The 144124-nt window shown below is 44.1% G+C and overlaps 3 protein-coding genes and 1 long non-coding RNA gene across 6 annotated transcripts in view; 3 read left to right on the top strand and 1 right to left on the bottom strand.

Moving 5' to 3' along the window:
* Positions 1-4573: 4573 nt before the first annotated feature.
* LOC147034230 (uncharacterized) lies at positions 4574-11079 on the bottom strand. Its single transcript, XR_015059615.1, has 3 exons — positions 10146-11079; positions 5337-5502; positions 4574-4702 (listed from the first exon to the last, which is right to left on the bottom strand). It is a non-coding gene; the product is annotated as an uncharacterized LOC147034230 (long non-coding RNA).
* Positions 11080-26665: 15586 nt separating this feature from the next.
* LOC147034229 (transmembrane protein 181-like) lies at positions 26666-68154 on the top strand. 2 transcript variants are annotated; one of them, XM_085878925.1, is made up of 17 exons: positions 26666-26767; positions 37516-37619; positions 41774-41841; positions 49329-49419; positions 50206-50327; positions 51743-51853; positions 52101-52181; positions 52332-52431; positions 52620-52750; positions 55344-55435; positions 57989-58046; positions 58608-58710; positions 59000-59051; positions 61599-61681; positions 64957-65046; positions 65377-65449; positions 66206-68154. In XM_085878925.1, exons 1-17 carry the CDS (start codon positions 26760-26762, stop codon positions 66285-66287), a joined length of 1449 nt encoding a protein of 482 aa, XP_085735051.1. In that variant the 5' UTR covers positions 26666-26759; the 3' UTR covers positions 66288-68154. The 2 variants fall into 2 exon arrangements, with proteins under 2 accessions (XP_085735051.1, XP_085735041.1); XM_085878915.1 differs by lacking the exon at positions 26666-26767 and having other exon boundaries at positions 66209-68154.
* A 2374-nt stretch (positions 68155-70528) lies between these two features.
* On the top strand, positions 70529-96569 carry LOC147034228 (inactive hydroxysteroid dehydrogenase-like protein 1). The gene is made up of 6 exons (XM_085878937.1): positions 70529-70770; positions 80978-81083; positions 81429-81632; positions 82246-82487; positions 91218-91454; positions 95907-96569. The coding sequence occupies exons 1-6, from the start codon at positions 70663-70665 to the stop codon at positions 95952-95954; spliced, it is 945 nt and encodes a 314-aa protein (XP_085735063.1). The 5' UTR covers positions 70529-70662; the 3' UTR covers positions 95955-96569.
* A 5018-nt stretch (positions 96570-101587) lies between these two features.
* LOC147034227 (1-acyl-sn-glycerol-3-phosphate acyltransferase gamma-like) overlaps positions 101588-144124 on the top strand; it is a 46810-nt gene continuing 4273 nt past the window's right edge. Inside the window, exons 1-7 of one of the 2 annotated variants that reach the window (XM_085878901.1) lie at positions 101588-101732; positions 125128-125319; positions 130025-130194; positions 130290-130451; positions 130553-130706; positions 131233-131335; positions 131480-131555. In XM_085878901.1, coding sequence (XP_085735027.1) covers positions 125142-125319; positions 130025-130194; positions 130290-130451; positions 130553-130706; positions 131233-131335; positions 131480-131555 — 843 coding nt within the window. In that variant the 5' untranslated portion in view covers positions 101588-101732; positions 125128-125141. Of the gene's footprint in view, positions 101733-120817; positions 120914-125127; positions 125320-130024; positions 130195-130289; positions 130452-130552; positions 130707-131232; positions 131336-131479; positions 131556-144124 lie in introns of those variants that run through there. The other variant, XM_085878894.1, reaches the window with a different exon arrangement.

Below are 144124 nucleotides of genomic sequence, written 5' to 3'. Positions count from 1 at the left end.
GGAAGGATGCCGCGAGGGATGCTGGCAGGGAGCGGGCCAGGAAGGATGCTGGCAGAGCGCGGGACAGGAGGGATGCTGGCAGGGTGCGGGAGGTGGAAGCCGAAAGGGGGAAAGGCGAAGGGGAACATGGGAGAGGGTGGAGAGACGGGGGAAGCTTGAGGGGTCGCGTGAGGGGATGCATAAAGAGGGGACATGAAGTGGAGGGATACTGAAGAGGGGAACACAGAGAAGGAGTGAGGCTAGGAGGACACAGGCATGTTGGAGATGTGGGGGAGTGTAATGACATGGAGGGTTTTGACAACGTCATTGGACGTGAAGTGGAACTGATGGTCATGTGCAGACAATCTCTGCAAACTGGATTTCTCAAGATTTCCAATGTGGATATGCGGATGCAGACATCATTGTTGAGGTGAAATTAATGGTTGCTCAAGGCGTGGATTAAGTGTTGCTGAAGATATGGGATGAGGATTGATGAAACGAGTGTTTCGGATTTCGGAAATAAGTCTTGTGACTTGTGAAGAAGAAAAAGAAGAATACATAGGGTGTTCCTGATGGAGAAATATGGAAAGTGAAAGATGTGGAAATGTTTAAAAAGTTTCGAAAGGAAGAAGTGTTTCATTTAATCAAGATTCAGTTTGGAGATATTGAGACAAGGAAACAATAAAAAAAAACTAGAATGGCATTCAGAAGAGCACATACCTCCACCAGGCTGAACAGTTAAAGTTTTATATCCCACTGAAAGACTGGATCTGCATCCAGACCCTAACCAAAATTGAATTGGTTTGTTCTTCAACTCATCCACCTAGTTCTGTCATAACTCATTCACAACTTTTCGAAATATCGCGCTGCATATCATTTTTGGCCCCATATCTCAATGGTGAAGAATCACTTAAAATTTTAGTATCTGGATTGTCACTAAAATATAATCAATTTATCCTTGTCACACACCAACCTGTTCACCAAATTTTGTCCAAATCCGTCCAAAACTTTTTGAGATATACTGCTTAGGCCTAAGTCACATTTGCTCAACTGCGAGGATACGGTGGCCGTACCCCCCCTGAATTGACAGAAACGTGCGCGGCCGCAGAGTTTCTGAGGTGGCCTCAGGGTGGCCCTACGCCGTATGGCTATCTTTTGCAGGCCGTCGGGGTCGCCGTGGAATTATAGCACGGAGTTATAACTTTTTTCATTTCTACGTTAGCCGTAGCAATTCGACAAGCCAAGCTGTGACGTAGATGTGTTCCACGTCGACCGTACGTGGGGCGTAAGGTGGGCTTGCGTTATTTGTGCGGCTGCCGTAGGCTCTTATCAATGAAAAATGAATTTTGCCAATCCTCAAAAAATTATGGCGGCCACACTATTTCCACGGTCGCCGTAGGGTAGTCCTAAGGCATCCCTGTGTTCAACGTATGGTGGCCTTGCAGTCTGTGTGACTACCTGCGGGCAACGCAGGGTCGGCGCACGGTTCCCCTATGCCCGCCATGCGTCCTACATACGGCCTCCATGGCAGTCTGCGTCGACCGTGCGCGACTGCTAGAGATTGGAGTATAGGTGTTTGCCTATACTCCGAACTGGTATATTCAGTTATATATATTATATTTCTAGTATATTCAGTTTTTCTGGTATATTCCGAACTGGTATATTTTTATTTCAGTAAAAAAAGAGCTGGTATATATACCCACTCGTTACCGTCCGTCTGGCCGCACGTCCGCCCTAGGGCCCCCCTGCGGTTGCCTTGCGGGCAACTTGAGGCGACCTTGCGTCTGCCTTGAACATTATATGGCTGCCGCAGGGACGCCCTAAGGTCACCGTGCGACATCAAATCAAAGACCGTACGGCACCCCCACGTTTTCGGTCTCCACAATTTCAAAATACCCCGTGCGGCTACCCAAAAAATAAAAACATATGTGACTGCTACATTGTGTCTTCTTCTTCTTCTTCTTCTTCTTCTTCTTTCGGCTAGTACCCGTTAGGAGTCGCCACAGCGGATCAACCGTCTCCATTTCGCTCTATCCTCCACATCTTCCATTGACACTCCAACCACCCACATGTCCGCCCTCACCGTATCCATGAACCTCTTCCTTGGCCTTCCTCTTCTCCTCCTGCCTGGCGGCTCCATCTTCAACATCCTTCTCCCGATATACTCCGCTTCCCTCCTATGCACATGTCCAAACCATCTCAATCTCGCCTCTCCCACTTTGTCTCCAAACCGTCCTACCTGCGCTGTCCCTCTAATATACCCATCCCTTATCCTGTCCATCCTCGTCACTCCCAACGAGAATCGCAGCATCTTTCACTCTGCCACCTCGAGCTCCGCTTCCTGTCTTTTTGGTAGTTCCACCGCCTCCAAACCATACAACATAGCAGGTCTCATTACCGTCTTATATACTTTCCCCTTCACTCTTGCAGCTACCCTTCTGTCACAAATCACTCCTGCAACTCTTCTCCAACCACTCCATCCTGCCTGCCTCCATCTTTTTCACTTCTCTCCCACACTCTCCGTTACTTTGGACAGTTGATCCCAAGTATTTAAACCCATCCACCTTCCACACCTCAACTCCTTGCAACTGCACCATACCACCACCCTCCCTCTCATTTACGCACATGTACTGCGTCTTACTCCGACTGACTATCATTCCCCTTCTCTCCAGTGCGTACCTCCCCCTCTCGAGGCTCTCCTCAGCCTGCTCCCAACTCTCCCTACAGATCATGATGTCATCCGCGAATATCATAGTCCATGGAGACTCCAGTCTGATGTCGTCCGTCAACCTGCCCATCACCATTGCAAACAGGAAAGGGCTCAGAGTCGATCCTTGGTGCAATCCCACTTTTACCTTAAACCGGTCCATCATTCCTACCGCACACCTCACCGCTGTCACACTGTCCTCATACATATCCTGCACAATCCTCACATACTTCTCCACCACTCCCGACTTCCTCATACAATGCCACAACTTCTCTCTTGGCACCCCATCATAAGCTTTCTCTAAATCCACAAACACACAATATAACTCCTTCTGGCCTTCCCCATACTTCTCCATCAACATTCTCAAAGCAAACATCGCATCAGTGGTGCTCTTTCCTGGCATAAACCCAAATTGCTGCTCACAAATCGTCACCTCTCCTCTCAACCTAGCTTCCACTACTCTTTCCCACAATTTCATGGTGTGGCTGAACAACTTTAAACCTCTGTAATTTCCACAGCCCTGCACATCACCCTCATTCTTGAAAATCGGAACCAGTACACTTAATCTCCACTCCTCCGGCATCCTCTCACTTTCCAAGATTTTATTGAACAATCTGGTTTACAACCCCACTGCCATTTCTCCTAAACACTTCCATGCCTCCACTGGTATACCATCTGGGCCAACCGCCTTGCCACTCTTCATAGCAGTCCTCACTTCATCCTTACTGATCCACCCCACTTCCAGATTCACTATCTCCACCTCTTCCAACCTTCTCTCTCTCATTTTCTTCATTCATCAGCTCCTCAAAGTACTCCATACACCTTCTCAACACACTCGCCTCGCTCGTCAGCACATTCCCATTTGCGTCCTTTATCACCCTAACCTGCAGCACATCCTTCCCAGCTCGGTCCCTCTGTCTTGCCAATCGGTATAAATGCTTTTCCCCTTCTTTTGTATCCAACTTCTCATGCAGCTCGTCATATGCCTTTTTCTTGGCCTTTGCCACCTCTCTTTTTGCGTTTCGCCGCCACTCCTTGTACTCCTGCCTATTTTCTTCATCTCTCTGACTATCCCACTTCCTTTTTGCCAACCCCTTCTTCCTTATACTTTCCTGTACTTCCTCGTTCCACCACCAAGTCTCCTTATCTTCCTTCCTCTGTCCAGATGTCACACCAAGTACCTTCCTAGCTATCTCCCTGTGAATGCTGTGACTGCTGTGACTGCTACATTGTGTGACCGTGGAAATACTGCGGCCGCCGTATAATTGCTCGTGGCCGTAGATTTTGTAGACCCTACGGCCGCCGAGCCAAATGTGACTTAGGCCTTACAGAACAACAAACAGAAAAACAGACGGATGAAAACATAACTTCTGTCCAACTTTGGTGGTGGAGGTAATGAACGAATTACAGGTCGAAGATTTTGTGATTGCTTTTTTACTTCTTTTTTTTTTTTGAAGCGAGGAGGGCAAATAGGATAAAGTTGAGGAAGCTGAAAGGACAATATTCGGGAGAAAGAAAGTGGAACGAGGCACGCAGCTTCAGAGCGGAGACCGACTTTGCATGCCGACTCGCTGAGGCCTGGGTGAGTAGCCCAGACAATCACAGGGACACAGATTCGACAATACACCACAACAAGGTATGGTTTAACACAAAAAATTGGACGAAAATACAAAGAGAAACACAAGGCCGAAAATATAACAGTAAGACACAGCAGATCTGGTTTGGAAAACTTCGCTTCAATGAACTAGATGGAGGAATGCAGTTAATGTCAGGTAATGTTGAATTAATGTCGGAATAATGTTTTGACATTCATTCAGCATTACTAAACCTGTTCATTTATGTCACACTTTTCAGGCAAAAAAGTGTCAGTGCAGCATCACTTACACATCACTGTCGTCATCAACAACTTCAGCACGGATCTCGTCAACAATCTCCTCAAGAAGATCATCAACAATCTCGTTGTACACCATTTCCTTCATTTTTGGTTTCTTCTTGAAGAAACATCGAAACATTTTCCTGAAAGGTGAAAAAGGTGGCAGTCATTGTGTACATTTTTGTTATTCTCTCAACAAACGTAAGGTTAAATTGACAGTGGAGTCGTGGGGCAACAATTAGGCACAACCTTCAGGGAAATAAACAAACAGGAAAGGAAAGAAAGAGAGAGAAAGAGAATAAGAGAGTGAGGAGGGGAGGAGGGGGGAGTGGGGGAGGGGGTTGTAAACACTGAAATCAGCAAGTTAGAGGAGAGGATTTGGTGGGAAAGGGTTAATGGGGGAAAATCGAGATCATGTGTGAGGTTGGGGCATGACATGAGGTGACTGTCTGCTGTCTGCTTGAAACCATGGAGAGAAGAGTGAGAAAGAACGGCCTCTGGAGGGCGATCCATGGATGGGAGAAATGATGTAGAAAGGAGTTAAGGTGTGCAGTCAGCCTGGAATTTGGAAGTTTAACCGGGATGGGGTCACTGGAGGAACATATGCATCCTGGAGATGCTGAGTCGGGTTGGGGAACTTAGAGAGAAGAGGGAAAAACATTGGAGAAGAGGTGGTAAAGGCATAGACCATCAACCCCCCCACAATGTGAACCTTGAGCTTCACCAGTATTGCACAAATTAAATCAACAATTACAAGTCTTAATAAACAAGACTGACCTTTTGCTCTTTGGCTTTTCTGGAGCCGTTTTTTTATCTTTTGCCGCTGGATTTTTCTTCGAAAACAATTTCTCAGAAACCCAAGGCAAGAACGCTTTTTTTTTGTGGACAAATTCTCTGGATTTAAATTTTTGGCCTCGTGTATTTTGGCACTCAAACAACTTCCCTGGAAAAAAGACATAATAAAGGTGTGAGTGCAGTACAAATGTGGGAATCAATACATGTTGACCTTCACTTCGTTCCACTTCAACAGTGTATTGAAAACATTCAAGAATAAAAACAAAGTTACTTTTCATGATCAATGTTTGTTCTGACAAAACACGTGTCAATCAAAATTCAAGCTCCATGATGGAGTGACCTTCAAATCACGAAACAATCAACGGTATGAGCTGCAGTCAATGTTGCAGTGGGAATTACTTCTGTTGAAACTCAGGTTCTCTCTCCAGAATCATCTCACTGTCAATGGCAGAATGAAAGTCTGGTAACTACAAGTTAACTTGAGATATGTGCACAAGTCCCGGATCTCATGCTTTTCTGCACTGCATAAGTGACGATAGCATTGTCTCACCCATCAGGAGCTGCCTTAAGCTTGTCTGCTGAGTATTTGTCCTCTCTTTCCTGGGCACATGACAGGATCCCTGTGTCATGTTTTAGACATGAAAATGTGCATGGTCCCTCATTGGGCAATTTTTACAGAAATAAACTGATTGATTCAAAAAAAAAAAACATTCACAGCTCTTTTCTTTCCTTGTGTTTCACACACAGGTTAACTGGACTTACTGAAGGTATTAGTCAACTTCAAGGTCAAGGTGAATGACTTGTTATAACTCTCAACACATACACGTGGGTCTCTCTGCCGCATTTCTCACATTTCCCTGACTTACAGGAAGGGCCATATACATATTCAATGGTGAATCTTTTCACTCCTCTGCTCAGGTAACGTGGAGACAGCCTCATATGGAACATGCTTGTCTGATAAAGGCATGAGGTACATGACCGCATCGATGATCTTTATTGATTTATTTTCCAAAAAGTGCTGAAAAGTGTGGGGGCCAGTACACACCCCTGACAAATTTCAGTAACAATCGGAAATAAGTCAGAGACGGTATCACCACACTTCACAGCACTCTCAGTACCAGAATATAGATGAGAAATCAGATTGATCAGTTTTGGTGGCACCCCACGAAGACCAAGAATTCTCCAGAGGGCATCCCGATTCACTGAATCAAACTATTTGTGGAGATTAACACAGGCTGCAAGCAGCCCCTGCCAAAACTCTCGTCTGTGTTCGGTGAGGACCTGAAGAACAAGGATACGGTCAATCGTTGAAATCCTTGGGGTAAAGCTCGACTGCTCTGGGTGCTGGTGCTCAAGCAGATGGTGGGGAATCCTATCAAGAATTATCCGAGCAATGCCCTTGCCCAGCACTGAGAGTAGCGTCTCCCCTCGGTAGCTGTTGCAGTCCTGGTGATCACCCTTCCCCTTCCAGAGAGGGACACAAGGCCCTTCTTCCAGTCTGTTGGGATAATGCCTGTGTTCCAGACAGAGCACAGAACTGCATGCAACGATACGAGTGCAGCATTTCCACCAGCCTTAAGAAATTCAGCATGGACATCACAGGTCCCAGGAGCTTTACCCCATTTCAACCGGTTCACCGCAGCCTGTGTTTCCACAAATGAAGGTGGATCACAGTTCATTGGAGGGTTGGCAATAGAGATAGTAATATCGTTGATGTCCAACTTAACAGCTGGTCGATCCAACTGGTACAGCTGCTCAAAATAGCCGGCCCAGCGGGCCTTCACTTCGGACTCCTTTGTCAAGAGCCTACCACCCTCTGCTCTGAATGCAGTACACCGAGGGATGGGCTTGGATGAACGCAATGCGCAAATTCCTCTGTAAGCAGGACAAGAATCACTTGACCACAGGTGATGCTCTACCCCTTCACAGATTCCTCACACTTAGGCCTCCTTTTCCACCCTCAGCGCAGTTTTACACTTCAACTATCTTCAGTTCTTGATATTCGCATGGCCTGACTTGATAGAAACATTCTGCAATCTAAAATTTCCTCATATAGCTGCTGTCCATCAACATCAGAGCTGCACAAATCGCCCAAATTTTCACACCCTTTTCAGATCGTTACTGTCGGCGCCGTAACACAGTCCCTCGACATCGAGAAGGAACCCAAACTTGGTGTCGGACAAACGAGCGAACCTTTCGTCCATTTCTCTGTAAAGACGGTTGAGTGTTCCCTTCATGACTCTTTCCATTTCCTCCTTGGCTGTTAACCCAGCGTTTCTCAAGTTCTCATCAGCCATTCGTTTCTTTCGTCTCTGACGTGTTTCAACTTCATTATTCCATTCTTGACAGAGACCGACTCCTGCTCAGTGGCGTCCCCCCCCCCCCTTTCAAGTGGCACCCAGGGCATGTGCCATACCTGCTATACCTTAGGTACGCCACTGCCCAGATTATATTACCCATAGTTCAACGAGAACAACATCAGTGGAAAAGTTTGTATTTCCGTATCCTTCCTTTACCCATGGTCTTTTGTGATATTCAAGAAAGCTACTGAACACGGTCTTTTGTGATTGCATAGAGAACAATGGTGGGCCTATTAATTATTATTCTTTATTGTTGTGTTATGCTTATTGTGTTATACTAGTACGGGCCCGTAGGTGCGTGCTAGGAGGTGAGTGCCAGTATGTGCAGTCTCGCAGTCTCTCGCAGTCTCTCGCAGTCTCTCGCAGTCTCTCGCAGTCTCTCGCAGTCTCTCGCAGTCTCTCGCAGTCTCTCTCTCTCTCTCTCTCTCTCTCTCTCTCTCTCTCTCTCTCTCTCTCTCTCTCTCTCTCTCTCTCTCTCTAACCTCGAAAAGGCACATCCGCGGGTCCCCAGCAATATTCCTGGCAAGTTTCAATTGTGCAAAAGAAATAATAAAAAAATGAGTAAATAAATAAACATTAATTGTGATGTCATTCGTGATGTCATAGCACAGTGTCCTGTCATTGGTCGACAGATAATTGGCCGTAACTTGGGAAACACTTGTCCGATTAATATCAAACCTTGAAAACGACATCCGCGGGGCCCCGGCAATATTCCTGGCAAGTTTCAATTGTGCAAAAGAAATAATAAAAAAATGAGTAAATAAATAAACATTAATTGTGATGTCATTCGTGATGTCATAGCACAGTGTCCTGTCATTGGTCGACAGATAATCGGCCGTAACTTGGGAAACACTTGTCCGATTAATATCAAACCTTGAAAAGCACATCCGCGGGGCCCCGGCAATATTCCTGGCAAGTTTCAATCAGATCGGACCGTCGGTCGTGCAAAAAAAAAAAAAAAAAATTAATTGTGACGTCATTCGTGACGTCACAGCACCGTGTCTTGTCATTGGTCGACAGATAAATGGCCGTAACTTGGGAACCGCTCGTCCGATCGATATCAAACCTCGAAAAGCAACATCCGTGGGTCCGGGCAATATTCCTGGCAAGTTTCAATGAGATTGGACCGGCGGTCGTCGAGAAACAGCGTCGCAGACAGATCGACAGACAGACAAACAGACAGACACACACACAGATTGCTGGAATTATAGATAGATGTTGGGCTTAGCGATACATCTGCGTTGTTACAGGTTGTCCTGTTCTTGCTGAATAAAGCCTACATCGAACGAACTCATGATTCAGCCTTGTCAATCCACCCTCTGGCTATCACAATTTATTGAGCAAGAATTTCATAATGGACAAGATCTTACATCCTGAACGGTTTGAAACAAACCCAAACTCGAGCAATGCCACCAAGCAATGGAACCAGTGGTCCAAGACATTTGACAACTTCTTGAGAGCAATTGAGCATCACGGACCCGAGAAGTTAACTATGCTCATAAACCATGTTGCTCCAAGTGTGTATGAGTATGTTGCTGACGACGAAGACTACGACACTGCCATACAGACTCCACAAAACATGCACGTAAGAGCAAAGAATGAAATCCATGCATGGCATCCATTGGCGAGTCAATGACAGCTACCTGGCGAAACTCTTCATGAATACCTGCATAAATTGAAGCATTTGAGTGGAGATTGTAATTACAAGGCAATCACTGATGAGACGTACAAGGAGTCTATCCGGGATGCCTTCACAAGTGCCTTGCAGTCTCACGTCATGCGCCAACGGCTCCTCGAGAATAAAACGTCGGATCTAACGACAGCTGTCGACCAGGCTCGGGCTCTCGATCGGGTGCAGAAGTGCTCCGAGTCAACGAGGGCACTTGAAACACTCCTCAAGGCGGTCACAACTTCCTCGGTCGATGGACCGACTGCAGAAGCAGGTGGACCTGACTGAAATCCAGGTGAGCTGAATAATTTGGGACCCAGCTGCGTATGTCATATGTATATGGCCCCTGATGTAAGCTCGCTTTGTTGAGAAGGACAGGGAAACTACCAATGACATCACCATTTGTGTTTGATCGTTTCTATTTTAACAAAACGTGAAAGTGGTGAAAATGTAAAACTGTGAATATCTCGGTGACACGATGTCCATGGACGGGGATGACAAATTAATATGATCTCCATGAGGTGTTATTTTACATCGATACCAAGTGTGGAGTCAGTTGGGGGCTGCAGGTGTTGTATCATTACGGTGGGAGGGAAGGAGGCACGACCATTCTTCTGATGTCCAGTGTCCCCAAAAGGCACCAATCCGAAAGTTTACCTTCGAGTCGGGAATTGAACCCAGATCTCTGTGGCATCTTATTACACGATTCTTCGTGATATAAATTCGATCAAATTGTAAGAAAAAGGAAAGACATGAACTCACCATGATGAGCACTCTGGTCCGCTGTCCGCGCTTCACAACGAGAATCCACAGAACAACTTCACGAATGACGAACAATCACTTTCGTTATGTCCTTATTTGGATTCATAAGCTCCGCCCCCTTATCGTTTGTCTTCGAGTGAAAACCTTCTTACCGTTGCCTAGCAACCCGTAACTCCAGAACTCTTTCGTATCGTCTGGCATTTACAACAGTGGTGGATTTATGGTGGTGGAGGCCCTGAGGCACAACACATGGGTGGTGGTGACCCTTTCTGCCATGAACGATGAAGTGAAACAGTGGTTTTCAACCTTTTTCACTGACAGCTCGTGAAACTCTCATATCTTATTCTGTGGTTCTCCCATTCAATTTTCCACGAGTTACATTATTGGATCAAATACATGAGGGGGTTTTTGTGGGATTTTATGACCACCAATGGACACGATCCGATGTGCAAAAATAAATATTACCTCACATTACCTTCACAACAACAACACCTCCAAAAAAAATAAATATTACCTCACATTACCTTCACAACAACAACACCTCCAAGAATAGGATCACATCCGAAAAAATAAATATTACCTCACATTACCGTCACAACAACACCTCCAAAAAAATAAATATTACCTCACATTACCGTCACAACAACACCTCCAAAAAAATTAATATTACCTCACATTACCTTCACAACAACAACACCTCCAAAAAAATAAATCTTACCTCCCATTACCTTCACAACAACAACACCTCCAAAAAAATTAATATTACCTCACATTACCTTCACAACAACAACACCTCCAAAAAAATAAATATTACCTCACATTACCTTCACAACAACAACACCTCCAAGAATAGGATCACATCCGAAAAAATAAATATTACCTCACATTACCGTCACAACAACACCTCCAAAAAAATAAATATTACCTCACATTACCTTCACAACAACAACACCTCCAAAAAAATTAATATTACCTCACATTACCGTCACAACAACAACACCTCCAAAAAAATTAATTTTACCTCGCATTACCTTCACAACAACAACACCTCCAGGAATAGGATCGCATCCGAAAAATTCAATATTACCTCAATATTACTTTCACAACAACAACAACAACATCAACCAACACCACCACCAACACTATCACTTCAGGAGAGAAAATGTTCCAGGCCTGAGGCCTTTACATGCTCTGACCTTCTCAAGGTCCGTGACCACTATCAGCTGCAACCGTTCCATATATCTATCTATAATTCCACCAATCTCTGTGTGTGTGTGTGTGTGTGTGTGTGTGTGTGTGTGTGTGTGTGTGTGTGTGTGTGTGTGTGTGTGTTTCGCTTGTGGTAATATTCGCAGGGATGGCTTTTAAGGTGTGTGTGTGTGTGTCTCTGTGTGTGTGTGTACGTGGTTGTGTCTGTGTGTGTGTGTGTGTGTATGTGTGTGTGTGTGCATGTGTGTGTGTCTGTGTGTGTGTTTGTGTGTGTGTGTGTGTGTCTGTGTGTGTGTGTGTGTGCATGTATCTGTGTGTGTCTGTGTGTGTGCATGTGAGTGTGTGTGCGTGTGTGTGTGTGTGTGTGTGTGTGTTTCGCTTGTGGTAATATTCGCAGGGATGGCTTTTTAAGGTGTGTGTGTGTCTCTGTGTGTGTGTGTACGTGGTTGTGTCTGTGTGTGTGTGTGTGTATGTGTGTGTGTGTGCATGTGTGTGTGTCTGTGTGTGTGTTTGTGTGTGTGTGTGTGTGTGTGTGTCTGTGTGTGTGTGCATGTGTCTGTGTGTGTCTGTGTGTGTGCGTGTGTGTGTGTGTGTGTGTGTGCGTGTGTGTGTGTGTGTGTGTGTGTCTGTGTCTATGTATGTCTGTGACCGCTGTTTCTCGACAACCACTGGTCTGATCTAATAGAAACTTGCCAGATATATTGTTGGGGACCTGTGGATGTGCCTTTTCAAAGTTTGATATTAATCGGACAAGTGGTTCCCAAGTTATGGCCATTTATTTACCAACCAATGATAGGACACATTCCTGCGTAGGTGTGGCCGATGGGGAAGAGAACTTCAGCCACGTTCCCCATTGCGGGTTACAACGTACGGACTTCCGGATTGTGATCACTTACTGTATTCAAATAATTTCTCGATTTCTTATGCGCATTTATAGATAAACACAATGCCCCAATCCAGTCGTCATTTACGAGAGCGAAGGAAAGGTCTGTGTGGTTATTTGAAAGTTTTTTCTTTTTGCACGCACAGCCACGCACGTACGGGCACGTGAGAGCAAAGGAACGGTCTGTGTGGTTGTTGTTTCTGGCACGCGGTTTGAAAGTTTTTTTTTTGTACGTACGGCCATGCACATATGGGCACTCACGTACGGGCACGCACTAGTATTTGATAATCCATGTTTTTACACTAAAGGGGAAACTGAAATGGAAGGCATACTGATTGTGAGTACTGGATAACGCTTCCACAGATGGCTTGGATCGACATAGTTTGGTTTAATCCTGGAATCAAGGCACCTCCACCAGCACATGCAGACGTGCGCAAAATGGTGCCAAGTTGCTTCTCTCATAGCAGGACAAATGTACACCAGGTAATTCGCGAGCGGCACTCAACACCAAGGCTGAGAGACCCAACACAGCTGCCCCGTGCATCGATAGTCCTCATCGACCTGCCATTTGACATACATGAGCCTTGGGGTCCGTTCCTCATGACCCAACCAAGAGGTAAAGGCCAGAGTCTTGCTTCACCATGCGAGCCAAATCGCCTCGACATGAATGCAAGAATCATGTCATCCTCTTCGTGCATCGAAGGGAAGCCAGCCAAAAAAGCCCTGTTCTTTCAGGCCATCTCCTAACTACGTTCTTTCTCGACCACATGAGTCTTTCACTTCGCACTCAACCTCTCTTCCATAATCAACTCCACCTCGTGCGTACGCTCTCCCTGAACTCCACTCTCCTCTCTGACATCACGTCTCACCACCGTTTCCTCCCCCGGGGCGTGGCTTTCTCACACGAAAACCCAGGAAGGCGGGGCCTCTGCCCGCTCGGCTAGCTTCTGATGTCACGTCCATCTATCATCAGCCTCGGAGGCATGACTTCGCCCGCCGTCACCCTTGGAGGCGGGGCTTCTGCCTGCTCGGCACCTTTGCTTGTAGTTCTTTTAGTAATGTGTGTCCCCTCCTTTATTGTCGATCTTGGAATATAAAAACATCGGGAAAAGTCACAGAGGGCGATTACACACTGGGGGACCTTATTCTTACTCCCTAGCTAATTAACAGCGCTCCACCCCCCTCCCCCTTCATGTGATGACACTAACACTTAAGCTCACAGTTTCCCTACTTAATTACATTGAGATGTCTCCTGTACGTCCATGGACCAAACAACTATATTTAATCCTAAATTCCCTCTTAAATTCCTCCATCTACCTCCACAATCGTAACAATATCTTCCTGCATCCATCTGGCAACAAATCCCTTGCACATCTTCACACACTGGGAAGTTAGGGAGACCGGTCTCAACTTTTTGAGAACAGCTGGCTTTTCCTTCGGTGCAGAAACCACATCAGCGTCCTTCCAGATTTTGGAAGTTTGCCCTCTCTAAGCGATGAATTGAATACATCAGTAAATAGGAATGGTGAGTTCGCATGGAAAATCCTTGAGAAGTGTGTTTGGAATGTCATCAGGGTCAATGGCTTTCCTTGCATTGATCTTGCTCAATTCATGGTACATCTCTCACACTACAACTTGAGGTGGTTTTTCAGCAGGTAGATATGATGGAAGTTCGTGAACAAGTAGCGGAGCTTGGCTTATGATGAAGAAAATTTGTGGTCAATTCCATTTGTTATTTGTTCATTAGTACCTAAAGGAATTGTTGGCACCATGATAGGAAAAGCTATCCAGAGCCTGTAGGCAAGCAACTGGATGCCACGATGCCACCTCAAAGGATCAGATGTCTTTCGATCACCCAGTGAGTTCTCATGGAATTTTGCCAGAGCCAGAGCAATCTTCTTGCCTGTTGGCAAGCACCTGGATGCCACGATGCCACCTCAAAGGATCAGATGTCTTCAGATCACCCAATAAGTTCTCATGGAATTTTGCTAGAGCCTGAGCAATCTTCTTTGCAGCCAAGTTCTTATAGTCTCACCATGGGTCATTGAGCCACTTGCAAATGCTTCCCGGCAATGTTTGATGGTAGCTTTCACTCCTGCCATCATCCAGGGTTTATCAGCTTGTATTGATGTAATTTGAACGATTTTCATGGAAAGTATTTATCAACAGCCTCTTGGAGTGACTTGGAGAAGGAATCGCTCTTCAGTTGGGTATCTGGTACTGCTGGAACCTCATCCCCAAGTCTTTGGTGTAATCTATTGACCAAACTCATGTTGTTTTGGTATGTCATTGTACGTGAGGTGTTCCTGATAACTCTGTTAACTCTCTTCATTACATTTTTGGGAATCAACAAAACTGTGTTATGGTCGCTCGATCCCATTGGAGACGTGATTTCCGGTCTCATATAACGTGTATCAACATTGGTAACAATCAAAACCAGTACAGCATCATCTCTAGTGGGTTTATCTTCCACCTGTTTAAGACCATGTACCCACAATAACGGGTCAACATCTACTATGTTAAAATCACCCAAGATAACATATCCACAATCAACATACATGGTGGCGAGCATATCGATCATGGTAGTTCAGTGATCAATCAAGATTGCATGATGTGGGGACCCTGGGGTGGGCGGGGGGGGGGGATATACAGGACGCAGACAATGATACTTGATATCAACCTTGCCAACCTATGCGGTCTTAGTCTTAACCATACACATTCAAATTCAGTTGGAACAGAAATCACAGGTTGACTTGTATTTCACAAATGCCTTCGACTTAATCATCCTTAAGTACATTCCGTACATCCCTGCTCAAGCACCCTGCTTTCTTTCTGCCTCCACCATTACTTACTTAATTGCTTCTAAATATGCTTACTCTGCACCGTACACATTTACTCCTTGAACGTTGTCCATTTCTCCGATGTAGACCACCCTCTCATTAACTTTACACAATCTAAATTTCTCAAATCACTTTTCATACCTTCAAAGTTTGCTCTTCCAAAATGCAACAATGTTACACCACGATCCCAAACTTCACATCTCAACAGAGTAGTGCTTACTATATTGTGGTCACTTGTCCCCAGATGTTGTCAGACCTAATCTCCTCCACCATATTAGGATTGTTTCTCAAAAAGAGGTCCAACACAGCACACCCCCCTGTGGGCTTTTCTACAAACTGGGTTAAAAAGCAATCCTGGACAACCTCTAAAAAAAATCCTCATCTGCTCTCCCCTTTCCTTGTTCCTGGACCCATTTTATCCCAGGCAAGTTAAAATGGCCTCTAATCTCATGCCCCTCTGAATTATTCACACGTCCATCTTCACTTGCACCAGGAGCTTGAAAAAGTATCCTACAAGTATCTTGCTAATCATACAATCTCCAATCTCTATCCACATAGAATCCTTTCCATCAATTCCCTCCTTAGCATCATGCCTCTCTCTATACAATCATCATTTCCCACATGTAGACACACTTCGTCCCCTTTTCTCTTTCAAATCATGCCTATAAACCCTGTAGCCTTGACTTCTTGTCCTCCAGTTTGATTGTTCATGAAACCACATCTCAGTTACAGTGACAAGGTCATATCCCACACCATCATTCAGCTTCCAGCTCTTCTATCTTTCCATTGAAGATCCTGCTGTTCATATACAACACCTTCAACTTTTCCCTTCCACGAACTACCCCTGCTGTCCCAACCCACCAACCTCATCCTCTGTTTCTCTTCTAAAAAGTTCTAATTTATTTCTCAATAACTGCTGCAAATCTCACCACCCCCTTCGATGAAGCACCCTGCCACCTGACTGCATACACTCACTTTGACCATGCATGGATCCCTACATATTCACAAACCCACATTCATCCATCCTCTTCAATTGGGTATCTGGTTCTGCATGAACCCCATCCCTCGTCTTTGATGTAATCTATTGCACAAACTCATTGTTGTGCACATTCAAATATAGTACACACCACCCCTCCAACCACTGGTTCACATCCATCAGTCAATAACAGAAATCCACACGGAATCCCAACCTTGGTAGAATCCCTGAAAACAAAACACCCTTACACCCCAAATCCTGCAAATGCTCACGCAAAAATCATACCTCCTCTTCAAAGGTTCAGAAGAGATCCTCATCACCTGTTTACCCTCTGCAAGTACCACTACCAATATCCCCCACCCAAAACCCTCAACAACACAAAACTCTGTTTCGTATCGTTGTGACAAAACGGGGACTCCACATATTCAATACCCTCATCCCCGACAAAAAATATCTCCCTGGTCACTTGGCCTTTGCTTACCATCTGACACACACACACACACACACACACACACACACACACACACACACACACACACACACACACACACACACACACACACACACACACACACACACAACACCTCCCCAATAATCCACACATCCACCCTTGTGTACACATTGCCTAGCAACCCATTACAACGTGAATAAATTATACGAAAAACTTTTGCGGTTTTAACATTAAATACAAAATAATATTATTGGACGACGAGTCTTGAAACTCACCTGGATGAGGAGCAACAGTCACTCAAACCCCCCCCCCCCCACAGACAGACCCCCTTCGACCCTGATGGTTTTAATGCCATGAACAAACTTTGGTACATCATGGGTGATGAAGGTTGTGGTCAAGTTTCATCGAAATCATGTTTGGTTCAAGCGACAATGACTGAAATGTTTGCAGACGGACTGACTGACTTACCTGCGGACACTGCTCCATCGCATCAGCTCACCTGACTGAATTCCAGGTGAGCTGAATAATTTGGGACCCAGCTGCGTATGTCATATGTATTTGGCCCCTGATGTAAGCTTGCTTTGTTGATAAGGACAGGGTAACTGCCAATGACGTCACCATTTGTGTTTAATCGTTTCTATTTTAACAAAACGTGAAAGTGGTGAAAATGTAAAACTGTGAACATCTCGGTGACACGAGGTCCATGGACGGGGATGATAAATTAATATGATCTCCATGAGGTGTTATTTTACATCGATACCAAGAGTGGAGTCAGTTGGGGGCTGCAGGTGTTGTATCATTACGGTGGGAGGGAAGGAGGCACGACCATTCTTCTGATGTTCAGTGTCCCCAAAAGGCACCAATCCGAAAGTTTACCTTCGAGTCGGGAATTGAACCCAGATCTCTGTGGCATCTTATTACACGATTCTTCGTGATATAAATTCGATCAAATTGTAAGAAAAAGGAAAGACATGAACTCACCATGATGAGCACTCTGGTCCGCTGTCCGCGCTTCACAACGAGAATCCACAGAACGACTTCACGAATGACGAACAATCACTTTCGTTACGTCCTTATTTGGATTCATAAGCTCCGCCCCCTTATTGTTTGTCTTCGAGTGAAAACCACCAACGATGCTTCTTAATGTTGCCTAGCAACCCGTAACTCCAGAACTCCTTCGTATCGTCTGGCATTTACAACAGTGGTGGATTTATGGTGGTGGAGGCCCTGAGGCACAACACATTGTAGGTGGTGACCCTTTCTGCCATGAACGATGAAGTAAAACAGTGGTTTTCAACCTTTTTCACTGATAGCTCGTTAAACTGTCATATCTTATTCTGTGGTACTCCCATTCAATTTTCCACGAGTTACATTATTGGATAAAATACATGAGGGGGGTTTTGTGGGATTTTATTATCACCAATGGACACGATCCGATGTGGAAAAATAAATATTACCTCAACAACACCTTCACAACAACAACACCTCCAAAAAAATAAATATTACCTGACATTACCTTCACAACAACAACACCTCCAAAAAAATTAATAATACCTCACATTACCTTCACAACAACAACACCTCCAAGAATAGGATCACATCCGAAAAAATTAATATTATCTCAATATTACCTTCACAACAACAACACCTCCAAGAATAGGATCACATCCAAAAAAAAATATTACTTCAATATTGTTGTGGACCGGGTATCGGCTGCGAGCACGACCGCTAGGTGGAGCAGTAGGGTCGACTTTACTGAAAATCCGGAATCTGGATCGTACCTTTCGGAAAACTCCGAGGGTACGGGTCCCTTACCGGACTGTGAATCGTCAATAATTCCACCACGTGGTACAGGGTTATTTGCCAATCTTCAAAATACCTTGAGATCCACGTGGCGAGTTTACCGACTATTCACACCCTCGTACAAGCCGAGCCATTAGCGTGACCCGTGCGCAACCCGAGCGGATGGTTGCCGAAGTCCCGTCGGTCCAAATGTACATTTACAGCGGCAACAGCCTTTGTAATTCACCAACACGCGCCATGCTAAACCAATGGAAGAAACACAGCAATGAACTGATACATTTAACAAATGTATTTATTTATAATGGGGGAAAGGGGGGAGCACGCAAGACGCAGAGTTATCCGACCACATAGAGATGCAAGTATGTACAGCAAAGAGCACTTAAACAATTCCTACTTACAGTCGGGCCCACAGACAGACGCACACCCAAAAGAAACGGACCCAAAATGGTCTTTATTATCTCTTCGGCTCAGAGGGAAGTCGAGCTGAGGGACGAGAAAATAGCAGGCTCCCTGGTCGCGCCGCGTGGCTCGACGTCCGCACCTTCCCAGAGCACCAGTCGGCCAAGAAGGAATCATGGCAGCCAGACGAGGACCACGCCAGCCACAAGACAAGCCGAGAACCAGAGCACGCCAGCGACAAGATGCCTTTCGTTCAGCCTCGAGAGATGCTTTTTGAACAGGCCCGAATTCTTCCTCTCCGAGCTCCAGCAGATCCTCATGCTCCAGCAGATTCTCCGGTATATTTCCTCTCCGTTCCTTTTATCGCTCTCGGGCGCGGTTCGATCCTCATGACCCGCTCTCCTCAGTGGGTGGGACACGACGCACTCCCCTACTTGGCGCGCTGCTAAGCGCATCGGTTCATGACCATATTTGGGAATGGAATTCAGTCTGCTCATTGTGGCCCGTCTTCATTGGGTGGGACACAACGCATTCCCTTACTTGGCGCGCTGCTAAGCGAACCGACCATATTCATGGTCGGTTCATGACCATATTTGGGAATGGAATTCCATCCCCGAACGAATTCCGAACACGCCCGCATACCAGCGAGCGCGGAGAATGCCGGGAGCAGAGGGTTGTCGTTGTAGTTGTAGATGTAGGAGCCATAGTTGTTGTTGTGAGTAATGTAAAAACGCTATCAAAATAACTCACAGCGCATGTACATTTATTCACCCATTAAACAAGGGGACGGGGACCCTAACTAAAAACACCGACTTACCGATATAACTGTTCTATAGGACCTGTATGTTATGTGCTCATGGCTTCCAGATTCGCAACAATATTACCTTCACAACAACATCAACATCAACCAACACCACCACCACCAACACTATCACTTCAGGAAAGAAATTGTTCCAGGCCTGAGGCCAATACATGCTATTGTTACGAATCTGGAAACCATTCACATTCACACATACAGTTGACCCAAAGTTTAGTTATTTCGTTAAGTATATGTGGATAGTTAGAATCTCTCCCCTATGTCTAATGGGTTAATTTAATGTGTGCGCTGTGGGTTTCTTTTATCGTCAGGTTTTTTACATCTTTAAATCTACTGACGCCAGTGGAACCCTCGCTTCACTCCTCCTCCCACTCTGCAGGCGAACAAGCGCTTCACCCGCCCAGCTTTCACTTCACACCACGGCACCATAACGCACGTGTTTCTGACTACAGACGTGGGCGGAGCCCCCCTCGCCTCAGAGCCGACTCCGCCCCAGCAAGATGGAATGTCCCTCCCGTCCAATCAGGGATGAGATCGCCTCAGCTCTGACTCCGTCCCATCATAGAAGAATGTCTCCCCTCTCGACACTGGGGAAGACAACAAAAGAGCCTCTCTCGGGGGAGGAGCACTGAGACGCCCCCGCCTCCAATTGCGGCTGGCCACCAAGACACCCGAAAACACCCCATCCAATCCGGAGGCAAGTAACAGGAAAGCGGATCCCTCCACCCCGCACGGGGAGGGATAAGAAGGATCGCGAGCTGTATCCGTGTGTTGTTGTTCCTTGGAGGTCGTTCCTTGCTTCTGGTCTGTTGGGCTCTCCGGGTCCTCGGTCATCGTTCATGGCTGGCCGGGTCGTTTGTAGGATCCTGGCTGCGCTCGTTGGATTCTGGTTTGTGGGTTCGAGTCCCACCGTGGTGGGTTGTGTTGGAGCGCTCGAGCTGGGATCCCCATTCTCTTCCATGGACTCCGAGCTCCACAAGTGCGAGTCGGTAAAACCGCACAAGGCGACCAGGTACCCGACCAAACTGTGACCCCCTGCTTGCCTATCCTCTGCGGCTGGAGGGTCCAATAAAGGCCAGCTGGCTCCATTTCTTTTTGCGTGTGTGTGTCTGTGTGTGGCGCCAGTCTTGTAAGTAGAACTGTTAAGTGATTGCCATTGTACATTTGCCTGCATTTATATTCATGGTTAAGTCTGCTCTGTGTTTCCCTCCCCATTGCCTATTGTAAATAAATAACTGTTAAATGATCCAGTTCGTTGTCTGTGTTTTCTTTCATTGACCAGTATGGTTCGGGCTTGAGAATTAGGGAGGCCGATTGTGCCATAAATTGTTATTTGGGCCGGCGAGGCTTTGGTAATTCCCGCTAGGTTACGCCGGATCCGAGTCGGTAACAGCTGTGGTGTCCGGAGGGCAGTGAGACACGTAGAGTCGTGAGGGTTGCCGTAACTCTGTTTATTGCGTGTCCGGATGTACACCACTGTAGACTACCACACGCCTCTAGCGGCGCGAACAACTATATGCATTGCGGACACGTGACTACCAACACCACTCCTCCACAACGCTCTCCGCATTGCGCCCTGCACGCGTATGCCAATACGCCACAACAGCGACTTGGTTTGGACAAAGCCAGCCGAGGGTGTGGCTTCCCCAGTAGCTAGACGGCGTGGGTACTTAGGTAAATTGGAATAGACAAATAAACCCTACCCCACACCATCAAAATATTGAGTTCCACGGTCCATGAAGCGACCTGTCAACTTTGGAGTTATCCAGAGTGACGACCTTCAATTCCGGGTGTTCGGAGGGGAGACGGCCCAACTGCTCCATGAGTGTCAGTGTGATGTCAATTATATGAAAAAAAAGAGATGAAGAGAACGAAGTACGATGAGTGAATGTGGGACAGCGGGCCCGAGTGTGAATGGAGTGAATGTGGAATACATGGTGCGAACGAATGATTGGGGGGAGGATTAATCCCACCCAAGGGAACCCTGGGTCAGTGTAAAGTTAGTTAGTGGGTTCGTTAAATTAACCAAAACGGATGTCGTTTTATTGTTGGTGTTGGAAGAAGGCACAATACCTCTTTGAAGGGTGCAGGAGTCCATTGCCCGGCTGGGAGGATGGCTGTGGAAAGGTGAGTACTGAGTAGAGGGTACTGCGGGCACGGAGAAGTCGGCCAGAGTAGGCCATGGGTCCAAGGGTCCAAGTTATTGTAATGGGCACGGGTAGCCCACGGAAACGGGACCCGAGCGCCAAAATGCCACGTGCGCATCGACGGGGAAAATGCCAGGAAGGGCATTCCCCACGTTCATACGGAGTAGGTAGGCTCGGAGACAGCCTCAGTGACCCGGGGGTGCCAAAGTTTGAGTTCAGCAGGTGTGAAGACCTGCCAGTGGAGCCACGCTGCCTAGCCACAAAATTGTGCAAGAGCACGAGAGAAAATTTGCGGGCCAGGCCCAAATTAAAAACGAACACCAACACAGGCGACGATAATCATGGTTGCGAGAACCGATAGTTTAAAGAGACAGGCGTGTTGAAAATCCCCGGGGATAGATTAACGTTTAATAAATGCTAGGATTGATAGGAAACATGTGCCCCATCGCACCATCCATCCCTTCTCTGTTCGTAGGCCGCTGGACTCGCCTTGGCAATTTCTGAGGCCTGTGGGAGTTATTCTGAGGCTGTATTGGTCCTCGAGACAGATTCACTTGTCTCTTCCTTAATCCTCTCAAAAAGGGATCTTAGGGATTGGGAACAGACAGTCAGGACAGGTTAGCCGAACAAAGACAATAAGGGGGTTAGGGACACACGTAATTATAAAATAAATAAATAATAATAAAAAACCCTCTAAATTTCTTTTTTTTTTTTTGTTAAAAGCTAATGGGGGTGGGTATGGACAAGGACAGGCATAGGCAATAGGTTGGGGGAGACTGTAGGGTAGGACCGAGCCCGTCTTCGGACCGGGCAATGCCACCACACTCCCTCCACAACCTCACGAGACCACACCGAGGCCGGCCAGCTTCATCTGCCGACCTGTTGTTGCACTGCACCTTACCTGGTCTGCATTTGCCATACCTCCCCATGCCTTTATTTGCATTTCCATATCATCCAACATTACCATGTGTGCCAGGACCATCTTTGTGAAAGTGTTGCAAGGACTGCCCCGCAGGCAGCCGCATTACCGGGGACTGCATTGGGCAGCCCGGATATCTCCTTCTTGTATAAAGGCCCGTTCAAATGGACTGTGAAACAGCATGTGGCCTGCCGTGTTAGGGTGAGTTGCCTCCAGCAGTCAGGAAAAATAATTAAAAACAACAAACAAAGGACCATTGAGGGCCCTGAAGACACCTGGTCATCGATTGCCTGCTGCTGCACTCATCCCCGAATGTTGCCTTTATTGTTCTCTGCTTAAGTCACAGGTCCTGGGACATGGGTAGTGTAAATATTAGAAATGTATGTTTTCCCGACCCACCTGTATGTTTGTTTAGTTCCGGCAATGTAGTTAAGTTGTCCGAATGAGTCTGTTAGTTTAGTTATGCAACGAACTAGGTTATTTATTTTTGGGACATGTATTAAAAATGTCGCACTCAGGGATCCGTAGGTAAAATGTACTAGGGGAACCTACACCTGCATGCCACACAAACGTTGACAACTCAGGTCAAGTCTAGCAAAAGGGAGGGGGTAGTGTTACGGTTCTCGGAACAGTATGAATACAACATACAGTTGTCCCGAGTCAGTTATTCCATTAATATACCTGTTGTTAGATCCCTTCCTTGTGTAGTGGGAAGACATGGGGGTGCATTGCGATGGGCTTTCGTTAGGTTATTAAATCATTTTTCCCTTATATTTTATCCCCACTCCATTTAATTTCTGAGGCAAAATCCACGACAACCCACGGTACCCTCTGCCTGCTTGCCCCTTGTCTCGCTTGCTACAGCGTGACAACACTCGGTACCCTCCCCAACGATCGCTTCTGAGGCAAAATCGCAACATGCACCGTGGAGTAGACCGGCGCTTTGAGTATTCCACCGTCGACTCTAAACCAGACGTGGGCGGTGAATCACGTTCGTTTTGCACCCAGGTGGGCGGACCAAACTAGCGTCTGGCCGAAACCCCGTCCAGAGAGGCGGACCACATGAAGGCCCGGTCCAATCAGAATGCTCGGATCGGACGATGACGTGGGTTTCGCCATGGCTCCTCCCTGAGCTCCGTGATCTATAAAGTACGGAGCAATCCTCAGAGTGGTGTCGAGTTGGTTTTGCGGGTCGTTGGAGAGGTCGAGTTAGAATTGCGAGTTGTTTGGTCGTTGAAGATAATTTCAAGTTGGAGAGGTTGAAGAGAATTGTTGTGAAAGTGTTCCTGCTGCCTGGCTCTGCCTACATCTCGCCTCGACGGCCCACCTACTGTACTGGTCTTCGCCCACACGACCTCAACTGAACCTCTTGTCTGGTCCTGCTACTGCTCAACTCTCGCCATTTTGGACTCCGCTCTCCTCCACTCGAGCTCCCGCCACCAGACACGATTACCACACGTGCGGCGGTGGACCGAACCACTCAACTTTTGTCGGGTACCACACCATGGAGCATCCCTCCCCCTCGAAAAGCTCAGGTACCAAAAACTGTGACCTCAACTCCCTCCATCCCTGGCTGCAAAAGGTCCCTTTCCTTATCATTGGGTTTATTTTGTCTGAGTGTGTGTCTGAGTGTGGTGGCGCCTGTCCGTTAGATAAGCCTGTATAAGATCTTCATTGTTGTAATTGTTGCTTTTATTAATCCCGTGTCAAGTCTGCACTGTATCCACTTTTGTAAGTTGCTTGTAAAATTGCCGCACCACACCTCTCTCATCTTTCCCCTGCATTACATACCGAATAAACCTTTTTGTTGTGCCACATGCTTTTCCTGTTTATTGTAAATAAATAATTGTCGAAATGTTCCCAGCTCGTCTTTGTCTTTTCCTCCATTGGTCCAGCATGGTTCGAATCTGAGTTCAGCCAGGTCTTTATTCCCGATATAATCCGTTCCTTCTTGCCGGTACATCCTTGGCAGTGCTGCTCGACTGCATCCGATCCGGAAAGATAGTCGGTAGTTGGTGGAGTGGTCCGGTTCGGGCAAGGCGTACCGAGGGTGTGGTTCCCTGGTAGTCAAAACCGCGTGGTTAATTAGGTAACTTGATTCTAGACAGGAGGACCCTACGCCACGCAGTTGAGGTATTGGCGTCCATGGTCGGTTAAGTGACCCGCCTCCTCCCAGAATTATCCGTGAGCGACGGCCTCCAATTCCGGGGAGTCTGGTGGGAATCGACGTCATTTCCCCCACCTTGTGGTCTTCTCTGCCAGACCCCTGGCCCGCAACAATACAGATACTTGGGTGTATACACACCATGCACGCACGCACGCACGCACGCACGCACGCACGCACACACGCATATATAGTGCAGTCGATCTGAAAATGAACTACCGATATTGAAGTAGATCTGAGGAACAACCTGTATCAAAGTAGATCTGAGAATGAACAACCGATATTAAAGTAGATCTGAGAATGAACAACCGATATTAAAGTAGATCTGAGAATGAACAAATTTTATTAAAGTAGATCTGAGAATGAATAACCTATGTCAAAGTAGATCTGAGAATGAACAACCTATATTAAAGTAGATCTGAGAACGAACAACCAATATCAAAGTAAATCTGAGAATGAACAACCAATATCAAAGTAAATCTGAGAATGAACAACCTATATTAAAGTAGATCTGAGAATGAACAACCTATATTAAAGTAGATCTGAGAATGAATAACCTCTATCAGAGTAGATCTGAGAATGAACAACCTATATTAAAGTAGATTTGTACTTCGTATCATGTATTTAAACTTTAAAGGTTATATAAATTACTCCCAAAAGCACATATTTTGAAGCTTACGCGTGGAGTCTTGATTGTTTTGTAATTAACATGTTTCAGCCTCATCTTGTCCAAAAATGTATCTTGCCAATTTATCACCTCCTCCACCGAAGGTGAAGGAGGTGATGTTTTCACCCTTTCTGTCTGTTTGTTTGTGTCCAGGAAATCTCAAAAGGTTGCGGACGGATCCGGATGAAATTTTGTGGACAGGTTGGCTGTGTGACGAGGAAGAATTGATTCGATTTTGGTGAAGATCCGAATCCGGATCTGGATAGGAGAATTATTTAATTGTTAAGGTGATTCTTCACCATTGAGACATGGGGCCAAAAACGATGTACAGCACAATATGTCAAAAATGTATTGGGCCTAATTATGTCCTCGTGGATCAGGCATTACCTGGCGGAGGTGTGCACTCGACCGAATGCCCTTTTCTAGTTTTTGATGTGTTCAAGCACATGCTACATGTATTGGAATTAAGGTTGGTGTTGCGGAGTGGGTGAAAAATTCATCTTTAGGGGTTTCTAAGTTATAATAATATTTAATAATATATTCAATTACAAAAGGACTTCGATGCAGGATGCAATTTGGCCAATTAAAACGTGCGCGGTTATTACCAACCTATGGTTGTTTGTCGGTGCTCTCTTGTTCAGTGCTGGATCATCTCTGATGATGTCGGACCATCTGGAGTTTAGGGACGAGAGAGTCATTTTGTGATTTGTTGAGGTTGCAATCGACGATTCGCGCCTCTTTGCAAAAGACCACAGGATCTTTAAGGTCCACCAACTACTCATGCTGACTGATTGACGAGAAACTCAATTGAATGTTCATCAGTCAACCTGCCTGCAAAACTCCAGGATGGTAGTTTATAGTTAGGTGAAGATTTGAACACAGGCGAGACAACTCAGAGCTGCAATTGTGGTAAATTTACATTAAAATCGACAAATATGCTTTTAATCCCCACCCCCCGGACAAATGAGCCGGTATACTTAAGAGTAAACGTATACAATCTATAGGGTGCCAATGTGTGATGAAATGTACAATGGGACGAAAACGAAAGTGCGAGAATGCAAACAACCACAATCGGCGAATGATTGTTCTGGGGTTACGTCGCCGGTTCCGTTGACGTAACTGTGCGTGTCACGTCTAGCGGTGACGTCACTACGTGGCCGGTTCCGTCGACGTAACTGTGCGTGTCACGTCGAGCGGTGACGTCACTACGTCGCCGGTTCCGTCGACGTAACTGTGCGTGTCACGTCGAGCGGTGACGTCACTACGTCGCCGGCTCCGTCGACGTAACTGTGCGTGCCACGTCCAGCGGGACGTCACTGACCCGGAAGCGGCATCAACCATGGAGCCGTGAGTATCGATAGATAGTTTCTCTCGACACGAATCGATCTGGTTTCTCTTTGTCGGTATTTAATTGACGGAGTGTGGCCATTAATTGTACCTTTTGGTGTTTACGCTGATACTCTGTCTCGGTGAACGTTCATTTTTCATTCCCTGCTCACCTCACCTCACCTCACCTCGTCTTGTTGGGCGCACAGTGCTGATCGCTCAGAGTTGCCCAAAGTCCGAGTGACGTCTCCTTGCGATGTTTGTCGCTCTGTTCAAATCTGCACTCAGCATCCTTCTGTTGGTGCATCGATGAAGGACTGTTTTACCTTTTTCATGTTCCAATTACCTGTACCTGCAGAGACTTCTAATCACCTGTACCTGCAGGGACACGGCAGACATTCACCGCTCGGGAGGCCAATTAATTGTTTTTCCTTCCTCGTATCACATTGACGATTGAACATACAAATCGCAGTTTACCTTATTCAATGTCACTCAGAGCAAATCATGTCTTAACAGTGTCTGTAGTTGTGGATCTGAAATGGTGAGCCGTGTGAGCTTCGTTAATGTGTTATAATTAATATATGTTATTATTAATATACGTTATTAATATGTTATTAATGTGTTATATATGTGTTCTAATTATTGTGTTTTAATTAATATGTGTTATTAATACATGTTATAATTAATATATGTTATTCATGTGTTATAATATATGTTATAATTATTGTGTTTTAATTAATGTGTTATTAATATATGTTATTAATGTGTTATATGTGTTATTAATATATGTTTTATAATTAATATGTTATTAATATGTTATAATTAATACATGTTATAATTAATACATGTTATAATTAATGTGTTATTAATGTGTTATAATATGTGTTATAATTATTGTGTTTTAATTAATATATGTTATAATTAATATATATTATTCATGTGTTATAATATGTGTTATAATTAATATGTGTTATTAATACATGTTATTAATGTGCTATATATGTGTTCTAATTATTGTGTTATAATTAATATGTGTTATAATTAATACATGTTATAATTAATATATGTTATTCATGTGTTATAATATATGTGTTATAATTATTGTGTTTTAATTAATATGTGTTATTAATACATGTTATAATTAATATATATGTTATTAATGTGTTATATGTGTTATTAATATATGTTTTATAATTAATATATGTGTTATTAATATGTTATAATTAATACATGTTATAATTAATATGTGTTATTAATGTGTCATAATATGTGTTATAATTATTGTGTTTTAATTAATATATGTTATAATTAATATATATTATTCATGTGTTATAATATATGTGTTATAATTATTGTGTTTTAATTAATATGTGTTATTAATACATGTTATAATTAATATATATGTTATTAATGTGTTATATGTGTTAATATGTTTTATAATTAATATGTTATAATTAATATATGTGTTATTAATGTGTTATAATTAATATTTGTTATATTTAATGTGTTATTAATATATGTGTAATTAATGTTATAATGAATATATGTGTTGTAATCAAAATATATGTGTTATAATTAATGTGTATAATTAATTTATATTGATATTGGCACAAGAACGGAGCTTCCGAAGTCCAGAAATCCTTCCTTGTATGACTCAATGATTGATAGTGACTCACTCTCCTCCTCCGTGTGCAGCACAAGGTTGCAGGTAGCATCGTTGGCTGAGGGCACGACTGTGCCACTGATGCATTGCCCCCATTATCAGTACACTGGTACTCATTTCACCGACCTCGGAAGGATGACTGGTGACGTCAACCCCACCTAGTGTTATTCAACGTTCAACAGGGGCTCAAACTCAGGACCCGAAGATCCCAAGCCAGCCACCCTAACTGTGAGGCCAACACCAGGCTTGAAGTGACTCGCTACAAGGCAGTAATGTTATTTCCTCTTTACCACCCCTCCATAACTCACGGAATGTCAAGGGCATCCTTCGTTGCATTGGTGGCGGTGGACTCGTGTTTCGCAGACCTCACAATGGAGCGTGATTCATTTGTGGGAATGTCCTGCGATCCACATCAATGTTGCTTGAACATCGTCCAAGAACCTCCTCGGGTTCGCTTCAAGATACGGGTCGATGTCGCCTGAGACTCACCTGCGAATGTCTGATTTTGCCTGGATATCAGCACTAAGTGGAACGTGGTCCACTCTTCCAGCAATTTGGATGAAACTGAAATGTATATGGAAGCAGAGGATGGTTAAACCTGTAGATTCTCCTGTTCGTTGCAAATTTGATTATTTTGATCTGGTTTGTGCTTGTCATCGCCACATGATCTATCCTCATTTCTAGTGAAGATCTAACAGAGTCCGAAAGGCTTTCACTGTTGGGACCCAACTATATGTTGTTGAAGACAGTTCCAATCTGTGATGATATTGTGACTAAAAAAAAATCTTTTTCTGATCTTTTTTCTGTTTCTCTGCTTAAAAAACCTGCATTCGTGACCTCTTACAGGTTGGTATCTTGCCTTTATAAAGAAATGATCTTGAGAAATCCTGTCGTTGCAGTTTATAATTTTGAAGAACTGGATCATGTCTCCTCTCTTGCGTTGCAAATTCAGGGAATGCATGCCCAATCTCTCTATCCTGTCTTGATATGGCCGATGGCTAAGAGACGGCACAAGCTTAGTAGTTCTTCTCTGAACCCTTTCCAATTTATCTGCATTAGAAACAAATGCAGGACCCTATTTCGAGTAATCGTATTCAAGCACAGGTCCTACAACGGTCTTGACTAATGAGGGATGTACATCGACACGGAGATGGTTGAAAACTTGTTTTATCCTTCCCAATATTTCGTTGACCTTGTTATCCCGACACTTAAACAAACAACCCCCCAAAAAACAAACAAAAAAAAAAAAACGAGAGTGAAGTCGCAGGTTCCCCACGCTTTCCACCTAAAGTAAGGTTGAAAGATGGCAAAAAGTTCAGCCAGGAATGACCCAATATCTTCTTCTTGTATATGGCAGCTTGGCTGCCGGGTTGCCATCATTTTGTTGGGGCTTGATTATACTACTGATGCAATGCTCCTATTGGTTCATTCCATGTCAAATCATCAAAGAATCTGCCGTCATATAGGTTCGAAAATCAGCATTTGTAATGTATTATACAATCAATAAGTGAGTTCAAGTACACAGTGTTCACTAACCTGACTTCGGCTTTCAATTTCCTCTTCAATGCAGCAACAGCAGCATTTGTTTCTTCCCCTCAGGCCCAGTTGAAAATGAAAGTATATGATACTTCAAAGCAATTAATGGTCGTTCCCTGTGTTCCCTGTCATGGCTAGGTTAGAATGATTGTATAATACATTACAAATGCTGATTTTCGAACCTATATGCCATACATACATGTACATTATTGCTCATATCAGAAACTATTGGAGTGCCCATCACAAAACTTATGTGGAAGCTTCTTGACATCATAAGGTACCTCTGGGATGAATTTGAGGAAATTTGAAGGATACATTTTTTGGGGATTCACGATTGAAGTTTATATTTTGTGATAAATTTTTTGTGGTTGGAGGTAGGAAAATGTTGCCCAGACAAATTCATAGGGCATGAAAATACCTTTAAAATGACACCAAAACCAGCTCTCTGGGTGTTATACTTTTAGAGATATGGCCATTTGAATTTGCAACGTCGTGCTAATTAGTCCAAAGTTCGTTAGTCTGTATCTCACTAATTAAGAGGCTGTTAGCAAAAATATTTGAGTTCTTGCCGTTTTTCATGGGTCCCAATTGGTTCCCAAAGTTTTACAAAAATCTGAGAGATGACGGCAGATTCTTTTATGATTTGACATGGAATAACCCTATTACCAGTACACTGGTACTCATTTCACCAACCTCGGAAGAATGACAGGCTAAGTCAACCCCACCTGTTGTTAATTCAATCGAGCCAGGGGCTCAAATTCAGGACTGTGAGATCCCAAGCCAGCCACCCTAACTGCTTAGCCAACACCAGGCTTGACCCAATATATAATGGGGAGTTGAATTTTTTTTAACATTTTGACCCCCAAAGTCCCCACCCTCTCTGGGGCATGAATCAGGGGTGAAATCCAAAAAGTTGTTCCATATTTCATGCATCCCCCAATGTTGATTGCACATGCAAAGTTTCATTTTAAAATGAGCCCGTAATTGCATTTTTTTGGTATTTGAACTTTTGACCCTTCTTGCCACGTGGTGATCATAACTCCCAAGTTTGGTGAATTTCTGCATCACCGTTTTGGAGGAGATAGCGTGACGGACGGACGGACAGACAGACAGTCAGACGGAGCTGATTACAACATGTAACTCTTCTTTAATTGATTTACATTCATTATCTAACATCCCTTATTTATGAAACTTTGGCTTATTTTTAGGCTTTGTTTAACCGATCAAATTGCTTCCAGACTTCCAACTTCACATTTTCTTCCTCCATTAATATCGCTTTTGACTCCACTGTCCATATCATTTGCGATGCTCACGGAGGTTGATTTATTTGAAATCCCCATCTCGCAGGAACATCATTCTTCTTTACTTGTTTGTTTCGTTACGTTGGTCGAGGTATTTACTGCAGCTCATGAAACCGTTAAAGTATGATACTCTTCGGATTATTCTATTTATTCTTTCCATATAAACAACATTTTTAGTATATGTTCTTCTCTGAAGACAAATGTCTGACTGAGCTGCCACAGTCATTACAAATTTGCTCTCAGTGGTTCCTATGATCAGAGGGGTTTTAGCATCATGTGTGTAAGGTGGATATTCAATTGGAGACCCGACTTTAAAACCAATTTATTGTTCCTCACTTCTTTATTGCTATCTCGCTAACTCTCCTCCTTTTTACAATCTCCTCACATCCTTATCAAGATTCTCATCATCCCTTCCCTGCTCCAGACCACCCCACCTTTTTATTTATTGTTTATTTTCATTGCAGAGACCAAGTCTCCAGGATACCTGCATAATTGGTTGCTTCACATCGGAGATTGTGTACACACACATACAGGCAAACATGTAGCCACATGCTTGGATGCAGAAGAATGCTTTAATTAAGACAAATGCACATCCGGCATTTTCAGGCATAAAGGGAATTTGAATGTTTTGGCCCATTACGACAAAGCACTCATGTTTATATAATCTGATTACTCGGCATTGCTTTGCTGTTTAACCACACAACGCATTTTGCTCCAGGAGCAAACCTGTTGAGCTGTTCTTTTGTTTCTTCTTCTTTTTTTAAAGTGACTGAAGATAGTTATTTATTCGTAAGCATTTTGTGGTTTTGAATTGCTTTATCTTGAGCATCACCGCAAACTGGCTTCACTTGCACTAGATCCTGAACCACTCCAGATGAGCACTTGATGCCTAAGATGAGCTTGATGGAAAGGAAAATTTGATAGGAAAGAGGATTAGAAGTCAGAAGGTGCAGTTATTTGACTTTTATGAACAAAAATATTCTTCTCTCTGTCTGAACATCACTCAGAGTGGTGAAAAGGGGATATCATAAAATGCTTAACCCATTTTCATACACCTTTGTCATTGTCTCAAGGGGCTTCCTGGCTAGAAATCAGACATTCTTTGATGATTATTTTTTTTAATCAAGAAGAAGGCATTTGTTTTCTGTTTCTACCTTGAGCTCAATAGTTGATGGACATGAAAAATATCCAAAAGGACTGTCCATTCATTGTAACAGGTCAGGTGGTATCAATTTTATTCCCATCTTGTTGAAGTCGCTTGGACCAGAGCCTTCCAATCGAATGTACACTTGAGCTCAAAAATTTGCTTTTTCTTCATTGTCATCATCATCATCATTTGTTCTGGTTGGAACAAAATTTGAAATTTTTGAAACGTGTTTTTTGACAATGGTATGTATGCATTCTGTTGGGGCGTTCCATGTCAAGTGTACACATCTTTCAGCAAAATTTTGGCACATCGTCTCAGATTTCACTCTTTTTTTTTTGTGCAAGTGTTTGTATCCACGGTAAAACATTGTGTCAATTTTCAGACCTGGGGGTCCATTTTAGCCCCCCCCCCAAATTTGGGCACCCCCGGTTGACCCACAATCTTCCAGTGGCCATATCACAGGTTGTAGTGGGCCGATTTGGATGATCTTGGTATCAAAATGCTTGTAAAAGCGAGATCTTTCAAATCGCGTAAAGTAAAATCACTCCGAAACAGTAATTCAAAAAGTTATAGTTTGGGGCGCACTTGGACCTTGGGCCCCCGCCCCCCAGCCAAACCGATGATCCCTATTTTTTTTTTTTTTTCGTGTGAGAGTACCCCTTCATATACTCCAACACCTCAGCATAAATTAAAATGGGATCTCAATGGGTTCAAGTGTGATGATGGTTTTATTGTTCGGGGTCCACATATCACTCATTCTTGATTTGACATTGGGCGACGTTTACCATCATCGTTCCAATGACGTCACCTGCTAACAGGCGACTTTATGTCTGAAATTGATAATCATCATCTCTGGACAATCTAAGTTATAAATGGGCTAATCTCAGTTTTTGCATATTTTGCAGTAAGCATGGCGACTGAAGATCGAAAGGAGTCCCGAAAATACTGTTGCGATCCGTTCAGCTGCCATAAAACGAAACAACGAAAAGATCTTCGCAATGTGTCAAATGATATGTTGATGAAATTTTCTTCAAAGGTGAAAAAAGATGACAGACTTTGTACAGAAAAAAACTCTCAGTTGTCACCAGAGCGTATTGAAGAATCATCTTCGACCAGTTCGAAATTATCATCAGAAGGTACTATCGAAGGCATTGCAGAATCTATTTCGACAGACGAGGATGAGGAGGTTTTTGAGCGAGAAGCAGAAGTTGACCTATTAAACCGGTCGTTATCGATGATAGGCGAAAGCCCATTCGACAAACAAAAGGCGGAAAGGAACCCAGGGTATGTTCCTGAAAAGTGAAGTAGAGTGGAAGATTCTGTGCAAAACAAATTAGAACACGTTGCTGGACCAAGCACTGCGGAGAAAACACAAAATACAGCGTCAAAATGTGATGAAAACTGCATGTCAGAGGTGATCAAAAGCCTGAAAGAAAAATACGTTGTTTCGAGCCATTCAGAGCAAATATGTATACTGACAATATTTGCTAGGAATATGAGCATCAGAGGGATGATGAGTGAATTCAGTTGCTCCCAAAGAATGGCTGTGCAAGCCAAAAATTTAGAGAAAGAAAATGGTATGCTATCGTCTCTAAATCCCAAACAGGGTAAAATATTGTCTGACGAAGTGAAATCCGCCGTAACCGAATTTTACCGAAGTGATGAAGTCAGCCGAATAATGCCGGGAAAAAAGGACTTTGTGGTGGTCAGGAATGAACATGGAAAAGACAAAATTCAAAAGCGCCTGGTACTAAACAATCTCAAGGAACTGTTTCGGAAATTCAAAGAGAACAACCCTGGCTTGAAAGTTGGATTCGCGAAGTTCGCCATGCTCCGTCCCTCGGAGTGTGTCCTGGCCGGTTCAGGTGGTACACACAGTGTATGTGTATGTACGATACATCAAAATGTGAAACTCATGAAGTTTGGTTCCAAAATGCCACAGATAGCCGAACTTCCGAGCTATCATCATGTGATAGCACGCATAGTTTGTAACCCAGCACAACCGGCATGTTATTTCAGAACTTGTGAAAGTTGCCCATCAATTGAAGACTTCAAAACCGAGCCACTGAGTGCTTATGAACTAGAGGATATTGATGAAATTCAGTTTAAACGGTGGACATCCACCGACAGATCTGAACTGAGCTCCATGGTCCTGCCTTTGGAAGAATTCATTAATCAATTCTCTGAACGCGCAGTGAAATTAGTGAGACACGACTTCATTGCCAAGGCGCAATATCAGTTTCTGAAAAATAAGGACGAACGAAATCGGTGAAGGAGAATTTGTCATTGTTGGAGACTTCTCAGAGAACTATTCGTTTGTCGTACAGGATGCGGCCCAAGGATTCCATTGGAACTACTCTCAAGCGACAATTCACCTCTGGGTTTACTATTTCAAATCGGACGATGGCAAATTAAACCACAATTCATTCACGATTATATCAGAATGCAATACTCACGACGTTGTCTCAGTCCACCTCTTCCAAAGAATGATCATTGAACAATTGAAATCTAGATTTGGAAATGTAAACAAACTTTACTATTTCTCAGACGGTTGCGCTGGCCAATATAAGAATTGCAAAGCCTTCATAAACCTATGTCGTCACAAATCAGAGTATGGTTTTGACGCAGAATGGCATTTTTTGCCACAAGTCATGGCAAGGGCCCTTCAGATGGCGTGGAAGGTACAATCAAACGAGAAGCAACATGTGAGAGCCTGCATAGACCTTACGACAGTCAAATTATTTCTCCAAAAGATCTTTTCGCCTTTGCTGAAAATGGTTTGAATGAAGTGAAGTTCGGTTATGGGATCCAAGAGGCGTATGACGAGGAAGAACGAAATCTGGAAGAAAGGTTAAAAACGGCCAAAACCAGAGCTGGAACTCAAAAACTTCATGCTTTCATCCCTATTTCTGAAACTGCTCTTCAAGTACGCGAATTCAGCCTTAGCGAGGAACACCGTATCGAGTCAGCTATTTCAAAATCTACACCAACTTTTAACGGGAAACTCTCAGGTTATGTCACAGTGCACGATGATGGAAAATGGTGGCTTGCCTGCATCATGGAAGCCTTTCAGGACACTCATGAAGTGAAAGTGAATTTTCTTCATCCAAACTGGCCCGTAAATAGTTTCTTTTTTCATGACATTGAAGATCACTGCATTTTAGACATTTCTGATATACTTCTTTCTGTAGAACCAAAAACTGCTACAGGTAGAACCTACACAATCAGTAAAAAAGAAACACACCTGTCAAATAAAACATTGGTTGGCAAAATATCTTGACTATAATATGCTCAGAAAAACTCTTACTCATACTAGTATCACTTCCAGTTCCTGCACGTGCATGTGGAAAATTTATGTACAATATACTGATATAGTGAATTGGAAATCTTGTGTTCAAATATTGTGCTATGTATTGTGGCGTATTGTGTGTCCAGCACCCGAGTCCCCCAACATAAATATTTGCTATGCGTGAACCCATTGGGATCCCATTTTCATTTATGCTGAGGTGTTGGAGTATATGAAGGGGTATTCTCACACGAAAAAATCGGGACCATCGGTTTGGCTGGGGAGCGGGGGCCCAAGGTCAAAGGGCGCCCCAAACTATAACTTTTTGAATTACTGTTTCGGAGTGATTTTACTTTACGCGATTCGAAAGATCTTGCTTTTACGAGCATTTTGATACCAAGATCAGCCAAATCGGACCATTACAACCTGTGATATGGCCTCTGGAAGATTGTGGCGCAGCTGGGGGTGCCCAAATTTGGGGGGCCCCTAAAATGGGCCACGATGGGCCCACAGGTCGAAAAGTTGGTATTTTTGAGTTTTTTTCACTCAAGTGAATAAATGACCAACATATGGGGAGAAAATGAGGTATTATTGTCGGGAGGGTGTGTACACTTGACATGGAATGCCCCTGTTTCAAAAGGAAAATTTTAGTTATTCTTCAGTTTCATATATATATATATATATATATATATATATATATATATATATATATATATATATATATATATATATATATATATATGTGTCCAATCAAAGGAAAATAAGTCCTTTCTGAAATTGAAAATTCCAAGGTTTCAATCACACCTCCCATTCCACATCTGTTGTATCACTGAAAACACTCGATTTTTGGCAAATACTTCATTGGTGATGTCATGGTGAAACCAAATCAAACTGGAGTGGTACGCCATCGTGAATCTCCAGGTTTCCCACCAAAAGCAAAGTTGAAAGATGTTGTAGAGTTCTACCAGGAATGACCCAATATCAAATTTTGTGTTTTATTTTTTTCTTCTGTTTTCGCTCCTGTGACCCCAAGTCCCCACCCTCTGGGGGCATGAACCGGGGGTCAAATCCAAAAAATCGTTACATATTTCATGCGTCCCCCAATGTTGATTGCATATCAAAAGTTTCATTAAAAAAAAACTTTCAAATGTGCCTGTAATTGAATTTTTTGGTATTTGACCTTTTGATCCCGCCCCAGGGGGGGGGGGCAAAAATGACCCTGCTCTTACACATACTTGCCATGTGCTGATCATAACTACCAAGTTTGGTGAATTTCTGCATAACCGTTTAGGAGGAGATAGTGTGACGGACGGACGGACGGACAGACGGACGGTGCAGATTACAATATCCCCCTGTTTTTTTTACAAAAAGCGAGGGGATAAATATTTTCCATAAGATTGATTCTTCTTCTTCTTCTTGCATATTGCAGTTTGGCTGCCGGGTTGCTATCATTTTGTTGGGACACAACTATGCCACCACAACTATGCTGTGCCCCTATATCAGTACACTGGTACTCATTTCACTGACCTAAGAAGGATGACAGGCCGAGTCAACCCCACCTGGTGTTAAATCAGCAGCCAACAAGGCTCAAACTCAAGACCCTAACTACTAAGCCAACACCAGGCTTATAAGATTGGCTACTGTGTATTATTAAAGCATTTTGGTTTTGGTTATCATGAGCTGTTTATATCATCTATACTCATATAAATCATGAGCAACTTGTCTGATGACTGCCAACTTGCATTGCTGGTGAACTTGTAAGATCGCTTCTGTTGAACAATATTGTCCTGAACCAACTGATTCGAGTCTCGATGGATATGCGTGCGTGTTTTGCAGGTCTGTGCACATGCGACTGTACACACTGTCAAAACGACACTTTGTCATCGTATTCCTTATGTTCTTCCTTTGCTTTGGTGTCACTGTGTTGATTGGAATAGCAGGTGTGTTGCATTTCAATATCTTGTTCTGTGCAAGTAAGCAAGTGCAGCTTCAACTATGGGCACAAATGAATATCATGTTGCATTTTAACCAGGATACCTTTTGTTGTTATCTGCAAACTGCCGAGCATCTCTTATTCATGCTGATACGTTGTTGAAAACTGAATGTAGAAAAGACGGTCTAATATAAATCCATAATAGACGGTGCCCTTGAGGATAATTTTACGGTGTAAAGAGCTGTCAAACGACATTAATTCTCGTTCCACCGACAACAGTGGAAAGTCATTGCTTTTTGATTGCGTGACCTACAAAGTTGAGCTGTTGCTTCGTGCAAACCACAGAACTCACATTTACTTACATTTGTCAAATTTTTGAGTCATTTGCAAGGAAGAAGTCAAAGACCATACATGCAAAATTCTTTATTTGCAAAAGTAAGTTGTGGATGGATTCGGACAAAATTTGATGGACAGGTTGTGTGTGTGTGGCAAGGACGAAGTGGTTCGATTTTGGTGAAGATCTGAATCCGGATCTGCATCCGAGAATTATTTAATTTATAAGTGATTCTTCACCATTGAGAGACGGGGCCAAAAAACAATGTATAGCATGATATTTCAAAAAAATGTATTGGGCCAGATACGTTCTCGTGGATCAGGCATTGTGTGGCGGAGGTATACGCTCTATCGAGTGCCCTTTTAGTTTTAATATGCGATTGGCACACACAATTGCCACTTGCTGTTTTGCATTCATGAAAGAGTTTGACTGCAGATCATGGTTGGATGAATCGTTGGGTTAAACAGACTATTTTTTTCTTTGTTTTTATTGTACACACTTGAGGCTCATGGAGGAGCTAAAACACAGAACAGACCAGGACATAACATAAGGAAAAGAACAGTAGAAAATTGGGAAAGGGGGGAAGGGGGGAGGGAACACATTAACAACAGGGGAGAGAAATAAAATAGGAGACCTGGAGGAAGAAAGGACATGGGAAAGAATGAGGGCAAGGGTGGGGGTGGGTGGGGGGGATGACACGGGGAGAACGATATGTGGGGGTGGGTGGGGGGGGGAGATGACACGGGGATATGCGCTATGCATAATGACACGGGGAGAACGAGGTGGATGCAGGCACACACTCTCAATTGCCGAAGTGGAAGGGAAACATCGTAAAGATACAGAAATGGAACAAAAAAATGTTATAATGGGGCGGTGAGGGGGGGGGGACCCAATAATCTCGAAACATGGAAAGATGTGGGCTAAGACAGGGTTGATGATGATAGAATAGATCATGCATGGGGGATGAATTGAGATGGTGGTGAACAGCTGTCTTGAAGCACTGGATGGAAGAAAGAATGACATTCAACAGACTGAGGAAGTTGGTTCCACAGGCAAGAGAAAAGAGGAACGAATGGAGGTAGGTGAGCATTGAGCTTGGGTTTCACCAGAAGTGGGTTATTGTCAGACCACATTCTCCCTGCAGAAAGTTGTGGGGTTGGGACAGAGCATTGAAAGGGCAGAGGGTTTACAAGATGAGAAAAGAGATGGTAGAAGACCACGGACCTGTCTGTGAAGTGAAATAATAGTCCAAGAGAGGCAGCTTCATCATGGGAGATTCCAATGATTTTGGAGGCCTTGGTTTCCACGGTGTTCAGCTCAGCAAAGTGTGAGGCAGGGGTGCCAACCCAGAGTGGAGAGCAGTATTCCATCAAGCTGCAGATTCAGGCCTTCTGAATCTATAGATAAGTGTTTGGATGTGCTAAGGAAAGACTTTGCACAATTGGAAGATGCCCAGTTGGTGGCTGGCTTTTGAGGCCAACTTAGATATGTGGTTTGCTCAAGAAAGATGATGGCTGATGGTGAGGCCCAATAGTTTGAGGGACTGAACTTCAAGTGGTTTGTTGAGGATGTAGATGGGAATGGGAAGGTTTGTTGGACTGTCCTTTCAGAGAGACAGAGTGAGAGTTTATGACTTATCAGGATTGAAACACAAATTCCAAGTGTTGGTCCAGCTTATGATTTTTATGAAGGTCTGCACAGAGTGAAGGGGCTTGCCTGCCTCTCGGAGGGAGGAGGGATGCTATGGTAGGGGGTAGAATCATCAGCAAGGAGTTGAAGGATTTTTCCAGAGAGTCAGAAAGATCGTTGATAAAGGTTAAGAATACGACTGGACCCAAGACTGCATTGGGGCACTCCAGAGTTGACAGGGAGAAGAGAGGAAAGGATGCTGTTGAGAGCCACACGTTGCCTATGAGAGTAGAGGACATCAGTAAGCCATGTGTGGCGTTGGCCGTGGATTCCAGAGGCAGAGAATTTGTCGAGTAAAGGCCCTGTCACACCTTGACGATTTAGCCAGCATATGCCGACGTATGAAAAATTTGTCAAAAACGCTGGCACACATTGAATACGTTATGGGTAAATTTTGTATACGTTAAGAGCACGCTGGCATACGTCATAGTACGCCGAGCTCGTCGACAAATTTTCCATGCTTGAAATTTTTCGACGTGTGCCTCGCACGTTCCACATACGCTGGCCATAAGTTGTAGGCACGTTACGCGATCGTTGACACACGTCAACACACGTTACTTGTAAGTTACTCATAAGTCGAAACACGTCAAGATAATGTTTAGCGTCAGTGTTCCAGACTCCCTGTTTTTTTATTTTTTTTTTCTTCGGCATGACTGTGATGTTGTCACTTCGATTTCTAGTGCGGTTATAATATAATATAATTAATAGGCTGCCGCTCAACGATTTAAATCATAACCGCACTAGAAATCAAAGTGTCAACATCACCGTCATGCCGAAAAAAAAAAACAGGGAGTCTGGAACACTGACGCCAAACATTACCTCGACGTGTTTCGACTTATGAGTAACTTACAAGTAACGTGTGTCAACGATCGCGTAACGTGCCTACAACTTATGGCCAGCGTATGCGGAACGTGTGCGTCATACGCTGGCATATGTCGAAAAATTTTCAACATGCTGAAAATTTGTCGACATACTTTGCGTACTACGACGTATGCCAGCGTGCTCTTAACGTATACAAAACTTACCCATAACGTATTCGACGTGTGCCAGCGTATTCGGCAAATTTTTCAGACGTCGCCATACGCTGGCTAAAACGTCAAGGTGTGACAGCAGCTTGACACTTCGATGTCTAGTGCGGTTATGATTTGAATCGTCGAGCCGCAGCCTTTTAATAGGCTACGCCACGTGATCGTTGGCGATACGCTGCCGCGCGCTATGCATAAGTTAGACTATCGTTGGGCATAGGTTGTGAACGCCGACAACACGCTCAGCATTCGTTGATATAAGTTATCTATATGTTATCGAAACGTTCTGTGTACGTTACTAATACGTTATGCATACGTCCAACTCGTTATGAATACGTCCAAAACTGGAAAAAAACATCAATAGTTCAGCATACGCCAGCGTTTTACATACATTTTGATACCTTGCCATACGCTGGCTAAAACGTCAAGGTGTGACGGTCTTAAGGCAGGATGCCAGACTGTATCAAAAGCACGAGATATGTCCAGAGAGATGGCCCAGATCTCATGTCTGACATTGAAGGCTTCCATCCATTGTTGGGAGGGCAGAAGCGTCATGTCCATGGTAGAGTGACCCGGTCTGAATCCAAACCGATGGTCTGAGATCAGATTGATAGAGAAAAGGAAGGATTGGATGTCAACTGTGATGATTTGATTCCATGACGTCACTGATTATTGGAAGTACGTTGATAGGTCTGTTGTTAAGATTTATGCGTTTCGATGTTGGCTGATTTTAAAGCAGATAGAAGATGAACTGAGGTTTAATACTCGGTTGAATGAAGGTTATTGACACACAACACTGACCATTTATTGTATCCCTGTTCCAGATAACTTTTCTTTGTCATGAACTTGTGTGATAGAAATAAGGACATGTTGGATTATTAGGACTTCTAATTGATCCAGAGTGGATACTTGAGGTAGAGAGGGGGAAAATTCTGATGTAGCATGTGTGTTCAGTTTGGCAAAGTAGTAAATCCTTTGAAAAAAAATGAATGCACTAAAAGATGGAAACATTGTAGTACCACACCAATGTATAGATTGTTGAGTTATTTCAATAATATTTAACTTTGACTCATTTATGGCATTGCAATTGACTTTACTCACCATGCTTGGCAGGACCGCAGGTGTTAGTATCTTCCACTGTAAAAGGATCGACCATTGTGAAGCCTTCAGGGGATCTGCAGGTGGGTTTGCATTCGATGAGCAAATTTACTTATTTATTCAACGAGGTCGATTTTGGGCTCGCTGCTACTCTTGTGTGTTACATTTCGGTGCCCTTCTCAAGATGTCTTGAGAGTGCTGTATTTAGATTCATCCATGATGTGTATACTGACATCAGATTTGTGTAGACCAGACGAGGCAGGGCAAATAGAAAACTCCATGTTCTGAACATCATTCGTGAGCCAACTGGGTTTTAGCCAGAATCCGTTGGTGACACGTCGTTCATTCTGCGCCTCGTTTGGTTTCAAGAACTGAAGAATTCAAATCCTTAATATTGCTGTTTTTTTTGTCCAGGTTTCAATCCAAACCTTTAGTATACCAGTACATTGTTCTTATCACACGGGACAAAAGCAACAGGACATTGAGTTATGCTAACTGCCGTGGGAAGCGGAGAGAAGCTGATGTTTCTGACGTTAACCCTTTGTCAAAGCAAAAGAGCGAGAAAAGATAGGGATGAGAATTAATAAAGGCTGGGGATGAGTCAGAGGTGGGTGTGTCGGAGCAGGATCAGGGGATATGTGGGAGTGGCGGTGTAAATGACTGATTTTGATGGGGCGGGGGGGGGGGGAAGGGAGTCAGGATTCAGGCGTTAAAATTCAAGGGGACTGGGACTGGGATTGGGAGAAAAGTGAACATAGTCATGAAAAAAACAGGAAGTGACATAAGATTTCATAAATTAAAGCAAAGTGACACAAACAGTAATAATAATAGTAATAATAATAATAAATAATAAAGAAATAACGGAGGTTTTCCTGGCCATTTTCATCTTTTGGCATTCAATTTGACTGTGTGATCATTCATTATATCATTTAAAATTGAATGCTCCTTGATGTGTTCATTCAAATATCTAAAACAGATGTTCAATTTCATATTCTCAGCATTTGACTTCCTTAAACTTGCAGTCAATTAAAAAGTCTCATGAACTGCATTCAATTTCACTGAAGTCAGCAGTTGTTGGTATCTGGGCATTCAAATTCACAATAATATGTGCTTTCAAATTCTGACCTAGGTTTCACTTAAGGTGGCTGGCTTAAGATCTTAGGGTCTTGAGTTTGAGCCCCTGTCGTGCCTGGATTATATCGTTGAAATATCACCAGGTGGGGTTGACACAGCGTGTCGTCCTTCCGATGTCGGCAAAATGAGTACCAGCTTACTGGGGTAATAAGCCATTCGAGTATCCTGCATCGGAGTGGCAACCTGTCCAGGATTGTACGCCTCAGCCAAATGAAACTGCCTTAGTAGCCCTGTGCATCTCACTGTGTGACAGGAATGGTTATTATTGTTATTAAATTCCGACCTAAGATGAGTACATGTCATTTGCATGTGTAGACCTGTTATGACACTAACAATGATATTTTTTTGTGGAATATGTATCTGCTGAGACCTGTGAAATGTTGAGAAAGACATTACACATCTTTGTTACCCTCGCCGAAGGATTTGGAGAGGGAATTGCATTTGGGTCCGTTTGTTTATCTGTCTGTCTTTCTGTCTTTGTTTGTTTTGTTTTTCCGCACAGAACTTTTGTTTTTTTTCCGCAACCATTTGTCGAATTGAGATGAAATTTTCGCCATTGGTGCGATTACTCATGTAGAATGTTTCAATGATAGTTTTGACGTCATAGGTCACGTGGTGTGGCAGTCATTGGGAAAAGGGAAAATTTTGGACCTCTATCTCTGAAACCGCACGAAGGAAAAATTTGAAATTTGGCACATAGCAAGTACTCCACATGGGGAAAGAGTATGGTTTTTATCCCCCGCCATGTGGCGGAAGGGGGATATTGTTGTCACCCAGGGCGTCCGGCTGTCCGTCCGTCCGTCCATCCGTCCGGGCATCAACATTTATAGCTGTGAGTGCGATAACTCATAAACTGTTCACCATATCGATTTGAAATTTGGGTCACACATGTACCACCTGAAAAGGAAGAACCATATTGATTTTGGGCATGGCCAGATCCAAGATGGCTGACTGGGGCGGCCATCTTGAAAAAAATGTTTTTTCGCCATATTGATTTGAAATTTGGGTCACACATGTACCGCCTGAAAAGGAAGAACCATATTGATTTTGGGCATGGCCAGATCCAAGATGGCTGACTGGGGCGGCCATCTTGAAAAAAACGTTTTTTGTCATAAATGGAAAACCGCTTATCTGATTTCAATTATTTTTGGTTACTACATTCCTCACCCCTGGGGAAATTTTTCGAGATGATGACCAAATGGTGTCTTGTTTCCAATTCACCTCCCTCATTATCTAGAATATGTATGACTTTTTCATTCAATGGCAGGGGATTCCCCATCTCTGATGGTATATTTTATGATGTCATAGGTGCCCTCATTATGATGTCATAATTGCATATGTACAACGCCATATCTGATCAGTATGAAATTTTTTGAGGGTCATCTAGGGATAAAATGGTCCCCAGAAAAAAATTCATGACATCATCGGTCACGTGATTCAGCAGCCATATTGTTTTGAAAAAAAAAAACCTTAAAAAAAACCTTCTGTGAAATGGGTGAACAAATCGAGGCGAAACTTGTCACATATGACCACCTATCCATGAGGAACAAAAGTCACACATATTATGTCATAGGTCACATGGTTTGGTAGCCATATTGGGTTTACCTGAAAACCTATAAAAATACACCATTCAAAAGAAGTCCTGGTGAGTGTTTGCAATCTCTGATTGCTCTTTTTCTTGTTTGTATTTGTACGAGTAAGCTCATTCTTCATTTTAAGATTCACAAATGGAAATGCCTGTGGTCGCTATAGAAGGGTTTCTGATGTAGAGAGGGATAGGCTCAGTGATGCCTTCAAATGTGCTGGATTATCTAGCATTGGCAGACAATCTAGGCATCAACAGAGCAGCAGCAAGATAAATAATCTCGATTTATCTGAACTGGTCGACGAGAAAGGTTGCCAAAGGGAGGGGCACACAACAGAAAGATGGATGACGACATGTGGCATTGTCTGCAGTATCTCTTAGATGTCAATCTCCTTCTGTCTTTGATTCAGATGAAGGAAAACCTGCAAGCTGCTCTGCCAAACAAGCTTGACCAGCACATCCAGTATGTGCAAAGGTTTCTACAGCATGGTGTTGCTGCCCACTGAATCTTCATTGAGGAAACTGGTTACAACGTCTGGTTTGGAAGAGCCCCTCGTGGACTTCCGGCAAGACGCGTTGTCCACGGACAAGGAGGGCATAGGTGCAATGTTACGTTTGCTGTATGTGTGGAGGTCGTCCTCGTCCATCACCAGATCACCTCCGAGATGGTAACTGACAAGGTTTTGAGGGCTTTCTTTCAAACACGGCCTGTGAACGTGCCAACGTGTTTCCCGCTGGTGAGACTGTCGTTCTTGTTTACGACCAGCAAATGCCACCTGTCACTTCGCTGACGGGATTACTAAGGGAGAGGGGAGAAAAAAAGGGTGGGGGGGGGAGAGAAAGGTGGGAGAGAGTAAGGGGGTGAGGAAGAGTGAGGAGGGGTGGGGGAAGGGAAGGCAGCATGAGGTGAGAGGAAGGGAAGGCAGATGTGCGGTGAAGCGTTAATTACGATTCATACTGTCTCATCAAAATGATTCTGCACAGTGACAGTGAGAGGTTAAGACCATAATTTGGTACTGGTGGTTCCTATCTTTACAAATTTGCATCATATGATCATTTGTGACTGAATCAAGGAACTTGGAACATGTGCATGCAATTGTGCACAAACAGAAAACAAAACATCTAAAAACTCGAGGGATGGTGAATTTGGGGTTGGGGGAAAGGAGGGGGTGGGATGGTGAATTGGTCAGGTCAGGTCAGGTCAGGTATGGGAGCAAGTGCCAGAGCAACGCGTCGTTGCATCCACTTCCCGCTGCTACTCCAGGGGCCTCCGTCTGGCCATCCACCAGGAAGATGCCTGGCCCATCCCCATCTCCTTAAGATGCAGATCAACCTGCTCCAACCACGAGGCACGTGGTCGGCCCATTGGCCTCCTCCACTCACGAGACTCCCTCGCTGAGAGAATCTGGTGAGCAGGATCAGCGTCAGGAAAACGAGCCATGTGTCCATGCAGCCGCAGCTGACGCTCACAGACTATGCAGGTAACAAATCTCATTTGAGTCTCTCTCAGCAACCGCTCATTGGACACAAAGTCTGACCAGCGATAGCCAAGGATTCTCCAAAGAGACCTGGTACCAAAGGAATTAAGTCTCTGTCTCAGATCCTTGGTCAGAGTCCAAGTCTTACATCTATAGAGAAAGACTGGAAGCACCAAGGACCTGGAGACTCGGACTTTCATCCTCCCGCACAGGTACTGGCAGCGCCACACCCCATGATCCAGTGAATCCATGACTCCCCAGGCCCGACCCAGACGTCTATTGACCTCTGACTCACAGCCAGCAGAGACATGAATATCACTGCCAAGTTAAGTGAATCTCTCCATGACCTCAACATCCTCACCACAAACAGGCACAGACAGGACAGCAGCATCCAAGATGTCATTGAAAGCCTAGATCTTAGTTTTGACCCAGGAAATCTTAGTTAATCCAGTTTTGACCCAGGAAATCTTAAGTTAAAAAAGACCCAGGACCTTAGTTAATCCCAGCGGCTCAGACTCCTCATTCAACACCTCGAGGGCCCCAAAAAGGATATCGAAAGTCTCTGCAAAGATGACTGCATCATCTGCGAAATCAAGGTCAGAGATCTTGACATTCCCAAACGATGCAATGCAGCTTGATCTCTCTGACATCCTCCCTAGAATCCAGTCCACACAAGTGCTGAAAAGTGTGGGGGTCAGTACACACCCCTGACAAACTACAGTAACAACTGGAAATCAGACGGAGATGGTATCACCACATCTCACAGCACTCTCAGTACCAGAGTCGAGTTCAGATATCAGATCGATCAGTTTTGGTGGCACCCCACGAAGACCAAGAATCCTCCAGAAGGCATCCTGATTCACTGAATCAAACGCTTTACAGAGATCAACATAAGCTGCAATCAGCCCCTGCCAAAACTCTTGTCTGCGTTCGGTGAGGACCCGAAGAGCAAGGATACAGTCAATCGTTGACCTCTTTGGTGGAAAGCCTGACTGCTCTGGACGCTGGTGCTCAAGCAGATGGTGGCGAACCCTATCAAGAATTATCCGAGCAAAGACCTTGCCCGGCACTGAGAGCAACATCACCCCTCGGTAGTTGTTGCAGTCTTGGCGATCACCCTTCCCTTTCCAGAGAGGGACAACAAGGCCCCTCTTCCAGTCAGTTGGGATGATGCCTGTGTTCCAGGCAGACCATAGAACTGCATGCAACGACATGAGTGCAGCATTTCCACCAGCCTTGAGAAGTTCACCATGGATGCCACAGATCCCTGGAGCTTTACCCCATTTCAACCGGTTCACCGCAGCCTATGTTTCCACAAGCGAAGGTGGATCACAGTTGATTGGAGGGTCAGCAACAGTTATTGTAACACCCCTGATGTCCAACTCGATAGCTGGTGGATCAGCCTGGTACAACCGCTCAAAGTAACCGGCCCAGTGGGCCTTCACTTCAGACTCCTCTGTCAAGAGCCTACCACCCTCCGCTCTAACTGCAGTACACCGAGGGATGGGCTTGGATGAACGCAATGCGTGAATTTCCCTGTAAGCAGGATGAGAATCACTTTACCACAGGTGATACTCTATCCCCTCACAGATTTGTCGCACATAGGCCTCCTTGTCCACCCTTAGCGCACGTACAGTTTTACGCCTCAGTTCCCTGAACAGCTCAGCTCTGCCATTCAGCCTGGCCCTGCGACTCTGGTCAATGGTATCCAGTGTCCCTTGAGAGACAAAATTCTTCTTTGCCCTACGGTGAGTTCCAAGACATGCACCGGCAACATCAAGGACTGTGGTCTTGAAGGCACTCCACAACTCTTCAGGACCTCGCAAAGCACCCAGACCCCCCAAATCTCCACTCGGCTTATTTGCAAACTCCTCAGCTATCCTCTCATCCTTGAGCTTGCCAACATCCAGCCTTGGCTGGGTTGGTGCCATTCTCCTGGATTTAAGGTGCAACTTAAGAGTTGGTACAACAAGCCTGTGGTCAGTATTGAGTAACTGAGCACTCTGGTAGACCCTGCAGTTCTGGGTCATCCTCCAGCGACCATCAATGAGGACATGGTCTATCTCCTTTGCCACACCGCCAGCGTTAGAATACAAAGTCCAGCGATGAGCTTGTGTGTGCAGAAACCATGAACCGGCTACCCTAAGTCCATGACTTCTTGCAAAGTCAAGGAACTTAGGGCTATTCAGGTTCACAGTTCCTGACCCATGGGGACCAACACACACCTCATAACCATCCCAATCAGTTCCTGTCGATGCATTGAAATCCCCCAAGACTAGAAGTGTATCTCTTCTGGGGCACTGATCAACCACAGACTCAAGCGTGGTGTAGAATGCATCTTTCACGGTGAGATCACTCGCCTCAGTCGGAGCATAAACAGAGACCAGGGAAATGACACCTAAGGAGTGACGAATCCTTCGTCTCATAATACGCTCGTTGACCGGTGTTACCTCAACTATCATTGGAGTCAGCTTATTGGACACAGCTACAGCAACTCCTTGAGTATGGTAACCATCAGAGCGACCAGACCAATAGTAGGTGTAACCACTCGCCATGATCTCGCCGCAATCCGGTCTCCGAACCTCAGACAGTTCTGCAATACCGATGTCCAAACGCTTGAGATCAGTTGATAACAGAGACAGGTGATCATCCTCTCTTAGGGATAGGACATTCCAGGCACCCACCCGAAGGGACCGCCTCAGGTTAACCCAAGGAGATCGCCGTCTGGTGGACGACACCTCAGCACCACCCCCGACATACACTACCGCAATCTGACCCGCTAATGTTACCCCGTGGTTTCCCTCCTACCATCAAAGATTGGGGGTCCCAAAGGCTTTGCCCCAATCCCGTCATCCGGTAAGCTGCCCTGCGAAGGGAAGCTGCACAGGAGGTACTCCCACGGAGTGGGTTTTCAGATTTCTTTGCGTTTTTGTGTTTTGCGGAATGAAGGGTTTTTACGGTGGCTGGAGTGCAAATCCTGCCACCAACCTCCTAATAAGAAGTAACCCAACTGCAGGAGGATGTCCATGGACACAGTTGGGCACTAGATATGGACGGCCGTTGGCTCACATGGAGCTCCTCCGCCCTTTGAATTGGGGTTTGTTGGTAAATGTGGAGTATTGGGAATTTTAGAGTTGGTAGAAGAAAGGCAAATTAATGGAGATTTGTGGATTTGGAAATGGGGTATGAGGGGTATTGATATCTGGGAGTATTGGAAGTTGGAGAGATGTGAAAATTTTGCAGGTGGGGAGTGGGGAGGGACATTCACATCTGTAGGCTAGAGGGGATATGGAAATTTTAGGCAAATGATGGGGGTCTCAGATTTTGCGATTGTGATCATGATGGACATCTTTTTTGTGCTGTGTTTTTGCAGACTGGCCTATATGAGTTGCAATCTCCACCCCTGACCATGTTCAGCCAACGCCTGTGGTTAACTTGTCATATTGTGCTGCGTAAACCAAGCGGTAAGGCATGTCGTGTATATTTCTTGTTTATTTTTCTTATGTGAGAAAACGTGTTGTCATCATGACAAAGGTCTGTGGAGTCGACCTTCCTTGATTCGAGAGCACAATGCACGCAACCCTGGACGTAATTGATGATGTGCAGCATCCAAATCCAGGAAGGAAGAAGAAAACTGTTATGGATGGGTTGTTTTTACGTTTGGTTCTATCTCCTACAAACTAACAGAGGATAGAGAACTACTTCTCTTTTTCCTGCACAAATCTTTTGCTTATCTCAACGTAACTTTGTAATGTCTGCGGTAATCTTAAGCATATATTTTGCAGATGTTATTGTTCCATTGATCTTATTGTATCAGTAAGAGATGAACCAATGTGGGTGAAACTTTTGGGGAATATTAATCGCCCAAGATAGAAATGAGGAATTAAAGCATCTTGAAGTACGTGCAGTAGGTTTGAGTCGAGCTTTCTTTGCCCTTGACTTTATAATTGTCAATCTGATTTTACACACCATTTGGATTATTTGAAGTAGAGAAACTGCATAAATCGAATGTTGGAGGCCCGTTTTGTAATGTGAAGGAGCGGGGTTGGAGTAAACCTTCCTCTCAAGACTCATGACGTGCTTGTATTCACATCGATGCCGGCGGTTCAAATGTGCTTAGGTTCTGGTATCCCATAAAGCAGAGCTGATAAAATGGAAGTTACTTTCCGTCACCACAAGGCTTTGCTTTGTTGATTGTTCTTCACTTGCTGCAGAGTAACCTTAAAATTGTTGTGTTTGTGTATGCATAGACGACGCGTTTGCGAAAATGTTTAATGTACGGGTACAGCTCAGTGGTCGAAAGGAAGACTCAAGTTTGGCTCCCCTGGGCACTGGCCCTTTGAACCGCTCTCGTCGCCTCCATTGTGAAAAGGTGAGAGAATACAGGGTCTGCTCTTTATATCTGTTCTTCATTTATTATCCCATGCATGTGAAGCGAAAAGTAGGGTAAAGCAGTTGGTTCACTTTGTTTGTCTGTCTCCAAACGTCAGTTTTTGATCGAGGAACAACGTAATTTAAATTGAATGTTATATTTTGAACTAGAATCAGAGCATGAATCGGAAAACGAACCTGTTGTTTAGCGGCACTTTGGTTCTGGATTTGTCTCGATTGCCCATGTGCAGAGAGGATTGTGATAATGTTTTTACTCTGTCTGCCTGTCTGTCTGGCAGTCAAACAAACAAAATCGAAAATCGTTCATGTTTTTAAGGACGTCATAGAGGACACAAATAACGAATGTAAACGTGTTAAATAAGGTGGTGTAAAAGACGGCTGTAAACGGTTGTAAACTTCCAAATTATTATTTTTTCTACAACCTTTAAATCTTTATCTTATTTCAATTGAGCTATATACTTGAGCACTATAGAACACAAATCACCTTTTTGGCACTTTCAAAACCCTTCAGTTTAGCAGTACTTGGAGGTAATATTCCAGGATTTTATTTCATCACAACCAATCAAATTTGCCGCTCATAGACCCCGCCCATGTCCTTGTTTCTCAAGACTGCGTGGGGTAAGGTGTTCTATGAACTCTAGTTATGTACTGTCGGACCCTGCTATTCAGATTCGCTATTCGTGGGCCCTGCGTATTCACGGTTTATAAAATACGAATTGCTTCGACATTCACTGCTTCACGTATGTACGTTTTTTTTTATTTAATTTAATTTTTTTTTCTTGGGCATATTTGCGGTTTTTCATTGGATTTTTGATTTTTTTTCCTTCATGAATCACGAATGGCCCGGGAACTTATCTCCCCTTTTTCCATTGAAACAATGACCCAACATTCGCGGATTCGACATTCACGGCATTTTTCAGGAGTGTGAATAGCGGGGTCGAACAGTATTTTATTTGGCGAAAACGATTTCAATTATCTTCTTTATTATCCTTTTTTGTTGTTCATTCTCGTTGCAAACCCTGCTCTTGAAATCTTAAAAACTCTTCGGTGTATGTCCAGTTTTTCTTTACTTTTCCAATATGCAAGTTATTTACACCTTTCTTATCCCTCTCACCATTACCTTCTGTATCCATTCACCTGAGCCCTTAATGTTATGATCCACTTTTGCCATTCATCTGATTCAATTTGTTGTCATTTAGCTTGGTGTCAATAATATTATCTTGCTAATCTTGCACATGATGTATAATGTTTGTTCAAGACTTGAGTTGATGTAAAGTTATCCAAATTTACATGATCATTTTACACTGCCCCTTGATCTATGGACTCGTATTGTTCTGCTGAAATTATTTATCTCTGTCTTTAGTTTATATTTCAAATGTCTTCAATTTCTCCCAGACATGTGATGAGATCATGATCTTTCACCTGGGATTTCTCTACTACTCTAACTACGTGGCTTCAGTCTCTTTCGAAGGCCTCAACGTGCCCATCTCTGATGTGGAGTTCACGGTATATATTCTGCATTTGCAAGTGATTAAAGGGATGAGAAGTTTGTGTGTTTAACCTACAGGCCTGGAACTGTGCATGTCATGAGCCACATGTTCTTTGTAAAACCTTTGTAAATGTTCTACAGCACAATGTGTTGGTCAAAGCTCCCTCAACAATTTTATGTTTTCTCTCCCAACCACCACTTTTGCTTTTCAAAATCTTTTTTTTTTTTAACCTGGAAATCAACTTTTACCAATGGTCATTGCAGTTTACGACGTACAATGAAGCATTCACACAGCTCGAGATCTGGTTTCGCTTCGTCTTCCTTGTTCTTACTTTTATGGTCACGGTAAGCTCCGTGTATATGTATATATGTATATATATATATATATATTCTCGAACTCCATGTCTTATTCTCATTGTTTTTATTTATTTATTTATTTTGTCCTGCTTACCATACTCTCCTCTAACCTCCTATTTTATTTATTTATTTTTGTAGTGTATCCTGGCTCATAGCCTGCGTCGCTTTTCCATGCGCGATTGGGCTGTGGAGCAAAGATGGCTCGCTCTTCTTCTCCCACTTCTGCTTCTCTATGATGGTACATCACAGTTAAATCCCTTTTAGTTTTGCAGAATGGATTTTGTTTGAGATAATTCTGCTCCATAAATCTATTTGATTTTAAGAGTGCCAGGCTATACTGGTATACTCGCATGATTTGATGATTGTATCATTATAATACATTAAACACATCTTTGTTTCCTCCTCATTCTTTCCATTTCCTACCAGATCCTCTCTTCCCACTGTCTTTTCTTGTTAATTCATGGATTCCTGGCTTGTTGGATGACCTGTTCCAAGCGACTTTCCTTTCTGCATTGCTTCTTTTTTGGCTCTGCACCTATCATGCCATGCGCCTTCAGGTAAAAATAATTAATTTTGCTCAAAACAGACTATAATAGAACTAGAAGGGCACTCGGTAGAGCACATACCTCCACCATGTAATGCCTGATCCACGAGAACATATCGGGCCCAATACATTTGTGAAATATCATGCAATACAGTACTATATCGTTTTTGGCCCTATCGATGGTGAAGAATCACTTTAAAAATAAAATAATTCTCATATCCAGATCTGGATTCGGATCTTCACCAAAAATGAACCAATTCGTCCTTCCCACACACCCAGCCTGTCCACCAAGTTTCGTTCGAATCTGTCCAAAACTTTTTGACATATCGTGCTATATATCGTTTTTGGCCCTATCTCTCAATGGTGAAGAATGACTTAAAAAATTCGAGTAGTCGAATCCGGATCCGGATCTTCACCAAAATCGAATCAGCTCGTCCTTGTCACACACCCAACCTGCCCACAATTTTTTTTTCCTGATCTGTCCACAACTTTGGGATATTCTGTACACAAACAAACAAACAAACAAATGAAATTGCTTGTTGAGCAAGGAATTGCCGGAATAACTTTGTCATATCTCCATGATCTCTGAGAAAACAAAAACCTGGAAATCAATTTGGTTCTTATAAGTCAATAGTGCTACTGTTTAATGAGTTATAGCACTTAGTTTGTTCATGATCATAACTTGGAAGTCAATCGGACTTGAAATGGCGTTTTTATCGCAATTTGAAATTTTTGACCCAACCCCTCTGACATTCGACCCCCGACCGCTAAGATGGGTGTTGGTGTGACACCTCAACGAGACATATGGTTAGATGTAGTATTGGAAGATGCACATTTTGGATTTGGTTTGAAGTCGATATGACCATTTTAGCAGACGTTATTGCGAAAATAAAAATTTCGGTTTTTCGATGACCTTGACCTTGACTTTTGACCTAGATTCACCAAAAACGACAAGTGTCTAAGTTGGACCATGGCCGACGTCTGTACCCAGTTTGGTCATGATCGCTGAAACGGTGTGGCTTCTACAGGGCAAACAAACAAACAAACAAACACAGACACAGAATGACACACACAACCGACCAACATAATTGCCGAAATCCGAAGGAGTCCGGCAATTAACAAACAGACAGACAGAAAGGGGTGAAAACATAACCCCCTTCACCTTTTGTGGCGGAGGTAAAAATACAATTGCTCCTTGTTAAAATCAGCGGAGGCTGTTTCAAACAACTTTTGTCACATAAGATGAACTTATTCACTTAAAAATAATAATGGATGACATGACATTGGGTTTGGTGATATTCTGGTGTTGTGAACACTGGAATGGCATCCCACACTTTGTGGGTTCAAATATATCTCAAGGCAGCAGTGTTAAAAAGAAAATTGGATTCTTCACTTGTGGGCACCAAGTTAGTTTCAAGGGAATGATTTGGTCAATTTTGAATTGTCGGCTAAAAATCCAGTTGATTCGACGATGATCTTCACGAATGGAATAATTTTTCTGCACCTCTTTTTCTGGTCCTCTTCTGACTCCAGTCTCACTTGTCTCCACCATTAAGTTCCGAACAAATTTGGGCCAAAACTTCCATCGAGAATCATACTCAACATTTCTTGTTCACAAAGACCCAAACCAGAATGGTCTGCCAGGTTTGGAGGACTTTTTTGCTTGTGTGTTTGTTGATTGGTATTAGTTTGTGCAAGATTCTGGACATCTCAAATTGAGACTAGTTGAGCCAAAAATCCAGCCTGAACTAGTTCACAAGTTGTTGGGGGTAGCACTTGATGCATAGCCACTCAATGCCATTTGTGAAAACGGAAATGCCACCCAAAATCTTCCAATCCAAATGGAAAAATTACAGTTTGGAATGCAATGGAGAATGCTTGCTCATTGTTACCAATGTGATGTTAAAAGTTGTTAAAACAGAGGGGAAAAAACCTTTATTTAGTTGACAAACAGATCTACAGACAAATCATCCCTTTACCTTTTAGGGGCATCAGCCACACTGTTAGGACTTTGTTTTGTCATGGTTTTATCCGGTCCATTCGACATTTGGCAACCACAGCAAAAGCAATGTTATCCGTATGTAATGATAAGCTGTATGTAATTGTTGCTAAAGAAACTTTTGTGAGTAAAATGGATATGCCTGAAACGATACTCATTGAGCAGATGGAAAAGTTTCCTTTTGAAATGGTCCATTTGTTCAGGTGAAATTTGATGCAGATCCTTTCCATCAAGAGTTTCTATTGTAGAATTTCGATACCATGTTTATTCTTCATCCACATGTCCTTACTTTTGAAGAAGGATAAATAGAAATCTTACTTTCGTTGAAGATTCTTTACGTGTTTGAGAGCAAATGCAACATCTGCTCATCTGGAAAATTAATAATTGTGGATGAGTGTAGTGGTAATTTTTTTTAAAAAACAAATAAATATTTTTTCATCTCGATTTACAGGTTTTAAGTTTGTTTCTCAACTCTGAAGAATATGTATTACATTTTTATCTCTTGTTCGGTTATTAAAATTTTCTTTACTTTCAGTGATTTGCCATTGTGAGTGTGATTGCTTTTGTCCATCCACTCAAAACCTTTTTGTCCTTCCCAATGTGCCAGAGCCAGGGCCGGTTTGTGACGTTTTACTTGCCCAAGCTCCTCATCGTCGGCACGCTGTGGCTCGCGGCCATCACGCTCGGTGCCTGGCAGACGTACGTAACCCAGCGTTAAAGCCCTACACTCGACTGTATTTGCAATCTGTGATATCTATGAAATCTCGTGATGCCATGTAAATATTGAGGAAGAGCAGCAGGATAAAATAACCTTGTTTGATCACATACATTAATGAACCAAAGGAAGGCTCCTTTATTGAAGCATGATGGTTTGCCATCTTAAGTAATTGTGTTACACTTAATGTCGGTAATTTATTTTGCACTGGCTTGTAAAGTAGAAATTAAAGTTTGCTTTTGGGTATTTGTCATGTTTTCATGTTCCTGTTGTCATTCTTGCCATTTATTCATGATGAACAAATTAAATTTCATACTTGGGGGGGGGGGGGTTGCTGTATTAGATGTTGAACTTCCAAAAGGATGATATTTTAGAAATGTTTGTTTTTTTAGAGAAAAGAAAACCAAAAAACTTATGATTGTCTTTTTTTTATATTCATGGTTTTCTTTTTTTCTTCCTTTTTTAACAGTACAAAGTCAAAAATACCATGAGCTTCTCCAGAGTTGGTATAACCTCCATGTTTTGAATATTTTATTTTGTAAACCTCTGTAGCATGCATGACTTTTATATCCATGGATTGAAGCTGCGTCCTTAAAGGTTCCATATTATTTCTGTTTTGCCAAGGTTTCAGATAAGCTCAGGTTTTTCTTCTTTTTATCTCTGCCACCGAAGGTGAAGGGAGTTGTGTTTTCACCCTCTCTGTCTGTTTGTCTGTCTGTCTGTCTCTGTGTGCAGGATATCTCAAAATGTTGTGCATGGATTTGGACGAAACTTGGTGGACTGGTTGGGTGTGTGACCACGACATGATTCGATTTTGGTGAAGATCCGAATCCGGATCCGATTGCTAGAATTTTTAAAGTGATTCTTCACTATCGAGAGATAGGGTTAAAAAACGATATGTAGCACGATATCTCAAAAATGTATTGGGCCACATATGTTCTTGTGAATCAGGCATTACAGGGCGGAGGTATGCGCTCTACCGAGTGCCCTTCTAGTTTGTTATCTGCAACGAATGGGGTGGCATGTGAGTCTAGGGTAGTGACATATATTGTCATGTGTTTGAGGAGGCACACTAGTTGGCCGCATGCTATCCAAAAAAACATGTGAGGCATTGCCCTGGAGAAGGCCAGATGGCGATTAACCAAGTTTTTTTAGGTAGTAGGTTGTCAGCAGCAACCGCCCAGGGTAGTACCACTGTCATGACTTTGGTGCATTAGTGGTGCCCAGAACCATCTTGTTCTCTCCATGTCAGAATTGCTGGTCTTGCTTTCTGCCTCACACAAACTAAGCTAGCAGGCAAGCTTTAATTTTCTCTTTCTCACTCTCACCATACACTTATCTTCTTCATTTTTACTCCATATCTTTACATTCTTTCTCTTTCCTTTTGTTTCATTTAAGGCCTGGCCTCTGAGGACTACACAGTCCGTGACTGGAGCCTTCAACTTTTGAAATACAAAAATAATTCAAACCATTGGCAGGAAGATGGTGTATGTGCCTAAAATCGAACTGCTGGGCTAAGCTGACACCCTAATGATAAACCGAGAAAATGTCCCCACGATGGTCTTTATCAATTTGATAAGAATGGTGACAGATAAAAGAATAACGTTAATAAACGATATAGTTCTCCAATAGATTACTAACACAATGGCATGAGGCACAAATCCTGATGAGCCTGCACGATAAGACGAACATAGAATGCTTACTTAACAAAATAACTACTCAATAAAAACCTCTTTATGTCATTGGCGTGTTAGATTAGCCAAGCCTGTACACACAAACGAAGAGTCTGGGAAGACGGGAAAGCAAACGAATACAAAACAAGGCCGGAATAAATAAATAAATAAATGAGATAACGGGGGAAGAAAGGAAGATTCGGTGGTGCCAAATGGTCTACTCTACTACTACCTCTTTAAGGGCCCCAATTGTTCCCATCTTCTTGTGAGTTTGGCCTAAGTCTTTCACGAACCAGCTAGCCCAGGCCTGACGTTCGACTGAACATTGCAGAAATTTGTTCTTGGTGATGGCAATAACTCGTGCGATCTTTGCAAAAGATACTGTAGCGTCTTTAACGTCCACCAACTAATGCCAGCAGATGGGACACTTCACTTAACATTGATCTGAGATAACATTTTTTTTTTATGCAACATCCACCAGCGAAGCACCAATCAGACAGATTATAGCTGGGTCGGGAATCGAACCCAAGCGAGACAGTTAAAAGGCAAGTGTGCGACCTCCGCACTATCCTGTTGGACGTAACTCCCCTACCAATTGCGAAACACACTTTGGGATCTTTCGCATCCACCAATGATGAGTCAGATGTTTTCCAGCAACACTTTTGTATTGTGGAATTCTTCATGTTTCTCACTTCTACAATTACCATAAGGACCTTCCTTTTTACAGTACTTCCTCTTCCTTCATGTTTTTTTTTCCAAACCGAAGCAATTTTATACCTGAAGTCGTCTTAACGATTGCATTTTATTGCACCGATACATTGTCACAATGTTTTAGTGTCTTTACAGTGCTTGTTGTTATTTCAGAAAAACCCAACTTCACGACCCTACTTTTCATTACACGGTGGACTCGGCGAGTTTCAAAGTAAGTCTGAATCGAGACTTCTCATTTCGACGAGAATTGCATCAGTATCGCTGAATTAAATTGATGAGGATTCAATAGAAATGTTGTTTGGAGGATTCTGATCAACAGACTACTTTCTGGATACACTGATGTGATAGAGCAAGTCAGCTCCATACTTTGATAGAAGTTATTCAAAAGGTTTAATTTATGTAATCTTCCAAGTGATTGGATTCGCATAATAGTTTTACCTTGACAACCTCTACCCCTCCTTGCCTTGTTGAAAACTACCGTATAGATGCACGCCCTGACCCCATACTGAAGTTGTTTCCACTTTTCTCGGACAAGAGAGATGATATCACAAAGGGACGATTGAGCCAATGTTTTTAATCCCAGATAGAAACACTGTATTAATATCGTCAATTAGAATTTTGTGTTTGTTCAGGGATCCTTCCTCTCCATTCTGTTTTTAAAGGGAATATGCCAGTCGTGATGTTTATAGTTTCTGTGCTGGCAGAACGTTGGCATGAGGATAAAAGCAATCCAAAATCTTACGCGTTTACACAATTCCTTTTCATGTCGCAGGGAATGAAAATATTCTTTTTCATTGTCGGCTCTTTGTACGTCCTCTACCTCGTCTTCCTCATCCTCAGGGCGTGCACAGAGCTTCGGAACACACCCTACTTTGGTATGCTTGCTCGTGGTTCTTTGCAATCGATTTGATGCCACATTGGGAGTTATTTTGATTTATTTAAACAGAACACAACAGAACTGGGAATTTGTTTATTTATTTATTCACAGTACACGATGCGCATTCACTCACTGTTGATTAATAAAAGTGAAGTTGTATTTATCAGCAACCAGGATGGGGTTGCAGTGCAGGACTGTGTTGTCTTGCATTTGAATTTTCAATTGTACTGAAATATCAAAATGTGAAAGATTTGAATGTTTGGATATAATTTTCTTTGCCTTCACAGATTTGCGCCTTAAGTTCCTCACTGGCCTGACCTTTATCATCTTTTGCTTTAGGTGAGCTGCTATATTGTCATTTTTCACTCTTTAAATGCACCAATTAATAGTCTAACTACAAAACAATACCATTTCGCTAATATTCAAGCAAATGAAAAACACTATTGTTGAATTTGAAAGGACGAACAGGCAGTGGTGTTATGTTTATACATACTTGTATGCCTGGTCTTGGCTTGATGGTTAAGGTGGCTGGTTTAAGATCATAGGGTCTTGAGTATGAGCTCTTGTCGTGCCGTTACATCACACCAGGTGGGTTGACTCAGCCTGTCATCCTTCTGAGGATGGCAAAATGAGTACTAGCTTACTGGAAATAGGGGGCACTGCATCAGCGGCACAGCCGCACTCCCAGCATTGATGTAACCAGCAGCCACAATCTACATACAAAATAATAACAAATAGAGGTACATTCAAAGTACACCACCCCCATGCCAAATAAATAAAGAATAAATCCTCCAGTGCACGACATTGCCAGGACGCCTTCGGTGCTTGGCGATGCCGCCTTGCAGCACATGGGGACTGAATTGGGAGGGAGCGGTGTACAATAAGTGATTAATTGCATAACTAAAATAATAAATAATCATAAAATAAATAATAATCATAAAATAATTAATTTCTTAATCAATTTGCCAATGGCATACCAAAACCACCACTGGTTCATCCGAATCTGTAACTTTTTTGAAAATTAAGTAAATGATCGTAAAATGAAAAATTAATTGATTAGTCAATAAATCAAAAATACCCTTTATAGCCAAATCACTTGTTCGCTGTCATGTCCAAATATCGCTTTCCAAGCTCAAAAGGTGCTTGAGATATTGCCCAGGTGAGAAAGAAAATAAATAAGTAATTAAGAAATCAATAATAAGTCGTAAGTAATCAATTAAGTGATTAATAAAAAAATACCGTTTTTACCAAAGGACATCTTCACTTTTGCTCCTAAATTTCAGCTTCCTTGCTCAAAGGATGGCTGAGATATCACCTGGCCAAACAAGAAAGCAAACAAACAAACAAATAAAAACCAATGGTCTTGCCAAAAGGTGACCACGTGTGACTTCTTTAAGGTCACACTGAGGTGAACAGAGCTGCTATCCACCAGGAGCGACTCCTTGAGGAATATCTGCCTACGAGAGATTCCGATGACAATCGTTCTACGGAGTAACCATGAAAAATATGCGTTTGCCTCGTAACGTCACCAAATGACGTCATAATGTCTCAAGCTTGACATATCTAGAAAGCACCCATTGAGGTGTTCAATTTGAGGTACTACACGATATGGTTCCTAAAACTTGAAAATTTGACCTTGGGGTCAAATATGTTTGACCTCAGGCGCTAACCATGAAGGTCAAGGCCAATTGTCACCAAAAACTAATCAGCTGAGCGCCAGACCATATACTACATTCCCATAAGGTTTGGAGATGATTGGATTAAAATTACTCAAAAAATAAGGGTTTCGTCGACCTCCATGATTTACCGCAAAGTGACCTTGACCTTTGACCTTGACTTTTATGTGTGCTGAAGGGTATTGTAATAATACTACGATATGTGTACCCACAAGAGTTTCCGATGAGAATTGTGCTCTACAGAGTGATATAAAGGTGAAAAATCCAATGATTACAGACAAACAAACAAAAAAACTTACCAAGTAACAGATCTTGCAAAAACTTCGTTTTGGCAAGAAAAAAACATTCAAGCTGACTAACATATCTTGCAAAAACTTCGTTTTGGCAAGATAAAAAACAGAGTAAAAACTGAGTACTCTCTTCCTTTGTTGCCCGGTGATGACGTCATGTATTGCCTGGATATGGAACTGGGAAGGAGTGGTGTACAATATACATAGTTGTGACATTTCACAGCCAGTTATGCACTTGCAAGCCGACCGCCGGATAAAATAGTAGGTGCACTTATTGTTTAATGTTGCAATTCTTCCTTTTTGTTATTATTTTTCTTCTCGGAGGAACGTGAAGTGAAATTTTCTGATTATCAATTATGTTGGTTCTCGCTGCTTGAAACTTGCATTATTTCGTTATTGGATAGTTTCTTGCACTTTTGGTGCTTAAGACATCATTACCTGTAAAAGCATGCATTTTGAAGGCATCGTCTTCATCAGCCTCGGGTCGTATTATTTTATTTCGTTTTCAGTTGACTTTTTAAACGCCGTACTTGTCAGGGATAGTTAATGTTTTTAAAGAAATTAGGCGAGCACCAATTATACGCTGAGTGTTTTCATAAATTGATGGAGAGAAAACCATCTGAATCTACGAACAAGCCATGGAGAGGTATCTGCTACTCCAACTCTGTCTTACAGACATTGTGCTTTAACATAAGCTTCATTTATTTTAGTGAATAAATATACTTGATGTTTTCTAAATTTTTGTTCAATCAATCCTGCTCTACATGACATTAAAGGAATATGTGTTCACTATAATGTATTTTTAAAATAAGATAACAAAATTGAAACTCTGCTTTCTGATCAGGAAAGTTATGTTTTATTTTTGATCAGTGGTTGAATTGATGACTAACCGATCTTTGTATTCTCCCTAATCATGTGAGCTTGACGATTCTGATCCTGCGGTTTGGCTCGAGGGTTCTTGAAGAAAACTTCATTCCAGAACTCTCTACACGTTATCGAAGCGATATCCTTTTTATTCCTTCTGCCACCGAAGGAGGGCAGAGGTTATGTTCTCACCTCTGTCTGTTGGATTCGCAAGATATCCCTTATTGTTGGGTTTTTCGTGTGTGTGTGTGTGTGTGTGTGTGTGTGTGTGTGTGTGTGTGTGTGTGTGTGTGTGTGTGTGTGTGTGTGTGTGTGTGTGTGTGTGTGTGTGTGTGTGTGTGTGTGTGTGTGTGTGTGTGTGCGTGCGTGCGTGCGTGCGTGCGTGCGTGCGTGCGTGCGTGCGTGCGTGCGTGCGTGCGTGCGTGCGTGCGTGCGTGCGTGCGTCTGCAACGCGAGGCTCCACAGCACAAACCAGCAAACCGATTTTGAAGAAACTTGGTGAACAGGTGCCATATGGGCTGGGAATGTGCGCGTTTGAGTTTCCTTGCTAAGCAACCACCTGTTGCTATGCAGTGGCCGAAAAACCACGTTCACTATTTTCAATACTTGTCCTACAGTTTTGAATGTGGAGAAATGAGACTTCGGAATTAAACACTTCAAGATATTTAGAAAATTTCACTCGAGCAGATTTTTGATTTAGGTTTTATTTTTCAAATGGTAGTCCTTCAAAAATAGGGCGTCTATTTACCGTCATTTTTTATGAGGGGCTCAGGAAAGTGGGCGGAGCTTAGGGAAAGTAGATGTGGTTGATGAAGTGGGAGTGACGTAGGAAAGTGGGCGTGGCTTATGAAAAATAATGTGTGGCTCAGGAGGTGGTCAAACAAGAGCATTGAGAGAAGTTTATCGGGGTGTGTGTGTGTGTGTGTGTGTGTGTGTGTGTGTGTGTGTGTGTGTGTGTGTGTGTGTGTGTGTGTGTGTCTGCAACGTGAGGCTCCACAGCACAAACCAGCAAACTGATTTTGAAGAAACTTGTCGAATAGGTGCCATATGGGGTGGGAGTGTGCGTGTTTCAGTTTCGTTGCTATGCTGCGGCCGAAAAACCGCGTTCACTATTTTCAATACTTGTCCTACAGTTTTGAATGTGGAGAAACGAGATTTCGGAATTAAACACTTCGAGATATTTAGAAAATTTTACTCGAGCCCATTTTTGATTTAGGTTTTATTTTTCAAATGGTAGCCCTTCAAAAATAGGGTGTCTATTTACCGTCATTTTTTATGAGGCGTGCCAGTTGGCAAAATACGCAATAGGAAAAATCTTGCCAGGCAGAGGAACAATTGTATGTGAACCAATACGTCTTGGCAATGAATCTTCATCGATGGATCGGTCAGAATGAAAAGCATCGTATCCAGCGCTTCGATCCGAGTGGATCCCTCGTCGCCTGTCGGCTTGTCTGTCTGTTTGTCTGTGAACAGGATATCTCAAAAAGTTATGGACTGATTTTGACGGAACTTGGTGGACAGTTTGGTTGTGTCACAAGGACAAATTGATTAGATTTTGATGAAGATCCAGATCCAGATCTGGGTACTATAATAATAAGTGATTCTTCCCCATTAAGAGATAGGGCTGAAAACCATGTACTGTACTGTATAACACGACATCTCAAAATGTTATGGACAGATTCGGACAAAACTTGGTGGATGAGCTGTGTAGGTGACAAGAACAAGCTGATTATATTTTGGTTAATGTCCGGATGCAAATCCAGCTTATCGGTGGGATACAAAACGTAAACTGTTCAACCTGGTCTTCAGAATCAGTGTTCCAGCTTGATTGTTTAACCATGCCTTAACGAGTTGGGGTAAGTAGGTGGTTATTCCACATTTCTCTATGGTTATCAGGCAATAATTATGTATTTTTCCTTTTAAGTGGCTTAGCGATAAAGTGACCAAATTCTCCATGGTTTACTTTGCTGGCGTTTGGGTTATATTACCAGGGCCATTCAGTGTGATGAAACAAGGCTCTGCGTACATACTATCCAGAACCTTGCACCACAACAACAAATACTTGTGAAATATCAAATATGAAACAGCTTAATAATCCAATGTTCAAATCGTTAAACATATAATGATTGCTATTTTTTTTTCTTGACCATCAGCCAATCGAAAACCACTAAAACTTTTTTGCTGAAGAAAAGTCCCGTTTGGCTCGCCTTACAAATGCTCAGGGTTCCTCTTGTTCTCGTTTCTACTGTTGCATGCTTGTGAAAGTGTGTTTGTTATTAAACGGCTCCCATCGTGTGGTTTCTCTGTCGCTCCTTCACGAGGCTCCCTCCATGTGTAATAATATGACGAACAGTGAATCGACAGCATAACTGCCTCAATCTGTCCGCGCCATTCCCTAACGAAACACCGAAGATGTCAAGAGGTCTGGATGTTGAATGTCCAAATGTGCTTTAAACCTGTTCAATTATTCTCTCTCTCTCTCTCTCTCTCTCTCTCTCTCTCTCTCTCTCTCTCTCTCTCTCTCTCTCTCTCTCTCTCTCTCTCTCTCTCTCTCTCTCTCTCTCTCTCTCTCTCTCTCTCTCTCTCTCTCTCTCTCTCTCTCTCTCTCTCTCTCTCTCTCTCTCTCTCTCTCTCTCTCTCTCTCTCTCTCTCTCTCTCTCTCTCTCTCTCTCTCTCTCTCTCTCTCTCTCTCTCTCTCTCTCTCTCTCTCTCTCTCTCTCTCTCTCTCTCTCTCTCTCTCTCTCTCTCTCTCTCTCTCTCTCTCTCTCTCTCTCTCTCTCTCTCTCTCTCTCTCTCTCTCTCTCTCTCTCTCTCTCTCTCTCTCTCTCTGTTTCTCTCTCTCCGTTTCTCTCTCTTTCTTTCTCTCTCTTTCTTTCTCTCCGCCAAAAGCTTGCAGACTTATTTTTGGTACTATTTTCCAATTAATTGATGTTTGATATTGAGGAACGTTCCATCTTGCACTCCTATAAGTGGCATTGTAAAGGCTATTATAGTGTGTGGCTGATGCATGTCATCTCAGACAATTAAACGAAAGGAGAATTGTTTCGTTGTTATAAAAATAAATGTTCAGCCAATATGAAGTCAGAAAATTTCCTCAAAATTGAAATTTTAGACATTTTATTGATTGCAGCTGACATTTATACATGCGCGATTATGACTGAGTCAAAGCAAACAAACTTTTGATGACTTGAGTTTGATCCGGTAGCACCCATGAAACGTACTACTGTCTTGGAAACAAACGAACGGCCTTATTGCACGAATTTCATTGTTCAAGTAATGAACAGGTAATACTGTACAGTGTAACCTGGCTCAGTTCTGTTTGTCTTGTAAATAATTTTTGCTCTGCTTTTATGTACCGTTTTAATAATTGCTTAAATGATTACAGCTGTTTTTTTTTTCCTTGACTCTGTATACCAGCCGAGTTTCTATCTTTATACGGACTTCTCAACTTCTACCTTTACACTCTCGCCTTTGTCTGCTCACCGTCCAAGAACGCTGTGTTTGGTAAGAAACCATCCGATTTGTGTTTTGTTGTCATTTTTAATGATACCCTGTTTTTGCAAAAACTTTGAACCTAAGTTCATGGTTTGTCATCGCCATTTAAGTGCAAAAGCGTGCGTGACACAATTGTGTACTTACCTTGGCAATAACAGAATAGCAACAAGGAAATTTTCATTGAGACGTCAACATAGAAGTTGAGCATTGAACGCAACACTCTTCCACCAATCCCAACGGAGCTCCATCTTTCCTTTGATATCCTGGTGAAAGCCGATGTTCGAGCTTCATCGAGAGCTTTTCCACAAAGGAAATGTACTTTTGTTTTTCTGTGTGCAGAATCGCAACTTAAGGATAACCCTGCGTTCTCGATGCTGAATGATTCTGACGACGATGTCATCTATGGCAATGGGTAAGCAGCATGTTTTTTTTTTTAAAGCACAGCATAGCGAAGGTGAACGATTTAAAGTTTGATTGCTCATATCATGTCATCTTTTAAAAAAAACGATGTCAAGCGGGAAGGTAGGAAGGTTAAACTTTAAGGTAGGAACTATGAAGATAGGAAAAATTTGACCAGCCTCAGTGGCATATTGGTGAGAGCGTCCGCTCTGAGTCTGGGAGGTCGGCAGAGTCATATCAAAGACTTTACAAATGGTATGTGCTGCTTCCTTGCTTGACATTCAGCATTTAAATGGATAGAGCATGGACAAACAACCAAAAGTTAGCATTCATGGGGAGGAGGAAATTTCTCCTCAGGAAATGGCCTGCTGAGTGCAGTGAGAAAGGCGGTAGTACTCCAGAGAGTGCCCCAGGAGGTGACTCTTCCATTAAGCTTAGTGGTTGTTTGTTTAAGTGTGTGTGTGTGTGTGTGTGTGTGTGTGTGTGTGTGTGTGTGTGTGTGTGTGTGTGTGTGTGTGTGTGTGTATGTGTTGGCAGCTCCACCCCTTAGATCTTGTAAAGGAAACTGGAATACGAGTGCAGGATTTGATAGGTCTAATGGCCTCCAACTCCATCAAAATTCCTTGTAAGGGAATAACAAAAAGGGTCCCGCTCAGTTTTGCTAAAGCTGCTTCGTTATACTTTTGTTCCAACCCATGGCATCAGGCCGAGGTCCAATCCAGATATGTTCTTTTAAAGTGTTCGCTTTGTGCCCGCCCCCTAAACCAAGCAGTTCAGAGACGGAGGGACAGTTGCTGCAGAATGGCCGGGCCAGGCAAGCACCTTACGAGGATGAATCGGACAGCGATTGAAGTAAACTTCAGGGTGGACCTTGCATCTCGAACTGTGCCTGGCGTTTTGACAAAACCCACACTGCATATACTTGTGATGTCTGGTCTTTAAGCTGCTCAACTCCCAATAGCGTTTGTTTTGATTTTGTTTGGTGTTCCATGTTCATTGGTAATAATGCAGCAATGTTTTATGAGCACCTTATCTTACCTTACCAACTTGCCGAAGCCACGTGGATTCGTGATTGCAAGTCCGGGAGGACTCCGTCTCCCGCTATGACGTAGCACGAACAATTGGACTTTTAAGGCCTCATTCTCAGTGTTGTACTATTAATCGCATTGTTTAATGAACACTAATTTTATTTGCCTCTCACACATGCAAATGTGCTTTGTTCATCGTCAAGTCCCTCACAGTTTAAGTTATTTTGGCACTATGTTTGTTAACAGAGATGTACACACTCTATATATTGTACATAAAAGGGCCAGAGATGCATGTATATATGGAATTGTAATGAATGCTAATGGCTTTTATGGGATCGTATGGCTTTCCGTTGCATAGTATAGTATAGTCTGATGATGTTGCAATTGAAGCAAGAGACCATGTGACATGCACAAGCCCAGCACTCGACTTCAGGCTGGGACATAACCGCCGAAGGCTCACGATGACTTTAACAGGAATAGCTTCACGTGAGTGCCAGGTCGACCCACGGCGCACCAGAGTGGGAAAAATGCGTATTTTTATTTTTTGGTTTGGCTAATAAGGTCGAGCGGAGGGTTTATTTTTCTCGGCAGGTTTTGCTAAAAACATGATTGTCGAGTTCGTTCGGAATAATTTGCTCAACAATGCCGTTTCTTTTTGTTTTTAATGTGTGTGAGTATCGCCGTCTTGTCTTCCATGTACATTCCATGACTCTCATGAATTGTTCTCAGTCCTTCATCCTTGGTGCCAAATGCAGACCCGCAGGGAAACGGCTTGAGCAGGTTTGTGTCAATTCTTCCCTCCTTCTTAAAGGGTCATTACGCAAATATAAATAAAAATAGTTCTCGTATTTTAATGGCTTTTATGCACTGATACCTTCACCGTTGAACTCGTGTTGCTAAACTACTTGATTACATTGTCATGAAATGTTTACGGTTCCCAAATAACGTTTTTAGTTCTTATTTGATTACATCAGTTTCTCAATACAGTACATGTTTAGCGTCCATTGAACTGACCATCGGCCTTTATGCACATATGACCTCTGTATCGTCGACAGTACATCCGACAGTTGCTTCGATGCTCGTGCCAAGTTAACTGGGACGTTTGGATAATTTTTCGGCACAATTGCATGTGTTTAGTGCTTTCCTCATATCAGAAGACTAGGGTGTATCTTGACCCTTGATTGGAGAATAATATTACCAGACATCTGAGTCAGCCTTTCCAACAGAAACGTGCGATTTGTGGAAAGAGACCTGAGAATGAGACACTGGGAACATAAACAACAGCTATATACTGGTTTAGCCATTACTGTCGATCACCTGCACCATGTTATTTGCTGGCATGCAAAAGAAGTTGTGATGTTTGTTGTCTAAAAAAACAAACAAACAAACAAAAAAACAACCACCTGAAATACCCTGTCTAGAAACTTCTACAATATGTTGCTGTACGAGTAAATAATTCCATTGACTACAGCAGAACTGTTACAAATGTTGATGTAAGATATTCATTGAGCACGATCCAAGGAAGCCATGTGTGTTTGGGCACTGCAGAAGGCTTCCGGAGGTTGCACGTGCGAGTACTTATTGTGGGGGCGTTGATGAAGTTGCAAATACTTTTCAGTCTACAACTTATTTGATAAGGACTTAAGGGTGCTGAAGATTCAATTCTGGAATGAAGTTTTTTTTTATTTTTTCCTGTGTTACTACTTTCAGGATAGAGGTTGAGTGAATAAAATGATTTCCTCAAAATCTACTATTCCCAGCTTCTTGTGCAGTTGACCACGGAACGTCCTTTGGCCCATGCCTTTCACGAACTGACTGGCCAGGAATTTGGAATTTCTTTAAGGTCCCAGTGTTAACTTACCCGCTCTTCACAAAACGTACTGTGGGATGATTGAGTTCTTTAGTGTCCACCAATGCCCAGTGATGGTATATTAAATGGGTCCTCTGGCTTAACCTCCGTCCATCGATGCATGGCCGTCACTGTGAAACACCAAGATGACAGTTTGTAGTGGGATCATATTATTTCGTGGACACATTGCCGATACTGTTATACTGTTGTGGGCCAGGGTCCGGAGGCGATAAACGACCACTACATGGAGCAGTAGAGTTGTCTCCCACCGAACACCCAGAATTTAGGTCGTGACTCGGATAAGTCCCAGAGTTCACGGGTCTCTTAGCGGACCGTGGTCGCCAATATTTCGACGGTGTGGAGTAGGATTAATTGCCTAATTTCAATATACCTAAATACCCATGTCGTCCAACTACCGGGGAAAACCCCACCCTCGACGGACCTCGGGCGGAACGGACCATTTACCAAGCCCGATCCGGGTGTAAACCGAGCGGGGATTACCAAGATCCGTCGGTCCAAATGACAACTTACCGGCCCGAACGGCCTTACTAATTCTCAATACGCACCATGCTCGGCCAATGGGAGAAAGCACAGAAAACGAGCTGGTACATTTAACAGGGGTTTATTTATAACAATAATCGGGGAGGGGAAGCACACAACGGGCAGAGTTATCACGAATAAAGAAATGTAATGTACAATGAACAATGCACTTAACGATTCTACTTATAGACGGGGCCCATGGACACACACACACACACACACACACACACACACACACACACACACACACACACACACACACACCCAAAAGAAACTGGACCCCGTGGGTCTTTATTTGGTAGAGCCGGGCCAGGGTACCTTCCCGCCTCGTGCGGTCACACCGACTCCAAACCACCACAGTGGGACTCGAACCCATGACCCGAAGTCCACGGTCCACGTCCCTGGCAGCTCGGCCACCACTACCACGAGAAGCCACCGCAAAGGGCCGCAGACGAAGCGAATCTCCACCAAGACTGCAGACCCCGCCGCAATCGCCACCAAGACTCCTGTCTGTCATCCTCTCATCTCCTCTCTCTTGAGGTGGGAGGGGTTTCTTTCCTCGCCACTCGCCTCCTGACTGGACGAGGGGTTGTCGGACGACTCGTGGTCAGCCTCCCGATTGGCTGGGTCGCGCGTGTGGTGCTCGCCCTTCACTCATTGGCTGGAGGAAACAGTCCATGTCCTTCCTGGGAGCGGAGCCTCGATCCGAAGCGACGGAGGCTCCGCCCACTGCCTCAGCCAAAAACATGTGGGCAATGGCGACTGGGTCGAGTGCGGGTGGTGGCGCTGTTGTTGTTGTTGTGGAAGTAATAAAAACCTAACTCAAAAATAACTCGTAGCGCTCACACAAAATTCCCATTAGATAGAAGGAAGGATTCTAACTATAAACACATACTTATTGAAATCACTGAACTATGGGGACTGTGGCTGTTTGTGTGCACAAGGTTTCCAAATCGGTAACGATACATCACTTCTAGCTTCTTATTGAACGTGTGATACCCGCATTCACGCTTACCAGCTAGTGCGACCTCTCAGACTGGACGAACCAGTCAACCTCTAGTGGTGAGTCGAAGTCCATAACTCGATTCTCTACATGTTTGTAGCTGGGTCGACATTTAAACCCAAGATAGTCAGCTTAAAGGTGAGTTTGGGTACTTGTTGTCGAGGCCATCCTCACCTCACCACTCATCCCGAAGTACGCACCATCCCCACAACTTTCTGTTGAATCGATTTATTTTTGTACACTTGGGTTGGAGATCATGGAAAAGGATTTGAGGTAATTTGAAGAGGTATAGGGGAGATTGTAGATTGGAAATCCGTAATGTTATTAAAAATTAGAACACTGTATAATCTTACTTTTTGTTCATGATGGCATTCGTGTCCAATTTCTATTTGTACTGAACGGCACCGTACTTAATAGTGATGCAACGTAAGAGGCCGCTTAGCTCGCTATTTTGAGGGTGAATCATGAAGGGCGTGCGTGATGACGCGATGACGTACTGACGCGATGACTGACGTACTGACGTGAAGACGACTTTCCATAGGTGGTTGTTGTGAAAAACAACAAACAATGATCGGTACAATTTTTAATTCAAATAACGTCTCTGTAATGTGAAATATATCTGCGCAGGATCTTGCTAAGTATTAGGAAGAAGACCTGGCAGCCTTTGTCGGGGTAAATTCGCCCTTCCCGCTGACCTCATCCTCATGTGCTGTGGTAATATTTAGAAGTTTCTCGGGTTCGTTGACCGAAGACACTCGGCTCGGTGCCCACCCCTTCTGACCTCGCGGCCTAAACCCCCGCCCGCCATGGCAGTCGTGGACTCATTTAATCTGCTACAGAAGGGGATATCCCGAAGTTACCTCATGCACTCCGAACCACTGGTTCTTCTCGGAACTTTCTACGCAGCCAAGCAGGTTGGGCCACCGACGTAGACCGAGGTTTCGAGAGATTTCTTGGTTCTGAGATGTACATTTGATTCTTCGACTTCGCCAAGAGGGGGCGCTGTATCGTAGAGCATGCTGTCATAACGGAGATGTTTTTTTTTTAAAGCCGGCTGTCTTGTGTGACTCACGGTGCTCATTGTACGATTCGTCGTTTTCTTTTCAAGTCGGGAACGTCGTCCGTTCCAATAAAATGATGTACGGTAATTGCCTGTGAATAATGGTTGATAAACGTCGTTTGGAGTCGTCGTAATCGAAGTGAAAAACAAGGACAAATGTGTCCAAGAGCCGCGTCCTAAAGGTTTTGTCTTCACCAGAAGAATAAGAAGAAGAAAAACAAGGACAAATGTGTCCAAGAGCCGCGTCCTAAAGATTTTGTTGGCTAAAAAATTTTTTTTTTTTAAATAAAAAAAAAAACAACAACAACTTCCGCTATTTCGTCACGTGCCTTGATTAAGCCAATAGCGAAACCCGTCATAATGTATTTACGAAATAAATAATGTATTTATGAAATTACAATACGATAAATGGAATAATCTTTAAATAGTAACGTGAACTTTTCGAAACTTTAAAGCAAATGTCCGAATATATTTAAAAGTTGCTGATAGACGCTCTTAAAAGGCACCGTCTATGTGAGGATGTGTACATGTGGTAAGTATTTAAGGCGATCCGGATCTGGTATATACAAGAGCTGAGTCCAACAGATTAAGGTTTTGTCTTCATAATAATAAGAACTAGAACTGGCACTTTTAGAGCACATACCTTCGCCGCCAATACTTTTTTTGTTCTTGGTATGAGTGTGGGGAACTGGTTTCATATGAATGGTCTTATGGCACAAACCACATATCTGTAATGTCATGACCCCCCCCCGACTTTCGGGGGCTACGGACTAAACAACAATCAACTCACGTCGTTTTGGCGAGTCTTCACTCGCAAGCTCGGTGAATACAACGTTTCAACAAGAGAAGGTAATCTCGTTTGATGCTGGTTTCATGCAAATCGAATAAGAATTGACTGAGTTATGCCGAAAACCGCATATTTTTCAAGGGCGTGACCCCCCCCCCCCCGACATTTTACCCCAACCGGTGACATGTGTTTTGACGTCATTGTGTCACAAGATTGAGCATTAAATTCTGAACATTTTGGTGCTGGGTTCATGTAAAGCGGACAAGAATTGACCGCGTTATGACAAAAACCGCATATTTTTCAAGGTCGTGACCCCCCAGACCTTTGACCCCTAACCGGTAACAAGAGTATGGGCGTCATTGTGTCATATTGCATATCACAAGATGAAGCGTTGAATTCTGAACATTTTGGCGTTAGTTGCATGCAAATTGAATAAAAATTGACCGTGTTATCGTAAAAAGACGATTTTGACCTTTTCGTGACCTTGACCTTTGACCCGAACGATCCCAAAATCTAATCGAATGCTTCCTGGCTAATAACCAATCATCCCACCAAATTTCATGCAATTCGGTTTAATACTTTTTGAGTTATACGAATCACAAGATTACAAATAAATAAATAAATAAATAAATAAATACACGCTGACCAAAACATAACCTTTCGCAGAATGCGAAGGTAATAATAATAATAATAATAAGAAGAAGAAGAAGAAGAATAAGAACAACGCCGAGCTCTCTTAGAGCCACGTCTCCGCATATCAAATTGGACTCTTCTTCCCTTCCGAACATCTTGTTAACAAAGTGATTGTGTGTGTTGTCGACGTAAGAGGCAATGAACGACCTCAAAGTTGAGTTTCGTTTGTTTCCCTTCTTAACTGGGAATATACGACTTTCCAAATGACGTCATCCACCCCAGAATGCTCCCCGAGCAACGGTGGCGTTCGGGGAACCAAAAGTATATTCTGTGCCAAATAAGGATCGTTACCTCAAATGGCTCACAAAGCTCATAAAATAAGCTCAAAATACTTGGAAAAATACTTGAGAGACGATGCGTACATCATTACCAAGTAACAGTAACTAACTCTTTGGCAAAGGACATCTTCTCGACGTGAAAACGCACACAGCTTGTGCCAGTTATATTTATAACTAGAACGGGCACTCGGTGGAGCGCATACCTTCGCCGCCGCAACTTTTTTCCAGGCACATTTGAAAAACGTCATTTTAAAACGTCCATGACGTCACAACCGTCAGTCCGATTGACGTCAAATTTGGTGTGTAACCTCCTTGAAGGTAGTCCAACAAAATGGAATGATAAACACTGAAAAATTAAAAAGTTGAAAAATGACGTCATCTTTTGACGTCATTTTGATGCACTTCCGGGGACGTCACGTCCAATCGGGGACTACCATTCTGAAAGCTCGTAATTCACTGAACGTTTTAACGTTGGTTTCATGTCAATAGCTCTATTAGATCTGAAGCTATGCCTACAAGTATATTTTGATCTTGAGTATGACCTTGACCTTGACTACAGAGTTAATTGGCAAAACCTGTACATCAATAAACAGATATTTTGGTACTGATCCTAATGCCTGGATTTGGGAGACTTTGCTTGATAAATTATATAGATATTTGAATGTAAAATATCAGGACATTTTCGCCACAATTGAAAAACGTCATGTTCAAACGTCAATGAGGTCATAACGGTCAGTCCGATCGAAGTCAAATTTGGTGTGTGACGTCCTTAAGGTAAGTCCTACAAAACGGTATGATCAAAACTGATGAGATCGAAAATTGAAAATTTACGTCATCTTGGTGTTTCCATTCTTGCTCTGTGGATGTGAGACTTGGACTCTGACCAGGGATCTGAGACGGAGACTTCACTCCTTTGGTAGCAGGTCTCTTCGGAGAATCCTTGGCTGTTGCTGTTCTGGAATTTGTGTCCACCGAGCGGCTGCTGAGATATACTCAATTGAGGTTTGTTACCTCCATAGTCCGTGAGCGTCAGCTGCGGCTGCATGGACATCGGGCTCGTTTTGCTGATGCTGATCCTGCTCACCAGATTCTTTCAGCGAGGGAGCCTCGTGAGTGGAGGAGGCCAATTGGCCAACCACGTGCCTCGTGGTTGCAGCAGATTGATCAACATCTCAAGGACATGGGGATGGGCTTGGCATCTGCCTGGGGGATGGCCAGACGGAGGCCCTTGGAGTGCCGGCAGAAGGTGGACGCAGTGATGCGCTGCTCCAGCGTATGCTCCCATACCTGACCTAACCTGACATGAGAATGCCTCCTTCACAGTGAGATAATTTTCCTCAGTCAGAGCATACACAGAGACCAGGGCAATGACACCCAAGCAGTGATGAATCCTCAGTCCCATAATACGCTCGTTGACCAGTTACCTCAATTATCATGGGAGCCCCTCTACCAGTCAGTTGGGATGATGCCTGTGTTTCAGGCAGAGCACAGAACTGCATGCAATGACACGAGTGCAGCATTTCCACCAGCCTTGAGAAGTTCAGCATGGATACCACAGATCCCAGGAGCTTTACTCCATTTCAACCGGTTTACCGCAGCCTGTGTTTCCACAAACGAAGGTGGACCACAGTTGATTGGAGGGTCAGCAATAGGGATTGTAATACCCTGACATCCAACTCGACAGCTGGTGGATAAGCCTGGTACAACCGCTCAAAGTAAATGGCCCAGCGGCTCTTCACTTCGGACTCCTCTGTCAAGAGCCTACCTCCCTCTGCTATAACTGCAGAACACCGAGGGACGGGCTTGGACGAACGCAATGCATGAATTCCCCTGTAAACAGGACGAGAATCACTTGACCACAGATGCTGCTTTACCCCCTCACAGATTCCTCACACATATGCCTCCTTGTCCACTCTTGATGCACGTGCAGTTTTCTGCCTCAGCTCCCTGAATAGCTCAGCTCTGCCATTCAGCCTGGCCCTGCGACTCTGGGCAATGGTATCCAGTGTCCCTTGAGAGACAAAATTCTTCTTCGCCCTCCGGTGAGTTCCAAGACATCGACAGGCACCATCAAGGGCAGTGGTTTTGAAGGCACTCCACAACTCCTCAGGAACCCCCAAAGCACCCAGACCCCCCACATCTCCACTCAGCCTGTTCGCAAACTCCTCAGCTCCCCTCTCATCCTTGAGCTTGCCAACATCCAGCCTAGGCTGGGATGGTACCATTCTCCTGGATTTAAAGTGCAACTTAAGAGTTGCTACAACAAGCCAGTGGTCAGTATTTAGGAACTGAGCACTCCGGTAGACCCTGCAGTTCTGGATCATCCTCCAGCGATCATCAACGAGGACATGGTCAATCTCCTTTGCCACACCACCAGCATTGGAATACCAAGTCCAGCGATGAGCTTGTTGGCACTGAAGCCATGAACCAGCCACCCACATTCTATGACTTCTTGCAAAGTCAAGGAACTTAGTGCTATTCTGGTTCATAGTTCCTGACCCATGGGGACCAACACGCATCTCATAACCATCCCTATCAGTTCCAGTCGATGCATTGATATCCCCCAAGACTAGAAATGTATCTCGCCTGGGGCACTGATCATCCAGAGACTTGAGCGTGGCATTGAATGTGTCCCTCATGGTGAGATCACTCGCCTCAGTCTGAGCGTATACAGACACCAGGGAAATAACACCGAAGGAGTGACGAATCCTTCGTCTCAATACCCTCGTTGACCAGTGTTACCTCCATTATCATTGGAGTCAGCTTATTGGACACAGCTGTAGCAACTCCTTTGGCATGGTAACCATCAGAGCGACCAGTCCAATAGTAGGTGTAACTGTGCTGTGTCGCGTGATTGGGGTTTCGTATATCATTCCTCGCCCGCTAGGGGTGGCAGGAGTGTACTTCTGGTCGCGCAATAAAGCGGAGTTGATGCTGGCGCACGTGCTTCTTGCGTCCCACTGCACCTCGTACACTCTAGTTGGCTGACGAGGATGGTTGAATACGGACTTGTGCCCGTTTTCGTCGGAGACGACTTCGAATTGTTTTCGGAACAATTGGAATGCTATTTCCACGCGAATGATGTGGTCGACGAGAGTAAACAGAAGTCGATCTTGCTCGCTTCGCTTTCGGCGGAGCATTATCGACTACTGAGTGATTTGGTGACACCGAACAGGCCCCGGGATGACGAGCTGTCGTTTCGGGACATTGTGCAGAAGATGAAGGCACACATGGCGCCGGAGAAGTCATTACAGCTCGCTCGATACCAGTTCGATCGCCTCTCGAAAGGAGCAGAGGAACGCGTCGCTGATTTTGTGGCGCGGATTAAGCGTTCTTCCGTAGCATGCAAGTTCACGGCGGGGGAGCGGCCAACTCGGCTCAGAGATCGTTTTATTGCTGGTTTACAAGATGCGAAGATGGTTTCAGCGGTTTTACGGCTAAAGGGTGAAGCCATTACATTCGACTCGGCGGTCAGCACGGCTACAGCGGTCGAGCAGACTCGCGGGGATGTTCGAGCCATCACCGGCCACGTGGGGACGCGAGCACCCCGGGACGCACGCACGACCTTCGATGCGGGTCGGACGTCGCCGCGCGACCGTGCGGCGGGGTGACCCCGCGGACATGCTTGGGATGTGGAGGTCGACACCTGCATCGTGCATGCCCGTGTAAAGGCAACGTGTGTTTGAATTGTCACAAGGTGGGTCATTTGGCGCGTGTGCCGTGGGGCGCCGGCCACCGTTAAGGTCGTGGACGGCGATGTGCGAGACGACTCGGGGCGGAACCAGCGGCCGTTGATGGACCTGTTTTCAATTGGCCCGGCGGCGGCGCGCCCGATGACGGTGGAAGTCTAAGTGAACAAAACGCCGATCACGTTCCAGGTCGATACGGGAGCAGCGGTGTCGCTCATCGGCGAACAGACCGCGCGTAGACTCAACGGCTTGAAGCTTATCAGGTCAAACCTCATGCTGTTCACGTACACCCGCGAGAAGATAACGCCAGTCAGGATGGCAGACGTGTCTGTGCGGTACCAAGGCCAGGTCGCCACGCTTCGGGTGTACATCGTGCGGGGGAGGGGACCGTCTCTCCTCGGCCGAGATTGGCTGGCCCGCATCAGGCTAGACTGGGCCGCAGTTCACCTTGTGCAACCCGTGCCGAGCCAGTGGGAGGATCAGTTGGAGGAGATTCTTCAAAGACATCAAGGGTTGTTTAGCGACGACCTTGGGAAACTCAAGGGCATGGAGGCAAAACTCTTCTTGAAGGAGGGGGTGGTTCCTCGGTTTTGTAAACCACGTCCGGTGCCGTATGCCCTGCGGGACAAGGTCAAGGGTGAACTGGATAGGCTGGAGGCCTGTGGAGTGATCGAACGGTTGTCGTGCTCAGATTGGGCCACCCCGGTTGTCACGGTGCTGAAACGGAATGGAGACGTCCGATTGTGCGGGGACTTCAAATCCACGGTTAACCCGGGGCTCAGCGTGGAGCAATATCCATTGTCGTCAATCGATGAAATATATGCGCGATTGGCGGGGAGCCGATACTTCACGAAGCTAGACCTGCGTGATGCATATTTTCACCTGCCGATGGATCCCGGGAGTAGCGAGCTTTTGACAATCAACACGTGTCAAGGACTCTATCGATATACCAAACTCTGTTTTGGGATTGCTTCGGCCCCAGCCTTGTGGCAGAAAGCCATGGATCAGGTTGGCATTGGCCTGCCCGCTCAGACCTACCTGGACGATGTGCTCATTGCGGGGAAAACGGCGGACGAGCATCTTGCGAACATTGCCCAAGTGCTGACAAAGCTCGAAGCGTGCGGCCTGCGCTTGAACAGGGACAAGTGCGCGTTCTTCAAGCAGCGCTTGGAATACCTCGGGCACATCATCACGCCGGAGGGGCTGTTGAAAGGTCCTCGGAAGGTGGAGGCGATTCAGCACATGCCACCGCCTCGCGACAAGACGCAGCTGCGCTCGTTCATTGGTATGGCCCAGTATTAACAAAGGTTCGTGCGCGGGCTCAGCTCACAACTTGCGCCGTTAACATGGTTGCTCAGGAAGGACGAGCGCTGGGCTTGGGGGCCTGCACACCAGGCGTCGTTCGACCGCGTCAAGCGGCTGCTCACAGAGGATATGGTCCTCGTGCACTACGAGCCTGTGCGTCCACTCCTATTGGCATGCGACCGCTCTGCATATGGCATCGGGGCAGTGCTCTCCCACAGGATGGACGATGGTTCCGAGCGGCCTGTTTGTTTTGCATCCCGGACCCTGTCCACAGCAGAGCGCGGATATGCCCAGATTGAGCGTGAGGCTCTCAGCCTCGTCTGGGGTGTGCGGAGGTTTCATCAATACCTGCTGGGGCGGCATTTCACTTTGCAGACGGATCACAAACCACTTCAATTCATCCTGAGACCTGAACGCAGGGTGCCGGTGGTAGCGGCCGAGCGAATACAGCGGTGGTGTCTGTTTCTGGGTGCTTACGATTATGATATTCAGTTCCGAAGCACCGAGAAGCATGCTAACTGTGACGGGCTCTCACGCTTGCCGTGTGCGGAGGGTCCAGCTGCGTCTGAGTTGGCCGACCGGGTCGATGTGTTCGCGCTGGGCCAGATCCAAAGCGGGCCGGTCACGGCCAGGCAGGTCGTGGTGGAATCGGCTCGTGATCCGGTGTTTGCCCGTGTCGTCCAGGCGATTTCTACGGGGAATTGGAGCGATCTGCCTTCGACACCGGCATTTCAACCTTTCACGTCACGCGCATCGGAGCTGTCGTTGGTCCAACGGTGCGTAATGTGGGGAATGAGGACGGTGATTCCACCGTGGTTCAGGCAGCGGTGTTTGGAAGAACTGCATGTCAGTCACCTTGGCATCGTGAAGACCAAGAGTCTTGCTCGTAGCCTGTTGTGGTGGCCGGGGTTGGACAAAGACATTGAGCAGTTGGTTAAGCGTTGCGCCACGTGCCAGACAGATGATGATAACCCGCGTCGAGCTTCGGGTCTTTGGCCTGCGCAAGACCGAGCCTGGCAGAGGGTCCATGTAGATTTTGCGGGACCGGTTAATGGCAAAATGTTTTTGATTGTGATCGATGCATTCTCTAAATGGCCAGAGGTTGTAGTAATGCAGCATACATCAGCAAACATTACAGTGGAGAATGTTTTTCTCCATTACATTTTTGCTCCATTACAGGAACGCAGTTCATCCTGTCACGGGTGATTCGCCTGCCATTCGTCTCTATGGACGGGCATTGCGGTCCAGACTGGATTTGCTGCGACCTGGAGGGTCGGGGAGTGGGGCGATGTTGCATCCGACGCGGCTGCGCGGCTTCGATGTGGGACAGCGGGTAATGGTGCGCGATTATTTCCACGGTTCCAAATGGGTGCCGGCGGTGGTCTCTGTGTTGCTGGGGCGGGCGAATTGCATGGTGCGGACTGATGGTAGGGATGTGTGGAAGCGGCACGTGGACCAAATGCATGATCGCTGTTCAGCGTCAGCCCCCCACACCTCCCCGGGCCGAACGATGTGGGACCCCCACCGGTAATGTCGCCGGAACCTGACGTTGTATCGCCGGGGTTGGTTGGGCCGACGCCCAGGGGGTCTTCGCCTGATGCCGTCCTACCCGGGGACGTCGGGCAGGCTGGGCGGTCGGGGGTGGTTGGTGTTGCCGAAGGTGGGAGTCCGGCAAGGGTGTCACCTCGACCGAGCCGGGAGGCGTCTGAGCCTGGACTGTCTGGCGGCGCTGCCCGTCCGAAGCGGGTCAGGGTGCGGCCGCGGTACTTGGAGGATTATGAGTGTTGATGGGTTTCAGGTGGTCATGTTGTGATTGTCCTTTCATCGTGTGACGGGTCATTTTACGAGGGGAGGAGTGTGCTGTGTCACGTGATTGGGTTTTCGTATATCATGCCTCACCCGCTAGGGGTGGCAGGAGTGTACTTCTGGTCGCGCAATAAAGCGGAGTTGATGCTGGCGCGCGTGCTTCTTGCGTCCCACTGCACCTCGTACACCCTCGTTGACCAGTGTTACCTCAATTATCATTGGAGTCAGCTTATTGGACACAGCTATAGCAACTCCTTTGGCATGGTAACCATCAGAGCGACCAGACCAATAGTAGGTGTAACCACCCGCCATGATCTCGCCACAATCCGGTCTCCGAACCTCAGAGAGTGCTGCAATACCGATGTCCAAACGCTTGAGCTCAGATGATGACAGAGACAGGTGATCATCCTCTTTTCAAGATGGGACATTCCAGGCACCCACCCGAAGGGACTGCCTCAGGTTAACCCTTGGAGTACGCTGTCTGGTGGACGACACCTCAGCATCACCCCGACACACTCTCCCGCAATCTGACCCGGGAATGTTTCCCCCGTGGTTTCCCTTCTATCATCAAAGATTGGTGGTCCTGAAAGCTTTGCCCCAATCGCGTCATCCGATGAGTTTCCCTGCGATGCGAAGCTGCACAGGAGGTACTCCCACGGAGTGGGTTTTCAGATTTTTTTTTAATGCTTCTGGAATGTTTTGCGGAATGAAGGGTTTTACGGTGGCCGGAGTGCAAATCTTGCCACCAAACTCCGAATAAGAAGTCACCCAACTGCAGGAGGACGCCCACAGACACAGTTGGGCACTGGATATGGATGGCTGTTTGCTCACAAGGAGCTCCTACGCCCTTTGACAGGTTTTGTTCTTCATCCTGCTGGGTGTCCATATCCAAACACCCTCCTCACCAATAAACCTGGCCGGGGAGACGGTTTAGTCACCGACAACCCGACCATGGAACAGGTTCATGCAGGTTTACATGGTACCTGTAGCAAGTCACAGATCTTGTCTGACCTGACCTGACAATAGGGACCCTTAGTCCTCCTGTTAAGTTTGGTTGATATTGGACAAGTAACAACCGAGTGTATCGCGGTAAAAAATAGACAGACAGACAACAATTTGTGTGTTTTTGTGATTATTTGAATCACAGATTTTGCGCCAGTAACGGCAAGTTAAAAGTGATCGGCACGCAGAACCAAGTCACTGAAAACACACACACAGCGCGTGCGCAAAAGGTCTCGTTCCAATCCATATGTCATTTTGAAAGTCACGTATTGCTTTGAAATTGTCCTCCTGACCATTGCCAACAGGCGGTGCTGTATCTCAGAGTATGCCGGCCTTTGCATCAGGATGTATGGTGATGAAAGGGGAGTGTCTATAGTATATAATTTAATGTACAAGATTACAAAGGGTAAAATGTGGTACACACACACACACACACACACGCACAACATCATGATGAGTGAACTAAACTCGTGTTCAATATACCAATGCTGTGTGCCTCAGGCTTTGTGGTTACTTCGATGTGCATTTGGTCTAACTCGAAACCTGGTGACACTCCTTAAGCCACATCATCTTCCATCGCAATATGGAGAATGGGCCGTGGTTTGCGGTATGTCAAGTCAGTAGAACCATACTATCCCCTTTTCCCTTCTGTTCTATCACGTTCCCTTCTCATGGCCGACAATGTAGGCACCAGGCCTTAAAGTGTACAAGAGAATGTTTCGATATTTAGTTTTTCTAAAAATTTCTGAAGACCAAAAGCAGACTGTGAAGAGTGCATGGTGATTGATATCTTGACTTTGTTAGTCTGATCCTGAATCGAATCGAGCTTGCAACATGCACAATAGGGACTGTCTACACCGTGAACATGTCGATGCAATCGATGTCCATGAAGGGGTGCCATTCCTGTCTTTATCTATAAGGTGTTTATATAATTTGTGTTTGTACGGGGCAGGTATTCATGATGGGGACCTGGGCCAGGCATATGCCCGTGAACTTGCTTTACGAGGATTTTCCGTGGCATTGATTGGTAAAGATCGACAGCATCTGGAGTTGGTGGCTGACATGATTGAACAATCGTCGAAGGTGAAGACCCTGGTTGTGGTGACCAGTGGGGGCTCAGGATGTGTAGACCGGTGTGCAATTTCACACAATTTTGGTAAGTATTAACTTGTAATTATACCCACACTTTTTGAAAAAGGACGGGGGGTGGGGGAGGTTATTGTAATCGGCTCCGTCTGTCTGTCTGTCTGCCTGTCCGTCTGTCACACTATCTCCTCCTAAACGGTTGTGCAGAAATTCACCAAACTTGGTAGTTATGATCATCACATGGCATGAAGGTGCAAGAACAGTATCATCTTTGGCCCCGCCCCTGGGGTGGGATCAAAAATACAATTACGGGCACATTTTAAATGAAACTTTGTGTATGCAGTAAACATTGGGGGGACACGTGAAATATGCAACAATTTTTTGGGGGATTTGACCCCTGGTTCATGCCCCAGGGGGTGGGGACTTGGAGTTGCAGGGGTCAAAATGGAGGAAAAATTTTTTTTAACTCAAAATTTTATATTGGGTCATTCCTGATGGAACCTTTTGCCATCTTTCAACTTTGCTTTCTTTCGGTGGCAAGCGTAGGGATATGCGATGGCACACCATGAACTTCACTCCTGTTGAATATTTATCATTCTGACATTGCCAAAATCTGCTTTTGTCGATGATGAACAATCCTAACCAAACTTTATCAACTATGCCTTCTTTCCTTCACCTCAAAGACGAGATGGACATTGGGGTGTTTGTCTGGCTGCTTCCTCCGCACAAGCCTATGCAGCCAATGACTTGTCGGGTGCAGGAGATGACGGCTTCCATGTGGCGAGACACGTGGTGGTTGTTGGGATCTGAGCCTCTGATTGAACTGGTGTTACCAGCCATGATTGAGCGTGGACGGGGTGGCATCGTACTGGTTATACCCCCAAACTACCTACTCGGTGATGACCCAAGGCTCTCAGCCGATAAGGTACTGGCACAATATTCGTTTGGGCAAATTGAAAAAACGTTTCCTCACCAACCTCACAATTTGTCACTTTCATAAATGGTGGGAAACGGGACTGAGACATATAATCTACTGTTTTCATTCATTCTTCCGGAAGGCTGGTGTTGGTTTAATGGTTAAGGTGGCTGGCTTAGGATCTTAGGGTCCTGAGTTCGAGGCCCTGTCGGCTGTTAACACCAGGTGGGGTCGACTCAGCCTGTCATTCTCTGAGGTCGACAAAATAAGTACCAGTGTATTGGTGACAGAGGGCACTGCATCAGCAGCACAGCCGTTCCCCCAGAAAATTATGCAACTGGAAGCCACAGGCTGCACACAAAATAATAATAACAATAATCAGAATTCATTCTTCAATCATCTCTTTGCCATCTGGTTATACCTCTTTATCTGCTCCATTGAAGTTATTACCTCCACCACCAAAGTTGAAGGAGGTTATGTTTTAATCCCTCTCTGTCTGTCTGGCTGTCTGGCTGTCTGTTTGTCTGTGTGCAGGATATCTCAAAAACTTGTAGACGGATCCAGATGAAATTTGGTAGGCAGGTTCGGTGTGTGACACAGACAAACTGATTAGATTTTGGTGAAGATCCGGATCAGGATCCGACTACTGGAATTTTTAAAGTGATTCTTCACCAATGAGAGATAAGGCTAAAAACGATATATAGCACGATATCTCAAAAATGTATTGGGTCCAATATGTACTTGTGAATCAGGCATTATGTAGCGGAGGTATGTGCTCGACCGAGTGCCCTTCTAATTCCACATGATTTGCAGCACGGAAACGGTGCACGCTGCGTGAAGCATTTTTGTACGTCTGATCATCGGCAAAATGCAGAAATTTGAGGCACGACGTCTGATCATCCACACGTAACAATTACCTACAATCGCATGTTTTTATTAGGCCTTGTTCCTGATGAGCTGACAGGAAAGCCAATAGGTATGCACGCTGGCCTTTGAGTTGTCTAGCCTGGGTTCAAATATCAACCCAGTACTAAACTGTCATCCCAGTGTTTCGCAGGCAGGACAAAGCATCAATGTGTGCCATTCCTTGAATAGCCGTTAAACTGGGCGTCCTGACTGCCGGCATTAGGTGATGGACATTGAAGATTCCACTGTGTTCTTTGTGAAGTGGCGGTGAGCTATTGCCAGCATCTTGAGCAAATTCCAAATTCCTGTCGTGACTTCCTCTGTCGGAGTGGCGACCCGTCCAGGATTGGAATCCGAGCAAAGAAACTGCTTTGGCAGAACCGATGTTCAGAGCCTTTCCCTAACGTGCCGATGAAAACGTGCCATGGGGTTTGCAGCCTTGCTCGCTTACCAAGTGACTATCAGGGACCCGCGGAACGAAAACCCTCCTTTTATTTGGGTGGTGTATGGGCAATGATGCACTGCCTCGCATGCTCCCGGAAGTTTATGTTTACTGCTACCAACGCAGAGTTAATTTTAATCATCCGCACACTCATTGCCAAAAATAATGTTATGAATTTGTTTTATGTTACCAGAGATCAGTTGTTGAAGTGAAAATAAATGATAAAGTGCAAAATGAAAGTGACAATGAGGAAAAAAATAATGTTTTATACATTTCACTAAAACAAACGGTGCAAATTAGTGTTCCAGGGGCATCACATTTGTTTCCATAGACATCATTATGCTTTGTGATGGTGAAAAATAATGATAATCAGTAAAAAAAAATAAACCAATGTCACCCGCAGGGTGACCCGTATCTTGCCAAAAGGTGACCACGTGTGACTTCTTTAAGGTCACACTGAGGTGAACAGAGCTGCTATCCACCAGGAGCGACTCCTTGAGGAATATCTGCCTCCGAGAGATTCCGATGACAATCGTTCTACGGAGTAACCATGAAAAATATGCGTTTGCCTCATAACGTCACCAAATGACATCATAATGTCTCAAGCTTGACATATCTAGAAAGCACTCATCGAGGTGTTCAATTTGAGGTCCTACACGATATGGTTCCTAAAACTTGAAAATTTGACCTTGGGGTCAAATATGTTTGACCTTTGCACTTACTATGAAGGTCAAGGCCAATCGCCACCAAAAATTAATCGGCTGAGTGCCAGACCATGAACTATATTCCCATGAAGTTTGAAGACGATCAAATCAAAATTACTCAAAAATAAGGGTTTCGTCGACTCCCCTGCTTTGCGACAAAGTGACCTTGACCTTTGACCTTGACCTTCAAAATTTTATGCGCTAAAAGGGACCTCCTATAGGCCTCTGATATGCGAAGTTACAAAAATTTCCAATGATAACTGTACTCTGCAGAGTGATTTATATGTGATTATAGACCAAAAAATAAAAATAAAAAAAACAAAAACATATGAAGGTCAAGGCCAATCGCCACCAAAAATTAATCAGCTGAGCGCCAGCCCATGAACTATATTCCCATGAAGTTTGAAGACGATCCGATCAAAATTACTCAAAAAATAAGGGTTTCGTCGACTCCCCTGATTTGTGCCAAAGTGACCTTGACCTTTGACCTTGACCTTCAAAATTTTGTGCACTGAAAGGGACCTCTATAGGCCTCTGATATGCGAAGTTACAAAAATTTCCGATGATAACTGTGCTCTGCAGAATTTTTTATACGTGATTACAGACAAACAAAAAAAAAAACAAAAAAAAAAACATACAAGCTGACTAATATATCTTGGAAAACTTCGTTTTGGCAAGATAAAAACATAGAAGCTGACTAACATATCTTGCAAAACTTCGTTTTGGCAAGATAAAAACAAGAAAACGTTTTATTTCAGTGGCAGATGGAGGCTTCCCCTTCGATCCACAATGAAAGGAGGGATGTGGGGCACGTTTTATTAAAGTGGCAGATCGAGGGGAGGGCAGAGGGAATGGGGGCCACGTTTATTTATGTGATGGCTTCAAGGAAAAAGAAAGGGGGATGTGGTCCTCTGGTAATTAAATATTTAAGTACTAGTGCGGGCCCGTAGGTGCTTTCCCAATAGGTGAGTGCCATTATGTGCAGCCCTCTCTCGCCTCCTCTCTCTCGCCTCCTCTCTCTCGCTCCACCTCTCTCGCCCCCCTCTCTCGCCCCCCTCTCTCTCCCCCCCTCTCTTGCCCCCTCTCTCTCCCCTCTCTCTCCCCCCTCTCTTGCCCCCCTCTCTCCCCCATCGTCTCGCCCCTCCTCTCTCTCCCTCTCTCACCCCCTCTCTCACCCCTAGTCTCACCCCTCCTCTATTCCCCCTCTCTCTCCCCCTCTTTCTCCCTCCTCTTTCTCCCCCTCTCTCTCCCCCTCTTTCTCCCCCCTCTCTCTCTCCCCCTCTCTCACCCCTCCTCTCTCCCCTCCTCTCTCGCTCCTCTCTCTCTCTCTCGCTCCTCTCTCTCGCCCCTCTCTCTCGCCCCTCTCTCTCGCCCCTCTCTCTCGCCCCTCTCTCTCGCCCCTCTCTCTCGCTCCTCTCTCTCGTCCCCACTCCCACCCCCTCTCTCTCACACCACCTCTCCCGTCCCCCTCTCTCACTCTCTCTCTTGCCCCTCTCTCTCGCCCCCTCTCCCGTCCCCTCTCTCGCTCTCTCTCTCTCGCCCCTCTCTCTCGCCCCCACTCACACCCCTCCTCTCACACTCCCTCTCCCGTCCCCCTCTCTCGCTCTCTCTCCCCCTCTCTTGCCCCCCTCTCCCCCTAGTCTCGCCCTTCCTCTCTCGCCCTTCCTCTCTCGCCCTTCCTCTCTCGCCCTTCCTCTCTCCCCCCTCCTCTCTCGCCCCTCTCTCTCTCGTCCCCCCTCTCCCGTCCCCCTCTCTCGCAGATATTGGTCGACAGATAAATGGCCGTAACTTGGGAACCGCTCGTCCGATTAATATCAAACCTCGAAAAGGCACATCCGCGGGTCCCCAGCAATATTCCTGGCAAGTTTCAATCATACCGGACCGTCATTCGTGCAAAAAACAAACAAACAAAAAAACATTAATAAACATTAATTGTGACGTCATTCGTGATGTCATAGCACCGTGTCTTGTCATTGGTCGACAGATAAATGGCCGTAACTTGGGAACTGCTTATCCGATTAATATCAAACCTTGAAAAGGCACATCCGCGGGTCCCCAGAAATAGTCCTGGCAAGTTTCAATCAGATCGGAACGTCAATCGTGCAAAAAATTTAAATAAATAATAATAAATAAATGAACATTAATTGTGACGTCATTCGTGATGTCATAGCACCGTGTCTTGTCATTGGTCGACAGATACATGGCCGTAACTTGGGAACTGCTCGTCCGATCGATATCAAACCTCAAAAAGACACATCCGTGGGTCCCCGGCAATATTCCTGGCAAGTTTCAATCCGATCGGACCGGTGATCGTCTGGTTATTAATAATTTAGGAAAAAATTGGCATGATAAGGTGAGAAGGTGGAATGACACCTTCAGCTGCCATATATACACCTTTTCAACACTGAAAAAGCAGTAAAATGGCCGTAACTTGGGAACCGTTCGTCCGATCGATATCAAACCTCAAAAAGACACATCCGCGGGTCCCCAGGAAATATTCCTTGCAAGTTTCAATGAGATCGGACCGGCGGTCGTCGAGAAACGGCGGTCACAGACAGACAGACAGACAGACAGACAGACAGATACACACAGAGATTGCTGGAATTATAGATAGACTAGTGCGGGCCCGTAGGTGCGTGCCAGTATGTGCAGCTTCGTTCCTTCGCTCTCGTAAACGACGACTGGATTGGGGCATTGTTTCAATTAGATCGGACCAACCGTATCATAAATGGCCATAACTTGGGAAACACCTGGGAAACATACTCAGGTCCCCAGAGTCAATTGTGATGTCATATCAAACGAAGAAGAAGAATTGTGACGCCACCTCTCTCTCGCCTCCTCTCTCTCGCCTCCTCTCTCTCGCCCCCTCTCTCGCCCCCCTCGTCTTGCCCCTCCTCTCTCCCACCTCCTCTCTCGCCGCCTCCTCTCTCCCCCTCTCTTGAATTGTGACGCCCCCTCTCTCTCACCCCTCCTCTCTCCCCCTCCTCTCTCGCCCCTCTCTGTAAATGTATTCACAAATGTCTACCAAGCACAACAATTAACTCAAACCTTGGGAAAAAAACAGCTTTCAAACCTTGGGATTAATTAATAATTTGAACAATTAATTCGAACCTTGGGAAAAAACAGCTTTCAAACCTTGGGAAACACTTGGGAAACTGATGAAGAACGATATCAAACCTTGAAAAGGCACATACTCAGATCCCCAGCGTCGATTGTGATGTCATACCAAACGAAGAAGAAGAATTGTGAGGTCAATCTGGCAAAAAGAAATAAACATTAATTGTGACGTCATAGCACCGTGTCTTGTCATTGGTCGACAGATAAATGGCCGTAACTTGGGAACCGCTCGTCCGATTAATATCAAACCTCGAAAAGGCACATCCACGGGTCCCCAGCAATATTCCTGGCAAGTTTCAATCAGATCGGACCGGCGGTCGTCGGGAAATGGCGGTCGCATACAGACAGACAGACAGACAGACACACACGCAGAGATTGCTGGAATTATAGATAGATGTCTGTGTTTGTTGTCATGAACTACAATAGGTTTTGTTTACTGAGCTGAATTAGTTCATTTTAAGTTTTAACAAAACATTTTCTTGGGAGCTAATAACCCCCCAAATTTCACTCTGGATCTACTCCTGGGTTTATTCGATATCAATAGAAACAACGTTTTGGGTTAGTTGGCCTGCAGCATGTGCAGTCCCTCTCCTTATCCGGAATTCATTCTGCTTGGCAAAGATGCGCAGATCGAGTGGGTCTCTGACTCCACTTGCTGCAACGTACAGCTGTCTGTGTGTAAATACACTGGTTGGAAGCAGGACTCCACACCGCTGCAGGTTCTGACATTGGCTTTTGTTGATTGTCATCGCAAAGGCCAGCCTGACCGGAAACTGTCGTCGGCGGTGTTGGAAAGGAAGATCTGTGTTAGATGGAGAAAGAAGAATTCTCGGAATAAGGAGAATAGGCCTGCCACGCTCACCACTGAGCATCCGCGTTTCAAGAAGACGATCAGTGACCTTGGTTAAGATGTAACTTGTTCCATTTGAGTGGCCATTGCGAAGATTGAGATTTTGCAACAGCATGATGGGAACGTTGACCTTTAGGGACATCTCGTGCAGTGGCACACATTAAAGATTTATTGACTGAAGAAACTCAGGTGAATAAAGGGGAGATAGGTTTTTATCGGCTCAAGAATTGACACTTTTGACGCTGAAAGTGTCACCCGGAAAGTGGTCAATGGTCTTACTGTTGAGAAGATCAACCATGTTATTCATTGTGGTTAAAATCGCACATAAAGCCAACCACTCTGAATTTGTATGATTGGACGGTTCTTCAAGTCAGGCATACACAAGGCTAATGGCGTCATCTTCTGAGTTCACACAAAGAGCAGGTGGTAATGCAATTAGATAATCGTAAAGGTTACCCTCCCCAGAAGGCAGACGCCCGTCACCCAGTTGTAACAACCAATTAGCATAATGATAGAGTCGTCTTCGACTTCCTTCATTTGCACCATCACGTCAATTGAGCGAGCACGAGCATGCTTGCTCTTAAAGTTAGCATCGTGCAATGTCGCTACAATGGAGAGTTTGTCATGCAGGCGTTGACGATCTCCCCGCCCCCCAACTTCCAACTCTCTCTCACCTCCCCCCCCAAACCTCCAACTCTCTCACCCCCTCCCACCCAACCTCCAACTCTCTCACCCCCACCCCCAACCTCCAACTCTCTCACCCCCACCCCAACCTCCAACCCTCTCACCAACCCCCATCAACCTCCAACTATTTCTCCTCCCACCCCCACCCAACGTCCAACTCTCTCACCCCCCCCACAACCTCCAACTCTCTCACCCTCTCCAACCTCCAACTCTTTCTCCCCCTACCCCAAACCTCCAACTCTTTACCCTCCCCTCCAACCTCCAACTCTTTCTCCCCCCCAACCTCCAAATCTTTCTCTCCCCCCAACCTCCAAATCAAATCTTTCTCTCCCCCCAACCTCCAACTCTTCCCCCCAATATATTAAACTTTTTCTCTCCCCTCCCCAACCTCCAACTCTTTCTCCCCCTCCAACCTCCAACTCTTTCTCCCCCTACCCCAAACCTCCAACTCTTTACCCTCCCCCACAACCTCCAACTCTTTCTCCCCCCACAACCTCCAAATCTTTCTCTCCCCCCAACCTCCAAATCAAATCTTTCTCTCCCCCCAACCTCCAAATCTCTCTCCCCCCAACTTCAAACTCTTCCCCCCCCCCCCCAATATTAAACTTTTTCTCCCCCCTCACAATCTCCAACTTTCTCTCCCCCTGCGCAACCTCCGACTCTCTTTCCCTCCCTCCTTGCAACCTCCAACTCTCTACCCCCCCTCCCCCAACCTCCAACTATCTCCCCCTACCCCCAACCTCCTTCTGTCCTTCCCCTCCTCAACCTGCAAATCTCTCATGCAGGCGTTGACTACCCTACACCAACTTTCTTCTTCACCCCCAAATTTTCTCCCCTGCACTTGATCTGGAGCATTTGAAATGGCTCGTTATTTGATTTGATGTACTGTACTATCTGCAGAGTGTTGGTGCTGCTGAAGCAGTTTCTTGGCAAGGGTTATACTGGGTAGTTTGCCTTTGCCTTCCCAACGTTGTTTGTCTGTCCTCGAACCTTTTAAATGCTGAGCGTCAATTAAGGAAGCAGCATGTACCATCTTTAAGTCTTTGGGATGACTCGGCCAGTGTTTGAACCACCGACTTCCTTGATGCAGAGCGGATATGATAACCATTACACCACTGAGTCTGATTGGCTCATTATTGCGACTCTTTGATTTCTAACCATTCAATACAAAGTGCCATTAATAAAATCAAATGAAAGATTGTGAATTGCTATCCTTGCATATTTGCTGACCATCGCAATACTTTTTTTTATATAATGTAAACTCTCTCTCACCTCACCCCCCAAACCTCCAACTCTCTCACCCCCCCCCCCCCCACCTCCAACTCTCTCACCCCCCACCCCCAACCTCCAACTTTTTATATGATGTAAACATTCTAAAGGCTGTTGCTGAGTCGTTCTATTTTTTATTGTGCAATGTTTCATTGTGGATGGTCACTCTTTACATCGAGGATAGACAAACATCAGTCCTTTAGATGAAGCAACATTTCAACTGTCATTAACATTAGGCAATCCCCTCACCACATCTCCATTGGACAGAGACCACATTGACCAAAGCCAAGTGATCCTGTGACCTTCGAGAAAGGAATTTCAGACTTTGTCCTTGTAAAGATCCAATCGCTACTTTTAGTTAAAGGAGTGTTTTTAACTTGTACAAGGTGATGAGAGTGTCTTTTGCATACGGTTGTGTGCTCCTCATTGCGCCCACTCCCATTAACATCACCAGGATGGCTGCTTGTAATTGGACATCATTTTGTGTGGATTAAACCGAGCAAGAGCCTGTCACTGACTTTGGACTATGTCACAACTACTTTACTTATGCCATTTCATTACGTCGTAAAATTGAAAAACCTTCCTTACTAAGCATTGTTTCTTTATATACAGTATACCAAAATCAGCTATGTCGTTCTGTGTATTGTCTTAACAACAAGGATATTAAACCTGTTTGTTGTTTTACTTATAATCACAATGGCTGAAGCTTGCACAGCCAGCAAGATCGTCACTTCATTGTCCTAATTGTGTTTCATTTCAAACCACAGGCGTTTTTGGAATGTTACAGCCGAGGCCTTCGCCTCGGCCTGGCTCCGCTCGGCTTGTTTGTTCAACTCCTCACACCACTACGTCTCGCTTCACCCGTCGCAAACCTCGTCGGCTTTCATTATGCGATAGATCAGCCGTCGCTGTTTACTCCAACGCCGGAAACCTACGCAAATCATGCTGTGTGGACCCTCGGTGTTCTTCCTTGCACTGCTGGATACTGGCCTCACTCCCTGCAGGTAAGCCGAATCACAAGATCAGTTTGAGAGAATGTAAAACAAAAGCCATCCTGCAGTTTATGTGCTTATGCAAATTGTATGCTCCATATGTTGGTGTATTTATGAGCACATGTAACAAAAAACGGGGCATTTACATCTGATCTATGCATAACAAAATGATTTGGTATAGTGTAGATTTTAAGTTGAATAGTCTTTTTGATTAATTTTTACAAAATAGCTACAAAGAAAATAACGATATAAAATGCTAATTTTCTCTATCGTTATCAAAAGTTATCTCATAAATGGAAAAACTGATTGCTTCACAATCACTGCTGCAGTTACAGTGCAAACATGCAGGCACAATGACCCTTCGGTCCTGGGTAAAAGGTCGACTCGTCTTTTACGTTAATTGGGACATGTTGGGACATGGTCGTATCCATCCATCCATCCATCCATCCATTGGGACCATACTCTGTGCAGAGCATCGGTGCTGCATAAGCAGTCTCCTTAGCTATTGGGCACAATCCTGGACGGGTCGCCACCCCAACACAGATGGTCGTATGGCGTTCGTTATTTAACTTGCATGTATTATGCACATCGTATGTCAGATAGTTCTTTCTCTATCGAGTGCAGCCTGTGGCTGCTGGTTGCATCATTGGTTGGGATGCGGCTATGCCGCTGATGCAGTGTCCCCCTTACCAGTGCACTGGTACTCATTTTTGCTGACCTCAGAAGGATGACAGGCTGAGTCAACCTCCTGGTGTATTAATTCAGCGGCCCAACGGGGATTGAACTCAGGACCCTAGGATCCCAAGCCACCACCCTAACCACTAAGCCAACACCAGGCTTTAGTGCAGGGGCATATGTTGAGATACATGATCATGTTTGTAAACTATGTTAATTTATGTTGTAAGGTTTTTTTTTTGTGACTACAGGAGTATATTGATATTGAAAAATCTTGGTGGCAATTTTTTTATGCATGTTTAGTGTGATTTTTTCCAGAAAATACGAGATGACCGTGATCGTGTTATAACAAAAATTTATTTTTTCAAACCTAAATTATAAGTATGTCATATAGCACCTTAAAATGACCGGTGAGATGAACAGAGTAATTTTGGAAGGAAATTATCATGCTACTTATCTTATATAAATTGTTATATATTTTAAAATATGGAAAATATAGTGTATTTTCAAATTTATTGAAGAAAATCGGTGCAGGCCGCTTGGCCAACTTAAGTGTTATATTTTATATTATTTCAGAGTTCATCATTATAGTTCATCATCACTGTCATCTGAATAAGAGGCTGCTGATTGTTGAGTGTTCTCACAGATGTCATCAGATGCCTCACAAGTGCACATCTCTGTACATACAACATTTGCTCGCTTACAGGAACAACGTGCCGTTCTGCACATTTGTTTGACACATTTGCACCTCACAACTTCCAGCACAGCTTTTGGTGCAGGTGGTAGATGGGTTATCACTGGCCTGTATAGGTTGTTCTCTAATGTCCAACCATATTCTGATGGTTCTGGTAGTTTTGGTTTGGCTATTTCATCATGGTACCACACCATAGCCTGATAATGAGCTCGCTTGATGTGTTGTTCCAGTGCTCCTTTTGTAGGTGGCAATTTCTTGGATTCTGCAAATGAGTTCACATTCTTGGGTATATGTGTCACTTGCCTTTGGGTTTTCACTTCATACATTATGTTCTGTGCAATGTTGATGGTTGCTCTATTAATGTGGTTTGCACGTTCATCAGCCAAGGACATGGATGGCTCTTCTAACACCCATCGGAGCAGTGCTGTCAAGGATGCTGGGACGTTTTCATCTCTACTACCACTGTTAAGTGATCCGTCAAAGACCCATGGCGTTTCTCTGCCACGAAGAATGTCCTTTCGAAGAGTATTCGCACATTCAAAAATGCTTTTCATGTTCTGTTTCATACTTCGGGAGTCAATTTCCTTTCTGATGGCAGAATCTTTCATAGTCTTGGAGCATAACATTTCAGATTGTCTCGCACTGGGATGTGAGAATTCAACATTTTCAAGGTGTGTCTTGATCAGATCTTTAACATGTTTATTCTGAATCAATTTTCCTCCTACCACTCCATGCATTCTGCGGATGCCAATGTAGGTGTTGGTGACATCATTCATTGAAACAATGTTGCCAGAATGAAGTACATTTTTCAATACATTGAAGAACTCGATGTCGGCAAGAATAGTCCTTTGGTTCTGATCCACTTGGTGAGGATTCAACGTTTGTTGCTGTGGTTGACGCTGTACATGTTTCACGTCGCAGGGGAGATGATATTTTACATCTATGGCCCGAGCGTCATTTGGTGATATGGTTTGTAATCGAACCTTCCATTCATCATTATCACTGATTTGGACAGCGTCGTAGATTTTTTTCCAACGTCAAATGAACACACTTCATGCAATTTTTTTGTCGTTCCATCTCTACTACAGAATATACATTGCATCTTGTTACGTGAGACTGATGATGATCGGGTGAATGGCTTCGTCCCTTTTGTGGCATCTGAACACGGTGAGTTATCATCACATTTTGATGCTTGGGAAGATGACAGACGGCCTACTGGAGATGATAGCAGAATGGCAGAATCTTTGGTGGCTGTACTTTTCTGAAATCGCATCTTCGCACGATCAATTTTGAGCTTATGGACAGTCTCTTGAAAGCACTCCCTGTGCCAAGACGCCCATATGATTAAAGATCTGATGCATCAACACCCCAGAGTCTGCTGCTCAATGGTAGATAACCAGGATCACCATTCCCTGCACGCTCATGAACACTGTCCAGGAACTTGTCATATAAGGTGGGATTGGCAACCAGTTGTCCACCTGGAACTTGACACATCAGACATATTGCATAGTTTGTCTCTGAAGTTACACGAGGATGCTTGGAATGAGGTTTGTCCATTTTGATTTCAGAGAGATGCTTCAATTTTTATAATTAGTGGTCTGGTACAGCATATGTAAGTACATCTGAAATAAACAGAAGCAATAAAGGTAAAGCAAACTTGTTAACCAAATGCACATAATGATTGTATTGGCATGACTGTGTGATTTATGCACGAGTATTATGATTAATATAACTGCGATGTCATCCACTCTCTGAAAGACAAAGAAAATTGTGAATCTTATGCACAAAATTATTGTTAGGGAATTAATATATAGTTTATGTAGCTGCAATGTTGTCTACTTTCTAAAAAAATGAATAATCAGCAAATAGTAAGATCATAATTAATTAATTAATTAATTAATTAATTATCTGCTAAGTTGTATTTAAAAATATCCAATCAAATAACTCTTCTGAAATGGGATTCCTCATGATCAACAACTGTAATTTATTACAACAAATAGACTGTGTTGTTATCTTAACTAATTTTGCATATATATATACATATATACATATATGCCAATTAGTTGAATTTCATGATTTAGAGGTGGCCATCTTGGATTTTACAGTACCATTTAATTAAACTATGGTATGTATAAATTCTGACATTTTCATTGTATACCATGGTCCACACCGATCATTTTGAGGTGCTACATGACATGGTTCATCAAAGATATAAAAAAAATCACGTCAAAAATTTTGCTGAATCGGTCAATTATATGTTCTGATGTATATACCTGAAAAAAATGTAGTCAAATATCTCTAAAAAAATTGGCACCAAAGATTTTCTTGTTCAGTGGGACATTCTGAGTCAGAAAAACTTTGGTGCCACAAATTAACGTAATTTGCCAACATGCAAACATCTGCCCCTGTACTACTTGTCAGATAGTTAATCCCGTCTTTTTCTGATGGCAAGATAAGCTTCTTGGGTTTGTTGTGTAAATAACCCGACTCTGTGGTGTAATGGTTAGAGCATCCACTCTGAGTCTGAGAGGACGATGGTTCAAAGTCATACCAAAGACTTAAAAAAAGAAAAATATGTGCTGCTTCTTTGCTTGACGTTCAGCATTTAAAAGGTGAAGAGCACGGACAATCTTCATAGGTTGGCATCCATTGGGGGGGGGGGAGGGAGGTGACGCGCTGAGTGCGGTGAGAAAATGCGCAGCCACTGTTGTGATGCCGCTGGTACTCAGAGTACCCTGGGGAGTGACTGCATTCCCCCCAAGCTCAGTGGCTGTGTTTGTCTCGTCAACTGTCTTATATGGAGTTGCGTGCATGCTTGTGGCAGCTACAATACAAGTCCGAGATCATGTTTAAAAAAAATGTAGTACAATGAAAATTGTTATTACAACTGTATATGTAGTATAAGGAAAGATGAATATAAATCCTGAAAAAGTGATTAAAATTTTTTTTTTTTAATTCTGGTTGGGGGGGTGAGGGTTGAAGCAGTCAATTTTACAATCAGGACTATTAATGAATGTAATAAAACCTTTCCTATTTTCTTGCTCACCTCTTCATTTCACTGTACTACCCACGCCCCAACCTCACCATTCCTTCAGCTCATGCTCTCTCGATGGCTTCCAAAATGGTTTTGCTCATTCTTCTGAGAGACATCGCCACTGGATAATAGGAGAGACCAGCACCCAAACGGGACAATGCACACTCACCATGTGATTTTTCTCTGGTGGTTTTCATCTCGAATGGAACTAATCTAGCTCAAGCCTTAATAGTATTTAAAAAGTAATGTGCAAGTTCATCACAATGGCAGTACACGTCGATGTTGTCAAAAGGCAAAAACACATGATTACGTAAATTCATTGTCAGCACTTGATTATGAATGAGCGCACTTCATCTACAAGAACCCAACGACACGTTCAAGAGAGGGGCGAAGGTGAGTTTGTAAGGGTAGCAACTGTTATTTGCACAAGTAAGGAAACACAGAAGGAGAAGTAAAGGTTGGAACAGGAAGTGAGAATGTAACATTGTAATAAGGTGTGGAGGGAAGCCAGAAAAGTTACATGAATTCCAGGAGGCCTTTTGTATCATTTGTGTCTCAGAGAAAATGAAACTTGAGTAGAAGGGTGAACTGAAACAGGAGAATGGAGACTGTCATGTTTGCCAATTACAATTGTTGAGCCTTCAACATATCTTCGATACTTAGTTGCAATTTTGTGATTCGAATCAATAAAATAGACCACATTAAATGGTCCTTTGAATGTGAAGTTGTATTTGAGGCTTGCAGTCGTAACTGATCCGAAGGTTCCTGTTTTATAAAATGTTTCACTGAATATCCTTTAGTTATTAATTTCAAATATATTCCAATGCAGAAGTCACGCTTTATGGCTCTTTATTACAATTTTATACATCATCTCCTGGTAGATAGTCTCAATCATTATTAATGAGGTGGTGGTGTTCAAATTCAAGGCCCATGCAGGAGCTAGAACACAGAATGGATCAGCATGCAATAGAACAAAAGGTACCGTGGAAAGAGAGGGGAGAAACACCAATAGGGGCGTTGAGGGGGGAAGATAGAGGGAGATTTGGAGAAATAAAGAATGAGGGGTCGTGGAGTATGCCGGTGGTGGATAAGATGGATACAGAAGCAAACTCTCAGGAAGGAAAAACTGGAAACTTGGAAATGGGAGAGCTTGGGGAGGACTAATGAGGGGAGAAAATATCATGGTTTTGGATGGGGGATGATCTGATATGGTTATGAACAGCTGCCTTGAAGCCCTGGAGGGAAGAATGAGATTGAAGAGAATGTGGAATTTGGTTCTCCAAGCATGGAAAAAGGAGGAATGGATGAGTGGAGGTGAGCAGTGATCCTGGATTTAGGTAGATTCACCAAAAGTGGGTTCTCTACATTGGGACCATACTCTGTGCAGAGCGTTGGTGCTGCCTAAGCTGCCTAACCAATCGTGGACAGGTCGCCACTCCGACACAATACCAGCAAGCTGGCACTCATTTTTGCCGACCTCAGAAGGATGCCAGGCAGAATCCACCCCACCTGGTATTAATTCAACAGCGAGCGGGATCCCAAGCCCACCACCCTTACCATAAAGCCAACACCAAGTATAACATGGGGGTTGTTTTTGGATCATGTGCACCCTGCAGAAACCTGGGGCGGGGGGGGGGGGTGGACATTGGGACAATGCATTGAAAGAGTAGAGGGTGCAAGACCAGAAAAGCTGTTGTTGTTTCGTATGCAGCCTATGGCTGCTGGTTGCATAATTTTCTGGAAGTTCGGTTATGTCGCTGATGCAGTGCCCCTTTTACCAATCCATTCCATTGGGACCATACTCTGTACAGAGCGTTTTGTGCTGCCGAAGCAGTCTCCTGGGCTCTTGGGCACAATCCTGGACGGGTCACCACTCCAACATCGGATACTCGAATGGCTCAATCATCCCAGTAAGCTGGTACTCATTTTGCTGACCTCAGAAGGATAACGGGCTTAGTCAACCCACCTGGTGTTATTTCAACGGAACTACAGTAGCTTGAACTCAAGCCCCTAAGATCTTAAGCCACCGACCTTCACCGTTAAGTCAACACCAGGTTTAAGAAAGACTGTATATGGCAGGAAGACTACCAACCTGTCTGCAATGTGAAAGTGATAGGCCAATATACTCAGCTTCGTTTTGGGAGATTCCAATAATCTTTAAGGTCTTGGTTTCCACAGCATCAAGCTGAGCAAGTTGTGAGGTAGAGGGAGCCACCCCAGAGGGGAGAGCAATACTCCATCAAACTACATGAAAGCCTTGTAGCTGGATAGGAGTTCAGGTATGCCAAGGAATGACTTTGTACGACGGAGGATGCCCAGTCGGTGACTAACTTTGGAGGCCAACTTTGAAATGTGGTTTTCCCAAGAAAGATCATGTCTGATAGTGAGACCCAAGAGTTTGTGACTAGACTTCCTCAAGAGGATCGTTAAGAAAGTAGATACGAGTGACACAGTGAGTGTGAGATTTGTCCCGGAAAATCATCATTAGGATGGGTTCGTCATTTGCATTTCAGAGCAAAATGTACACGGAAGAGCGAAACGTCACCTGTTTCTCAAGTTAGTCCCCTCCCTTCTGCCCCTTTTGCTACACGTCCCATCGATGTGGTCGTGTGCCTTGATGACATCTGCATATAAATCTTTGGGACAGTTAAAAAGCCATTTCACGACACGTGCATTGATGAACCATCGTTTAGTAAAGTAAATTGACACTATCGAGATGTTTTATTTGTGTGCTACAATGAGATGAAAACCACAAGGTGTTGTGTGGAATTTATGAGAGATGACTTTGAACTTTCCAATCCATGTCCCCAAGAGGCTGTCTTGCAAATGTGAAACGATCATGGTTAAGCATTCTGCTTCTCTTCTTCTTAAAAAAATAGATATAACCAGGCATGTTTAGGTTGTCTACCATTCATCTGCTTAACCACACATTCAGGTTCTCCACACATGATTTTTGTTGATCAATGAGCAAGGAGCTATGAGTTTTTCTGGCCCTTTTTCCTTTTGGTGATTCAAGACTCAGATTTTTTTTTTTGTGACATTTATATATTTAGAAGTGATAGTCTCATGTTCATATCACCTTTTACATGTAAATGGTGTGTAGGTTTATTTTATAGTCTTCCTACACCATGGTGGTTTAGACGTTCACGAAGTAATAAATCAATAACAACGAAGGCCTTGCATTACCATTAAAGGATGCTACATGAGCGGCAGATACAAGTTATTGAAGTATTTTTCTCAATGAGTTCAGTCATAGTGACACTTGGACTCTCATTCACAAGACCCGTTCACTTCATGATATAAGTTCAACCAACACCGTGGGATCCAGGACAAACCATCCTCTGCAGTCCCTGGGCCCAGGCAGCAACCATCCTCAGCTTCCAAGCATGTTTGGTAAGTGGAAATTAGTATCCTACTGGATAAAGGATTTCCCTTCAAGCAGTGGAGGGCTGAACCTCATGTTTTGGAAGTGTGGATCAAGAATGTCTCCACTCCATACTGGTTTGCTGATTAGTGTGATCTGGACCGAGGTTCATCACACGTCACAATCTTGAAGATATCATCTTTCTCCTTCTGGAAGCGTTCCAACAAAGTTCCAATTTCGAACCCATGACATTACCTTTTGATCATGCGTATCACCCTTTGGTACCCACCTTGTACTATCCTTTTCAAATGAAAACGAATAATCGTTCCCTCGCTTCCAACAATGACAATAAAGTAATAAAATCTGGCGATTCTCCAAAATTACCCTTTCAAAGTTGATGTTTGCTCGAGTGACGGCACTCGTCAACACTATTTGAACAACTACCTGAAGGATGTGCATCAGCAGAATGTGAAGATAGTCGTCAGTGAATTTCAGCTCGTTTGAGGTTCTTCACAAGGAACTTCAAGATGCCCCCTCCGTTCCACAATACAGTACATGTGACTTGGCCGTCATAATTGACTTACCCACAATGCTTTGGCTGGCTTTGGTCACTTCCTTGTTTGCTCTGCAGATACATGAAATGACAGCATCGTGTTATTCCGATCCGATGTACCATACTCTGTGTCACAGAGCATTAGTTCCGCCGAAGTAGTTTCTTGGCCTGGAGTCATGTTGGGTGCTTTTCCATCACTCTCCCAGCAGTAGTTAGGCAGGAATTTGGAATTTGTTCAAGGTACCGTCGATTGTTCACCTACTCTTCGCGACCGACACCGTAGGATCTTTAACGTCTGGCAAGTAATGGAACCAGTTCAACATCCATCCGAGGGATGGCACACACGCGTTGATGAATCACCCAGCAAAACACCAGGATGACAGTTTATAGCTGGGTGGGGGTTCAAACTCAAGCTACATGGCTTGAATGCAAGTATACTTGAAGGATACCCTGTAAACCCATCGTACTATCTATATATTAAGACTGAATGACCAATTTTGTGCTCCTCCTTGCGGTCGCGTCATGTTTTTCTCGTTATAGTGACCTGGACTGAAAAAAACTTCGTACCTGTAAGAGTGCATCGCACATAGTGGCAGTAGTCAACCTTCAACTCTGAAGCATCTATATATGAATACTGAAGGACCAATTTTGTGCTCCTCCTAGCGGTCGCGTCATGTTTTTCTCAGTACTGTGACCTGAGAAGTTTTGACACGGTGTTTGTACGTCAAAGTAGACACGTGCACAAATCAGGGGACTTTTTCACAAGGAGTAGTGTACACCAAAAATGTCGTGTACAAGGACGTTTTGTAGGCCTCATTAGGTAAGGCCATGGAGAACATCGACTGGGATCCGGCTCTTACGAGAGCCGCCACTGGTTGTCATATTGGGCTCATGGAACGGAATCCGTCTGTGACAGGGTTTCGGCTAGTTTATTAATAATAACAATATCCATCCATCTATCCATCCATTGGGACCATAATCTGTGCAGAGCGTTGGTGCTGCCTAAGCAGTCTCCTTGGCTATTGGGTACAATCCTGGACGGGTCACCACTCCGACACAGGATGTACCAGCAAGCTGGCACTCATTTGGCCGACCTTGGAAGGATGATAGGCTGAGCCAACCCCACTTGGTATTTATTCAACGGTTTCAGGATCTGAACTCAGGACCCTCGGCCACCATCCATGGGGACCATACTCTGTGCAGAGCGTTGGTGCTGCTTAAGCAGTCTCCTTGGCTATTGGGTACAATCCTGGACGGGTCACCACTCCGACACAGGAAGTACCAGCAAGCTGGCACTCATTTGGCCGACCTTGGAAGGATGACAGGCAGAGTCAACCCCACCTGGTATTAATTCAACATCCGAGTGGGATTTGAACTCAGGTTCCTGGGATCCCAAGCCCACCACCCGAACCTTTAAGCCAACACCAGGCACAACAGAATATGAGTTCCCTTAGAAGGACCTTCGATGCAAAAGGAGGTCCATCATTTGGATTCGGCCCATCAAAGTTTGTGGAAGTATTATCACTACCAACCCAGGGAGTTGTTTGTCTGTGCTCTACCCTCCGTACCAAACAGCACTACTTTTTCAAGTCTTTGCTCTGAATCAGCCGGGGTCATATCAGGTTCGACTGATGAACCTTCCAGACTCAGAGCAGATCATCACAACCACTGTTGCGTTTCCTCCTGATATATTCACCAGATCTTTCACACCAACAGGTGTTAAAACAACCAACAAACCAAAGATCAGTAAAACGATGTAAAGAATGAGTTGTTGAAGGAATGAGGGAGGGAACGGATTAGAGGGAGAGGGAGAGGGAGAGGAATAGGGAGAGGAAGAGGAAGAGGAGGGGGAGAGGGAGAGGGAGAGGAGGGAGGGAGAGAGTCGCGTCTGGTTAAACACGGACGGCGAACTTCAGCGTCGGATGTTCCGCGTCCGTTCGAGCGTCACCGCACGTACTGAGGTCCTCGCAGTGAGTACTTACAGCACGGAGTGTTCTCCGTGATTCGTGCTGGGACTTTTGGAAGTGTTTTCACGTGCTGCGTCTCGGGTGTTGGAAGCTGTTGGTTTTGAATTGGATTACGCGCCATTTAATGTGTTGTTGTTTCCCTTTAATGTTGTTTATGATTGATTATTGTGCGATTGTTGTCGTTTAATAGTTAATGTCGTTCAGAAATAAACAGCACAACGTTGTACATAATCTTTAGTGGAAGTAATTAACGTTTGGAGCTGCGTGCGGTCCCTGAACAAAGTTTGGGAGTTTCTTTATTTTCTTCCCCCTTCGATCGGGGCGTGTCCGTCCGGGGTCACCACGTGGACTTGGTTATACAGTAATCCACGTGTTTGTGTGTTAACATTGGGAGTGTCTGGGTCACCCACGTGGACTTGGTTATACAGTAATCCACGTGTTTGTGTGTTAACATTGGGAGTTTCGGGGTCACCACGTGGACTTGGTTATACAGTAATCCACGTGTTTGTGTGTTAACATTGGGAGTGTCGGGGTCACCCACGTGGACTTGGTTATACAGTAATCCACGTGTTTGTGTGTTAACATTGGGAGTGTCGGGGTCACCCACGTGGACTTGGTTATACAGTAATCCACGTGTTTGTGTGTTAACATTGGGAGTGTCGGGGTCACCCACGTGGACTTGGTTATACAGTAATCCACGTGTTTGTGTGTTAACATTGGGAGTGTCGGGGTCATCCACGTGGACTTTGTTATACAGTAATCCACGTGTTTGTGTGTTAACATTGGGAGTGTCGGGGTCATCCACGTGGACTTGGTTATACAGTAATCCACGTGTTTGTGTGTTAACATTGGGAGTGTCGGGGTCACCCACGTGGACTTGGTTATACAGTAATCCACGTGTTTGTGTGTTAACATTGGGAGTGTCGGGGTCACCCACGTGGACTTGGTTGTACAGTAATCCACGTGTTTGTGTGTTAACATTGGGAGTGTCGTGGTCACCCACGTGGACTTGGTTATACAGTAATCCACGTGTTTGTGTGTTAACATTGGGAGTGTCGTGGTCACCCACGTGGACTTGGTTATACAGTAATCCACGTGTTTGTGTGTTAACATTGGGAGTGTCGGGGTCACCCACGTGGACTTAGTTATACAGTAATCCACGTGTTTGTGTGTTAACATTGGGAGTGTCGTGGTCACCCACGTGGACTTGGTTATACAGTAATCCACGTGTTTGTGTGTTAACATTGGGAGTGTCAGGGTCACCCACGTGGACTTAGTTATACAGTAATCCACGTGTTTGTGTGTTAACATTGGGAGTGTCGTGGTCACCCACGTGGACTTGGTTATACAGTAATCCACGTGTTTGTGTGTTAACATTGGGAGTGTCGTGGTCACCCACGTGGACTTGGTTATACAGTAATCCACGTGTTTGTGTGTTAACATTGGGATTGTCGGGGTCACCCACGTGGACTTGGTTATACAGTAATCCACGTGTTTGTGTGTTAACATTGGGAGTGTCGTGGTCACCCACGTGGACTTGGTTATACAGTAATCCACGTGTTTGTGTGTTAACATTGGGAGTGTCGTGGTCACCCACGTGGACTGAGTTATACAGTAATCCACGTGTTTGTGTGTTAACATTGGGAGTGTCGTGGTCACCCACGTGGACTTGGTTATACAGTAATCCACGTGTTTGTGTGTTAACATTGGGAGTGTCGGGGTCACCCACGTGGACTTAGTTATACAGTAATCCACGTGTTTGTGTGTTAACATTGGGATTGTCGGGGTCACCCACGTGGACTTGGTTATACAGTAATCCACGTGTTTGTGTGTTAACATTGGGAGTGTCGGGGTCATCCACGTGGACTTTGTTATACAGTAATCCACGTGTTTGTGTGTTAACATTGGGAGTGTCGGGGTCATCCACGTGGACTTGGTTATACAGTAATCCACGTGTTTGTGTGTTAACATTGGGAGTGTCGGGGTCACCCACGTGGACTTGGTTATACAGTAATCCACGTGTTTGTGTGTTAACATTGGGAGTGTCGGGGTCATCCACGTGGACTTGGTTATACAGTAATCCACGTGTTTGTGTGTTAACATTGGGAGTGTCGGGGTCATCCACGTGGACTTGGTTATACAGTAATCCACGTGTTTGTGTGTTAACATTGGGAGTGTCGGGGTCACCCACGTGGACTTAGTTATACAGTAATCCACGTGTTTGTGTGTTAACATTGGGATTGTCGGGGTCACCCACGTGGACTTGGTTATACAGTAATCCACGTGTTTGTGTGTTAACATTGGGAGTGTCGGGGTCATCCACGTGGACTTTGTTATACAGTAATCCACGTGTTTGTGTGTTAACATTGGGAGTGTCGGGGTCATCCACGTGGACTTGGTTATACAGTAATCCACGTGTTTGTGTGTTAACATTGGGAGTGTCGGGGTCACCCACGTGGACTTGGTTATACAGTAATCCACGTGTTTGTGTGTTAACATTGGGAGTGTCGGGGTCATCCACGTGGACTTGGTTATACAGTAATCCACGTGTTTGTGTGTTAACATTGGGAGTGTCGGGGTCATCCACGTGGACTTGGTTATACAGTAATCCACGTGTTTGTGTGTTAACATTGGGAGTGTCGTGGTCACCCACGTGGACTTGGTTATACAGTAATCCACGTGTTTGTGTGTTAACATTGGGAGTGTCGGGGTCACCCACGTGGACTTGGTTATACAGTAATCCACGTGTTTGTGTGTTAACATTGGGAGTGTCGTGGTCACCCACGTGGACTTGGTTATACAGTAATCCACGTGTTTGTGTGTTAACATTGGGATTGTCGGGGTCACCCACGTGGACTTGGTTATACAGTAATCCACGTGTTTGTGTGTTAACATTGGGAGTGTCGTGGTCACCCACGTGGACTTGGTTATACAGTAATCCACGTGTTTGTGTGTTAACATTGGGAGTGTCGGGGTCACCCACGTGGACTGAGTTATACAGTAATCCACGTGTTTGTGTGTTAACATTGGGAGTGTCGTGGTCACCCACGTGGACTTGGTTATACAGTAATCCACGTGTTTGTGTGTTAACATTGGGAGTGTCGGGGTCACCCACGTGGACTTAGTTATACAGTAATCCACGTGTTTGTGTGTTAACATTGGGATTGTCGGGGTCACCCACGTGGACTTGGTTATACAGTAATCCACGTGTTTGTGTGTTAACATTGGGAGTGTCGTGGTCACCCACGTGGACTTGGTTATACAGTAATCCACGTGTTTGTGTGTTAACATTGGGAGTGTCGGGGTCACCCACGTGGACTTAGTTATACAGTAATCCACGTGTTTGTGTGTTAACATTGGGAGTGTCGTGGTCACCCACGTGGACTTGGTTATACAGTAATCCACGTGTTTGTGTGTTAACATTGGGAGTGTCGGGGTCATCCACGTGGACTTTGTTATACAGTAATCCACGTGTTTGTGTGTTAACATTGGGAGTGTCGGGGTCATCCACGTGGACTTGGTTATACAGTAATCCACGTGTTTGTGTGTTAACATTGGGAGTGTCGGGGTCACCCACGTGGACTTGGTTATACAGTAATCCACGTGTTTGTGTGTTAACATTGGGAGTGTCGGGGTCATCCACGTGGACTTGGTTATACAGTAATCCACGTGTTTGTGTGTTAACATTGGGAGTGTCGGGGTCATCCACGTGGACTTGGTTATACAGTAATCCACGTGTTTGTGTGTTAACATTGGGAGTGTCGTGGTCACCCACGTGGACTTGGTTATACAGTAATCCACGTGTTTGTGTGTTAACATTGGGAGTGTCGGGGTCACCCACGTGGACTTGGTTATACAGTAATCCACGTGTTTGTGTGTTAACATTGGGAGTGTCGTGGTCACCCACGTGGACTTGGTTATACAGTAATCCACGTGTTTGTGTGTTAACATTGGGAGTTTTGGGGTCACCCACGTGGACTTGGTTATACAGTAATCCACGTGTTTGTGTGTTAACATTGGGAGTGTCGGGGTCACCCACGTGGACTTAGTTATACAGTAATCCACGTGTTTGTGTGTTAACATTGGGAGTGTCGTGGTCACCCACGTGGACTTGGTTATACAGTAATCCACGTGTTTGTGTGTTAACATTGGGAGTGTCGGGGTCACCCACGTGGACTTAGTTATACAGTAATCCACGTGTTTGTGTGTTAACATTGGGAGTGTCGTGGTCACCCACGTGGACTTGGTTATACAGTAATCCACGTGTTTGTGTGTTAACATTGGGAGTGTCGGGGTCACCCACGTGGACTTGGTTATACAGTAATCCACGTGTTTGTGTGTTAACATTGGGAGTTTCTGGGTCACCCACGTGGACTTGGTTATACAGTAATCCACGTGTTTGTGTGTTAACATTGGGAGTTTTGGGGTCACCCACGTGGACTTGGTTATACAGTAATCCACGTGTTTGTGTGTTAACATTGGGAGTGTCGGGGTCACCCACGTGGATTGATTCAAATTAGGACCGCCTGTCCTGAAGCTCACCTGGATCAGGAAGAACGGTCACTCAAACCACCCCCCCCCCCCCCCCGCAGACCTCCTCAGACCCTGAATTTTTTTTTAATGCCATGAACAAACTTAAGTACATCACAGGTGGTGAATGTTGTCAAGTTTCATCCAAATCGTGTGTGTAGTTTTGGAGGTGATGGCAAATACCTAATTTGGGGGGGGGTCAAACACTCCCCCCCCCAGACCTCCTTAAGGAGTGCAGATTTTGATGCAGTCAATACAACTTCGTTAGGCATCAGATATGAGGCTTGTGGCCAAATTCCATCAAAATCATAAGCCTGGTGTTGGCTTTGTGGTTAGGGTGGCTGGCTTGGGACTTTACGGTCCTGAGTCTGAGCCCCTGTTGGCTGCTGAATTAACACCAGGTGGGGTTGACTCAGGCTGTCATCCTTCCGAGGTCGGCGAAATGAGTACCAGTGTACTGGTGTAAGGGCACAGCATCATCGGCATAGTCATGCCCCAACAAAATGAGAGCTACCCAGCAGCGAAGCTGTCATATGCAAGAAGAAGATCAAAATTGTGTGTTTGATTCAAGCAATAATGACTGGTGTTTACTGACTGACTGACTGACTGACTGACTGACTCACCCACGGACACTACTCATTTGCATAAGCTAACCTGACTGAAGTCCAGGTGAGCTAAAATGAAAAGTTGAAATGTCTCGAGTCAATAAGTATTTAACACCTTTGCTATGACACTCTACATTGAGCTCAGGTGCATCTGCTTTTCATTGATTATCCTTGAGATGTCTCCACAACTTGATTAGAGTCCACCTGTGGCCAATTAAATTGATTGGACATGATTTAGAAAGAAACAAACCTTTCTATATGAGGTTCCACAGTTGACAGTGCATGTTCGAGCAAAAACACCACCATGAAGTCCAAGGAACTGTCTGTCGAACTCCGAGGTAGAATTGTGTGGAGGCATAGATCTGGGGAAGAGTGTAAAACAATTTCTGGGAGTGTTGAAAGTTCCCAAGATCACAGTGAGCTCCATCAATAGGAAATAGAAAGAATATGGAACTTCGCAGACTCTTCCTAGAGCTGGCCATCTGACCAAACTGAGTAACTGGGCAAGAAGGACCTTAGACAGGGAGGTGACCAAGAACCCAATGACCAATCAGAACTCAATTCCGTGGCTGAGATGGGAGAACTTGCCGGAAGGACAACAATCTCTGCAGCACTTCACAAATCTAGGCTTTATGGGAGAGTGGCCAGATGGAAGCCATTCTTGAGAAAAAGGCACGTGACACGATGACAGCACGCCTGGAGTTTGCAAAAAGGCACGTGAAGGACCTTGACCATGAAGCAAAAGATTCTGTGGTCTGATGAGATGAAAATTGAACTCTCTGGCTTGAATGCAAAACGCTACATCTGGTGGAAAATGAGCAGAGCTCATCACTCATTTAACATGATCCCTACCGTGAAGCGTGGTCATGGCAGCATCATGCTATGGGGATGCCTTTCTGCGGCAGGGACTAGGAGACTTGTTAGGGTAGAGGGAAAAAAATGAATGGAGCCAAATACAGGCAAATCTTTGAGAAGAACCTGCTTCAGAGTGCAAAAAACAACAACCTTGGACTGTAGTGAAGGTTTACATTCCAGCAGGATAATGACCCCAAGCATCCAGCCAAACAACACTGGTACGGCTTCAGAACAAGAACATGAAAGTCCTTGAGTGGCCCAGCCAAAGCATAGACTTGAATCCCATTGATATATAATCAGTGGAAACACTTGAAGATTGCTGTTCCCCGACGCTCCCCATTCAACTTGACAGAGCTTGAGCAAATCTGCAACGAAAAATGGGAGAAAATCCCCAAATCGAGATGTGTAATGTTGATACAGACACACCCAAGAAGACTCGAAGCTGTAATCGCTGCCAAAGGCACTTCTACAAAGTACTGACTCAGGGGGTGGAATACTTATGCAAATTAGATATTTCTGTATTTCATTTCCAATTGATTTGTAAAAAATTTCGAAAAACATGTTTTCACTTATGGGGTATTTAGTGTAGATTGGTGACAATTTTTTTATTTAATCCATTTTAAATTCAGGTTGTAACAAAATGTGAAAAAGTGAACGGGTGTGAATACTTTCTGAAGGCACCGTACGTGCAGTGAGTGGTTTTGAGAGTCTCTCTAGGCAATAGACACGTTTGCTTCACCTGTGTGGGTTTGATTCTCATGGTGGTTTAAAATCTGGTTATCATTTATTTCACCTGGACTTTAGTGTGAATGCTAAAGATCCTTTGGGAGTGTCTGAAGGCCTTTGGTCTCAAATAAGTGACCTGCAATAATTTCCCTCCAAGTCTGTGCCTCTGTCATTGTGATTCAATGGTACAATTATAAACTTGTAATAATCGTCGTGCCTTTGGGTGAAGGAGAAAGCTGTTGAAACAACAATTTATTTTTGATCATCCGAATATGTGCAAGTTGGTCATTTGCTTCTCTTGTGTGTCATAACTTGCCAATGAAGCGATACCGATCCAAACGTTTCCACAATTTCAGTGGCGGAGGTTATGTTTTCACGTCTGTCTGTCTGTCTGTCTGTCTGTCTGTCTGTCTGTGTGCAGGATATCTTTAAAAGTTTTGGATGGATGCAGATGAAATTTGGTGTTCAGGTTGGGTGTGTGACACGGATGAAATGTTTGGATTTCGGTGACGATCCAGATCCTGCTACAATAATTATTTTAAGTGATTCTTCACCATTGAGAGATGGGGCCAAAATGATATACAAGTATAGCATGATATTTCAAAAAATTTTGGGCCCAATATGCTCGACTGAGTACCCTTCCAGTTGAAACTCTTTTTGTCCCTCTCTGCTTGCCAAGTTTGCCATGTGTTATGAGGCCATCTTCATACCTGGCTTTCTGACTTCCTTCACTCCTCTCGCAGTCAATGTGTTGCGATCAATGGAGCTCTTTCATTTCCAAATTCAGGATCGAGTTTTCCAAGGCAGTGTTTTCGGCTGTCTTGTTCCATATATATATATATATATATATATGTGTGTGTATACGTATACACACCTTCTTTCTTTATACATATTCAGTAATCCCCTGTTTCTCGCGGGGATTACGTTCCAAACCTCCCCGCGCTAAGTGAAAATCCGCGATGAATGGACGTCTCCTCCAAAAATCGACTCGTCTGGTCTGGTCGGTTTGGCAGTGATTGGGTTTGAGGTGCCGGAGATAGACTTGTCTGGTCTGGTCGGTTTTGAGGTCCTGGGTACGAGCAGTGCTCGTCCAACGGCGGCAAACCTTTTACCTTCCCGAAGCATATATCGAGCACCTTTACCTTCTCCTGGAGCATCCCAGGACTTTCCTCTGGCGCTTCGGTTCCTTGCCAGAAGCCTTAGAAGGTGCAGGGCATTTGGGCGGCATCGTGGGGCTTGGAGAAAAAAAACGTAGAAAATATTCGAAGTTCACAAGCGAAACTTTGTCTCGTGCGTTGTGTGACTGGTCGAGCACCACGCGTTATAATTTATATTTTATAAATTATTACCGCGATGTACCGGGGGAATCCGCAGAAAAAATTAGTTACGTTCCAACTGAAAACCCGCGATGAACCGGGGGCGCGATAGGTGAACTGCGATAAAGTGGGAGTTGACTGTACATACAACATTGTTAATGACTTCTCCAATGCAATGGAAAACCCTCTCTTCCTTTTTGTGAACAACTCTACATTGTGTGGTGCAGCACCCCCATCCCTCTTTTGAGCAGACAGCAACTACCATCCCTCTTTGGTGATCTGGAAATGATTAGACTTTGGTCTAATAAATGGGAAATGGCCTTCAATCCTGGGAAATTCTACAATGATCAGAAAAATAACCTACCTATCTATTTTCTGGGTCTTCCACTGGAAGGGGTACAGTTTTTTAAACTTCTCGGCCTTGCCATCAGCCATGACCTTTCGTGGGCAAACCACACAGCAGAGCTGGTCTCCGAAGCCACCAGCATAGTCACCATTCTCTGTTGATAAAAATCCCTCCTTGGAAAATCAGAGCTACTCTCACTTTATAAGGCCTTTGTCCTTAGCTCATTGGAGTACTGCTCTCTGCAATCGTCTGGTGCTGCTCCAGGATTCTCTAGAATCTGAAGCTCTCAATATTATTGGCATCTCCGGTAATGAGGCCGAAGCACAAGATGTGTTGCTCTCACATCGTGGGCAGGTCGGTGGTTTCTCCGGTTTTTAAAATAGATTTTTTTCTGACCATCTGTTTTATAACATTGCTCCCTCTGCTCTCTCAGTCCTCAAACCCTCCATAACGACTCCAGAATTGATGCGTTCTTCCATTAAATGCTTCCTGCTTAAACTTCTAAAATCCACGCTGACTGCACATCTTGACTCTCTTATTCCTGATTTCTCCTGTCAATGTAATTACTTTCCAGAAGCTGTTTTTCTCTCACTCTCACTCTCTCTCTCACTCTCCCCTTTAGGATTTAAACAGACAGGGCATCTCCACCTCATGTCATCTGTCATCCTGATCCATTATCCGACCTTATTACCCACACTAACGTCTGAACCCAACCCTTCTACTTACTGATTTCAGTGTTTTCTCTCTCCGTTCTTGCTGCTTATGCCCAATTGTTACCCCGCTACCCCACTATTGATTTAACCTTGTTCTTCCATGAGCCTTACTCTTGTAGGGATTATTTTAATTTTCTGTCACCAGTTACATTGCAAACGAATTCATGGGTGAAAAACAAACTTATTTAAACTTCACCTAACTCCTGTTTTTTGTACTTATAGTTGGTATTGTTGTGGGCCAGGGTTCGGTGGTGAGGACGACCGCCAGACAGAGCAGTCGGGCCGTCTCCCACCAAACACCGGAATTGAAAGGTTGTAACCCCCGGATAACTCCAAAGGTCACGGGTCCCTTAGCGAACCGTGGTCGCCAATATTTTGATGGCGTGAGGTAGGGTTAATTGCCTAATTTCAATATACCTAAGTACCCATGCCATCTAACTACCGGGGAAGCCACACCCTCGGCCGGCTTTGTCCGAACCGAGTCGCTGTTACCGACTCGGATCCGGCGTAACCGAGCGGGAGTTATCAAAGCCGCGCCGGTCCAATGACAACTTACGGCACCGACGGCCTCTCTAATTCTCAATATTCACTGTGCTAGGTCAATGATAGAAATGACAGGCAACGAGCTGGTACATTTAACAGGGGATTTATTTTACAATAATCGGGAAGGGAGACACAGAGCAGAGTTATCACAAATATGCAAGCAATTTACAATGTACAAGGCACTTAAACAATTTTGACTTACAGACGGGGTCCACGGACGGACACACACACACACACACACACACACACACACACACACACACACACACACACACACACACACACACACACACACACACACACACACACGAAATGGACCCCATGGGGTCTTTATTCGGCCCCTCAGCCCAGGAGGGAAAGGCGAGCTGGGGACCAGGACCTTGTTGGGTACCTCTCTGCCTCGTGCGGTCTGGTCGAGCTTGTCCGGTGGCGGGACTCGAACGCAGCACCAGGGACGAGGAAAGGAGCGACGGTCACCAGCCAGCACGAAGGCGGACGAGGCAAGAGATGACAAGGTGACCGGTGATCAAGTCTGGAAAAGCTTTCCCTGATCGGGCGACACCAGGCGAGGCAGAACCAGACAGTCAGACCGAACGCGCCGATCACTCTCCCTCTCTTGAGGTGGGAGGGATTTCTTTCCTCGCCACTCGCCACCTGATTGGACGGTTGCCTCGTGCGATTCGCTGGCCGTCCCTCATTGGACAGGGCCACGGTAGGCGGGGCAACTCCCACCTTTCTGGGGCGGAGTCGGAGCTGAGGCGATTGGAGCTCCGCTTACCTCCTCACCTTAGGCCACGTGCGTAATAGCGACGGCGGAGCGAGGCGACGGTCCGCTGTTGTTGTTGTAGTAGTTGATGGATAAATTCTAACTATAAAATAACTCGTAGCGCACACACGAAATTCCCGTTAGACAGAAGGAAGGATTCTAACTATAAACACATACTTATCGAAATAACTAAGCTTCAGGACTGCTGTCTGTTTGTGTGCAAATGGCTTCCAGATTCGTAACAGTATTACATTCTAGAGGTGGCAGTGATTCTCAAGGGTTTTATGGTTTTAGGAGAACGCTGCATTGAGACGTGTCCAGGAAAGTGTCGAACTGCAGCGCTTTGCACAGTTCATTATTATATCTGGGACAGTTGGCATCACTGTGACATGAAATTATCAGACATTATTTCTTGTAAATGTTCCATCAAGCCGAGCACTCTCATTGCTATTTGTGGTGTTCTGTGCTTTGCCTCCCCCCCTAAGTATTCATGGTTTTTAAGGGAAAGGTAAAATCAATACGAGTTTATCCACAACACAGTGGTCTGTTATTTATATGAATGTCAACTGAGTTGACTCTCCTCCTTTTTATTTAATTTTTTTTTTACTCTCCTATCATTTTAAATACTAAGCGCTTCGAACAAAATAATAATATTAATAGTGCCTTGTTGTAAGACTAGCAACACCACGAATCACACCATCAACCATTGCACTTGATCAAAGGAAAGCTTCACAATGATTAAATAAAGAAATTATCATTTCCATCACAATAAATTAGAAAAATGTGAACATGAAATTTACCGACTTGGCCTTAAATTGATTGTGATCCTTACTTAAATCCCCCACGATGGCGAGTACTTCGTTGTCATTTTTGTTACGCACGCACAATTGAAAAAGTGATTAATTTGCCCGAGTAATTTTTTTTTTTGTATACCTTGTCGAGGCTCGTGTGAGAGCTAACACACAACGCACATCAAGGGGGGCATGAGAGAAGAGGGGAGGGAGTGGGAGGGACAAAACAGTGGGGAACAGAGACATTAGGGGATCTGTGGAAGGGAGGAGGGATGGGATAGGGAACATGGGGAATAGAAGATGGACATTACAGGGACTTTCAGGAAGGAAAGCAGGGAATTTGAAGGAGGTGGGCTTGGGTGGATTAACAGGGGTAGAAAAGATCGAGGATTTGGATGGGGGATGATAAGAGGTGGTTGGTGAACAGCTGTTTTGGAAGAATGGGAATGAATAGAGTGAGGGAGTTTATTCCAAAGGCGGAAAAAAGCTGAATGAAACGGTGAAGGTGAGCAGCGATTCGTGAAATCACGAATTGATTGAAATGAAATTGAAATTGAAAATTGAAATTGAAATGCTCAAAAAAGAGCAGTGATTGAAATCACGTGAAATCTCCTGTTTAGCGAGATGAAGTCCCGACGTACCTCCCCATCATCATTTATTTTTCCATTTTAACCTGAACCCTCATTTTTAACTTTATCCAAATATGGCAACGAGACACACGAAGAAGGCATGCCATTTACCATTGCACAACACTAACAAGATTGCACGAGTGTTCGTAGCAAAAGTAGAACGAACTGTACTTTTCCCAAAAAGGTTAAAAAAATTTTTTTATTTTATTTATGGGAAGTACCTTGCAAATTGTACTCGTGCATGACCAACCGTAATGCATTCACCTGTACCTGCAGCATGTGGGAATTGTCACGTTGAAAGTGGTCTCACTGGCATCTGCAAATATCTTCTTTCGTCTCCCTCATGTTCAAACTGGCCCGACACTGGTACCTGTGTAACACATTTGTGGAATGTTTGCTTGCGTGGATATCATACTTTGATTTGCATTATTTTTCTTTGCGAGATCGAGGCTCGTGGAAGAGCGATCATTGAGCCTCATGGATCTCGGTTTATCCGTTTGCTTTCCCGTTAGTCCATTGATAAATTCTCCAAATATTTTACAAGTGATGTTTCATTTATGACGGTGAGAAACGGATTTTGCATTTCCAACTATTTTGGGGGAGGTTGTATTTTTAGCTCGCCTGTTCGAAGAACAGAGAGCTATAGCGATACCCCCAGCGTGAGCGTGAAAATGTTAAAATTTTTGGTGCAAGTTATTTTTTCCTTTCTAATGTTTTTATCTACCACACTATTTTTTATACGCCCGATATATATATATATATATATATATATATATATATATATATATATATATATATATATATATATATATATATATATATATATATATATATATATATATATATATATATATATATAATATGTGGGGTGTATTATGTGTCTGTCCGCACTCTAACTCCCAAAGTTTTAAACTTTCACGTTTCATATTTGGTACATAGGTACAGACTTAGGAGACAGTGTGTCATGACATATGTTTGTCATCTAAACTGGTTGCCATGGCAACCAGGATGCTGTTTTCCATCCGTTCCTGTCCGCACTCTAACTCCCAAAGTTTTCAACGTTCATGTTTCATATTCGGTACATAGGTACAGACTGTGGAGACGGTGTGTTGCGACATATGTTCGTCATCTAAAGTGGTTGCCATGGCAACCAGGATGCTGTTTTCCATCCGTTCCTGTCCGCACTCGAACTCCCAAAGTTTTCAACTTTCACGTTTCATATTTGGTACATAGGTACAGACTGTGGAGACGGTGTGTCGTGACATATGTTCGTCATCTAAAGTGGTTGCCATGGCAACCAGGATGCTGTTTTCCATGTCGTAGCACAATTCTGTATATACCATCTTGTCGGGCATATATTGTGCTCACTTGCACTCTTGTTACTAATTGCAATATACAAGTACATATATTGCTTTAAAATTATTTGGATCAGACTTCACTGCAATGCTTTATAAAAATATTAATTATTAGACGAGTCTTTTAAAAACGATAAATGTATAAAGAGGCGAGCATTGGGTGGCTTTGACACCAACTCTGGTTCCATTTCGATTTTGTGTTCTTTGGTGACTTTTGAGATGTAACAGTGATCCATGGAGAATAACCTGTAAGTGTGAGGGATCATATTCGAGGATAAACATCAAATCTAGCAATTGCTTTGGGGTACGGCTCGGCTCTGAAGTTTCAACCACTGAGTGGTCTTGATCAAGAACGACACGGTCATCGTTTGCAAGTTGTTTCAAATACCCTCCGGTGAGAATGGTGGGAAGGGAAGGTGAGGTGGATGCCTGAGAGGTCACATTCCTGTGCGCTTTCTCTCCACCTCTCCCTCTCTCCCATTCAGTGAGAGCCATGTCATCACGAGTTTTCTTTTTTTCCTCCTAGGTATAATAATAATAATAATAATAATAATAATTATTATTAGTATTCTTTTTACATCACCCATCCTTGTTTTTAATTTATTTTTTTAAATCTCTCTGATTGTCATGGAGATCACAGCTCCATAATGTGATCTCCATGATAATCAGAGATTTAATAAATATATTAAAAACAAGGATGGGTGACGTAAAAAAAAAATATAAAAAATAATTAATGTCTATCTCTGGGGTCAAAGGGATGAAATGTTGGATGTCACGTCAGGAAGCTAAAAGAATTCCTCAGATCTCTCTGTATGTCTCTCTTTGTGTGTCTATGTGTCTGTCTGTATCTCTATCTCTCTCATTCATAACTCCACTTGAGCAACAACTCTCAGTGCCATTAAAATACAAATGTGCAGCACCTTTATTTTTAGCTGGCATCAGCATAGATCGGTGATCTTGGAGGATTTGTAGTTCGAGCTGTTCAACATACTGTATGTCTAACCCCCCCCCCATGCTTTGAAAGCTCAGTTTAGAGAATTCTAGTATTCCCCATCAGTGGATCTTTACAGCTGATGTTGTAGGGAGAACCGGTCTGATGGCTTTGTAGCTTCAGAACGCTCACTCCCTCTCCCCCCCCCCCCCCCCATGCCAAGAAAACCCTATCCTGTAGCACATGGCTAGTCTGCAGAAATAATTTAATGATTCTGAGGAATTCAGCCTTAATCCTTGAAAATGTTGCCTTCTGCCTTCTACCTCTTTGCCCGAAATCAAACTTCTGAATTTAGCTTATTATAGTGAGTGTGAACGCAGTTCAGGATGTGAATCATCCCTTTGGGGGGAAAAAAAACACAGTTGCCTTTTTCAGATTGTTCTTGGTGGGTGAACAATACAGCACTTGATGAATTTGATTTCGTGATTATGAGAACATTTTTATATTGTTATGCTTGTGGGGTAGATAGAGGAACTTCATAGTAAAAGTAGGACTGTATAGAGTAGCCTGGCCGTGGACGTGTGGGAGACATTTCGACGTAACTTAAGTAGGGAAACTGTGAGCTTAAGTGTTGTGTGTCACCTCATGGGAAGGGGGGGGGGAGTGGTGCTGTGTTAAATTAGGTAGGGTCTAAGGCTAATTGCTCCCAGTACCTGATTGCCCCCTGTGACCTTTCCTATGTTTTTGCATTTCAAGACCAGCGATTACAAAGGAATCTCATCCTTAAAACGACAACAACTGAGCCAGACATTTCCAAGCAGGCAGAGACCATGCCCATGGGTTGACGAAAGAGAAAAGAGTTGAGGATTGAGTTAGGATCGGCATGCATTCAGACACGAGGATCGTGAAGTGAAGTTTGTGGTGAGGTACGCGATGGAGATGGACGTCTCAGTTTTCTGGCTTTCCCCCGGCACGGTGGATAAGGCTGCATGATTCTCGTGTTTGTGCTGAGGCAAATTTGCTTGTGTGATGGAGCAAGACGCTAGCCATTCACCGTTCAGCTGGGTCACACGAGTCCGTGCCTCGGAGCCTCGTGTCGTGCCATCGGGGAAGAAGACGGCCCATTTTGCAGAGAGTAGCGGTGTCGGCAATCTCAATAGTGAGGAGGAACTTTCACGACAGCTTCTGGGCCCTTAACGAAGGAACCATCCGCACAAACTACCTCCCCATATACTTCCCCGTCAAGAGAGCGGCTTGGCGCCATTTTGGGCGCTTTTTCCCACGCAGTGATGATGCGGTTTGGTGAGCCCCAAGCTTCAGAAACTCATCTCTGGGCACACAAATATTTGATTTCTGTTTATTAAACCCTTGTTTATTAACTTTTCTTGTGTTGTCTATTTGTCGTGGGTTTGAGTGCAAACCCTTGTGCGCTTCTGTCTGCTACGTGCCTTTGTCACCCTCCCTTCCCGCGCACGCCATAATCTCAAAGGATCACGTGTTTGCCTCCAAGGTATAACCGTTTGGCTGTCCGTTCAGGCTGGTGTTAAACCCCCCCCCACCCGGAGCCGACAATATCAAATAACAGAGTTGTATACATGATATATATTTTTATTTGTTTTGGGTGATGTGGGTCCTGCTTTCTTGGATAATTAAGTAACATTTTGATGCCTGTCCAAAGCTTCTCCAAAGTGGTTTAAGCCAACCACGAAGTGTGGTATCACATGTAGGCCAGACCAAGCAGGACGAGCACATCGAGACATACCTCAAAGGCGTTGGTGATCTCGTTTTTGTTCTGTTGTTTAAACTGACAATCCATTAGACACGTACGCCAATTCTCCAGAGACTAGCTTGGATTCCGGAGGCTTAGAATCCCTATCCTTGCTACTGCGGTGGACAGCTCAACTTGAACCCACAACTTCTGGAATGTGATTCCAGCATTCCCTGGATTCCAGCCATTAGTCCATCGTCTCTTTTGGTAACTTTTCTGAGACCATTTCCTTGATCTTCACAATGATGTCCTTTCATGGTACCTATCCATTTCTGAGTATCCAGATAGTTGTTTTTTTAGTTGCTTTTTTTTCTTTGCATGTGTCTGCCATTTTACTTGGGGATCGGCCTGCTTAGCTTTCCCAGATGCACCAATTGCCTCGTGATCTCATCCGAACTCAGGTTCAGATCCAATATACTTTGTGTATATTATTTGTCTTTCAGGTAAGCGACATGATGAGCCTTTGATCAATGTGGATCAAAATAATAAATAAAATCGTTTTCTTTTTTCCCGCCAGCCTCAAGACACCTCCATGAGCATATTGCAAGTGCCATTTTATAGGCAGATGGAAGTCAAAGATACTAATAGGGTTGTTGCACCTTTCCTGGTGTCTATATTGGTTGACTTGATTGTTCAAGGAAATGTACAGTGGCATGTCCAAACAATATCCAGGAATCAAGATTCCATTGCTCGAGCCTTGCCCTTCCCTTTTTACTGGGTTAGCAAATGCACAAAATTATCTGCTCGGATTTTCTACAATTTGTGTTTCCCATGTTTGGACTTTGGCATTATGAATGCCATTGTTGGTGGTAGGTTAACCTTTGCTAATCGTCTAACCAATTACCACTGCCTACAATATTGATTCAATTTTTGGACAGTCCACTTTACAGAGCGTTGGTGCTGCCGTAGCAGTTTCTTGGAAAGGGTTCCATTGAGTGGTTTTCCATTGCCTTCCCAGTGCTGTTTGGCTGTGCTCTATCCTTTTGAATGCTGAGCATAAACTATCAAGCAAGGAAGCAGCACGGACCATTTTTCAAGTATTTGGTATGACTGGACCAGAGTCTGAACCCACATACCTCTCAGACTCTGAACCAACCCTTTAACCATTACACAACCAAGTCTGGTGCATACCATATAGAAACCTTCAATGGCTCGCCATTTGCACTCCATGGCAGGGGGGGGGGGATAATGGGGAATGGGATGGAAAATTGGGTTTGTGGTTTTGAGAGTGAAGGTGGTTGTGGTTCTGAGTAAAATATTCTCCTATCTTTGGCCTGATGCTTTATGACTCTACAGAGTCTGTGCACTGAAAGTCTGCTGCCAGTTAGAGGCCTAAACCCTGCCTCCCAGGAAGGGTGCCTCATCCACTGATTTATAATCTCTCGGTCCACAACTGGCCCATCTGAGGCCACTGAACTGTTATTACCCTCTCCGCAGGAGAGGGCATTGCATTTGGGTCCGTTTGTCTGTCTGTCTGTCTGTTTCTCTGCACAGAATTTTAGTGTTTTTCACCGCAACCGCTTGTTGGATTGAGACAATTTTTTTTTAACTATAGGAGCGACTACTCATGTAGAATGTTTTATTGATAATTATGATGTCATAGGTCATGTGGTGTGGCACCCATGTTGAAAAACGGAAAAACTTTGGACCTCTGTATCTCTGAAACTGCACCAAGGAAAAAATTGAAACTTGGCACATAGCAAGTACAGTACTCTTCATGGGGAATGAGTGTGATTTTTATTTTTATCTTGCGAAAACGAAGTTTTGCAAGATATGTTAGTCAGCTTCTATGTTTTTTTTAATTTTTTTTATTTTTTATTTTTTTGTTTGTCTGTAATCACGTATAAAAAATTCTGCAGAGCACAGTTATCATCGGAAATTTTTGTAACTTCGCATATCAGAGGCCTATAGAGGTCCGTTTCAGTGCACAAAATTTTGAAGGTCAAGGTCACTTTGGCACAAATCAGGGGAGTCGACGAAACCCTTATTTTTTGAGTAATTTTGATCGGATCGTCTTCAAACTTCATGGGAATATAGTTCATGGGCTGGCGCTCAGCTGATTAATTTTTGGTGGCGATTGGCCTTGACCTTCATATGTTTTTTATTTTTTTTATTATTTTTTATTTTTTGGTCTGTAATCACGTATAAATCACTCTGCAGAGCACAGTTATCATTGTAAATTTTTGTAACTTCGCATATCAGAGGCCTATAGAGGTCCCTTTCAGCGCATAAAATTTTGAAGGTCAAGGTCACTTTGTCGCAAATCCGGGGAGTCGACGAAACCCTTATTTTTTGAGTAAATTTGATCGGATCGTCTTCAAACTTCATGGGAATATAGTTCATGATCTGGCGCTCAGCTGATTAATTTTTGGTGGCGATTGGCCTTGACCTTCATGTTTAGCACCTAAGGTCAAGCATATTTGACCCCAAGGTCAAATTTTCAAGTTTTAGGAACCATATCGTGTAGTACCTCAAATTGAACACCTCGATGAGTGCTTTCTAGATATGTCAAGCTTGAGACATTATGATGTCATTTGGTGACGTTATGAGGCAAAAGCATATTTTTCATGGTTACTCTGTAGAACGATTCTCATCGGAATCTCTCGTAGGCAGATATTCCTCAAGGAGTCGCTCCTGGTGGATAGCAGCTCTGTTCACCTCAGTGTGACCTTAAAGAAGTCACACGTGGTCACCTTTTGGCAAGATACGGGTCACCCTGCGGGTGACTGGTTTATTTATTTATTATTATTTTTTTAATGACGACATAATTGCATCTGTAGAACGCGACATCTGATCAGTATGAAATTTTTTTGAATAAGACTCACTTGGCTGTGCCTGGATGGGTTTGAGGGTAGAGTAGCAGCAGCTGAAATGTGAATCCTACCCAGGTTCCTCCTGATGACTTCATCTTTGCATTTTGCTTGTTCGGGTTCCTTCTGATTACTCCAATGCAGGAGTACTCGGTCATTCAATGGTACTCCAATGGTACTCGGTCATCACTGCCAGTAGTTATAAAGTGGCAGTTCTAGTTACGTACCACACCGGTACACAAACACCACACAAGTCAAGTCCTGGCTGAAGACTGCAATCTCTGATTGCTCTTTTTCTTGTTTGCTCCTGACATGTTGTTTCCCTCTGGTTGTGGTTGAACCTGCACTCATGCATTCACTCCCCTCCTCTTCTCCTATATCTATCCTGGCATCTCCCTTCAACAATTACAATGCTGCTGTGCTTCAGCGTGTAGCACAGGACTGCACCCCTTCCTTCTTGGCTCTCCTTCCTGTCTCTGTCCCTACCCTTGTTACACGAGGTGGGTTCTGATTTATTCTGGCTTTTACCCTTCTCCTTTAACTTTATATTGCAAACAAAAATGAAAGGTAATTGAGGTTGTAGCTTTATAGGCAAAATCTAAAGGCCCGGTCACACCTTGACGTTTTAGCCAACGTATGCCGATTTTTGAATTTTTTTTCTAAAACGCTGGCACACGTTGAATACGTTATGGGTAAGTTTTGATAACATTGAGAGCACGCTGAAAAAACACTGCCATACGTCGTTGTACGCTGGTTTTAAACGTTGTACTTTTTGGTTGTCCTCAAATTTTTTCACGCTTGAAATTTCACGACGTATGCCGGCGTATGACTCACACGTTCCGCTACGCTGGCCACAAGTTGTATGCACGGTCTGCGATCGTTGACAGACGTCAACACATGCTACTTGTAAGTTAATCATAAGTTGAAACACCCCGAGGTAATGTTTAGCGTACCCGAAACTTATTTCTAACCTATGATTAACGTGTTGTTGGCACGTTACGCGATCGTTGCCACACATCGACAGACGTTACTTTTAAGTTACTCATAGGCTGAAAGACGTCGGTATAATGGATCGTCCTTGCGTCAGCGTCCACGGCCACGGCCAGGACACTTATTTGCAGCATTCTTCAAACTTTTCTTCGGCATGACGAGGATGTTCACACTTCGATGTCTAGCTTGGCTATGATTCCAATTGTCCATCGGCAGCGTCTATTTAAAATAGTCGAGTTTGAGCGATTTAACACGTTCAGAAGAAACGCTTCAAATTTCCAAACCCCAGCGTCAAAAAACAAAGGCGAGTGACAGCAATTTAAATCGTTCATTGTAAACAATGAAAATAGTTGAGTGGTACCGTTTAAAAGTCGTTGAGTGTAAAAAAAATCCAATTGTTGAGCGCAAGCGTCTACTTTCAATAGTGGAGATGCAGCCATTTAAATCGTTGAGTTTATCATTTAAATCGTAAAATCGTTAAACGCAAGGACGATCCATCATAACCCACACCCTCCCCCTCACACTCACCTACTACTGCCAACATGAACAAACTACTACTAATACTAATACTAATACTAATACTGGTACTGATACTGATACTGTTACTGCTGACATGGACATCGACTCAAAAAGGACTCGAAAACACTGTTGGGTTCCCCTTTTATGAACACCATTTTTATATACCAATTCCCAAAACCGCTGGGAACACGTCTTTATATGGCAGTTGTAACCCAGAAACGCGTTAATTTTTTTTTTTTTTTGTCGACCGGAAGACGTCATTGGAATACGTCTACATACGTCGATGTGTGTTGGGACTACGTAAAGAATTGGTTCAAAGCACATCAAACATAAGTTAGAAATAAGTTTCGCGTAAAGAAGACATTACCGCGACGTGTTTCGACTTATGAGTAGCTTATAAGTAGCGTTTGTGGACGTGTGTAAGCGTCCACATATCGTGTGTAAAACTTATCGCCATCGCATGCGGAACGTGTGTCATACGCAGAGTACGTCGTAAAATTTTGAACATGTTTAAAATTTCTTGACGTACTCTACTTACTACGACGTATGATAGCGTACTTTAGCGTTCTACTCACATATACCAAACTTACTCATACCGTATTTGACGTGCCCCAACGTTTTAGACACATTTTTCTTAGGTCTGCATACGCTGGCAAGATCGCCAAGGTGTGACCGCGATGTTGACACTTCCATTTCTACGGCAGTTATGATTCGAATCGTTGTGCGTCAGCCTTTTAATAGGCTACGTCATGACATCGTCGGCGATGCGTGCAACGCGCTATGCCTAAGTTCGACTATCGTTGGGCATCGGTTGTGTAGGCCGACAACAGGTTCAGCATTCGTTGGTATAAGTTATCTATAACACAACGAAACGTTCTGTGTCCATTACCAATGCGTTATACATAAGACCAAGTCGTTATGAATACGTCCGAATCTTTAAAAAAAAACATCAAAAGTTCAACGTAAGCCAGCGTTTTACATACATTTTAATACGTTGCCATCGCTGGCTGAAACGTCAAGGTGTGACCGGGCCTTAAGATAAAAATAGCTTGAGTGAGTGGAATGCCTTTTGAGGGTGTGTGCAAGCAACTCATCGTGATGAATGAAATTTCTGGCAATTTCAATGGCTGTTGCTTGGATAATGGATTTACAGTTGCAATCTTGCGTTGAAAACTACTTTTATGATATTTTCTTCTCCGTAGAGCCATAATCATAAATTCAGATTAGCAAGCTTTGTTGTTACCTCCGCCACCGAAGGTGGACAGAAGTTATGTGTTCACGTCTGGCTGTTTGTGAGCAGGATATATCAAAAAAGTTGTGGACAGGTTGGGCATGTGACAAGTACGAATTGATGAGATTTTGGTTCAAATCTGGATGCAGATCTGACCTATCGGTGGGATACAAAAGGTTAAAAACGGTGATATGAACTGTTCAGCCTGGTGGAAGTATGAACTCTACTGAGTGCCACTCTATTTTGTTCTGGGTTTATAATGTACAGTATACAATATCGGTTCCCTTCCAAGGAATTTCAAAGCAGGAAGAAGCCATTCGGCCAATCAAAGCCTGCACAATGGTTCCAAGCCTCTGATTGTTTGTCCGTCGTCGATAATTTTTAAATGGTGAGCGTCAAGCAATGAAGCAGCACGTACCACTTTAAGAGTCTTTGGTATAACTTGGTCGGGGTTCGAACCACAAACCTCCTAGACTGAGTGGACGCTCTAACCATTACACCATGAAGTTGATTTTTTTTTTCTTCCCTTCTTCATCAATGGGTAACCAAAGTAATGTCATGCCAATGATGTTTTATTTCATTATATGAGATTTTTATTTATTGTTTTAAAATTGCTTTTATAGCCTGTTTATTTTATTTTTTGCTAATACTGTAATATTCTATTTTAAAGTACCCTTGGTACTCTGAACACATTATTGTGCTGATTATCCAGTAACCTATGGACATGCAAGAGTGTGAGTGTTTACAACATGTCACAAACCACAAACCAACATGTCACAAAAGAAGCCACAAGGAAGGAATGATTGCAAAGGAAAAAAAAAAGGGAAACTACAAAAAGAAATATGAGCAGATATACTCTGACAAATGGGAGAATGACAAAAGAGCAGGAAGATTAAAAAAAAATAGCTTTACAGGACAGGGATTGACAAGGAATGCTCATTGGAATGTCTAAGAAGAGGTCAAATTAATTGGGATGGAGAACGAGTCATCATTATTGCCCAAGACCAAGAACACTACACGAGTGCCTTTACGAAAATGGTGGGATTGAGCCAATCTAACAAATGCAAGTTTTGTGGAGTAGAAACAGAAAGTACGAGTCACCTCCTTTTGGAATGTAAAAAACTCATGTCGGAACAGCTGGACAAAAAAAGGCATGATAGCATCTGTAGAGAAATCCACTGGCACATATGTCAACATTTCAACATCCTGGTCCCAGATCAATCATGGAAACACGAACCAAATCCGATCCTTGAAAATGAACATATCATGCTCACGTATGACGAGATGATCCCATCAAGTGTGGACATTGCAAAAACAAAGCATTGCGTCCGGACATGATGCTCAAACACAAAAAGGAAAAGTTGGCATTGTTGATTGAGGTTTCAGTTCCCAATGACTTTTTGGACTAACTGTTACAGAAATCAAGAAAATGCCCAAATACTAGGATCTGACAAATGAGGACAAGAGAATTTGGAAATTGAAGAAAGCTGAAGTTATACCAGTGATAGTTGGAGCTCCAGGAATGATAAAGAAAACTCTTACTGAGTACTTAAAATCATTTAGGGGAATATCACTACAAACGAGTTGCAAGTGGAGGCTGTTGGAGGTTCAGTGAAGATTCTGAAAAGAGCCCTTGGAACGAGGCTTTGAGAACGAAGTTTCACAGTTTGGTTCGTGAATCACGATCCTTTACCAAAAAAGGAAGTGGAGATTTTGATTTCTGGGAGAACCTCCTCCCACCTCCTGAAACCTACAAATGGAGATACCCAAAAAGGAATGAAGGGTTTCAGTGATGTTCAAAAATTTAAAGAAAATAATTGGATATCCACTTGTTGTTTTGTGGTTTTTTTTTTTTTAAATCCTTTTTGTTTTGTCAAATATCTTCAACTTGTTATTGAATTAACTATTTAAATCTCGAATGAAAAGTCATATTCACCTTGTGGTTTTCATTTTCATTTCTTTCACGTTTTGCAGGAGGCGTGAGCGGAATGGGCCTGGCCTCCTTCCTGCATCCTCGCCTCATCTTGCAACTGATTCTCGTCTACATCTTTGTCGCTAGCGGTCTACTCATCAACCTCCTGCAGTTGTGCACCCTGCCAATATGGCCAATTAGCCGGAGACTGTACAGGGTCATCAACTGCAGACTCGCCTATTCACACTGGAGTCGTAAGTACAGCAACTCTCCAAGAAGAGTCGTGAAGGACACGGTGTGATTTCCATGTATGTGGGGAATTGCTTGGCTGGTAAGAGGCTGCATAGTATTTTTTGGGTCGTGTTGTAATGATTTGGAAATGTTTCACATGAAATGGCATGTTTTGGAGTTCATATTACAGCCAACACATACACCTCCATACCTTATTTGGTGTCATGAATTTGTGGTGCACCGGAATTTCCAGTTATGCATGGTCTGAGGATGGAGGCAGTCTTTCCATGAGCACGGTACTGACTAATTAATCACTCTGTCCTCGCACACACTTCCCCTCCCTCACCCCTTACCCCCTTTACCCTCTCCCAACTTTTTATGGCTCTGACCATGTTGGCTGGGGCTAATACAGTCGATGTTTGCTGTGTTCAGCTTTCTCATTTGAACTGATGGCTTGTGATGCGAGGAACTCGGGTTCAAATTCTGTATGCTTTTAGGTATTCGTCCATTGTCCTACTGATGTCCTTGTCATTCATATTGAGAGAGCACTATTGTCTTAATGTCTTTGTCATGGGATTTATGTACAAACTCCTTGAAACTTGGATCTTTTTTCTTTTCTTTGTATACGTAGTCTCAGCTCATGGACGAGCTAACGAGCTAGACCGCTGATCAGACCATGACATGACAGAATGACTGGAACGGCACTTGCTAGAGTGCATACCTCTGCCAAGCAGAACAGTGTTTTTTTTTTTTATCACACTGATGGGCCGTATCTGGATCCGGATCCGTCTGAATCTGCACAACTTTTTGAGATGTCCTGTTCACAGACAGATGGGGGTGAAACATAAACCTCCATCCACCTTTGATGGTGCAGGTAAAAATAGTGGAGGGAAGGGGAGGGGAAGAGCACATCAACAACAGGGTAGAGGGACAAAATAGAAGATCTAGAAGAAGAATGGACGAGAGGGAGGAGGATTGGTGTTGAAAGGATTGGTGATTGGTGTTGAAATGATAAATGCAATAATTTGCATTTTTTTTTTTTTGTCCTTTTGTCAAAGTCCTCATTTTTTTCATTTCTCCTTTGTGAAACGAGCTGGCTAAATGTCGCAGTATTACAATACTACCTTAAGGCAAACAAGTGAAATGAAAGAGTTTAGGAAAAGTTTTTGATTAAAAAAAAAAAGTAGAATTGCAAAACATTGACCTTGAATTGGTTACATTGATGGCTTGTGTATGTATGTATGTGTGTTGTGTGGCTTCCAGGAAGGCTTGGATGTTTGCACACTCTCACCCATCAGCTGTCGAGCCTGGGTTTGAATCTTGGTCCAGCTACAAACTGTCATGCTGATGTTTCGCCGGCAGGGCGAGTTGACAACATGTGGACTGTCCTCAGATGGTTATTAAACTGGGTGTCGCATCTGCCAGCATTATTTGGTGGATGTTGGGGATCCCACGGTGTCTTTCTCGAAGAGTAGGGGAGCTATTGCTGGCACCCTGAACAAATTACCCAACACGGGGGCACTGCATCAGCGGCACAGCCACGCTCCCAGTAATGATACAACCAGCAACCACAGAATGTATATGAAATGAATTAATGATTGGAAAAGAAAAGGTAAACCACCTAGTGTAACCCTTGCCAAGAAACTGCTTCGGCAGCACAACGATCTGTAAAGAGCATAGTACGTCTTCATTTGAATGAGGCACAAGGCTCTGGGGTAGCATCATTGGCTGAGGGTGTGGCTGTGCTGATGAGGGCAGGCCTTTTAAATTTGTTTGCTTACTCTTCGTGAAGGACACCGTGTGATCATTAACGTCCACCAACGAATGCCAGCAGATGGAACACCCAGTTTAACGTCCATCCGAGGGACGACACACACATTGAATCACCCTGCCTGTGAAACACTGGGATGACAGTTTATAGCTGGGTTGGGATTCAAGCCCAGGTGAGTGTGCGTACCTATAGGCAATCCCCCGTAAGCCATATGGTACATGTCATTATCATGTTTTGAAGCACTTATCCCTCATTTCAATCTCTCTGAATTATTTTTTTATTTATTCTGAATTAGATTATGTGCGTTGCCTCAATGCGGCAAAACAGTAAAGGCAACGTATTTGTACTTTTCTTGCAAGGTGTGGTGAGGCTTCTTGCAAGGTGTGGCTTAAGCGGGTGTCGAGGCAGTTGTCCTGAAACAACTTGCCTTTGCCTCATGGGAAGCAAACCCAACTGAGAGTAATATCAGTTCCTTCCATTAAGCTCAGAACAAGTGTGTATCTACCCTCAGGAGAACCAGAAAACAACATCTTTCTCATCTCAAGTCTGAACTCTAAAACCTCTCTCCCTTCTCCAAATTCTGGTAGTGTCGAATCAAATCTGTTTCTGGTGTATGTTCCCCCTCCATCCCTCCCTTACCTCAAATGGCCGCACTGCTGATACCGCACGTGAAAAGGCTGAATGCCTAAACTCGGTGTGTGCTTCGAAATCTTGTGTCCAAAACCCATCGCTTTCTGTACCCACCTGACCCAGTCGCACCCAACTGTCCATGGGCTCTGTGTCCTTTTCTCCTGACAAAGTGGAGAGCTTGCTGTCAAACCTCGACTCAGATTCTGCAACCGGTCCAGATGGCATCAGCCAACGTGCCCTAAAAACCTGCTCCTCTGCTCTTGCTCACCCTCTCTCTGTTCTATTCACCCTTTCATTTGCTCAACGTCATCTGCCATCTGCTTGGAAATCAGCAAACATTACTGCCATGTCTAAAAAAGGTGCAAAAACATATCCCTGCAACTACAGACCAATCAGCCTTCTCCCAATCATCAGCAAGGTTATGGAATCCATCATCACTTCAGACATTAAATCCTTCCTCTTCTCTAATGATTTGATTTCTGATCATCAATTTGGTTTCAGACCAGGTCACTATACCCTGGATATGCTGCTTCTGCTCTCCCAACAATGGATGGAGGTCCTCAATGCTGGACATTAAATCAGAGCCAGGTCCATGGACGTATTGCGTACTTTTCACACAGTCTGGCACCCTGCCCTGCTCACCAAACTCTCTTCCTATGGTATCCAAGGCCACGTCCACTCATGGCTTGCAGACTTCCTCTCCTGTTGCAGTCAACGTGTGGCCCTAAATGGCCCTCTTCCTGTCCAGGCTGGAGTTCCTCAAGGCAGTGTTCTGGGCCCTGTTCTTTTTTCTGGTTTTCATCAATGATCTCTCTGACTCTCTGGAAAATCCTCTTTATCTCTTTGCTGATGACCCCACCCTCTGGTGCACCATCTGTCATCCCTCAGACTGGCAAGCAGCAGCTTCTTTGCTCTCTGCAGATCTGGATAAAATCACAAACTGGTCCAACATGCGGAACATGTCTTTCAATCCTGACAAATCTCATTCTCTCACGACGTCTCTCCGAAAGGACCGCTTAGAAAACTTCCACCATCCACTTTCTCAACAATCTCTGGAATATGTCCTTTCATTCAAGCATCTGGGTCTCACTATCTGCCATGATCTTTCCTGGGAAAGTCACATTTCCAACCTGGCCTCCAAAGCCAGTCGCTGACTGGGAATCCTCCATTGTGCAAAGTACTTCCTCGGCCCACCTGAGCCCCTGACCACATTCAAAGCTTTCGTTCGCAGCCTGATGGAGTACTGCTCTCCGCTCTGGGCTGGTGCTCCTGCCTCCCACTTTTCTCGGCTTCACGCTGTGGAAACCAAGGCATTTAGAATCTTTGGAAACTCCCGTGATGAGGCTGAGTCTTTGGGCCTCTCATTCTCACTGCAGGGAGGTCGGTGGTTTTTCTGTCTTCTACCATGTCCTCTCCGGTCTCGCCCCCCTGCTCTGGCTGCGATATGCCCCCCCCCATATTTCCACAGGGCGCTCAAGGTCCGCCATCAACCCCCTTCCGGTAAAACTATGAAAACCACGAATCACTACTCACCTTCACTCTTTCATTCCTTTTCCCCCACCCTTGAAATAGTCCCACACTCTCTTCAATTCCATTCTCCCCCCAGGCATTCAAAACAGCTGTTCGCCACCATCTCTTATCTTCCTCCTTCCAAAACCATGATCTTTTCTACCCCCGTTAATCCACCCCAAATCCACCTCCTTCAAATTCCTTGCTTTCCTTCCTGAAAGTCCCTGTAGTGTCCATCTTGTATACCTCATGTTCCCTGCCCCATCCCTCTCCCTTCCACAGATCTTCTAATGTCTCTGTTCCCCAGTTTTGGCCTACCCTCTCCCACCCCTCTTGGCTCATGCCCCCCTTGCTGTGCATTGTGCGTTGGCTCTCATACGATCCTCGACAAGGTATCCAAAAATATAAACGTGTATGTTGAAAACCACATTATGGATGTAAAGTTGTCTGTTGACACAGTTTTGATGAAAAGTCTTGTTGATTTCGACTAAAGTTGTCCATTTTCGAATTGGCAGATGCTTATGAATTTTACATTTCCATGTACGTGGTGAAAAAATACATGTTGTACGAATCTCAGCAATTTAAAGTTTTGCTTGTCTGGAACATTTTTACGGCACAGTTAGCTTGGACAGAGTCTTGTGCAATGGAAATGGATGTTACATTGTGATGGTGGTAATGCGGAGTTGATGAAGGTTTCCCCATACTTCGAGGCACAGTTTTATTTGTGCATCTTTGCCACTCATGAAAAGCTGGAGTTGGGGTGTCTTGAAGGATTATAACATTGATTTTAAAATGGTGTCTTCCTCACTGTCATGTAGAATTGGTGCTGTTGTTGGAGTGGTGGTCGGGAACAGAATGCACCATATTTGCAAACCCTGAAGACAAGCTGCGGTTTGGGCATGAGCATGCAATCGTCGTCCTCAACCACAATTTTGAGATCGACTTTTTGTGTGGATGGACATTGTGCGAAAGGTTCGGTGTTTTGGGGGTAAGTACCTTTGCCTCGTTGAGGTAGTCTTGCACACAGTCGTTTTATAGATCGATTCATCGAGTTGGGCCTTCACATGTTTACACGGTGAGCAGAGTTCGAAGGTGGTGGCAAAAAGAGAGCTGGCGTTCATGCCCTTAGTGGGTTGGACCTGGTGTTTCATGGAGGTCGTGTTTCTCCGAAGACGTTGGGCAGAAGATTTCCACACGGTGAAGCATTCCCTGCAACGCCTGAAGGATTACCCAGAGAACATATGGGTGGGTTAGGTTGCAGTAGCTTGGTGTTATGTGGATGTTATCATTGGAGTGGAGTAACCAGAAAACGAAAAGTCTCTTATCTTGGAATTCCATCTTTGCAGCTGCTGCTGCACTGTGAGGGGACGCGTTTTACGAAGGAGAAACATGCCGCCAGTATGGCTGTGGCTGCCAGCAAGGGTCTGCCACTCCTCAAGCACCACCTCCTGCCTCGCACTCGTGGATTCTGTACCTGCTTATTCTACCTCAAGGGGACAGGTGCACTATTGGAAAGGAGGCTGGTTAAGGTTATGATCAAAAGGTTGATAAACTCAATAAACTGGTTCCACCTGGGATTTTGAGTTGTGGTCTACAACGATATTGAATACTGTGCTGGAGTAATGCAAGCCAACTGTCATCCTGTGCACCATTTTTGTCTTTGTGACTTGCTCACTAAACAATTGCACCACTTTGAGAGGTAATCAATATATTTCAGGATTTTCATCATCGTTACTCTCCTGAAATGAGACTTTTATCAATAATATTCTTTCTTTTTTTTTTTCTCCATGATTGTGTAAATTATTGTAATGGTAGGTGGTCTATAACCACCGACGTGATGCCAGGTGGGTAGGGGAACGAGAGGTAGTCGCTGGCGAATCTGTTGACTGTGAATTGCCGAGCAGAGCTCGACCGGTGACTCGTCTTTCTATTGATGCCTTAGATCTGCTGAGGAATGTAGGGTTCTTTGCAATGGACTCGGCTTCTGTTAATTGACTTCCTTGTCTCCCTCTCCTCACCTGTCTAGTGTCCGCTGTTTATGACTGCACCTTGAATTTCCGTGGCTCTGAGCGGCCCACGTTGCAGGGGTTACTTAAAGGACATCGCTATCATGCTGACATGTGTATCAGGTACTTGTGTTGCAAGATACACCATCATTGCTCTCGGATAGAAATTTGAAATATCCAAGATTTGAATCGTGACGTGGCACATGTAATTTTTTTTTTTTTTTTGTAGCTATTAAGAAGTGTGTGGGATTCATTTTGATTTTGCAGACGTATACCTGTGGAAACTATACCAGAAGATGATAAAGAATGCGCGGCTTGGCTGCATCGTCTCTACCAAGAGAAAGTAAGTAGTCTGGATGGAGAAGGAAGAGATTGGGTGGGGTGGTGGTGTTGCTAACTGTGATGTTTGTGCCATGTTTAAAATGCATCGAGTTGGAATAATCATGGTGATTTGCTTGTTTTAAATGCTTGTTTAATCTCAGCAAAGTGATTCATTTTTCTTCAAGAGTTCAGTGGAGGCACCAGTGATGTCATGTCTGGCCATCTATAGTACACGATGGTTTCATCACCCATTTGAAATAGAACTTCAAATCAGAAATCTCAAATTCATTTATCCATACCATTAGCACGTCGGGCGGATCCGTTAACACTGACCATCTGGGCTGGATGGTCTAAGACCTCCTCCTGCAAATGACCAAAATGATGTTGGGGATTTACTTAATTCTTTTAATTGCTATTTACTATTCCCCAAGAATCATTCCATCCAAGCGGAACGTGGCGGTGGAACACGCGTGAAATGCAAAAGATGGAAAATGTCTTACAATTAAAATGGTTTATTATTTTAAATAATAATAATAATACAGGAGATGAGGGAGACAGAACGCTATAAATATATGGGACAGATACAAATTGGGATGAGGAACACGCAATCTTGCGTACAGGACAACTAAATAAACCCGCGAATGGCACAAAATACCGTATTCAACCAAGAAACAAAGGGGCCGGTGAAGAATTACACAAGGCATGCCGCTTTTCTTCACCATGATGGTGTCATGCAAGCTGTTCATGGTGACATCAGGCAGAACAAAGGCGAGAGGAAGACGATGAGCTGCAATGCCAGGGAGTTGGCGTCCTCAGTCTCTCAGAAAGCTCCTTTTCATGCTGGTGGCAAAAACTGAGAGCATGTGATAGATGATGTTCTCGTCGTATCCAAAACTCCACTACAGCCAACCCCCGCTTCATCGCGGTTCACCTATCGCGCCCCCGGTTCATCGCGGGTTTTCCCTTGGAACGTAACTAATTTTTTCTGTGGATTCCCCGGTACATCGCGGTAATAATATATAAAATATAAATTATTTAAGCAATAAATTATAACGCGTGGTGCTCAACCAGTCACACAACGCACGAGACAAAGTTTCGCTTGTGAACTTCGAATATTTTCTACGTTTTTTTTCTCCAAGCCCCACGATGCCGCCCAAACGCCCTGCACCTTCTAAGGCTTCTGGCAAGGAACCGAAGCGCCAGAGGAAGGTCCTGGGACGCTCCAGGAGAAGGTTAAGGTAAAGGTGCTCGATATATGCTTCGGGAAGGAAAAAGGTTTGCCGCCGTTGGACGAGCACTGCTCATACCCAGCACCTCAAAACTAGTCTAGGAACTAGACCAGACTAGTCGATCTCCGGCACCTCAAACCCAATCACTGCCAAACCGACCAGACAAGTCGTTCTCTGGCACCTCAAACCCAATCACTGCCAAACCGACCAGACGAGACGAGTCGATCTCAGGCACCTCAAACCCAATCACTCCCAAACCGACCAGACCAGACGTCGATTTTTAGGGGGGAGGCGTCCATTCATCGCGGATTTTCACTTAGCGCGGGGAGATTTGGAACGTAACCCCAGCGAGAAATGGGGGATTACTGTACTCAACTTTACAAGCACATAGCTCTTTTCTGTGTCCTATTGTGGCCGCAAGTCCTCACCTGGCCTCACCTGTTACAGATTTTACACTACACTTAAGCTATTCTGCTCTATCATGGATGCTCACTACCTCCTCAGTGCATGTTTGACAAATATCTAATACAGGGGTAGATCTAATCTCTTTGAACACATGAACCAAGCTATTGTTGTGGGTTTGCTGGCCGGGTCATGAGGGGCTTCTTGGACTCGCTTTCCGACCTTTGATGTTGAAGCCAACGGGCTGCAGATAACTCCGCGGCATGACGAGTTGCTAAGCAACCACGGATGTTGGCTGAGCCAATTAATTTAGGTAGGGTCCTCGCGTCCAATTCCCGCATTAGCTTCCCAGCAAATTAATCCCCCCAGATGGGGAGCCCTGCTTCTCAACGCCACTCTACTCTGAATCAAAAACTGCCAAGTGATACCATCAATGGGACATTGACTCATCCTCACCATAGCGAAACAGTGAAGCAAAACTCCCCTTCACTAGTTACACAGAGGCGATCATTGATCAGAGTAACCAATGGAGAAAGAAATGGAGATAGAGACGATCAGGTAGTTTGGAAGGTTTTTAAGATTTAGCAAAGGACACTTATTTACAGGCAAAATAGTTATGTACAGAGCAAAAGCAATGTCACAAAAAAAGATCATCTCCTTAAACACACAAGCCCCTTAGTCATTCATCTTTCCACAAATCTCCAGACACAGGTGCCTCAGTCACTGCAGGAAAAGATGAGCAAGGGTGATGGACAGATAAAGCAAAGTTGGTGGGGTATGGTGTCGATGCTGGATGGCTCACGTGCAATTCACAAGGTGTATGGTGTGAGTGACTGAGAAGTGCAGGAGGGAGGTGCCGTGTATGTGGGTGCATGTAATGCGAGCTCTTTAACAGTTGTGGACTCTGTTGATACTCTACAGTCTAAAACAGTTTGAGTCAATGAGGTGTGTGTGTGTGTGTGTGTGTGTGTGTGTGTGTGTGTGTGTGTGTGTGTGTGTGTGTGTGTGTGTGTGTGTGTGTGTGTGTGTGTGTGTGTGTGTTTTGAAAGATGCAAAGATGTAAGGTGGATGTGTAAGAAGTGTCGGGAAAGAAGTCTGTTCTGAGGAGATTTGGTCATGGAGAAGGTTGTAACCATGCCTGGAAACCCCTAGCTTCATTCTCGTTCCACCTGGTACTTCTCACTGTCTGGTGCTCTGCTCGGTACTTCTCAGCTTCGCACTCTCAAAGTGTCTGGCATGGTTCACCTTGAACTCTTTTGACTGTCACTGCATTGACACTGAACTGACACTCGATTCTTCAGAACAGGGCTCTGGACTCTACTCCCTCGATTCTCCCCCTCTCGCTCACAACTTCAACTTCAAACTCTTCTGACAGGGTATTATTGCCTTCACCTCTGTCGCCACTCGCGTCTGTTTTTTTGGCATCCAGCCATGCTGATTGGCTGGCGTGCTGTGATCCAGCTATTGTGATTTGTCCCTGAAGCACGATGGGCAGGGTTGCTGGTTTGTTTGGTGTCGCGGTGAGTACACGGCTAGCGGAAGGGCCGTATAGTGTATCCGATGCCCATGCGAATGCCCACCCGCTGTAAATGGAACCTCTCTTAAGCGATTGAAGTGCTGGTGAAATGAATTTGTTGGACAAGTAGAGAATGTTGAGAACGAAGTATGAAAATGAGGTCCATGAGGGAGGTTTGAGAATTGGGAATGCAAATAAGGGAAAGAACAATGGAGATAGTGCTAAGTACATTCACAATGCATCTTTCTCTTCCACTGATATGAAGGGAAGGTAATCCAACCACACAAAATACTATGCTTATATCTCAACTCCATGGTTCCTTTATGTGTTGGATGTAAAGGCGCTGTCACACCTTGACGATTTAGCCAGCAATGGCAACGTATAAAATGTATGTAAAACGTTGGCGTACGCTGAAATTTTGATGTTTTTAAAAAACGTTTTGGTCGTATTCATAACATATTAGTCACGAGCACAGAACATTTCGTTGTCTTATCGATAACTTATACCAACGAATGCTTAGCCTGTTGTCGGCGTTCACAACCTATGCCCAACGATAGTTTAACTTAGGCCTAGGTCACATTTGCCACGGCGGCCGTGGGGTCTCCAAAATCTACGGCGGCCGCAGTATTTCCACGGTCACACAATGTAGCAGTCACATATGTTTTTATTTTTCGGGGAGCTGCACGGCGTATTTAGGCCTAAGTCACATTTGCCACGGCAGCCGTGGGGTCTCCAAAATCAACAGGCCACGAGCAATTATACGGCGTCCGCAGTATTTCCACGGTCACACAATGTAGCAGTCACATATGTTTTTTTTATTTTTCGGGGAGCTGCACGGCGTATTTATAAATTGTGGAGACCGAAAACGTGGGGTTGCCGTACGGTCTTTGATTTGATGTCGCACGATGACCTGAGGGTATTCTTGCGGCGGCCATAGAATTTTCAAGGCAGACGCAAGGCGACAGCAGGGGGACCGCAGGGGGGCCCTAAGGCGAACGTGCGGCCAGACGGACGGTAACGAATGGGTTAATTTTTTTTTTTCCGGCTTGTCGAATTGCTACGGCGAACGTAGAAATGAAAAAAGTTATAACTCCACCTTATAATTCCACGGCGACCCTACGGCCTGTAAAATATAGCCATACGGCGTAGGGCCACCCTGAGGCCACCTCAGAAACTCTGTAGCTGCCGCACGTTTCTGTCAATTCAGAGGGCGTACGGCCGCCGTATCCTCGCTGTAGAGCAAATGTGACTTAGACCTTAGGTCTGAGAAATTGTGGAGACCAAAAACGTGGGGTTGCCGTACGGTCTTTGATTTTATGTCACACGGTGACCTTAAGGGGGCCCTGTGGCGGCCATAGAATTTTCAAGGTAGCCTCAAGGTGCCTGCAAGGTGACCTCAAGGTGCCTAAGGCGAACGTGCGGCCAGACGGACGGTAACGAATGGGTTAATTATTATTATTTTTTTTTTACCTGTTTTTTTTTTCGGCTTGTCGAATTGCTACGGCGAACGTAGAAATGAAAAAAGTTGTAACTCCGCGTTATAATTCCACGGCGACCTTACGACCTGTAAAATATAGCCAAACGGCGTAGGGCCACCCTGAGGCTACCGCAGAAACTCTGCGGCCGCCGCACGTTTGTCAATTCAGAGGGCGTACGGCCGCCGTATCCTCACCATAGAGCAAATGTGACTTAAGCCTTAGGCATAGCGCGCTGCACGTATCGCAGACGAACTCGTGGTGTAGCCTGTTAAAAACCTGCCGCACGCCGATTTAAATCATAACCGCCTGAGAATTGGAAGTGTCAACCACGCAGTCACACCTTGACGATTTAGCCAGCGTATGCCGACCTATGAAAAATTGCTCTAAAACGCTGGCACACGTCGAATACGGTATGGGTAAGTTGTGTATACGTTAAGAGCACGCTGAAAAACGATACAGTACGCTGTCATCTTTCGTGGTACGTCTCGTACGTCCTGAAATTTCAAGCATGCGCAAAATTTTACGACGTACTCGCCGTATTGCTCACACATTCCGCTACGCTGGCCATAAGTTGTAGGCACGTTATGCGATCGTTGGCACACGTCGACACAAGTTCCTTGTAAGTTACTCATAAGTCGAAACGCGTCGGGGTAATGTTTACATACCCGAAACTTATTTTCTCCGTCAAGGCACAATTTCTTTTTTTTTCTCCTTGGCTCCGTGAAGGCACGTGATGAAATATCTGAAGTTGTTTTTTTTTTGTTGTTTTTGTCTATCACGAATTTTAAAATATATTTGGACATTTGCTTTTAAGTTTCAACGTCGACGTGACAATATCCTCAAACAGAAAATATTCACAGAGGAGGAACTAAGAATAAGACATGAGCAAATTGAAGAGGCAATCAGACGTGACGTAACGGCACGTGTTGAAATATCGGAAGTAATTGTTTTTTTTTTTTTAACTCTGCCAATACGCCATTATACGGTCGCTGTAAATTAGAAATATGTTCAGTAAGTTCTGTGGTCGTCTGGAAGACGTCAATCAAATACATCTACAGACGTCAATATGCGTTGGAGGTACGTTACACATAGGTTCAAAGCACGTTACTCATAGGTTAGAAATAAGTTTTGGGTACGCTAAACATTACCTCGACGTGTTTCGACTTATGAGTAACTTACAAGTAACGTGTGTCAACGATCGCATAACGTGCCTACAACTTATGGCCAGCGTAGCGGAACGTGTGAGTCATACGCTGGCATACGTGGTAAAATTTCAAGCATGCTAAAATTTGAGGAGAACCGCAAAGTACAACGATGAAAGCCAGCGTACTACGACGTATGGCAGTGTTTTTTTTCAGCGTGCTCTTAATGTTATCAAAACTTGCCCATAACGTATTCGACGTGTGCCAACGTTTTAGACCAATTTTTTCATAAGTCGGCATAAGCTGGCTAAATCGTCAAGGTGTGACAGCGCCTTAACTCCCTGGTGTCTTCCAAAACCGCAACGCTATTCTTTACACAATGTAGCTATGGATGCACCCCTCCCCCCCCTCAAAAAATCTCTTCCAAGTAGCAGTATAATAATTAAGATTCCAAGCTAACACGCAGGAAGCCTATATTGTTCTTGTTGGGATAATTATTGTAGTTCCGCCAAATTTTTTTGACAACTTTTGAAAAAAAAATAAGGGCAATGCCGCCGTGCTCACCTGGCAGAACCAGGGAACCACTGGTGGCCATAGATGACCCACTAAATATGTAAATTAGCCAATGGTTTGAACAAACTTGTGAAAGCACCATGCAGAGATGATTCCTACCAAGTTGCATGTAAATCGGGTGAATATTTTTTGATAAGAAGTAAAAAGTAGCGATCCTGGAATCCTAATGATCTTTGACCTTTAAATTGAGATTAAAGTAAATACCTATTTGGGGGGGGGGAGAGGAGGAGGAAACCTGGACTCATTTTGACTCCCTGTAAGATTATCTTAGTCCCTTAGACCCTGTTTTTTTCAATATATATATATATATTTTATTTTATGAACAAACATTAATTATGGGTGATGAAGGTTCTGGTCAAGTTTTATCAAAATCGTGTGTGTTTACATACTGACTCTGACTGACGGACACAGTGCGATGCTAATACCTCACCTGAATGAATGTATGTTCCAGGTGAGCTAAAAACTGTTGCAGCTGGCTACTCCAATCTGTGCATATTTCTAGCACACCCATAAAACTTGATCCCAACGGATTTTGTTTTTTGAATTTCATCTTGGAATTATTTCCAAACCAAAAACTATCTTCTTCACAACTACCAAACGGATCGCCATGAAATTTGGCAGACAGCTGAGGCACTCCTTGGCAGTAGTGAAGTGTGCGTTTGAGTCTTCTGCTCTTAAAAACCCTGGAAGCTGGTCACGTGTTAAAATGGTCATGTGAGCTTTGTAAAATGGCCTCCAAAATTTGACTTTTATCAAATTGGATAACATCGTTGGATACTCCATGAGCTCGGCTTAACTTTGATACATAAACTGTTGATGGATGTTTTACATATCGTATTGTATGAGCTAAAATGTCCATCTCCATGAGCAACCTCAAGCAGGCACACACAGATATCTTCTAAGGCTTGAGATTCTTACTTAAAAAAATTTAATTTGACATGTGATACCATTTTTACCAGTCGCTCGTGGTGTCTAAGATTTGGCTGCCGCAAAATTGGGAATAATTTGATGTTTTATAAGATTTTTAGGGTCTTATCGGATTCTCTGTGATAAACCTGGCACCAGTGATGTAAAACTCGAGTCCGTTTTTGGGGGGACTTGGACTCTGACTCGGCTCCTCAGGACTCTTGTCTCGGCCCAATTCCTCCTCGAGTCGAGTTAAAATTTGGTGTGCAGTAAAACGTCACCAATCGTGGATTAGCTTCCCTCTGTATACCTATTCACCATCCGCAGGGTACAATGCTTTGCATATCCGTGTTTTTATTTTTTTCCCACCATTCCTCATTCAGGGTTAAAAATTTGTTTTGCTCTGTTCTTTTTATTTTGGTTGTGCTCCATGTCGAATTCAAAAATAAATTACTCCATTGTGTGAAGGAGACTATGCTGAGTAAAATGAGATGTTTAACGACCCTGTACAACCTAAAATTTAGGAAGTAAAAAGGCCGTTTGGACTGTCCTTTCCATATTGGACTCTAACCATTTAACATCATACATCATCCTAAATTAGCAAGAAAAAAAAATTTTGTAAATAACATTTAATCTAATTACATCATTTTTTTAAAATATAAATTTGTGTTTAATTGAGTTTTTCTGTAATCTTGGCATCCCGATTTCCACAGCAGCAAAAGTCCGTGTGAGGTTTGCTGCATATTTTCGAGGTATTTGAACAGTTGTGGTTCCGTTTTACTTTAGAATAAATCACAAAGTTGTTTTAAAAGCTCCATTATATGTTAGACTTATCATTGCTGTTACTGTACAGCTAAACATTAAAAGCTGCGAAAGAGTAATTAAGCATTTTATATAAGGTGTTGTAAAAGAAGGTGGTTTCATAAATCGTGGTAATTTTTTATTTTTTTTTGGGGGGGGGGGTGGGGGTACTGTATTTACCACTCATTTCAAACAGAGTTTATTTCATTATTATAATGAAATGAGGTGTATGCACGCACGCATCCTGCATATGGAAGTTCAAGATCTGTGATTGCCTATGATATTGTTACGAATTTGGAATTCGATTGCACGCAACATACAGGTTCCTTTTGTCAGCTATGTCGATAAGTGCTTGTTCCCTAGATAGCTTACCTTTCATTGTTTAAAGGTTCAGAAATCGATTAGATGCGCTGCAGATCGATTTAATAGTTATTGAACGAACGATGGAGACATCCCTCCCCCTCTTCTGCGAAGAGGAAGAACCCTGCCCTCCCGTGACTCATGATGTCAACAACTCCCTCCCACCCGTGGTTGAGCGGGGGGGATGGATCACGAGGGCATGAGTCACGCCGGGCGTGGAGGAGGGGGGGGCGGAGAAGGATAAGAGGAGATCTTTTTCTTTTGTTCAGGGGCACAGTTGGAAAGGAGAGTTGGAGAAGGGAGTTGAGGGGAGTCGTTCAGCAGACTGTCGGGCCCTGCTTGGGTTGCGTTAGGGTTGAGGCCTTCGGAAGCTTTTTGCTTCGGCTGAGGCCTGGCTCGGGAGTAGGCTTTTTGCTTTGATAGTTCCGTGAGCTTCGGCTTCTGCTTGGCTTGGGAGAGCTTTTTGCTTCAAGCTGCCCTGTTTGGAAGGAAGTTAAGCCGGTCGCTCGGCTCGAGCTGCGAGTGGTGGCTTCTTCTTCTTGGTTCGTGGAGCTCTTTGTTCTCCATTTTGGTTCCCGACTTGGTGCGACTCATCGACCTCTTCGTGGAGGTGGTTCCTCGGGGAAGTGACTCATCGACTGGAAGGATCGGCACCTCGTCTCACCAGCGCGGGAGGATTCGCGGGAGCTCGGGAAGGATCGCGGCTCGGCGGTTGGATCCAGCTCGCTCTCGCTGGAGCCCGGGTCCGAACAACTTGAAGACCACACGAGGTGGAGAGGTTCGAGATAGGCTCTGGGTTTCAGCTCACCTGTCCTCCGAGCTGGAGCTCGTTATTAAAGGCCTCTGCCACCATTTCTTGGGTGTGTGTGTGTGTGCGTACGTGTGTCCGTGGGCCCGTCTAATAAGTAGGAACTGCTGTTAAGTGCAAGTGACTGTACATAATAAGTAGACGGTTGTAGTTCTTTTGTCGTGCTTTTGTTGCTTGGGTAATTGCATACGTGTTTTGCCTTGTTTAATTGCATACGTGCTTTATTATAATAAATGTCCTTGTGTGGATGTAAACCTGTTCGTTGCATCCATTCCCTCATTGAACTGCCCCATCTTGCACTCGGAATATAGTTGGTTTTTAAATAGCCAATAAATAGAATCGGGTCCGGCGAGGTCTGGCGATAATACCCGCTCGGTTATCCCAGAACGGAACGGACCGCTTAAGCGGTTCATGTCCAAGCAGGCCTTCGCCGAGGTACGGTCCCTCGGTATGTTACTCACGCGGGTACTTAGGTATGTCGATATTCGGCGATTGACCCTATTTCGTGCGAGTAGAATACGGACTGGGCCGTGGTGGGATTAAAAACCCACCCATGACTGGTTTCTGGTGTTGTTCCAGAAAGTCACGACTGGATTGTCCGTTCGGTGGGTGAAGCGACCGCTATTGGTTAGACGCGGTCGTTCGCACACTGACGGGCGGGAAATCTACAACAATATATAAGGGGCCGTTGAAACATTACTTCATGCTAAAAAAAATTACTTAATTAAAAAATTAATTAAAAATCAAATTTCAATCAATTAAAAGTAATGCTAATTTAACAAGAGCGCAAGTGAGCACAATATACGCCCGAACAAGAAGGTATATACAGAATTGTGCTACTACATGGAAAACAGCATCCTGGTTGCCATGGCAACCACTTTAGATGACGAACGTATGTCGCGACCTATGAAACGTGAAAGTTGAAAACTACATCTCACTGCCATGGTATGAAAAACACCTCACTTCCACATTATTAAAAAAACACCTCACTGCCATGATATTAAAAACACCTCCCAGCAACATTATTAAAAACACCTCACTGCAACATTATTAAAAACACCTCACTGCCATGATATTAAAAACACCTCACTGCCATGATATTAAAAACACCTCCCAGCAACATTATTAAAAAAACACCTCACTGCCATGATATTAAAAACACCTCACTGCCATGATATTAAAAACACCTCACTGCCATGATATTAAAAACACCTCACTGCCATGATATTAAAAACACCTCACTGCCACATTATTAAAAACACCTCCCAGCAATATTATTAAAAACACCTCACTGCCACATTATTAAAAACACCTCACTGCCACATTAAAAAAACACCTCACTTCCATGATATTAAAAACACCTCCCAGCAACATTATTAAAAACACCTCACTGCCACATTATTAAAAACACCTCACTGCCATGATATTAAAAACACCTCACTGCCATGATATTAAAAACACCTCCCAGCAACATTATTAAAAACACCTCACTTCCACATTATTAAAAAACACCTCACTGCCATGATATTAAAAACACCTCACTGCCACATTATTAAAAAACACCTCACTGCCATGATATTAAAAACACCTCCCAGCAACATTATTAAAAACACCTCACTGCCACATTATTAAAAACACCTCCCAGCAATATTATTAAAAACACCTCACTGCCATGGTATGAAAAACACCTCACTACCACATTATTAAAAAAACACCTCACTGCCATGATATTAAAAACACCTCCCAGCAACATTATTAAAAAAAACACCTCACTGCCATGATATTAAGAACACCTCACTGCCATGATATTAAAAACACCTCCCAGCAACATTATTAAAAACACGTCACTGCCACATTATTAAAAACACGTCACTGCCACATTATTAAAAACACGTCACTGCCACATTATTAAAAACACGTCACTGCCACATTTTTAAAAACACGTCACTGCCACATTATTAAAAACACGTCACTGCCACATTATTAAAAACACGTCACTGCCACATTATTAAAAACACCTCCCAGCAATATTATTAAAAACACCTCACTGCCACATTATTAAAAACACCTCACTGCCACATTATTAAAAAACACCTCACTGCCACATTATTAAGAAGCACCTCACTGCCATGATATTAAAAACACCTCACTGCCACATTATTAAAAAACACCTCACTGCCATGATATTAAATACACCTCACTGCCACATTATTAAATACACCTCACTGCCACATTATTAAATACACCTCACTGCCACATTATTAAAAAACACCTCACTGCCACATTATTAGAAAACACCTCACTGCCATGATATTAAAAACACCTCACTGCCACATTATTAAATACACCTCACTGCCACATTATTAAAAAACACCTCACTGCCATGATATTAAAAACACCTCACTGCCACATTATTAAATACACCTCACTGCCACATTATTAAATACACCTCACTTCCACATTATTAAAAACACCTCACTGCCACATTGTTAAAAACACCTCACTTCCACATTGTTAAAAACACATCGCTGCCACATTGTTAAAAACACCTCACTGCTACATTATTAAAAACACCTCCCAGCAATATTATTAAAAACACCTCACTGCCACATTATTAAAAACACCTCACTGCCACATTATTAAAAACACCTCACTGCCACATTATTAAAAACACCTCACTTCCACATTGTTAAAAACACCTCACTTCCACATTATTAAATACACCTCACTGCCACATTATTAAAAATACCTCACTTCCACATTATTAAAAAACACCTCACTGCCATGATATTAAAAACACCTCACTGCCACATTATTAAAAAACACCTCAATGCCATGATATTAAAAACACCTCACTGCCATGATATTAAAAACACCTCACTGCCATGATATTAAAAACACCTCACTGCCATGATATTAAAAACACCTCACTGCCATGATATTAAAAACACCTCACTGCCATGATATTAAAAACACCTCACTGCCACATTATTAAAAACACCTTACTGCCACATTATTAAAAACACCTCACTGCCACATTATTAAAAACACCTCACTGCCACATTATTAAAAACACCTCACTGCCACATTATTAAAAACACCTCACTTCCACATTATTAAAAACACCTCACTGCCACATTATTAAAAACACCTCACTTCCACATTATTAAATACACCTCACTTCCACATTGTTAAAAACACCTCACTTCCACATTGTTAAAAACACCTCACTGCCACATTATTAAAAACACCTCACTGCCACATTATTAAAAACACCTCACTGCCACATTATTAAAAACACCTCACTGCCACATTGTTAAAAACACCTCACTGCCACATTGTTAAAAACACCTCACTGCCACATTATTAAAAACAC

The sequence above is a fragment of the Eptatretus burgeri genome, chromosome 1 (assembly GCF_056783735.1).
Source record: "Eptatretus burgeri isolate ZD-2024b chromosome 1, Ebu_testis_v1, whole genome shotgun sequence".
Lineage (NCBI taxonomy): Eukaryota > Metazoa > Chordata > Myxini > Myxiniformes > Myxinidae > Eptatretus > Eptatretus burgeri.
Note: the sequence above shows the minus strand (reverse complement) of the source record. Positions and strands in the feature narration are given on the sequence as shown.

Excerpts from the sequence above, each read along its gene's own strand:
- LOC147034229 (XM_085878925.1), top strand. Across the intron at positions 50,328-51,742 it reads GTCGCCTCCATTGTGAAAAG|ACATGTGATGAGATCATGAT; the intron begins GTGAGAGAATAC and ends AATTTCTCCCAG. Across the intron at positions 51,854-52,100 it reads TCTCTGATGTGGAGTTCACG|TTTACGACGTACAATGAAGC; the intron begins GTATATATTCTG and ends TGGTCATTGCAG.
- LOC147034228 (XM_085878937.1), top strand. The coding sequence starts at position 70,663 with ATGGCAGTCGTGGACTCATTTAATCTGCTACAGAAGGGGATATCCCGA. Across the intron at positions 81,084-81,428 it reads AGAATGGGCCGTGGTTTGCG|GTATTCATGATGGGGACCTG; the intron begins GTATGTCAAGTC and ends TGTACGGGGCAG. Across the intron at positions 82,488-91,217 it reads CAAGGCTCTCAGCCGATAAG|GCGTTTTTGGAATGTTACAG; the intron begins GTACTGGCACAA and ends TTCAAACCACAG.